The 142697-nt window shown below is 53.3% G+C and overlaps 7 protein-coding genes across 18 annotated transcripts; 5 read left to right on the forward strand and 2 right to left on the reverse strand.

Annotated features, from left to right (window-relative positions):
* Positions 1–522: 522 nt before the first annotated feature.
* Positions 523–8349, reverse strand: LOC144728168 (uncharacterized). 2 transcript variants are annotated; one of them, XM_078607515.1, is made up of 2 exons: positions 2991–8349; positions 523–1335 (listed from the first exon to the last, which is right to left on the reverse strand). In XM_078607515.1, the coding sequence occupies exon 1, from the start codon at positions 6224–6226 to the stop codon at positions 4784–4786; it is 1443 nt and encodes a 480-aa protein (XP_078463641.1). In that variant the 5' UTR covers positions 6227–8349; the 3' UTR covers positions 523–1335; positions 2991–4783. The 2 variants fall into 2 exon arrangements, with proteins under 2 accessions (XP_078463641.1, XP_078463640.1); XM_078607514.1 differs by having other exon boundaries at positions 523–1343.
* TAPT1 (transmembrane anterior posterior transformation 1) lies at positions 8347–25101 on the forward strand. 3 transcript variants are annotated; one of them, XM_078607511.1, is made up of 14 exons: positions 8347–8834; positions 11832–11956; positions 12520–12638; positions 13555–13717; positions 16342–16477; positions 16990–17087; positions 17342–17411; positions 17864–17944; positions 18507–18616; positions 19356–19415; positions 19772–19840; positions 21086–21162; positions 21806–21969; positions 22869–25101. In XM_078607511.1, the coding sequence occupies exons 1-14, from the start codon at positions 8606–8608 to the stop codon at positions 23168–23170; spliced, it is 1803 nt and encodes a 600-aa protein (XP_078463637.1). In that variant the 5' UTR covers positions 8347–8605; the 3' UTR covers positions 23171–25101. The 3 variants fall into 3 exon arrangements, with proteins under 3 accessions (XP_078463637.1, XP_078463638.1, XP_078463639.1); XM_078607512.1 differs by having other exon boundaries at positions 12520–12608; XM_078607513.1 differs by lacking the exon at positions 19356–19415.
* A 20559-nt stretch (positions 25102–45660) lies between these two features.
* On the forward strand, positions 45661–55773 carry BCAS2 (BCAS2 pre-mRNA processing factor). Its single transcript, XM_078607522.1, has 7 exons — positions 45661–45998; positions 46972–47064; positions 50629–50699; positions 51048–51209; positions 53979–54029; positions 54400–54480; positions 55221–55773. The coding sequence occupies exons 1-7, from the start codon at positions 45924–45926 to the stop codon at positions 55426–55428; spliced, it is 741 nt and encodes a 246-aa protein (XP_078463648.1). The 5' UTR covers positions 45661–45923; the 3' UTR covers positions 55429–55773.
* Positions 55774–55775: 2 nt separating this feature from the next.
* On the reverse strand, positions 55776–71238 carry ADO (2-aminoethanethiol dioxygenase). Its single transcript, XM_078607521.1, is given in 3 exon segments — positions 55776–58366; positions 68678–69255; positions 69258–71238. Coding segments are annotated over 3 exon segments (1062 nt in total). The 5' UTR covers positions 69316–71238; the 3' UTR covers positions 55776–57940.
* Positions 68820–110639, forward strand: LOC144728169 (charged multivesicular body protein 7-like). 5 transcript variants are annotated; one of them, XR_013587496.1, is made up of 13 exons: positions 68820–69464; positions 73158–73343; positions 90675–91320; positions 91960–92134; positions 92370–92549; positions 92838–92971; positions 97759–97807; positions 99024–99143; positions 100427–100528; positions 106812–106869; positions 107539–107661; positions 108613–108719; positions 109109–110639. XR_013587496.1 is itself a non-coding variant. In XM_078607520.1 (13 exons), the coding sequence occupies exons 3-13, from the start codon at positions 90821–90823 to the stop codon at positions 109153–109155; spliced, it is 1584 nt and encodes a 527-aa protein (XP_078463646.1). In that variant the 5' UTR covers positions 68823–69464; positions 73158–73343; positions 90675–90820; the 3' UTR covers positions 109156–110639. The 5 variants fall into 5 exon arrangements, 4 of the variants coding, with proteins under 4 accessions (XP_078463646.1, XP_078463642.1, XP_078463645.1 ...); XM_078607520.1 differs by having other exon boundaries at positions 68823–69464; positions 108624–108719; XM_078607516.1 differs by having other exon boundaries at positions 68832–69464; positions 108609–108719.
* LOC144727933 (uncharacterized) lies at positions 72817–77771 on the forward strand. Its single transcript, XM_078607062.1, has 4 exons — positions 72817–72839; positions 73158–73192; positions 74047–75099; positions 76683–77771. Exons 1-4 carry the CDS (start codon positions 72817–72819, stop codon positions 76859–76861), a joined length of 1290 nt encoding a protein of 429 aa, XP_078463188.1. The 3' UTR covers positions 76862–77771.
* A 3321-nt stretch (positions 110640–113960) lies between the features above and the next one.
* On the forward strand, positions 113961–130445 carry LOC144728172 (uncharacterized). 5 transcript variants are annotated; one of them, XR_013587497.1, is made up of 4 exons: positions 113961–115549; positions 116663–116785; positions 123236–123313; positions 127028–127114. XR_013587497.1 is itself a non-coding variant. In XM_078607524.1 (4 exons), the coding sequence occupies exons 1-4, from the start codon at positions 114304–114306 to the stop codon at positions 127228–127230; spliced, it is 390 nt and encodes a 129-aa protein (XP_078463650.1). In that variant the 5' UTR covers positions 113961–114303; the 3' UTR covers positions 127231–130445. The 5 variants fall into 5 exon arrangements, 2 of the variants coding, with proteins under 2 accessions (XP_078463650.1, XP_078463649.1); XM_078607524.1 differs by lacking the exon at positions 123236–123313 and having other exon boundaries at positions 113961–114323; positions 115506–115549; positions 127028–130445; XR_013587498.1 differs by lacking the exons at positions 123236–123313; positions 127028–127114 and adding an exon at positions 118893–120992.
* Positions 130446–142697: the final 12252 nt, after the last annotated feature.

Here is a 142697-nt window from a genome sequence, read left to right on the forward strand (position 1 = left end):
ACGAGTCTACACAGTTCATCCCAACAACCAGCAGTGCTAATTTCTCCCAATGATTCTCCATGTTGCCAAAGGCTACACATCTTTACAAGACCTCTAAGCAGTGCAAGGAGTTGTCTGTAAAACATACAGGGAAGCTTGCAATTTTCGTGCAATTTTTGCGCATGATCACCATCTTCATAAAGCGATGACAGAAGCTTCTGTTGGTCAGTCCCCTTTCCAACTGACATTGCTCTTCTGCATGAATCTTCAAGTTTTCAGCCCATCTAACCCCATGGGACTCTGCCAAAAATACAAAGAGGGCATGAGTGAGGACACGGAGCTCTATGACAAAATACAAACCTCGACGTCAACTTTTCTGATGTCATCTTCAAACAGGCCCTCATCCTTCTTCAGGACAAACTGCACTCCATTGGTGGAAAATACCTCACGTCTATAGAATTACCAACGCCCTACAGGGACAACCTGCATGCCCTTACTCAAGAGATCCTACGTTAAATATGTAATAACTGATCCAGACACGACTTGACTTTTGGTGAGTTTATTCGGTTACTCCTTCCAGCCTTCCTCTGCTCCACACTCCCCACTCCTCTCTCCGCTCCCGACCCGCTGCTGGCTGGCAGCGTGAAGGGGAGAGGCAGAGAGGCTGCTACAACCGCCACGTGGCTTATTTCGGACCACCCGTCTGCGTGGCCTCACCCGTTCAGACCCTGGCACGAAGACCACGTGTCCGCTCTCTCCACCCCTCTTATACCCTGGGTCACGTGATACCCCCAGCCAATCCACAGCCACCACGTTAGAACCTTCCAGGGCGCTGTTCAGCCCTCGGGGCTCCGCCCCTGGCTCGACTCCGCATTGGCTGTGGCTGAGCTGACAGCCCATCACCCACGCCCTGGTATATCGTCACATTACATCACCCCCCCCCACCCCGGTGTAAAAAGTCATCCGTCTCGGCTGAGAGATGAGTGACGTACCAATCCCCCGGAATAAACAAGTAAGGCGCCGATAATGCGCAGTTATGTAAAACAGTTTTAGGGCGCCCAACGAGTGCATGTAATTAAGAACATTAGGCCACGGTAATGTGCGAGGGGGATAACAACAACATTAGGGCGCCAGGTGAAGTGCTACACGACAAAAAGGGACAACAAGCGCAACGCGACAAATATTTAATGAAACGGGAGCGATTTAGAACGCATGCTCTCCTTCCATTGAGCGCGGTCTTCTCGCCGACCGCCCAGCAGGAGGGGGCAGAAGAGAGGGAGCAGGCGCAGTGTCCTCCACAGGCGGAAGAGGTCCTCTCGGAGGCAGCTCATCGGGGGACACGACGTCCTTCATGGCCTGTGTGTCTGCGGGGGGCAGAACAGGTCCCCGCCAGGGATCAATCGGCAAGGCAGATGGTACGTCAGGCACACCAGACCCTGGCAAGCCATCAAGTGGGGATGAAGGACACTTGCGTGGCGTGAAATAAGGTTTCAACCATGACCAGTGCACAAACCAACGACGCAGCCCGCACTGGATGCGGACACTCTGGGGATTGCGGATCTCAATCAGCCTAACGGGCCCTTGCCAGGGCCTGTGCAGTTTAGGGGATGTTCCCACAGGCACCTGAGGGCAATGGAGCCACGCCGCATCACCCACCCTCCACGGCATGTCACGTCGTGACCGACGCACGTATCCTTCGTTCCGGGCCTGTGTCCGAGCTGTCGCATGCCTGGCTGCTTCCCGCGCCTCCGTAACACGACGAAGCGATTCACGGACGTGCTCAGGCAAGGAAGGGGACGGCTCTTTCACGGCCGTACCCAGCTGCACCTCAATCGGAGGTGCATTTTCCCTACCATACATTAGAAAAAATGGCGAATATCCCGTGGACGCGTGCGGGACCATGCGGTAGGCAGACAGAACGCCAGTTATGTGCAAGTCCCAGTCGGTCTGCTTTTCATTGACCGTGTGGCAAAGCATGGCCGACAGGGTACAGTTAAACCGTTCCACCATGCCATCCGTCTGTGGGTGGTACGGGGAAGTGCGTATTCTTTTCGTTCCCAACGCAGTGCACACCTCCTGAAGCAATTTAGAAGAGAAATTTCGGCCTTGATCAGTTAGCAACTTCTCCGGAGCCCCCTTGTCCATAACATTCAAGAAAGCCTCGGTAATAGATGAAGCCGATTGGTCGGGTAGGGGCCAGGCCATAGGCCAACGAGAAAAATATTCGACCTCGACCAAGAGAAATTTGTTACCCCTAGCCGAAGTGCGAAACGGCCCGAGGATATCTAGAGCGACCAGCTCATTAATCCGAGATACCTCAATATACTTTAACGGCGGTATGTAATTTTGACGTGGCGGTTTCCGCCTTGCACATTCAGGGCACGCCCGGATAGCCTCGGTCACATCCACCGTCATACCGGGCCAAAAGAAGTCCCGCTGCATTGCAAGGGACGTCTTCTGCACGCCGAGATGCATCAATTTGTCAGCGTGCAGAGTGCGGATAAGATCGCCACGCAGGGATGTCGGCACGACAAGACGTGATCGGCCCAACAAGCTATCCATACACATGAGCAACCCAGCTTGATTGCAAAAAAAATTTCGACTCCCCACCAGGCGAGCAAGATCCTGGCTTACCGCTCTGCTTCCGCAGCGAAGCCAGCGAGGCATCAGCCGTTTGCTCACGCAGCCACACCGAGTGCGGCAAGTGAAGCGTGTCATCGGTCCCAACCGGCGTACGGTGGTCGTCACGTTTTGGCACTGCGCCAACACAGGACAGGGCGGGGGTGCCGGCACTGCGCAACGATGTGTACCCGTCAAACAAGCACAAGGAGGGTTCAGGGGCAATCTCGAAAGAGCATCTGCATTGCCATGACGGGCACCCTTACGGTACATTATGTCAAAAGAAAATTCCTGCAACGATTCCAACCATCGAGCCAATTGTCCCGACGGTTGTTCCAATTTCAATGAGTATTGCAGGGCCGCATGATCAGTGCGCACAAGAAATTTCCTACCGTATAAGTAGGGCCGGTACTGGCGAACAAAATGGACGATCGCCAGTAACTCTCGACGGGTGATGCCACAACCCGTTCGACACCGTCTTTTCGTTGAGACAGAACAGCACTGATGCCGGTATCGCTAGCATCTGTGTCAAGGATGAACGGTTGTGAAAAATCTGGATAGTCCAGTATCGGCGTGGTGGCCAATCGGTCCCGGAGAGATTGGAACGCTAGTTCCTCCTCCGGCCCCCATTTGCATCTCTGATTCTTCCCCGTCAAGACATGCAGAGGCCTCGCTATCTTTGCAAAATTCTTAACGAACCGGCGATAATAGGAAGCAAACCCTATGAATTGTCGCACGTCATCCACGGAAGTGGGCGTCGGCCACTCACGGACACACAAAGTCTTCTGGGGATCCGTGGAGATCCCGTCAGAGCTAACAATGTGACCGAGGTAACGGATGGAATGTTGTAGCAAATGGCACTTTTTAGGTTTAAATTTGAGATCGGCAGATTGCATCCTTTGAAAAACAGCCTCCAACTGTTGAAGGTTTTCTTCAAAAGTGCGGCTAAAAACGATAATGTCATCCAAATATATGAGGCACGCCTCCCACTGCAGGCCCGCCAATACCAACTCCATCAGGCGTTGGAATGTCGCTGGCGCGCATTCAACCCCATCAGAGGCGGTTAAATTCAAACAAGCCTTGGGGCGTGCGAAATGCCGTTTTCGGCCTTGATGCGTCATCGAGGGGAAGCTGCCAAAACTCCGACGAGAGGTCAAGAGTGGAGAAAAATTTAGCCCCAGACGAGGCGTCCAACGAATCGTCCATCCGTTGCAAGGGGTATGCATCCGCCACGGATATCTTATTCAACCGGCGGAAATCAACAAAATCTCAATCCGCCATCCTTTTTAACCAACACCACTGGCGCGCTCCAAGGACTGTTGGACGGCGAAATGATATCAGCGCCAGCATATCGTCCACTGCGTTACGCGGCCAGCACCCGCAGCTGGTCCATGTCGAGGCCAGTAAAGTTGGTAGTGGCATGGGCCAATACCGCACCCGCCGGAACGACTACCTGTTCTGGGCCCCCGTTCAACATTTGTAAGAATGGGGCTTGCCCAGCCCGAACGATAGTCTGAGCCGCGACAAGAGAAAACGCTTTAGCCATGGAGTTCGACAGGGACAGTAACACCCCCACCGATCTGTCTGCAACCTCAAATCTCTTACAGTAGTGCAATGGAACAAGCATCTGCGTACCAGGAGGAATCTCCACAGCGACATCGGCAAGAGCGTGAACGGCGTGCACCGGAGTCACGCGGCCCAATGGGCACGGCAAGAAAGGCATCCTACGGCCCACTGGCATTTCCAAACAGCCCTGATCAACCAGAATTTTAACAGGCATCCGATGAAGAAAGTCGGTGCCCACCAGACCGGGAACAGCCAACGATCGGGAGATAAGAACCGGGCCTGATGCGGCGACATTTCCCATAGCGATGTTGACATTAATGCGTCCTATAATACCCATGCTGCCCCCATTAGCAACAACGCATGCATCGACAACCTGAACTCGCGAGGCAGGGATGGATAGCAAATGGAAAATAACATCTGAAATGATGGTGGCCGATGCCCCGGTGTCAACCAACATACGCACATCCACTCCCTGAATGGTGCCCGGCACCGTGGAAGATCCCGACGCGGCCGCGACCACCCTCCGAGCCAACTTTTTCCACTGTGTAATAGTGTGTGGTAACGAGTCAGTATGTCGGCAAGCAACCTCAGGGGAATTCACGGGTGTGTGGGTGGATGCTTAAGGTAAATGAGTGGATGCCTGAGGTGGTGGGACATGCCGGGTGCCTGCTGTGCGCTGACTTGCCCGAGAAGGATGCCACTCCGTGTCCGGTGAAGAAGACAGGGGACGGGTCGATTGAAGTTGCGGAGGCTGGCACCGGCGTCGGCAATCGCGGGCGAAGTGGCCCACGTGGCCACACTTGAAACACGTCGCTGCTGCCCGCCGGTCGGTCGCCTCGGCACCAACTCGCGGCCTTCCAGCCCCGCCACGCGGCATTCCCTGGCGGCGCTGTGGGGTCCAACGAGGTGCGGCAGCCACGAGGTCGTCGCCGCTGGAGTCATCTGGCATTTGCACGGCCTGACGCGGGGTCCATCCGAACGGTTGACCATTCTTCTTTGGGTCCCCCGTCCATGCCGCCATCTGGTCCCACCGTCGTAAGTTAAATTTGGCATCAAAACATCGAGCTACCCAGCGAGACGTCATCGGCTCATGGCCGCACACAGGCAGCGAGATGGCCAACTCCTGCGACAGCTCGAGCATCCTTGTGAGACTAAGAGGGTCCAGAAGATCGGTGGAGGAATCGGGATAGGCGGCCATTGTTAGCGCCACCAGCACACCCCGATAAGCCAGCGGCGACTCCTCAGGTCCTCGACGACGTTGCAGAAACTTCCAATGGGCGGCCGATGGCGGGTCATAGAATTCTGCCATTTCAGCACAAGCGTCCTTAAGCGTCATTTTCTTACTCACCGGGATGGAGCGGAACACGGCCAAGGAAGCATCATCAAGCAGCGCTGGCAAGGTTTCCAATGCCTCCGATTCCGACCATCGCACAGATCGGAAGGCGGACTCGAACCGCCACGTGATAGCGTTCCAGTCACCACCGGCCACAAATTCTTTAATGGTCGGAAAGCGATGGCTCCGACCCCCGCTGTCGACCTTGGGCGGGCTTGCTCCCGCCACCCCCGCGGCGCGCGGCTTGTTTAAAATGGTGGCCGCAGGCGCAACACGAGGCTCGTTTAAAATGGTGGCCGCAGGCGCAACACGCGGTTTGTTTAAAATGGCGGCCGCAGGCGCAACACGCAGCTCGTTCAAAATGGCGGCTCCTTCCCGCGCAGCAGGCGTAGTGGCAGCTGTTCTGATGGCGACCCCCTGCTGGAGGCCAAGGTCGTCCGCGTACGGCCCCGTCTCTCGAGGTCGTCCCATAGTCACGGATGACGCGACCACCGTGAGGAGATTCAACATCACCGCCGGGAGAGATTCAATCTGGTCCGCAACATGTCGCCAACCCTCTTCGGCAGGCGGAGTGGCTTCCACGCCGGCACGTCCTGTCGGTGCGGCGCCGGGGAGAGCAGCAGGCGTGAGCAGCGGCACAGCTGCATCTTGTAGCTCGTCATCTCCGGTGTCAACGTCGGCGTCCATCAGCGGATCCGGTGAGTTCCTTTTCTTGAGGTGCTTGGACATCGTTGATGATGATCCAAGCGGTCTCAAAAATCACTTCTGACACCAGTGTAATAACTGATCCAGACACGACTTGACTTTTGGTGAGTTTATTCGGTTACTCCTTCCAGCCTTTCTCCGCTCCACACTCCCCACTCCTCTCTCCACTCCCAACCCGCTGCTGGCTGGCAGCATGAAGGGGAGAGGCAGAGAGGCTGCTACAACCGCCACGTGGCTTAGTTCGGACCACCCGTCTGCGTGGCCTCACCCGTTCAGACCCTGGCACGAAGACCACGTGTCCGCTCTCTCCACCCCTCTTATACCCTGGGTCACGTGATACCCCCAGCCAATCCACAGCCACCACGTTAGAACCTTCCAGGGCGCTGTTCAGCCCTCGGGGCTCTGCCCCTGGCTTGACTCCGCATTGGCTGTGGCTGAGCTGACAGCCCATCACCCACGCCCTGGTATATCGTCACATTACAAATATGCTATTATGCTTTACAGCTTCTTAAATTTATTTAGGAAAATTAACCAAAGCTTATGGATGCACAAATAGAAGCCTACACGAAAATCTTGGAAGACATTGAGACTACAAATCGAGTCTTTTTTTCCCTTGATGCACCTGCCAGTACTGGGAAGACCTTTTTTTCAAACTGCTCCTTGCTAAGGCTCGCCAGAGAGAGAGATAATTGCTCTAGCTGTGGTATCATCAGGGATTGCTGTGTAAGTCGATGTGTGTGTGTCAGTCGATGTGTCTGTTTCAGTCCATATGTGTGTGCGTTTAGGTCCATGTTTGTGTGTAAGTCGATATGTGTGTGTAAGTCCAAGTGTGCGTGTCAGTCCATGTGTGTGTGTCAGTCGCTGTGTGTGTGTTAGTCGATTTGTGTGCATGGCTCCATGTGAGTAAGTCACTGTGTGTGTGTCTATGTGTGTCAGTCAATGTGCGTGTGTACGTCAATGTGTGTGTGTAAGTCCATGTGTGTGCGTGGCTCCATGTGTGTGTCTTAGTCGATATGTGTGTGTGTGTGAAAGTCCATATGTGTGCTTTGGTCAATGTGTGTGTGAGTCGCTGTACGTGTGTACGTCGATTTGCGTGTGTAACTCGATGTGTGTGTAGTTAAAGTCGATGTCTTTGTGTGTGTGGCTCAATGTCTGTGTGTGTGTGTAGGTCGATGTGTGTGTCTGTCTTTTTCGCCCGGGCAACGCCGGGTCCTGACCGCTAGTAACATATAAAAATTAATGTTTAAAAATACTTTTTTTATTTTTTGGGATATAATATAGTATTGTCATCAGTATGACATAAGTATACCAAGTTTGCAGTCGATACCACATTGGGAAGTGGGTTAAAACTGAGTTACAAGATTTGAGGATACAACAACAGTGAGTTAAATAAAAGCGTGTAAAACATAATTATGACCGTCATTGTGGAGGATATAATCAAGCTAATCATGTCTCCTTCACTTATCCATCTCTCGACATAATACAGTTATTTTTTACACATCCCATCAGCCACCCTGCCTTCTTGATGTTCGTGTATCATTGGTTCAACACACGCACACCTCTGTACTGGTTTCAACATTCCGTGTCTCATTAGCAGGGTTGCACTCCCTTGAACCAATCCTGACCTGTTAGATAATTATAGGCAAGGCCTGATTTCCATATTCAGTGTCTCGTCAGCAATCAGGCTTGCTTGAACCAATCGTGGAAATGGACTGCCACATGTTTATAAGGGCCATCACTGGGGGTTCTCGTTTTACGCGGACCTCTATTGTGACGCACAACACAGGACACACTCGGGGCACACACGGGGAGCGCACACACACGGGGTACATACACACACGGGGTACACACACGGTACACACGGAGTACACACACACGGGGTACACACACACACGGTATACACACGGGGTACACACACACACGCGGGGTACACACAAGGTACACACGGGGTACACACACACGTGATACACACACACACGTGACACACACGCGGGGTACACACACGGTACACACGGAGTACACACACACGGGGTACACACACACACGGGGTACACACACACACACGGGGTACACACACACACGGAGTACACACACACACGGTACACACACGTGACACACACGCGGGATACACACACGGTACACACGGTACACACGGAGTACACACACACGGGGTACACGCACACACGGGACACACACACACGGGGTACACACACACACGCGGGGTACACACACGGTATACACGGAGTACACACACACACGGGACACACACGCCTGAGTCCACGAGAAAGAGGAGGCGGGCCCTGCGCGTGGTCATTCAGTCTCGTGACGTCACGTCCCTAAACACGTGACGTCACGTCCCTAAACACGTGACGTCACGTCCGCCCGCACGCCATCGCTGCCGTGATGATGGCCGCGCTTCTGCGGGGACGCGGCGCCCGGGAGGAGGCAGAGGAGGAGGATGCGGGGGACGCCAACGGCGGATTCAGAACCCCCACGGCGGCCGAGTCCGCCCCGAACCCTTCCGCGCCAACGGCGGCTTCATCCGCGGCGTGGCGCGCCGAGAGCGTCGGGTTCACGGAGCAGCAGGGCGCGGGGGCCGCGGGGGCCGCGGGGGGCAGGAGTCGAAGGGCGGGTGAGGGGAGGGCACGAGTGTGAGGTGGTGGTAGTGGTCTGGGGGGCTTGTGGTGTATGTGAGGTGTGTGTGGGGTGTACGTAGGGGGTAAGGAGTAGTGTGTGTAGTGGGTGTGTTGTGTGTAGGGGGTTAGGAAGAGTGTGTGCATGTGGCGTGTGTAGGGGTGAGGAGAAGTGTACGTGTGGTTTGTGTGTAGGGGGTGTGTGAGGGTGTGTTTGAGGTGTGGACCTGTGTGTGTAGGGTGTGTGTAGTGCCCGGGGGTCAGCAGGCGTGTGTGGTGTATGTGTGGAGAGTGCACTGGTGTGCCGGGCTGTGTGCACGCCGGGCTGTGTGCACGCCGGGCTGTGTGCACGCCGGGCTGTGTGCACGCCGGGCTGTGTGCACGCCGGGCTGTGCGCACGCCGGGCTGTGCGCACGCCGGGCTGTGCGCACGCCGGGCTGTGCGCACGCCGGGCTGTGCGCACGCCGGGCTGTGCGCACGCCGGGCTGTGCGCACGCCGGGCTGTGCGCACGCCGGGCTGTGCGCACGCCGGGCTGTGCGCACGCCGGGCTGTGCGCACGCCGGGCTGTGCGCACGCCGGGCTGTGCGCACGCCGGGCTGTGCGCACGCCGGGCTGTGCGCACGCCGGGCTGTGCGCACGCCGGGCTGTGCGCACGCCGGGCTGTGCGCACGCCGGGCTGTGCGCACGCCGGGCTGTGCGCACGCCGGGCTGTGCGCACGCCGGGCTGTGCGCACGCCGGGCTGTGCGCACGCCGGGCTGTGCGCACGCCGGGCTGTGCGCACGCCGGGCTGTGCGCACGCCGGGCTGTGCGCACGCCGGGCTGTGCGCACGCCGGGCTGTGCGCACGCCGGGCTGTGCGCACGCCGGGCTGTGCGCACGCCGGGCTGTGCGCACGCCGGGCTGTGCGCACGCCGGGCTGTGCGCACGCCGGGCTGTGCGCCGAGTGTGGAGTGCACAAGGGTAAGGCAGATTGTGTGTGTGGTGTGTAAGGTTAAGTGTGCGTGAGATGTATGTATGGTGTATGTGGTGTGCGGTTTGTTTGGGAGGCATGTTGTGTGTGGAGTGTATGATGTGTGTGGTGTGTTATGTTCGTGGTGTCTGTGTGGAGTGAGGGGCGGTATTGTAGCGCTTAGCGTGCTGCGCTACGAACCCAGTAATCCAGAGTTCGATTCTCACTCACGTCCAACACCGGTGACATTCATTTTAATTGGTCATGGGCCTCGCCTCGGTCGACTCGGCCTCTGAGTAATTGGTGCAATGTCTAAACATCGCCACTAAGGAGACAAAGGCGGCCGGGCGTTGTGCTGGTTACCCCAACCCCTTTGCTGTTCCGGCATGCATAGGCGCTCACGAATTGGGCCTGTCCCAAAAGGGATCTTTAGTGTGTAGACTGTGGTGTGTATGGAGTGAGTGTTATGTATATCAACCGTATGGCGGGACCCCAGGGTCCCATAAGCCCCCGGCTCTCGCATAAACATAATGTAAACAAAAACTTTGCTCTTTTTCACCAATGGGTTTGAAGGATGGTGGCAAGTGTTGTTAAACTTTGCCTTTAAAACTTAAAACTACTTACCTGCAGTACCTCTATTTAAAAACACTATCGAAAAAATTATTTACACCCCTCAGTCAATTATCGTGTTTCTCAGTGTGGATTTGTGACCACACTTTGTAAACAGTACATAACATAGTACGCGTTTTCAATGCGCTGTTCATATTGTAACACGCGTTTATACCAATGTTACTCTACAGAGTAGTGGGTCGTTGCTCCTCTTATCCGCATTGATACGAGCGGTATGTGGGGACTTTGGCTTAACATAAAAAACCTATCTGCACAGATGCATACGGACAAGAGAAGTATTATCAAGCAGGAGGAATTAACGGTACAATGCATCTCATCTGTTAAATATCTGCAGGTAATAGGATTGTCATAGATTGATCCTGGCAGCAGACATTGGTAGGTCACAAATTATAATGAAGATAAGAGAGCTGTTTCACTGTGTTATGCATACTGTTATGACAAATAAAGGACTTAAGTCATGTAGGCAGTTTGAGCAACTTTGGATAAGACTTATGATCCTGCCCATACCCGAGCATGGAGTGCAGCATTCGTCCTCGCTACGCTTGGACAACAAGACACAGAATGATCCGTGTCAGGCGGGTCGCGGCGTTTATGTGCGCGGTGGTGGGACGGAGTCGCCAAAAATAAATTAATTACGATTTTGACTTCCGTTTATTCCGGACCCCGACGTCCCGCCATAAGGTTCATATGATGTAGATGGTGTGTGTGTTGTGTATAATGTATGTGGCGTGTATGCATACAATGTGTGTATGTTGTGTGTGCGTGTTTATATTTGTGGATCGTAGAGTGTATGATGTATGTGATATGTATGCCATTTGTGGTGTGTATAGTTTATATATAGTGTGTGGTGTGTACGCTACGTGGAAGATGTACATGGTGTGTATCTGTATAGTGTATACAGTATGGGGTGTATGGTGGGTATGTCGTGCATGGTGTGTAATATATGATGTGTGTGAAGTGTCTTGTGTGGCTTGTGCATGCGGTGTGTATGTTAAATGTGGTGTGTGTGTGTATTTGGTTTGTGGTGCGTCTCATGTGTACATTGTATAGAGTGTGTGTGGTGTTTATTTTGTGTACAGTATTGTGTATGTTATGTGTAGTGTGTGGAGGATATTGTGTGTCTTATGTATGTTATGTGGTACATATGGAGTGTATCGTGTATGTGTTGTGTATGTTATATGTGGAGGGTATAGCATGTGTGTGTATTGTTTATGTGGTGTGTATGTTATATGTGGAGGGTATAATATGTGTATGTATTGTTTATGTGGTGTGTCTCGTGTATTTAGTGTCATGTATGTAGTGCATACACGTCGTGTGCCGCGTGTGTACAGTGTGGAGCGTACACGTGTGCCGCGTGTGTACAGTGTGGAGCGTACACGATGTGTGCCGCGTGCGCACGATGTGGCGTGTGCCCAGGTGTGCTGTGCTTCCTGGCGGAGGAGCTGGCACGTGGGTACCAGCTGGAGCGGAACGAGGCCTCGTACAGCGAGCGCAGGCAGCGCGTCTACACCTTCCTACGCATCCCGCGGGAGCTTGAGAAGGTGTGCGCCCTGTGTATGTGTGTGTAAGAGGGTGTGCGCACCGTGTGTGTGTAGATGTAAGAGGGTGCGCCCCACATATGTCGAGGTGTAAGACGGTGTGTTCGCCGTGTGGGTGTAGGTGAAAGAGGGTGTCCACCGTTTGTGTGTAGGTGAAAAAGGGTGTCCACCGTGTGTGTAGGTGTAAGAGAGGGTGCGCCCCGTGTGTTTGTAGGTTTAAGAGGGTGTGCGCCCCATGTGTGTAGGTGTAAGAGGGTGTATGCCCCCTTTTATTGTGTGTGGGAGAGGGTGTAAGAGGGTATGTGGTTGAAGACTGGTCCCAGCGTTGTCAAGGTCAGCCTCTTTTGAGGGGGCTCGTGAAATTGGAGGCAGCACAGAGCGCCAGGTAGAAAATATGCAGCTGGCCTGGAACAAGCCCCGTGGTGACATCATCGCTACTTAGCGGCAGCTCCTGTTGTTGTTGCTGCACCGTGTGTGAGAAGGTGTGCACACTCGCTGTGCATGTAGAGTGTGTATATGCATATAGGTGTATGTTCTTGTCCGTGCGTGTCTCTCCGCGCGTGCAGCTCATGGCGTTTGGCTCGTGTCTTTGTCTTGACGCGTTCCTCTTCGTCTTCACGCTGCTGCCGCTGAGAATCGGCCTGGCACTGCTGAGGTTGTGCACCGTCCCGTGCCGGCCACATGGGTACCACCGCACATCATGCCGGACCATACAAAACCACCACACACCATCATATGCCACCCCATACACCACCTACACATCATTATGTATGTATGTTCAACTTTTTTCACACCACACGTAGCCAACTGTGCTATATTTCATATTCACCACACGCCATATTAACCGTTATCTCGAAAGACAAAGATCCCCCGTATAGGCTTAACAGACTCGAGGCAAATGCTGTTAGCGAGCACCTAAGAAGGCCGGCACGGCACACTTGGGGGTGGGTGGCCAGCACCACACCCGGCCTCCTTTGTCGTCCAAGTGGCAATGTTTACACATTGCACCAGGTACACATCAGAAGTTGAGTGTACCTGTTATTGGTTGTGAGGGGGAATGCAACTCGGGTCACTGGGTTCTTAGTGCAGAGCACTAACCGCTACACTTCCTCTCTCTACACCACCGCATACACTGCACCAAACACTGTACCATACAGGCCATCATACATCACCCACACATCACTATACATCACATGCCATATTCACCATTTTCCAGAAAGACAAGATCAAGTGCTGTTAACGAGGACTTATGTATGCCGGCACGGCACACGAGGATGTAGGCGGCCAGCACTATGCACGGCCTTCTTTGTCTCCCCAGTACTGATGTTTACACACCGCACTAGATACCAATTTTAAGGCTCAGTTGACCTAGAGGAGGCTCAGGACCAGTTCAGATAATTATCAGTGAAGTTGGCTGTGAGTGGGAATCAAATTCAAGTCGCCGGATTTGTAGCACAGTGCGCTACCTGCTGTACCACCGGTCCCCACAATAATACACACAGTCATACCACCACAGCACACCATATACCATCACAAACCAGAATGCACCATACCCTACATCACACCACGGTGTGTGCGTGTGTGCATGTGTACGTGCGCAGGCGTAAGCGTTGGCTGGAGCCAGCACAGGTGTGCGATATACTCAAGGGAGTCATAATGGCCGGTTGCTACGTTTTGATGCAGCACATAGACTACTCGATGACATACCACCTCATCCGCGGGCAATCGGTCATCAAGCTCTACATCATCTACAACATGCTCGAGGTGCATGTGCACACCGCACACACTGTCACACACCACACCACCATACACACCCCATCATACACCGTCACACACTACACCACTATACACTGTCACACACCACACCATCATACACTGCACCACTATACGCCGTCACACACTAAACTACCATACATGCACCACACGTACCACAGCACCACCATACACTGTAACACACCACTAGAGGCCGACCGAAACTGAATTTCTGGCTTCGGCCGAAACAGAAACTATGCCGAAAGAGGCCATTTGTCAACTTTCGGCGCCGAAACCGAATTTCAGTCGGCCTCTAGCCGTGTCACAGACTCGCACACACACCAAAGCCTCCTCCTGCTGTGTGGAACCCATGTGGAGGAGGAGGTGGGGGTAGGATGGGGTGGTGGGAGGGTTGAATTGGATCATTGGAGGGGTGGGTGGGTTGATGTGTGTGTGGCTGGTGGGTGTATGAGCGAGTGAGTGTGCACGCGCGCGCGCGCGTATGCACACTGTTGGCATCAGCACGCTGCTATAATCTGCTCAGTCTGCTGTGCGTGCGCGCGTCTGTGCTGTGCGTGCGCCCGCGTGTGTGTGTGTGTGTTGTGTGTGCCTCGAGCTTGCCTGTGAGAGCCCAGCCTCTGAGCCGCTCAAACAAAAGTGCTCCTGGTGGACTGCTGCTGCTGATGCGAGTGCTGGCTACGCATGTGCTGCTGCTGCTCGTTAGTTTGGTGGTTTTGGGGGGGAAGTTATTTTTTTCTTATTCTTCTCCGTCGTCTGTCTTATCCCCCCTCACCCCCATCCTTGCTTGAGTGTGCACTGCTTGCGATCGCCGGAGAGAATGAGAAGCGTCTGCCATCAACCACCGCCGCTGCTGCCCGGAGTCGCATGCGCGTGCGCGCGTGTAGTTTAGAGGCCGACCGAAACAGAATTTCTGGTTTCGGACGAAACCGAAAGTAAACCGAAAGTTAAAAATGTACTTTCGGCCGAAACCGAAACTCTGCCGAAAAAGGCCATTTGCCAACTTTCGGCACCGAAACCGAAACCGAATTTTGGTCGGCTTCTACACACCACACTAGACCACAATACACTGCACCACCACACACCGTAACACACCACACATGCACCACACGTATCACCACACCACCTTACACTGTCCCGCACCATGCCACCATACACGCACCATACGTACCACCACACCACACGGATCACCACACCGCCATACACCACTCCGCTATACAGTCAGACACCGCACGACACTACCATACACGCACCACATGTATCACCACACGTATCACCACACCACCATAAACGCACCACACACCACCACACGTACCACCACACAACACGTACCACCACACCACCATACACTGTCACACACCACACCACCATACACGCACCACACGTACCTCTACACCATCATATACCACACCACCATACACTGTCACATACCATACTACCATACATGCACCACACCTACCACAACACCACCATACACCGCACTACCATACGCCGTCACACACCACACCACAATACGTGTAGTAGCATCGCGCTGGCTGCTGGCAGAAAAGGGGAACTGCGTCGTACGGCAGTCCTGACGTCAGCAGGCCAGGATATACACGATAGGGGGATCTAGGGGACACGTCACAGAAGGGGCCCACCAGGAACCCGCTAGTAGGTTCCAGAAAGGGGGCGTGGCCGGGGGCGTGGCCGGGGGCGGAGCGAGGCCACGCAGAGAGTGTAAGAGGGGCCCCTGTAGGGGACCTCGGGGCTGTTGTTGGAGTGGGATTCTTGTCGCGCTGCTGAAGTCCTTCGTCACCATTCTTCTCGTCGTCTTCACCATTCTTCTCGTCGTCGTCTCCGTCTCTACCATCTCGGGGTGCCACTAGTCATTCAGCCTACCAACTGTCCTGGCTGAGTGGCGTCGCCAATAATAGATGGACTAAATATTAAGTGTGTTAATCCGGATGGTAATCATTAATAAAGAAGTGCCTCCAAGTCTTATCATCTCCATGTTAGTCACTACAGGTGCACCACACGTACCACCATACCACATGTACCAACACTTGGTGGTGAACTGCAGTGGTGGTGCACACCGGGTACACACTGAGTGCTGTGTGTAGGGAGTGGTGGCGTTGTGGTTAGCACACTGCGCTATTAACTTGGCGACCTGAGTTCAATTCCTGCGCATGGTCAAAACTAGTGACGGTTATCTGAACCGATGCTGGACCTCGCCTGGTTTGACCCAGCCTCAAATGGATTCCTGGTGCAGTGTGTAGTAAATATCGCCATTGGGGAGACAAATGCTACCGGGTGTGGTGCTGGCCACCCACGCCCTCTTGCACCGTCCCGGCCTTCGTAGGTGCTTGCTGACAGAACTTGCCCCGACAGTCTTAAAGGCTGCACGGGGGGTTGGGGGGGGTGGTCTTTGTCTTTGGTGGTGGTGAGTGCGGTGGGTGGTTGTTAGCGTAGCTCAAGCGATGATCCCGTTAGAGAGGAGATTGTCTCCGCGTGGCCACGGATCTCCTCTCCCTATCACCACGCAACACAGGGCCAGCGCTGGTGGGGAGCGGTGGCGCCGCGGTTAGTGTTCAGAGTGTGGGCTACACGGGATCCGTCTCTGTTGTGTCCGTGTGTAGGTGGCAGACCGCCTCTTCTCGTCGTTCGGCCAGGACATCCTGGACGCGCTCTACTGGACAGCGACGGAGCCACGTGCACCAACCCGCCACCGCCTGGGCCTCGTGCCTCACCTCTTCATGGCCGTGCTCTACGTCTGTATCCTTGCCCACCTCTTCGCCCACCTCTTCGCCCACCTCTTCGCCCACCTCTTCGCCCACCTCTTCGCCCACCTCCTCAACCTCATGGTCAACAGCGTTTCAACACCATCAACCGTGTCATCAAACCTCATCAACATATCATCACTAACACCTTGGTAACACCTCCACATGGCTCTCGGTTATACCTCCTACACTTCTTTATCGACCTCGACCTCTCCACCACCACTACTGCCACCACTACCGTCATTAGCACCACCACTACCACCACCATCACCACTGCCATCACCGCCACCACTACTTCCATCACCACCACTACTGTCATGACTACCACCACTAGCATTGCCGACATCACCACCACCATTACCACCACTATCACCACTAGCACTACTACCATCACCGCTATCACCACCATCATCCTCGTCTTTGTTGCCACCATCTTTGTGACGGGGTAGGGGTGTTGGGGATGATCACGTCTCAATAACCCTTGACCCCTGACCTGCAACCTGGAAGTCCTGCACTCTATCCTGGTGCTGGTGCAGGCCACGACGCTGAACGTCGCCTTCAATTCCCACAACAAATCCCTACTCACCATCATGATGTCCAACAACGTACGGCAACACACGGGGGGACACACGGGTAGACACGGGTAGACACATGGGGGAACACACGGGGGGACACGCGGGGGTCACACGGGGGGACATGGGGAGACACACGGGGAGACACGGGGACACAAAGGAGGAGACCTAAAGAGGGTAACACAAAGGGGGAGACGCACAGGGAGAGACAGGATCACACAGTGTGCGTGCGTGTGTCTCTGTAGGAGTTGACACGTGCATATGTGTGTGTGTGAGTGCGTTTGCAGTTTGTGGAGCTCAAGGGAAGCGTGTTCAAGAAGTTTGAGAAGAACAACCTCTTCCAGATGTCTAACAGTGGTGAGTAGGTCCCAGCAGGGCCAGGCAGAGCCAAGCAAACGACACTGTCCCCGTGTAGGATGCAAAGGTTGGGCTTTGCATCCTACACGGGGACAGTGGGGTGAGGGGGGCGACAGCGATTAGTGCTCATCGCAAAGCCTGATAATCACGAGTAAGGAACCACATGAGATGCATGAGACTCACGTGGGATACGCAGTACAGACAAGTTACAGCGTACACACACAGTACACACGCAGCACGCACGCGGCACACATGCAATACACACACAGGACACACACCGCACACACATGGCAATGGAGAGACATGAACACTGAAATATAGGGATATAGGCACGTTGACACACAGCACACGCACATAGCTCGACATGGAGACACATGGACATGTGTGGTGACACACACAACACGTGGGACTCACGTGGGGGACTCTGACCCCATCCCTCTTTCGCCTCCCAGACATCCGTGAGCGGTTCCACAATGCCGTGCTACTTTTGGTTGTCTGTCTGCGCAACATGGAACAGTTCTCTTGGAACCCGGGTGAGGCCATCATCTCCTCCACCTCAACAACATCAACAACATCATCACCAGCAGCAGCAACAACATCGCCACATCACCGCAATCGAGTCGTTTGAGATGCTTCTCATTTTGTTCTCACGTCTCTGTGTTTCCGTGTCCCTCTCTCCCCACGTCCCCATGTCTCCCATGTCCCCATGTCTCCATGTCCCTCTCTCCCCACGGCCCCCTGTCTCCCATGTCCCCTTGTTTCCCGTGTCCCTCTCTCCCCACGTCCCCCTGTCTCCGTGTCCCCATGTCTCTGTGTCCCTCTCTCCCCACGTCCTCCTGTCTCCCATCTCTCCATGTCTCCGTGTCCCCTCTCTCCCCACGCCCCCCTGTCTCCCATCTCCCCATGTCTCCGTGTCCCTCTCTCCCCACGTCCCCCTGTCTCCGTGTCTCCCGTGTCCCTCTCTCCCCACGTCACTGTGTCTGCCGCGTCCTCTTCTCTCCCATGTTTCCTGCATCCTCGTGTCTCCCGCATCTCCGTGTCTCCATGTCCCTCTCTCATGTCCCCGCGTCTCCCGTGTCTACGTGTCCCCCGTAGATCACCTGTGGGTGTTGGTCCCGGACGTCGCGATGGTCGTCGTTTCTGAGGTGGTGGTGGACTTTGTGAAGCACGCGTTCATCACCAAGTTCAACGACATCACCGACGAGGTGGCATCACCACCATCACTACCATCACCACCGTCCTGTCGTCTACGCTTCCAGTCTCCACTGTCCTTGTCTGTGCCTCCCTCGCTTTGCTGTGCCCAGTCTCACTCTCTCGCTCTGTCTCTCTTCTCGCTCCCCTTCACTGGAACCAACTCCCACTGCAGCATACAGAGCAATCATCTCCACTCACCTGCTTCTCTTTCTCGTCTCTTCTCCCCTAGCCCATCCTACTACTACGACCAGGCCTACCTCTACCCCGATCACTACCCCTATCACTACCCCAACCCCTGTCACTACCCCTACTGCAACCACTCCTTAACCACTCCCACCTATCCTGTCACCATAACTACAACACCACTTTGAATACCCCACTTTTTTTACCGATATCATCTTATGTACAATTTCATTATTGTTGTGCCTTGGATTAAGGTGTAGTATAAATCTATATAAGATAAGACCACCATCACCATCAACACTATCACTGCCATCACCATCATCACTGCTATCAGTTAATTGAATGTTAAATTCTCAGAACTGGAACTCATCCAAGTTCAGTGCGGATTCACAGTCATTGTAATCAGGGGTTTTAGAGCAGTCACTGGTGCCTCGGCTGAGGCTATCAACCCTTCATGAAACTGAGAGTGAGAGAAGGCTGTAGTAATTCATTGTTGGTGGTGAATATAATTATGTGGTGGCAGTGATGGCGATGATGGTGGTGATGGTGATGCCTATGATTTTTCAGGTGTACAGTGAGTACAGGGCGAGTTTGGCCTTTGACTTGGTGAGCAGCCGTCAGCGATATGTGAGTAACATCATCATCGTCATCATCACAACCATCATCACCATCACTATCACGACTACCTTTACCACCATCATTACCATCACTGCCTTCACCTTCACCATTGCTACCACCATTATCTTCCCCATCATTACTATCATTATCACCATTGGCACATCATCATTTTCACCAACGCTATTTTCACCACTTTTACTATCACCACTATCAGATCATCACTACCATTACTTCCATCCTCACCATTACCATCATCACCATCGTCGTCGTTGCCGTCATGTGGTGTATGTGGTGGGTATTGTATGTAGTGTGTATTGTATATGGTGTGTGTGGTGTGTAATGTTTGTGGTTTGTGTGGTGTTTAGGCTCACACTGATCACAGTGACTCAGTGTCTCGGCGAATGGGATTCATCCCTCTTCCTCTGGCAGTGGTGGTAAGACTTTCACACAGACTCACTCACACACAACAACAACAGCCCTCATTCGCCACTAAGTGATGGTGACATCAAGACAGCGCCTGTGCACCTTCACGCCACGTGAAGCGTCGAAGGCTCGCTCACAGGAGGTCATGGAAAAGACCCAGGTGCCATGGGTTGACTGAGATGACTGGCAGAGGGCACCACCTGTGCCTCGTACGGAGCCAATTTGTGCTGTGTTTTAGCCGCCGGGCACTCCGCTCGTTATGTGAGCGTTGCTCCTCTGCCCTCCGCTGTTGTTGGAGGGTGACTGTCCCCAACTTCCCAGTAGCGTCTTTTATGAGCCTCCTGCATAGAGGCCAATCTTGACACCGCTGGTAACAATCATTGGCAAGTCTACTCGGTTCCACATCCTCCTGTACTACATCAGCCCATCTCTTTTCTAGCTTATGCTGTGCCCGTTTAGCCCCCTCGATCCGGTCAAACGAAAGTTGCTTGGGAATGTGGTGGATGGGCATGCGGGCTACATGACCCAGCCAACACAGCCTTGCCTGCCGGAGAACCTCACTGATGGGACATTCTGGTTAAAGCCAGGATAGATCATAGGGAGGCCAGCCTGAATGTTTCTAACTGGTGCAGATATTCAAAGGGATCCATGTTTCGCAAGCATAGAGAAGGGAGGGCATAACTTTGGCCGAGAAGACCCGCAGCTTCGTGTGGAGTAATAGACCAGGTAGCGTCCACACAGCGTTACACTGATCAAAATATAATGCTGCTCGACTGATTCGGAGTAAGACCTCTGCTGCCAAACCAGAACGAGTCATGAGTACACTGCCCAGGTACAGAAACTTCTCCATTCTCTCCGCAGCTGTCCCATCACTCATGGGAGAGTGGAGGCGGTGGAGGCAAGTGCTTTGTTTTTGTGGGGCTGATGGTGAGGCCTTTCCAGGTTGTGTGGGGGAACGGAGTGCAGTAGTTGGCTCATCTAGCTACGAACCGAGTAACCCGCTTACGCCCGATAACAGCATAGAAGATCTGAACCATCCCTGCACCTCCCCTGGGTCGACTCGGCCTTAATTGAGTACCTGGTGAAGTGTGTGGGTGACAAAGGCGAACGGGCGTGGTGTTGGCCACCCACCCCCTCGTGTGCCGTGCCGGACTTCATAGGGGCTACTCACTAACAGCGCTTGCCCCAACAGTCTGCGTGGGCTACACGGGAGTCTTTGTCAGTGTGTGTACTGTGTGTGTGCTGTGTGTGTGCAGCTCATCCGTGTGGTGAGTAACTCGGTGAGGATTCAGGGAGCCCTGGCGTACGCCACCGCGCTGCTCATCTTCCTCGGGTACGCATAACGCACATTGTGTGATATGCGTGCCTGTTGTGTTTTGGGTTTTGTATGTGTGTTTGTCTTTGTTGTGTGTATGTGAGTTGTGTCTGTATTGTATGTGTACGTGTGTGTTGTGTATGTGTGTGTGTTATGTGTGTGTTACGTGTGTGTTACGGTAGTGTAGTGGCTAGCGCGCTGCGCTACGAACCCGGCGACCTGCGTTTGATACCTGGTCATGACCAACAATAGTGACGATTATCTAAACCAGTCCAGGGCCTCTCCTAGGTCTACTCAGCCTCAAATGAGAACTTAGTGTCATGTGTAAACATCGCCACTGGGGAGACAAAGTCGGCCGGGCGTGGTGCTGCCCACCCACCCCCTCATGCACCGTACCGGCCTTCATAGGTGCTCGCTAACAGCACTTGCCCCTACAGTCTGTTAAGACTATATGGCGGATCTTTGTTGTGTGTGTGTGTTGTATGTTGTGTGTGTTTTGTATGTATGCGTGTTGTGTCTGTGTTGTGTTTGTGTGTTGTATGTATGTGTGTTCTGTGTGTTTGTGTGTTGTGTTTGTGTGTTGTTTGTGTGTTGTATGTGTGTGTTGTGTTTGTGTGTTGTATGTTGTGTGTTGTATGTTGTGTGTGTGTGCGGTGTGCAGGCTGCTGACCCTGAAGGTGCTCACGAGTGTGGTGCTGCTGGGGAAGTCGTGTCGCTATGTCCGCAGCGCCAAACTGGAGCACAAGCTCCGCACGCCATGCACCCCGCAGCGCACGCCACACCAGCAGCACCAGCAGCGGGGCACTCACCACGCCGACTCACCCGGTGAGACTCACCACATCACCTGATGAGACTCCTCATGCTGCCTTACCTGGTGATACTCACACCATCACCACCACCAGGGCCCTCACCACACCGCCTCACCTGGTGAGACTCCTCACACAATCCAGCCTGATTAAGACTCAGATGGATTGGAGGCAGGCCAGCCTAAATGTTTCTGACCAGCGAATTTATTCCATTAAGGGGTCCGCGTTTCGCAAGCATAGAGAAGGGAGAGCATGGCTATGGCCGAGGAGACCCGAGGCTTCGTGTGGAGTCACACCAGGTCGCTCTACTGAATCGGAGTGAGACCTCTGCTGTCAAACCAGAGCTGGTCATAAGCACGTTGCCCAGGTATGGAAAACTCTCCACTCTCTCCACAACTGCCCCACCTCTTAGAGGCACGCTCCAGATTCAGCAGCAATGCCTCCAACTCCTCCTCTGAGTGAGCAGCAATCACCAAATCATCATCATACGTAAGATGGTTGACCAATAGGGAGCCATCCCTTGACCGCACCCGGGCATCGATCAGCATCCCATTGTATCTGTTCCAGATGGAGATTCCTCCGGTACAGCCATAGAAGGCTTCACGAACTACGTGGTCAAAAAACATGTTAAATAATGTGGGAGCCAGAGGGACATCACTGTCGCATTCCCAAGGTGAACAGGGAATGGCTTCGACTCCCGGCCACGTCGTTTTACCCGGGCCTGCCCGACCTTCATGAAGGTCCTTAATGATTGTCAAGAACTTTGAAAGCACCAACAACAACCCAGACTCACACGATCAAGGCACTCACGACATCACCTCACCTGATGAGACTCATACCACCACCACCAGGGCTCTCACCACACCGCCTCTCCCCATGTCTCACACGCTCTGTGTCTCCCCCTATGCCCCCCCCCAGGCCCAACGTCTCCGCCCCCCACCTCCTCCTCCGTGAGCCCCCCCCTCCCGTTCATGCGGGAGCCATCTCGGTCGCCCTCGTCCCCAGGCGAGTCCCAGGCTTGGGCCCGCTCCCCACGCACGTGCTCACGGGGGGCCGACAAGAGGAGGGCCGCCGGGGTCCAGGAGGGGTCCCCCAGGGGGGAGGGGGAGTCCCCTCAGGGGGGGGGTACCATGGAGACCCCCCACCGCAGGGAGGAGGAACCTAAGACTGACCTGCTGGAGATAGACCGCTTCACCATCTGTGGCAACCGCATAGACTAGCGATGGATAAATACACACACTTATACACGCACACATACACGCACACATACACACTCAGAGAAATACATACATACACATGTACACATACACGTGTGCACATATGCACACACAATTTGTGGCAACTGCAGACTAGCAGCGGATAAACACACATCATGCCTACACATACTCATATACACACATAGATAACTCAATACATACAATCTAGATTTGAAGTTTTCGTGACTGCAGGGATCCATACTCTTTGGTTTTTTCGGTAAAGTCATGTAGGTATAAAATAAATTAAATCACGACGTTTCGGGCGCAACACAAGCATCCGTCATTAGGTGGGACAACCACAGCAAGAAACAATTGCTGAAGTGGGCAAAAGGGCTGCTGTAACAAGAGGCTATATAGGTAAGAGAGGGGGGGGGAGGAGCCAGGGAGGAGAGACAAGAGAGGGGGTAGGGGGAGTGAAGAGCAGCTAGAAGGGATTAAAGGGCGAGCAACGACAAAATGTGGGGGGGGGGGAAGTGGGCGGGGCTGGGAGTGGGAGGTTGAAGAGAAACTGGAGATGCGGATATGAAGGCAACACCATGAAGCATTTAAGGTTTTACCTGGTTAATAACATCCTTCCAATGATTGCTCAATTTGTATCCATCTTCTCGGTTGAAGTTATGTCTATGTTTATATATCTGGATGGCTTCATGAACAAACCTTTGATAGTAGCCCGAAGGTTTGCAGAGCACCTTGGTCTCGGAAAAAACTATATCATGAGAGCCCACAGCATTGTAGCAATGGTCAGCCACGTCGTGATTTAATTTATTTTATTTTATACCTACGTGACTTTACCAAAAGAACCAAAGAGTATCAATACATACACATACACAATACAAAAACGCCCACCATTCGCCACTAAGTGGCGGTGACGTCACCGCTGTACCTGTGCCAGGCCAGGTGCATGCAACACATTCACACGCACACTAATACACAACTTTAAAGCGCTTCAGTGTGAGATTTTCATTTATTTATATATTGCCAATGCGAATCATCGTCATCGGAATGATCCTGTACATTTCTCCTGCTTAGACCGCACGGAAGAGAAACGTGTGGTGCCTGGGTGCGTGTGGGAACGTGGCCGCTCAGTCAGTATATGAGGGGGTCCCCAGGGGGATCGGTGAAAATGGGGTCCCTATGAAGGGTTCAGTGTGAAGGGGATACCTACGGGAGGGGTAGTCGATGGAAATGGGGGTGCCTAATGGAGAGGTCTGTATCGGGTCGCGGGGATCTCATCATCTGGCAAGACCCCTGTGTATGGTGCTGTGGGGGGTTAATCATGGTGACTGGGCAGGAGCTGTAGGTAGCGCTCTTTGTGGGGCTACTGGTGGCGCTACTCGTGGCGCTATCGGTAGTGGTGGTTGTGATTGTGGTGCTGTCATTGGGCCCAACCTCACCAGCAATAACTTCACCAGCACCGGCCTTACCATCAGTGTGGCTGGCAAGGGAAGTGAGACAGAGGCAGCAAGCGAATGCTAGTGAGTGTGAGCGAGTGTGGGGAGTGGTAGTGTCGCTGTTAGCACTGCACTTTGAACCCGGTGAACCAAGTGTGATTTACGCTCACAGACAATACCAGTGACGATTATTTGAATTGGTCCTGGGCCTCCCCTAGGTCGACTTAGTCTCAAATGAGTACCTTGTGCGGTGTGAACATTTCCACTGGGGAGACAAAGGCGGTCAGGCGTAGTGCTGGCCTCCCACCCCTTTGTGTCGTGGCAGCCTTCATAGGTGTTCACTAACAGCACTTGCCCCAAAAACACTGTTGAGGCCACATGGGGGATCTTTATTGTGAGCATGAGTGAATGAGTGTGAGCGAGCGTGAGTGAGACCGCGAGTTTATTTAACCGAAGCCTCTGTGTGTTAACTGCGGCAGAAATAAAAACACGAGATGGCATCAACGGTGTCTTATATCTCTCCTGTCATACCAGCACAGCACCACTGATGATGCTGGTGTCTGGTGGAGTTGGAGGAGATGAATTCATGAGTACTGCACACACGGATTGATTTCTCACTGAATATGTAACTAGCTGCTACGCACGGGTTGGTTAGAGTCTGCCACCTTGACAACTGTAGACCAAACCCGGACACGGTTCTCAACCCAGGTCTATCAAAACTGCAGTATCCTGTATTCCAGTCCGACACAATGTAATGCTGTGCAACACAAAACAGGTACCAAATCCCATTACAAATCAATTACTGCCGCCCGAACAACAATTCCACTTTTCCGGACTGTGGGTCAAACCCGGGCAGGTGGCTACCCCAATGGTTACAGCCTATACCAATGTTGGCCCAACGTTGGAATGTCGTGGTTTTTTATGTTTATTTTATTTTTATTACTGAAAGAACCAAGATCAAGTCTACGTTATAGACTGCCAGTACGCTCACTCGGGTTAAAAACCAGGCTACAGTCTATATCATAGACTGCCAGTACACTCACCGATGTTAAGAACTAGGCTACAGTCTACATTATAGACTGCCAGTACGCTCACCGAGGTTAAGAACCAGGCTACATTCTACATTATAGACTGCCAGTACACTCACCCAGCTTAATAACCATTGCTACAGTCTATATTATAGCCTGATGGTACACTCACCAAACGTAATAACCAGGCTACAGTCTACATTATAGACTGCCAGTACACTCACTCCGACTAAGAACCAGCCGACAGTCTAAATTAGTGTTATTTTTTATTCACTTTATTATTTTTCTATCTACGTGACTTTACCAATAGAACCAAAGAATACGTTCAGGGACGTGCGGTCAGGGGAGGCAGGGGAGGCAGAGCCTCACCTGTCATACTCCTGTAATAATCCTTCCAGAGACGGCTTCGGAATCGGTCCTTTTATTTCCACTCCACAATACACTTTGCTCACTCACTCTCCGTTGCTGGCAGACAACGGAGAGAGGACAGACTACGCACTGAGTCCCCACCGCGCACGTGGCAACCCCAGCCCCCGTCCGCGCGTGACCCTGCTCTTGTCAGTTTCAGTCTGCTCCCGATCGTTCCCCTCCACTCGCTCTTAATACCTTCGTCACGTGGTTCCCCCAGCCAATCGTACATTGACAGCTTCGACCATTCTCGATGGTTCCCTGTCAATCCCGGGACCACGCCCCTCATCCGGCTCCCCATTGGCTGGGGCCCCGAATGGCTAGGCCAATCACTCCTGATGACCTGTCGTGATGACGCATGGGCCATGGTCCCTATCTCAACCCTTATTGGCTACAAGCAGGACCGGCAAGCCAATCCCCACGTGAACCCTCTATGGCTGTTATTACACTCTAATGAAAATTTCTGTACGATTCCAATCATTTTTATAGTCAAAATCGCCAAATTTACGGAGCTCCACTGTAAATACAGGAAGGGACGAGAGGTGAGGCAGCACCGAGCTCAGTCTCCCCTCTGATTGCGCAACCCCTCGGTAACCCCTCAGTAACTGGATGGAGTGTGGGCAATAAGCACGTGCCTGTTACTATCTCAGTATGTCACCAATGTAATGTTTGTAGACCGCTTCATTTCATGTCCTCGCCTTCCATACTCTAGGTAACTTATTTCACGTATGTGTATAAAGATATTTAGGCTCGTTAGTCTCGTCATGAAACTGCAATGAAAAAGCACCAGGGGAGGCAGCTATCACATCTGCCTCACTGAGGGGGATGTGTCTAACACGCCCCCTCAGTGAGGCCACGCCCCCCTTCTTGAGGTCACGCCCCCCTTTGTGTGAATCTGGCTCTGACACTAACCAGTGCCTCCCCAGCCATTGACCTCACCACACGTCACTGAATACGTTGGAATGTGGTTTCCTTGGACTCCCCAGACAGGTCCCAGATGTAACTGACGGTGAACTCTGTTTCCTGTTTCAGAATCAGAATCTTTATACCGTTTACCCCCCCCGCCTCCCATGTTGCCCAGACAACCAACGGCCCCTGCCGACACCCACATCAACAACAGCTGCCGTTCGCCACTAAGTGGCAGTCACCTCACCATGACGCTTGTGCCAGACCAGGTGCACTTTGAGGCCACGTGAAGTGTCGAAGGCCCATTGGTAGTAGGTCACGGGATAGACCCAACAGGTGCCATGGGTTGACTGACTGAGATGACTGGCAGCGCAACCCACAGCAACTCATGGCCCCTGGGCCTCAGCGGACATCGGTGGCACCTACACAAGCAGAATCTTGGCGGCCACGATTTATTTACACGGCCAATGTGAGTGCATTACTTTATAACCTCATGAACAAAGGTTACCAAGAAACTAGCAGTGTTTGCCACGTGAAGAAACTGGAACTGTTAAAGCAGTGGTGGTGGTCAACAGAGCACAAAGGCACTCCATAAATATAAAATAAGATATCACAACAAATGATAATAGACACCGACATCAGCAGACGGCAACAATCCCCGTTATGGCTGACAGAAAACTAATACAAATCCCCAACTGAGAAGAATTCAAATATTACAAACTCACCGACTTCCACAATATTTGGCGCTCGTGTAGTGACTGTCCTTGTCACTGTGTGGTGCTGGGACTTACGAAGTCACGGCCGGTAATGTCATTACGGGCAGCCCGGGTTGCGGGCTGCAGTACCAACACTAGCGGTGGTTGGGTGAGCGCTGGTTCGCGTGGAGGCACCGCGAGCAGCGTGCGGTGCCGGCTCCCAGTGAGGGAGCGAGAGCGAGCTTCAGCCAGCCAGGGTTACCCTGGGGCATGATACTCTGGATGACCTGTTGTCACGTGGCCGGACGATACTGGAGGGGGGCCACCGGTGGATGGGGGCCGAGGGGCGGTCACGTGGTCCCGAAGAGCTCTCGGGAACGTTCGAGAGGGAGCTCGAGAAGCCTGGAAGGTGGGCGGGGCTAAGGGCGGAGCCAGCCCCAGCCCGGGGGCACATAACGAGAGCCCCGTGAGGAGCTCGGGGTTCTTCAAGTGTTGGTGTTGGAAGATCCACGTGGGGGAGAAGAAGCCTCTAGCCACGCGGTCCGGGACCCAGCTCGTGGTCCGGACCGGGATAGCGAACCGTGTCTAGTTCTGCCGTAGCGTGGTTAGATGGGCATTTGAGATCCGAGCGTAGGTTGTGTAATGTTAAATACGTTTATGTGAATAAATAGTGTTGCTCCCAAGATGACGTCTGCGACTCAGTTGGACTCACTCCACTAGTAACTGGGTATGTCTGCAGAATATCACCGGGTTAAATCCATCACCAGGTGAGATCGCTGGTCGTGGCTTTCTCGTGGTGGATCGTGCAGTTGTGCCGGTGAAACCCCCAGAATGGCAGAAGATCCCAGTGCTTGGTGGACTGCCCACCACCGCACTAAAGCCAGCGCCACCTCAGGTGGTACCCACAAGGTTGCTCTTAAAAGGTCGCACTCATTACACACAAAGTGTTTGCCACAAATTAACAACAATACCTTGCTGATCTCGTCAAGGAGTATAAACAATCACGAGACCGGTGATCCTCGCAGCAGCTTTTGGCTAGCCCACAAACAAAGACGGTCACCGCACCACGCGTTTGCAGTTGCGCTTCTGTGGCCGTCTGGAACGCTCTTCCGAAGTTAGGAAGACAATAGAGCGATTCACTTTTCAATCCAAATTGAAAACTCATACGTTTAGAACTGATTTTTGGATTTAGTTTGTCGTCCTTTCCCCGCACCTCCGATTTGCGTGGTTGGCTACGCACTGTGCGAAATAAGTTCAACATACACACGTGAACTCACCATCATCATATACCCACCATCATCATATACCCACGATTATCATAACCACCAGCAGCACCATCATCATATACCCTGGAGCATCATCATCATATACCCACCATCAACATCATATATCCACCATCATCATAAACCCAGCAGCTGCCATTAGTCATTAAGTTGCCGTGTTAGGGGCGGGGCATTTAAACAAAACAGCTATCTCATGTGGAGCTCGAAGCAGGTCCGTAAGTCAAATGCCAAATATCATTGTGGCGGTCACGAAAATGATTTTCCAGCACATTCACCTTTACAAACTTTTTCTAGAATATTTGTCACGAGGACCTGAAGGGTTGATGAGCGACGGGGTTTTATCTTATCTTAATGTAATTTTTTGTCTGTCTGTCCGTCTGGCTGTCCGTGTATCCGTCTGTGGACGCAACTTTAGAAGGATTTGGCTCGCAAACCGTGGGGTTTACGGTTAAAAAAAGTAGCCAAGTACCACGCTATAAGCCCCGTGGTGAGCCAGCGCTATTCCGTTTCGCCATCCGTCAACTTTAAAGAAGCAATGTAGTGCAAATGTTTTTATTATGTAATTATTTCCTCACGCCGCTCCGCGAGCGCCAAAGCTGCCCGGGGTTGCCCCGAGCAACGCACACGCGTCATCGGTGGAGGGGGGGGGGATTTTTCATTCGCGTTAAAAATGCAAAAAAAACACAAAAAGCTGAGGTAAATTCTTCACAGTGTTATGTCCTCTTCTCCCCCCATCCCAATGCGTGCAGTTACTACTATAGAGTCGGTAGATACTAATGTTATAGCGCTTAGATAGTATTATTGTAGCGTGGGTGGGGGGATGGTGGGGGGGTAGCGGCCCAGCCCCCAGCCTGTCAAGGTGCCACCTCGGCCGGCTGGGCAATTAGGTGAGGCCGGGGGCTCTGCACGGGACTAGGCATCACCACGGCAATGTTAAGTCAGTACTATTTTTTTGCTTCTTTCGCTAAACTCACATAGATAGAAAACTAATATTTAAAAAAATCTGTTTGGTAAAATTTAAATAATAATGTTTGTCTGTAAACAACTAATATTTTCAAATTAAGTTGGTAAATATTCAAATAATAATGTCTGCGTCTAAGTCCTTGTGTGCGTGTGAGTCGACTTGTGTGATTGCGACGATGTGTGTGTGTGTACGTCCGTGTGTGTGTATAAGTCGATGTGTGTGTGTGCAAGTCCATATGTGTGTGCGTGAGTCGATATGTGTGTGTCAGTCGATGTGTGTGTGTAAGTCGATCTGTTTGTGTGTGCGTCCATGTGTGTGTGTACGTTCATGTGTGTATGTGTAAGTTGATGTGTGCAGGTCGATGTGTGTGTGCGTGAGTCGATATATGTATGTGTGTCAGTCGATGTGTGTGTGTGGTGTGTGTGTGTAAACAACTAACATTTAAAAATCAAGTTAGTCAATTTTTTAAAATATATTGTGTGCGTGTAAATAGATGTGTGTTTGTAAGTGGATGTGTGTGTGCGTCGGTCGATGTGTGTGTGTAAGTTCATGTGTGTGTGTGTGAGTCCATGTGTGTGTGCGATTCCATTAGTGTGTGTGTGCATTGATGTGGGTGTGTAAGTCGCTGTGTGTTTAAAGTCGATGTGTGTGCGTGGATCCATGTATGTATGTGTAAATCCATTTGTTTGTGTGTGTGTAAGTCGAGATCTGTGTGTGTGAGTCGATATGTGTGTGTGTGAGTCAATGTGTGCACGTAAGTCCATATGTGTGTGTGTAAGTCGATGTGTGTGCGTGTGTGAGTCACTGTGTGTGTAGTGATAGCAGGAACCACCACAGTGGCTATGCACTGCTACAGTTAAAGCAGGAATCCCCACAGTGGGTATGCACTGCTACAGTTAAAGCAGGTACCACTACAGTCAGTATGCACTGCTGTAGTGATAGCAGGTACCACCACAGTCAATATGCTCTGCTGTAGTGATAGCAGGTTCTACCACAGACAGTATGCACTTCTGCAGTGATAGCAGGTTCCTCCACAGTCGGTATGCAAAGCTGCAGTGATAGCAGGTACCACCACAATTGGTATGCACTGCTGTAGTGATAGTAGATACTGCTGTCGAGTTGGTAGATACTACTATAAAGTTAGTTGATACTAAAACAGTCAGTATATACCACTACGGTCAGTAAATACTGCTACAGTCAGTAGATACTACTGTAGTGACATTGGGGATGTCACTGTACGGTGCCGGCCCAGAAGGGTCGTGACGTTCGATGTTCCTACATCGTGGACAGCACCGTGTGGGTGGCTGTGTGTAATACCAGCCCTAGCGGGGCTTGGCGAGCACTGGGATAGTGGGGGCACCACGCACAACGTGTGGTGGGGGCTCCCACGAGGGGGAGGGGGTGAATGTCAGCCCAGGAGCAGGGTTGCCCCGGGCCATGGCACTCTGGTCGACCCCGTAGACTCGTGATCTGGAATGTCCATACAGGGGGCCCCAGGTGGGGGGACTCGGGGGTGATCACGTGTCCAGAGAGAGCTCTTGAAAAGGATCGAGAGGGAACGAGAATGTTCGGGAAGGCGGGGCCGAGGGTGGAGCGGCCCCGACCGGAGAGGGATATAAGGTGGATTCCTGAGAGGGACCGGGGTCTCTCTTCGTTCTACAAGCTGGAAGTTCCGCGTCTCAAGCTGGAAGCGCCTCGTCCTATGGGGGACCACGTGGCCAGAGACCCGAGCAAGGGACCGACCCTTCATAGCAGTAACTCCCCTGTATAGTGTAGTTAGCTGGGTGGTCACCACCCTAGGTTAAATCTGGTAAAGGGGCAGTTACCCCATTTGTGTTACAATAAAGGTGCTGCTATAAAGTTAGTAGTTACTACTATAGTCACTGGATACTACTATAAGGTCAGCAGATACTACTATACAGTTAGTAGTTACTACTATAGAGTCGGTAGATACTACTGTAGGGCCAGTAGATACTACTACAGTCAGTAGTTACTACTAGTCAGTAGATAGTACTGTAGGGCCAGTAGATACTACTACTATGGTCAGTCGTTACTACAGTCAGTGAATACTACTATACAGTCAGTAGCTACTACTGGCTCAGGAGATACTACTGTACAGTCAGCAGATACTACTGCAGAGTCAATAGATACTACTTACTCTGTTGTATGTAGGTGTGTCGGTATATATACCTACGCGGGGATTTCTGTTGGTGGAGAAATGGACAAACGGCCCACCGGGCTTTCACAATAGCTTAGTATATGTGTATGTATATGTAAGATTTTTAAGAGAAGTTTTGAAATTTATTTTTCGCCCGGTCAACGCCGGGTACTTCCCGTTAGTTTTATATATTAGGATGCAGAGTCGGTTGAATTCACCTGTGAAGGCCAGCGCGTACGTAGGTACCCCAAATAAACACAAAACATTCGGGTACCACAACATATTCGGAACCTTCAGTGGACGTATATTTTGTATGCATACATGTCCACATGATAAGCCACATCGTTGCGCTATCATTTGAGGCCAGGTTGCTACTGAAAAATAGGTTATTAGCTCAGTGGGCTTTACCTGTTAATATATAAAAATATAGTTTAGTTTGATTTGTATATATATTTTAAAGTGATTTGTTAACATACTCCTAGGTTTTTTCGGTAAAGTCACGTAGGTAAAATAAATAAAGAAATAATAGAAATTATAATAGAAGTAAAAAAATAAATCACGGCGTTTCGGAGGCAACACAAGTCTCCGTCATCAGGTGGGACCGTCACAGCTAAATTTACTATATCAAGTGAGGAAAAATCCAAGAGACAAGCCCTTAAATACAAGTTAAGGGGGGGGGGCTTATCTGAATGTGGTTGCCGGGGAGTGGCGGGGAGTGGCGGGGGGTGGCGGGAGGTGGCGGGGCTAAAAGGGGAACAAATGAGCACATCGGCTCAGGGTTGTGGCCGGTGTTAGCTGATAGTAAGCATAAAAGTACTGGTAAACGCTGGGGATGTCAACACTCGGTAAAGTAGAATATTACCTGTCAAATAAGATGGTACAAATATGTGTAGTTAAATCTATTTTTACATGGTTACTAACAGCCTAACGACAAAAACCAACAAGATCATCACGAGTGCGACTTCCCTAATCGACCCAACCTAACGTCCCTCTCTAAAACTCTCGGCTGCTAGACCTCCCAGACTCTATGGTCTTCCCAAGATCCATAAAGAAGGTGTGGGGGTCGCTAGCCCCCGAGATCCCTCCCTCGATAATGCTAACGGCCGGGCTAACATCATCAATCGCCCCCCCGCTGCTAAGCGAACCGCTGCTAGGTTCCTCACCCATGGTGTGGGAGCCGTCGCCCGAGGATTCCCCTCCACCGCGGGTCCGCGTAGCAGGCATGGTTAATTACGTACGCGCACACCCACACACAGCTCCACACGCGATACCCACTCTTGCGCCGCTCTGCGCCGCCCTGGCCGCTCACGTTACGATCGCGCACCTGGGGTACGCCGATTACGCACGCCGAGAGCTTACGCAAGTAACGAGCACACGTAAGCGGGGCACACGCCGACACAACGACTCAAGTTGCCGCCGCCGTGTGCGCGAGACAAACCGTACAACAATGCGCAGCCGATTACGCGCTCGAGCCGCGGGGTTGGGGGTCAGGGGCCCACCACCGCGCCGCACTTTACGCAAGTAACGAGCACACGCAAGCTCGCCCAAAGCTAACAGCTTCACTGCGCACCGCGGTTTCGCACACGCGAGCGGGGCGCACGCCGACACGACGACTCGTCCCCTCCCGCACTCGCGCGTGCACATCAACACAAGTATCGTACCAGGACGATTCTCCTCTCACACGGCTGCGTAGGCACGCCAACACACAAAAGTGCTCTCCCCGGGCGTTAACACACACACCTCCGTACCCGCACAATCGTACAGAGACCACGGCCTTTACGCATACAACGACCACACACCCGCGAATGCAGTGCACGCTAATACCACGTTCAAAAACACCCAACAACACGGTTTTGTTACTACGCTCGAGATTTTATTAGCCCTTGTTAACCCACCGAGCCACCCGTGTGTGTGTGCGGGCCAGCAAGGCGCTTCTAACCCACTCTCTGGTGGCGTGCAGCCCTATTCTATGCTGCGCTCTCTGTTAAACCGCTTTCCTACTCGTCCTTACCCCGAACTAACCCTCTCCTACGGATCCTACTCTCCGCTCTGAGGTGTTGTAAGGCGCGTAATACGATACCGTCTGTAGTTCTTGATGACCTTGCGGCGCTCAGATCGTCCTGCAGACAATCTAGCGGCTCGCCCGATGACTCCCTCGTCGCTGACTCCGTGTCAAAACTCCAGAAGAAGAGAGTTCCCTACTGCCCCTGCGTTTTCTTTTAAACTATTCACATCAAAGGCTAGGCGCCCCCGTCCCGACCGCCTTGGTCTCTCAACCAATCCTGAGCCTAGGATTTCCCGCTCTTTTGCGATCCCGCCGGCCTTTGACCTTTCGACCAATCAGTCGCCCCGGGTCCTGATCCCAGCTATCTGCCCTGCTGACCCGTGTTTGTGTTTGTATGCGTTTCTAACTGCGGGGCTCTCTGAGCTCGCCGTGGTCGTGCGATCTCAAATCCGCCCACGGCGCCGCAGTGTTACTTGGCCTGGGAAGGGTCCTGTCCAATTCCCTGGCCCTGAGAAACCGTGGGGTAACCCCCCGAGGGGGCCCTCGGGTGAAAACTCAGGGTAGGTGACCCGACCACGAGGCCCTACGTGGGTGCGGGTGCGTGCTTATGTGGGGGGGGTGATGGGGGGCAGTGCGGTGGTGGAAGCCGGGCGGCTCCCTGGCTCGGCAGAGCGGCCCCGTCGCTGTGGCACCACATAGCCCCCCGGGGTGTCAGTCCCCGTCCCGGGTTGACTGGAGCACCTCGCCTGGGTTGCCCCCACGAGGTATCGCCGCGGGGTCCGCGGGATTCGCCCGGCCCTTGTGGCTGGTCTCGGGGGTGGCGGCTCCGTCTCCTGGGGCTCCGGCGGTGGTCTCCTCCTCCATTCCAACGGCTCCCCTCGGCCTCTGGCACCTGCGGGCTGGGGAACAAACTCAGAGGCGGTGGGGTTTAAGGGTCGCCGTCCTCGTCGCCCCCGGCCCCGCCCGGGGCCCCTCGGAGCCCGGGGCTCCGTGGGGCCCATATACTGCGCGAGGCCCCCGGGCACGGGGGGTGGGGGGACCCCGGGGTTTCGGGGTACTTGTGTAGTGGCGATACGCGCTGGGGTAGCGATCAGGTGCCAGCGCGTCGGGATTGGATGTGTGTGTGGTGACGCGCGCTGACGGTGAGGGATCAGGGGTCAGCGCGGGATCGTGTGTTGTGTGGTGCTGATTGGCTGGGTGCCGGTGACGCGCTGGTGTGGGAGTGATCGGGTGGCAGCGCGGCGTGATTGGGTGATGAGTGGAAACACGCGCTGGGGGAAAGCGGATCGTAGAGATAGCGCGTCGTGATTGGTTCACTAAGGAGCGATGCTCACATCGAGGTCCGCATCCGCTCCGTCTCCCGGGAGGAGGGACTATATAAGGTGATGCGCACAGGCGCACGGGGAGAGTGTAACCAGCGAAGACTGAAGACGGAGAGGAAGAGACAGGGCCCTGCGGTACCCAGTCCCGCTGTCCTGTGAGGACCCGGACTCGGTGTAACCCAGAGGCGGAGTGTAGGGGGAGCATGCAGTGTCAGCATGCGGAGTGGGTAGCCAGAGAGCTAGAGTCTACACGAGACGAGTGATGTGTGTAGCCAGAGAGCTAGAGTCTACACGAGACGAGTGACGTGTGTAGCCAGAGAGCTAGAGTCTACACGAGATGAGTGGAGTGTGTAGCCAGAGGCATAGGGTCTACACGAGACGAGTGATGTGTGTAGCTAGAGGCCTAGAGTCTACACGAGTTAAGTAAAGAGTATAGCCAGAGGCAGAGAGTCTACACGAGTAAAGTGTGTCGTCGGAAGAATAGAGACCACACGTTGTATTGTGACAAGTCAAGATTTAATAAAAAGTGTGTTACCCGTCAAGAAGTTTCCTGCCGTCATTTCCGATACTTCACTTGGACGGCGGGGCTCCCCCCCTCGGGGGCTGCTCGCCACGGCTTCAGTCGGCGGATGTTGACCACCATCTCCCGGCCCCTCTCTCCTCCCTGAATCAGCACCGTCCATGGTGAGATCTGCCGTCTCACAATCCAGGGTCCTCGCCAGTAGGTGGTCAGCTTCCCCACCTGTCCGGCACCGACGCGGGGAGTGTACAGCCACACCTCGGAGCCCGCAGTGTAGAAGGGGGGCTCCATACGGGGTCGGGCGCCCTGCTCTTGCCGCTGGTGCGCGGCCTCTCCGTGCGGGTAGGCTCGGCCCCTGGCCCCTCGCAGGGTCTCCAGCAAGTGCTCCACGGGGTGGCTCCCTTCCTCCCGTTGCGGCGGAGGGACACCGAACAGCAGATCTGCGGGCAGGCGAGACTCGCGACCAAACATCATTAGGAACGGGGTCTGTCCTGTAGATGTGTGAACGGCGGTGGTGTAGGCGAACAGGGCATAGGGGAGGTGTTCGTCCCAGTCCTGTTGATTCACGGCTGCCATGCGTGTAAGCTTCCCGGCCAGAGTCTGGTTCATCCTCTCTACCATCCCGTTCGCCTGGGGGTGATACGCCGTGGTTCGGTCCTTCTGGATCCCGAACTCTTGGCACAGCGCCTGGAATAGTTCGGCCTCGAATTCACTACCCTGGTCGGTAATGACTCGTTCGGGGATCCCGCACTTAAGTACGTAGTTTTCCACGAAGGCCCGGGCCACTACGAGGGCTGTTTTATCCGGGATAGCCACCGCCACGAGGTAGCGGGTGAAGTACTCCACCGCTACGAGAATATATCGGTTGCCCCGGTGGGATTGTGGAAAGGGCCCCTGCAGGTCGATTCCGACCAACTGATTCGTCCGACTGACTCGGAACGGCCTCAGGGGTACCTGGTACCTCGCCGGCTTTTGCCCACACTGCTGACAGGCTCGGCAGCCCTGCACCCAGGCGGCCACATCTTGCGCCAATTTAGGCCAGAGATACTGGCGACGCAGAGTCTCACGGGTGCGCCGTTCCCCATCATGGCCCCCGAGCGGGTGGTCGTGTACCAGTCGTAGTAGTTGGGGTCGCACATGGGCGGGAACGCAGATGCACCCCGGCTGCCCAGCGTCGGCCAGTTCCCTCACCACCCCGTTTTCTACACACAACCGGGCATACAAACCGCTCCAGGGCCCTGGTAGTGCAGTGCATCCTTCTTCTCTCGCAGTGTCGCCTCCACCGCCGCCAGATCCGGATCCCGCTGGTGGGTTTGTCGCAGCTGCTCGTCGTCCAAGCCCGGGAAGGCGCAGCCGACATCCTCTTGGATCCGCCCGGTTGGGGTGGGATGATCCGTCTGTCCCCGGGCTCCTTCTGCAGGGGTTCCTGCGGCGCACACCGCACTCTCTCTTGGGGGGGGAAGTTTAGTTTCCGCGCGCTCCTTGGGTTCTGCTGCCTGGCGGCAGCGTCCCCCCGTGAAACACGGGCAGGCGTCTCCCTCCCTCGTCTCAGCGCGCACCGCGGGCCGTCTTGACAAGGCGTCCGCGTTCGCGTGTGTCCGCCCCGCTCGGTACTCGATCTGCAGGTTGTACTCCTGCAGCTGCGCCAGCCATCGAGCCATCTGCCCCTGCGGTTCCTTGAATGTAAGGAGGAACTGCAGTGCATAATGATCGGTGCGCACACGACATCTCCTGCCATACAAGTACGGTCGGAACTGTTTACACGCGAAAATCACGGCATACAGTTCCTGACGGGTTACGAATAGTTCAGCTCGGCCCCGCTCAGGGTCCGACTGGCGTACGCGATGACCCGCTCCGTCCCACCCTGCACTTGCGACAGCACCGCGCCCAGCCCACTGCTGCAGGCGTCAGTGTCCAGAATAAAATCGGTGGTGAAATCTGGGAAAGCCAAGGTGGGGGTGTGGGTGAGGTGGTCTTTGAGTGTGGTGAAAGCCGTCTGACAGGCCTCCGACCACTGATAGGGGTTCTTAGGGGAGGTGAGTTGGGTGAGGGGGCGTGCAATCTCACTGAATCCCTTTACAAATCGACGGTAATAAGTGGCGAGTCCCAAGAATGACCTGATCTCCGTCAGGTTCCTCGGCCGCGGCCAATCCACTACGGCACGCACCTTCTCGGGATCGGTGCTCACCCTTGCCTCGCTGACTCGGTGTCCGAGGTACCCCACCTCGCGCTGCGCAATGTAACACTTACGCGGCTTGAGCTTGAGATGGACTGCTCGCAGTCGCTGGAATACTTCCTGCAGCCTGGACCAGTGTTCGGACAGCGACCTACTGAACACTATTACGTCGTCCAGGTAAATCAGGCACTGTTCCCACTGTAAGCCCCACATCACCAACTCCATCAACCGCTGGAACGTCGCGGGCGCGTTAGTGAGTCCGAACGGCAACACTCGAAACTCAAACAGGCCCATCGGGGTGGTGAATGCTGTTTTTGGCCGATCCTCCTCCGTCATCTCCACCTGCCAGTAACCGGACGCCAGATCGAGGGTGGAAAAATACCGCGCTCCTGCGAGACTGTCGAAGGTGTCGTCGATGCGGGGTATGGGGAAGGCATCGCCGAGCGTGACTGCATTTAGTTTACGGTAATCGACGCAGAACCGGGTTGACCCATCCTTTTTCGTTACTAGTACCACTGGGGCTGACCAGGGGCTCGCCGAGGGCTGAATTATGTTATCGCGTAGCATATCCGTGACTGCCTCTTTGATATGGGTCCGTTCAGGCGCGCCCACTCGGTATGCGGGGAGTTTGATGGGTCGGGCTGCACCTGTGTCAATTTGGTGCTTGACCAGGTCGGTCCGGCCCACGTCCGAATCGTGCTCACTGAACACGTCGGCGTACTCCCGCAATAACCCGCGCAGCTGATCGGCCTCCCCCTTAGGTAAGGCTGCCCAAGGCACATGTAACGCATCCTGCAGTGGAACAATCTCGGCTCGGGGGGTCGGGCCGACCCGCCAGGCTAGATCCTGGCTGTCCTCGGGGCGGCCAGGGTCCTCCGCCCAGAGTGCGAACACCGAGTCGTTCGAGTGGCGAGCGTGCAGGGGGTGTACGGTGGCTACCGGGGTGCGTCGTCGTATCATTGCCGGGGTACTGTGTGGGTTAAACACACGTATAAACAGCCGGCCCCCATCTGCGTTTACCAGTGTGGCTGACCCTACCACCCCGTATCGCGATGCCAACTCCGGGTGAGGAGTCAGCATTACCTCGCCCGATGGTCGGTGGGTTGGGTCGGTGGAGAGGGTTGCCACTGGCACCAGCATCTCGGCGAGAGGTCCAATGGTGACGGCCGACACCAGCGTAGCGGCCACGGGTGTGAAGCGTGGGCGATTCGGCTCCTGTCCTAGGAACGGAATCCGCTCCCCGCTGCCCTCCTCCGTAGCGCATCGTTGCCGGGGCTGTACGTTAAGTCCCAACTTTTCCAGGAGGTCCGTTCTTGCAATGCACTCGTGGCACAACACACTCGACACGTAGAATTCCTGTGTGCACACCTGGTTTCCTAGACGGACCTCGAGGGAGACCTTCCCCAGCAACCCCATCCCGGCTCCGCTTGCCGTGTGCAGCGCGCGATCCGGGGCCTGCAGACAGCCCACGTCCACCCCGAGCATGCTGCAGTGCGCGGCGCTCATGAGAGAGGCCACGGCGCCCGTGTCCAGTAGGATCCGGGTGCGCTGCCCGTTCACCTGGCCTTCCACCAGCGACGTGGCTCCCGTTATCCCTGCCACCAGCTCCCGCAGCCAATCGCCCGAGGTCCCCGCGCCCTTGGGTGTTGTCGTTGTAACCTGTTTATGGATCACTCGCTCGCCATTATTCTCATTATCGTCTATTTGTATCGGGACCGCGTCGATTGCACCCCTAGTTGGTCCGCTCACTAGGAGGCGTTGGAGTTTAACCCCCCACGCCTGCCTAGCTCGGGTAATTTCAGGACAGTCTCTCACTAGATGCCCTCGGCGATCGCACATATAACATGCCCGGGGAGGGGGGGCGGCTCCGTAGTGGGCCCCCTGCCCACTCCCTCCCCCCCCATTACGCCGCTGTCCACCCTCCGCCTCTAGTCGGGCTACCCTCCCAGATAACCCTCCCACCGTGGCGCGTAGGTCCCCCATTTCGGATCGGATGGTCTCAACGGAGGATTGCAGTTGGGTCATATTTTTATTCGTTTCCTCGCGTACCTGGGTTACCCTCTCACCTACTTGGTTTACCTTGTTGTCTATCTGGGTTACCTGGCCGGAGACATCCTTTATACCCGTTTGTATACCGGCAACCCATCCCGGGATTGTTTCGTGGGACACTGGAGGCTCTCTTTCCCGGCCCCTTACCGTCCTCGCGAGCTCCTGTTCCTCCTCCTCGTCTTCCGAGAGCAGGCTCGCAATGGCGCGCTCTCGTCCCAGCCCCCGGAGCTGCGCGCGTTCGCTGTGAATTCTTTCACACTTACGTGCGCGCTCGACAAGGGCGTTAAAGGGAAGACGTGGGCAGCTCATGTCTGGCTGCCACCACGCCGTGCGAGACAGGTACCGCTGGATTTTCTCGGCGGCCAGTTCCTCAATAACATCAGTTGCGTACCCCGGGCGTGCGATCTTTGTTAACTCGCGCACATCCTCGGCGTAATCACGTAGATCCTCGCCAGGTTGACGATGGCGCGCCTCTAAGGCCGATTTTGCTTCCTCCTCGTCACGCGTGCCAAAACGCTGATCGAGTCGGCGCATCAGCTCCTCTAGCTGTTGTCTGTCCGCTCGCGGGTAACGCTTCTACAAAATCGGCTGCCCGCCCATCAAGATTCATATTAAGTTGACGTACTGCCTGCGCGTCCGTCCATCCATTAATTTCCTTGGCCCCTAAGAGATTGCGGGCGAATGCCTTCCACGAAGGGGCCCCCCGGCCGGTAAATATTAGTCTTATTTTAGCGTGAGGTAACGCGGGGGTCCGTACCGCTTCTGACACCAATCTGTGGGGGTCGCTAGCCCCCGAGATCCCTCCCTCGATAATGCTAACGGCCGGGCTAACATCATCAATCGCCCCCCCGCTGCTAAGCGAACCGCTGCTAGGTTCCTCACCCATGGTGTGGGAGCCGTCGCCCGAGGATTCCCCTCCACCGCGGGTCCGCGTAGCAGGCATGGTTAATTACGTACGCGCACACCCACACACAGCTCCACACGCGATACCCACTCTTGCGCCGCTCTGCGCCGCGCTGGCCGCTCACGTTACGATCGCGCACCTGGGGTACGCCGATTACGCACGCCGAGAGCTTACGCAAGTAACGAGCACACGTAAGCGGGGCACACGCCGACACAACGACTCAAGTTGCCGCCGCCGTGCGCGCGAGACAAACCGTACAACAATGCGCAGCCGATTACGCGCTCGAGCCGCGGGGTTGGGGGTCAGGGGCCCACCACCGCGCCGCACTTTACGCAAGTAACGAGCACACGCAAGCGGGGCACACGCCGACACAACGACTCAAGCCGCCGCCGCCGTGCGCGCGAGACAAACCGTACAACAATGCGCAGCCGATTACGCACTCGAGCCGCAGGGTTGGGGGTCAGGGGCCCACCACCGCGCCGCACTTTACGCAAGTAACGAGCACACGCAAGCGGGGCACACGCCGACACAACGACTCAAGCCGCCGCCGCCGTGCGCGCGAGACAAACCGTTCAACAATGCGCAGCCGATTACGCGCTCGAGCCGCGGGGTTGGGGGTCAGGGGCCCACCACCGCGCCGCACTTTACGCAAGTAACGTGCACACGCAAGCTCGCCCAAAGCTAACAGCTTCACTGCGCACCGCGGTTTCGCACACGCGAGCGGGGCGCACGCCGACACGACGACTCGTCCCCTCCCGCACTCGCGCGTGCACGTCAACACAAGTATCGTACCAGGACGATTCTCCTCTCACACGGCTGCGTAGGCACGCCAACACACAAAAGTGCTCTCCCCGGGCGTTAACACACACACCTCCGTACCCGCACAATCGTACAGAGACCACGGCCTTTACGCATACAACGACCACACACCCGCGAATGCAGTGCACGCTAATACCACGTTCAAAAACACCCAACAACACGGTTTTGTTACTACGCTCGAGATTTTATTAGCTCTTGTTAACCCACCGAGCCACCCGTGTGTGTGTGCGGGCCAGCAAGGCGCTTCTAACCCACTCTCTGGTGGCGTGCAGCCCTATTCTATGCTGCGCTCTCTGTTAAACCGCTTTCCTACTCGTCCTTACCCCGAACTAACCCTCTCCTACGGATCCTACTCTCCGCTCTGAGGTGTTGTAAGGCGCGTAATACGATACCGTCTGTAGTTCTTGGTGACCTTGCGGCGCTCAGATCGTCCTGCAGACAATCTAGCGGCTCGCCCGATGACTCCCTCGTCGCTGACTCCGTGTCAAAACTCCAGAAGAAGAGTGTTCCCTACTGCCCCTGCGTTTTCTTTTAAACTATTCACATCAAAGGCTAGGCGCCCCCGTCCCGACCGCCTTGGTCTCTCGACCAATCCTGAGCCTAGGATTTCCCGCTCTTTTGCGATCCCGCCGGCCTTTGACCTTTCGACCAATCAGTCGCCCCGGGTCCTGATCCCAGCTATCTGCCCTGCTGACCCGTGTTTGTGTTTGTATGCGTTTCTAACTGCGGGGCTCTCTGAGCTCGCCGTGGTCGTGCGATCTCAAATCCGCCCACGGCGCCGCAGTGTTACTTGGCCTGGGAAGGGTCCTGTCCAATTCCCTGGCCCTGAGAAACCGTGGGGTAACCCCCCGAGGGGGCCCTCGGGTGAAAACTCAAGGTAGGTGACCCGACCACGAGGCCCTACGTGGGTGCGGGTGCGTGCTTATGTGGGGGGGGTGATGGGGGGCAGTGCGGTGGTGGAAGCCGGGCGGCTCCCTGGCTCGGCAGAGCGGCCCCGTCGCTGTGGCACCACAAAGGCACCCCGCTACGACCCATCGTGTCGACGATTAACTCCCCTACCTACAAACTAGCCCGTTTTCTATCAGATACTCTACTTCCCTTCACAGGCAAGACCTCTTCGGCAGTACTCAACTCAACCCAATTGGTCTCTTTGGTCAAGGACATGGTACTATCTCCTGACAATATCTTCGTCAGTTTTGATATGGTATCTCTGTTTACCAAAGTTCCAGTGCCTGACACCCTAACAATAATTGAGTACTTGGTCCAACATGGATTGAATTCAGATGTACCTGCGCTGGTCAGGCATTGCCTGACCAACACTTATTTTACCTGGAATGGCACCTTCTACAAACAGAATGAGGGTACCCCTATGGGCTCCCCCTTGTCACAAGTGATAGCCAATGTGTTCATGGAAAAGTTTGAATAAGATGCCATCCAGACGTCCACCCTACGTCCTTCCCTGTGGAAGAGGTATGTAGATGACACTTTCGTCATTTTGCCACATGGCCTCTCAGCATTGAACCATTTTCTGGACCACATCAATTCCAAACACCCATCCATCAGATTCACCATGGAAGTGGAGAAAGATGGCAAACTACCATTATTAGATGTTCTGTTTGAGAGGAGACCTGATGGATCCTTGGGACATTCTGTCTACAGGAAAACCACCCACACATATTCCTACTTGAAACCTTATTCCCACCACTACCCAGCTCAAAATAATTATCTCATCAAAACACTATACCACAGAGCTCATGGCATATCTGACCAACACCACCTGGCCAGTGAATGAAAACATGTACATTGGGCCCTAAAGATGAACGGATACTCTGACCGCACTATTCGCCAAGCTGTTTCTCCCACCATACAGAAACAACCACTTGAAACTCCGATCAAAACTATCACGTTACCATACATATGTAGGGGTGTTAGAGAGAGAGCCGTTATGCATGGCAGCTTATGGGAAACAAACACAGTGGGCGGGGCTATGTGAGTGCACGGGGGGGGTGCTCTCAACGACGTCCGCACCAGGCAGCCCGGGGCCCCACCCCTCAGCGGGGGTTGAGTATAAAGGGGGATGTGTCAGAGGGCTCGGGGCAGAATGTTAAAGCTAAACCAGTGAAGACCGAAGATCGTCTAGCTAGAGCCCTGGACTCCCCTGGGTCGCCGCCCTTGTCAGGGCCGCGCAGGACCGAGCCAGCGGCGTGGTCCCGAGAACCAGAGCTAGTGCTCTGGGACTCCGGGTACCGTAGCCCGACTTACCAGTGTCGGGCCAGACAGCCTCCCCTAGCCCGTTAGTGGAGGACTAGGAGGTAGGTCAGAGATAGCTAGCAGTGTATTCCCAGCTAGCCGGGTGAGGGGGCCGATACCCCCTCCAGTGTTGTATGTCCGCGGTTGTGACAACTGTTGCGGAATAAATACGTGTGCCTCAACCCCGGCGTCCAAGAGTCCTCAACGGTATTACACATAGTAGGCGTGACCAAAAATATCTCCAAAATTATAAACAAATATAAGATCCAAGTCCGATTCAGTACAGTTCATAAAATCCGTGATCTAATCCCATCTGTTAAAGATGTCATTCCTGACTTGCAATACCCTGGAGTCTATAAATTGATTTGCATCTGTGGTGATGGTTACATTGGGGAAACGAAACTTCACGTCTCCGATCGTGTCCGCGAGCATAAGTTAGATCTGAAACATGGCAAAATTGAGTCTTCCGCCGTTGCCGATCATTGCTACAACACTGTGCGCTCTCATGGTATTGTCTTTGCCGAGACCAAGGTACTCTGCAAACCTTCTGGCTACCATCAAAGGTTTGTACACGAAGCCATCCAGATATAAAAACACAGACATAACTTCAACCGTGATGATGGGTACAAACTGAGTAATCATTGGAAAGATGTTATTAACCATGTAAAAATAGATTTAACTACACATATTTGTACCATCTTATTTGACAGGTAATATTCTACTTTACCGAGTGTTGAAATCCCTAGCGTTTACCAGTACTTTTATGCTTACTATCAGCTAACACCGGCCACAACCCTGAGCCGATGTGCTCATTTGTTCCCCTTTTAGCCCCGCCACCTCCCGCCACTCCCCGGCAACCACATTCAGATAAGCCCCTTCCCCCCCTCCCCCCTTAACTTGTATTTAAGGGCTTGTCTCTTGGATTTTTCCTCACTTGATACAGTAAATTTAGCTGTGACGGTCCCACCTGATGACGGAGACTTGTGTTGCCTCCGAAACGTCGTGATTTATTATTTTACTTCTATTATAAATTCTATTATTTCTTTATTTATTTTTACTTTTTTACCTACGTGACTTTACCGAAAAAACCTAAGAGTATGAATCTATGCAGTCACGAAAGTTTCAAATCCTGATTTGTTAACCTTTCAAAACTTGCACTCCTATCGTGTTTTATATTGTTTCTTGTTGTAACGTTCTGACCCCGTGCCGCCACTGGACATCTGTCAAAAAGGGCTTTATAGCTCATCGGATTCCTCCAGTGTAAATAAATGATTATGATACTGTATACACTAATCCATGGATTTGCCGTGCAGTATACATGCAACAGTAATGCAATAATAAAAACGTTCTGAAACAAGGCAAAGGAGCTGTCAGGGCCGACTGTTTCTGGCCTTTTTAAGATGTCGAGACGACGAACTCAGCCTTCATTTCGACTCCAAACTTCCCTTAGCAACCGTTGTTGGGGCCCCGTGGGGCTACCCCCTAGCAACCGTTGCTGGGGCCCCCGTGGGCCATCCCATAGCAACGGTTGATGTGGGTCCAGGGGGGTTCCGCCTTGGGAAACAGGAACCGGAAGCCGGAGCCGCCACCTTTAACCCGGAGCCGCTTCTCCGCGCGTGCGAACCGCTCCCGCGTGTTCAGGAATCTCCGTCTCCTCGTCTCCGCGTGTCCCCGCGTGTCTCCGCGTGTCCCCGCGTTATCTCCGCGTCTCTCCGCGTGTCCCCACCTCTCTCCGCGCCTCTCCGCGTGTCCCCGTCTCTCTCCGCGTGTCCCCGTCTCTCTCCGCGTGTCCCCGTCTCTCTCCGTGTTATCCCCGCGTGTCTCCCGGGTGTCTCCGTCATGGCGGGGGAGGTGGTGGTGGACGCGCTGCCCTACTTCGACCAGGGCTACGACGCGCCGGGTGTCCGCGAGGCGGTGAGGTTGGGGGGGGTGTGACGTGTCTGGTGTGAGGTGTGCAGTGAGTATTGACGCGGTGTGTAGTGTGGGTGGAGAGTTTTGACGCGGTGTGGTGTGTGTGGTAAGTATTGATGTCGTGTGTGTGTGTGCGGTGCGTGTGGCGAGTATTGACGTGGTGTGTGTGTGGTGAGTATTGATGTCGTGATTGTGCGGTGTGTGTGGTGAGTATTTATGTCGTGTGTGTGTGCGGTGTGTGTGCGGTGCGTGTGGCGAGTATTGACGTGGTGTGTGTGTGGTGAGTATTGATGTCGTGTGTGTGTGGTGTGTGTGGTGAGTATTGCCGTGGTGTGTGTGTGGTGTGTGCGGTGAGTATTGACGCGGGGAGTATGTGGTGTGTGTGGTGAGTATTGATGTCGTGTGTGGGTGGTGAGTATTGATGTCGTGTGTGTATGGTGAGTATTGATGTGGTGCGTGTGCGGTGCGTGTGGTGAGTATTGATGTGGGTGCGGTTCGTGTGGTGAGTATTGATGTGGTGCGTGTGCGGTGTGTATGGTGAGTATTGACGTGGTGTGTGTGGCGAGTATGGAGGTGGTGTGTGCGGTGAGTATTGACGTGGTGTGTGTGGTGAGTATTGACGTGGTGTGTGTGTGTGGTGAGTATTGACGTGGTGTGTGTGCGGTGTGTGTGGTGAGTATTGACGCGGTGTGTGTGGCGAGTATGGAGGTGGTGTGTGCGGTGAGTATTGACGTGGTGTGTGTGGTGTGCGGTGTGTGTGGTGAGTATTGACGTGGTGTGTGTGTGGTGAATATTGACGTGGAATGTGTGCGGCGTGTGCGGTGTGTGGTGAGTATTAACGTGGTGTGCGTGGTGTGTGTGGTTAGTATTGACGTGGTGTGTGTGGTATGGACGTGGTGTGTGTGCGGTGTTCGGTGAGTATTGACGTGCGTTGTGTGTGGCGAGTATTGATGCGGTGTGTGCGGTTCTGTCGCAGGCCGCTGCGCTCGTGGAGGAGGAGACGCGGCGATACCGCCCGACCAAGAACTACCTGAGCTGCCTCCCCCCTCCTGAGCTGAGCGCATTCGAGGTGATACCTCCAATGACCACACCTCACCACCAACCCCTCTCCACACCTCAGCACTCACCGCACACACCTCGCCTCGCCACACCTCAGCACTCACCGCTAGTCCTCACTGTGTGTCACCGTGCTCACCACACTCACAACACTACACTCAGGTCACCACACAACACAATGCCAAGCAGACTCAGAAGTCAGTTACCAGAGTAAATCACCGATTGAGCTCTACCGCTCTTTTTCAAGGGTGACTCGGCCAGCAGACAGACCCGACAGCAGCAAGTGTTGCAAATTAATAAATAAACATCTCAAATACTAAAAAGATACAAATAAAGTAATTATAACAAGATGTTACAAATCACTTCCAGTAGTCCCTCTGTTAACGTTTTTAATCCGTTCCATGAAAACTACTGTTAACTGAAATAACTGGTAATCGAATTAACATATAAGTTGAAAAATAAGTAAAAATCACTGAGTCTGCAAGAGAGCTGTTTCCACTGCCAAAAAATAAAACATAATTTAAGCAAAGCCAGTAAAAGTTTAAACGCTCATAAATAGGTGTCGCTTATTGGCTGAGAGCATGCCTCAGCCCCACTTACGAGTGCTCGGATTGGCCGAAATTGACGCCGGTGCATAACGTAAACATACCGTGAGTCAATATTTTAACGTCAGTTGAAACCATGGGAGGTCCTATGGGAGACGAAATGTTCACCGAAAAACCATTAACCGAAACCGTATTCATTTTAAATGTAATATCACCTCCGCTGAAGGGGGTATCAAACATTGTACACTAAAATAAAATGTAAGACAATAATGTTTAAGTAAAAGCCATGAGAAAATAGTGAGGCTTACACTCCCTTATAAACACCGCCAGTAAGGCATTCCAGATCCTTGGGGTAACCGATGCCACTGATCACCGAGGGACGACTGTGTTCATTCCAGTGACGTGCAGTGAGGTCAATGGCTGGGGAGGCACTGGCTCGTGTCAGAGCCAGATTCACACACTGAGGGGGGCGTGTCTTCACTGAGGGGGGCGTGGCCTCACTGAGGGGGGCGTGTTAGACACTTCCCCCTCAGTGAGGCAGATGTGAGAGCTGCCTCACCTGGTGCTTTTTCATTGCAGTTTCACGACGAGACCAGCGAGCCTAATTTTCTTTATACACATATACATGAAATAAGTTACCTGGAGTATGGAAGGCAAGGACATGAAATGAAGGGGTCTACAAACATTACATTGGTGACATACTGAGATAGTAACAGGCACGCGCTTATTGCGCGCGCTCCATCCAGTTACTGAGGGGTTGCGCAATCAGAGGGGAGGCTGAGCTCGTCGCTGCCTCACCTCTCATCTCTTCCTGTATTTGCAGTGGAGCTCCGTAAATTTGGCGATTTTGACTATAAAAATGATTGGAATCGTACAGAAATTTTAATTGGAGTATGACAGGTGAGGCTCTGCCTCCCCTGCCTCCCCTGACCGCACGTCCCTGAACGTATTCTTTGGTTCTATTGGTAAAGTCACGTAGATAGAAAAATAATAATAAAGTGAATAAAAAATAAAAATAACACTAATGTAGACTGTCGGCTGGTTCTTAATCGGAGTGAGTGTACTGGCAGTCTATAATGTAGACTGTAGCCTGGTTATTACGTTTGGTGAGTGTACCATCAGTCTATAATGTAGACTGTAGCAATGGTTATTAAGCTGGGTGAGTGTACTGGCAGTCTATAATGTAGACTGTAGCCTGGTTCTTAACCTCGGTGAGCGTACTGGCAGTCTATAATGTAGACTTAATCTTGGTTCTTTCAGTAATAAAAAATAAAATAAACATAAAAAAACCACGACATTCCAACGTTGGGCCAACATTGGTATAGGCTGTAACCATTGGGGTAGCCACCTGCCCGGGTTTGATCCACACAGTCCGGAAAAGTGGAATTGTTGTTCGTGCAGCAGTAATTGATTTGTAATGGGATTTGGTACCTGTTTTGTGTTGTACAGCATTACATTGTGTCGGACTGGATTACAGGATACTGCAGTTTTGATAGACCTGGGTTGAGAACCATGTCCGGGTTTGGTCTACAGTTGTCAAGGTGGTAGACTAACTAACCCGTGAGACCAGCGAGCCTAAATATCTTTATACACATATACGTGAAATAAGTTACCTGGAGTATGGAAGGCGAGGACATGAAATGAAGGGGTCTACAAACATTACATTGGTGACATACTGAGATAGTAACAGGCACGCGCTTATTGCGCGCGGTCCATCCAGTTACTGAGGGGTTGCGCAATCAGAGGGGAGGCTGAGCTCGTCGCTGCCTCACCTCTCGCCTCTTCCTGTATTTTCAGCGGAGCTCTGCAAATTTGGCGATTTTGACTATAAAAATGATTGGAATCGTACAGAAATGACATTTATGACACAGATCAGTGGAAAAATCTGCATATTTATTTTATTTATTCTTTTTTTTTAGTAACAACTATTTTCATTGAAGTATGACAGGTGAGGCTCTGCCTCCCCTGACCGCACGTCCCTGGTCCATTCACACTTGTTTGTATTGTGGTGATCCCGAGAGAAGACACCAGTTGTTTCCAACACTTTAGAGCAGCAGCTACATGAAACACTTTTGAGTGTCTTCTTCCTTGTACGCGCAGCGTGATGTCTGTCGTGGTTATGGCACCTGCTGTGCTTCTGTCAGCGAGCCTTCGATACTTCACATGACCTCAAAGTGCACCTAGCCTGGCCCGGGCACCGTGGTAACGTCACCGCCACTTAACGACGATTGTTGTATGGTATATGATGTGTTTGAACATTCCACGTAGCTACCCGCAGTTGTTCCCTGCTGTTTCTGGAGGAACCCCAAGGGAGGGGACAGGGGAGTTCAGTCTTCTGGCACCGCTAAACTAGGTTCAGCCAAGAGATGTGAAAGGTGCCGCCCCCCCTGAGGCCACATGCACAAGCTTGGTTTGATCCTTTGGTCGTTTAGTTGAAGGCGGAGGGGTTACCAGACCCTCACACACGTCCAGAGCCACTGTTGGCCTTACCATCAGCCCCACCGAAACAAAGCACCTGCTTGTCATGCCATACAAGGCTTTTGGGTCTTTGTCCCCGTTCTCTATGCGTTGAAGGAACATCTGTGCCATTTTGAAACATTCAGGCTGGCCTGTCTACGGTCCATCTTGGTTTCAATCGGACTGAATTGGGTAATGAGCTAACAGATTCTTGAAAGATCTGAACATCATCCATCAGTGAGTTCCTCCAGCAGGCGAGGTTGCGTTGGCTGGGTAATGTAGCCTACATGCCCAGCCACCACATGTCCAAGCGGATTCTGATTGGCCAGATAGAGGGGCACTAATCGAGCATGGCACGGGCTAGAAAAAGAGATGGGCTGATGCGGTACTGGAGGATGTAGAGCTGAGTAGAATTGCCGATGACTAGTACCAGCAGTGTCAAGATTGCCCTCTGTGGAGGAGGCTCGTGAAGGATGGTACTGGACATTTGAAGGCAGTCACCCTCCAGCAACAGCAGAGGGCAGAGGAGTGACGCTCACTAGCGGTGGTGTGTTGTGGTGTGTGATGGCGAGTAGACGGAGATCATGCGTAATGAGTTCGAGCGTCTGGCTGCCCGACAACCCATGGAGCTTCTGAGCATGAAGAGGTGACTTCATAAACGCCATCATCAACGCCATCATCAACGCTATCATCAACGCCATCATCAACACCACCATCGTCAACAACACCATCACAGTACCATTATCATCACCATAACCACCATCATCATCATGACCGTCATCATTATCATCATCATCATCGCCTTCATCACCACCACCATCAACACTGTAACCACCATCTCTTTGTGTCCCCATGTATCCGCGCTTCCCCCCACGTGTCCCTGTGTGTGTTCCCGCACGTGTATATCCTGCGTGTCCTTGCGCGTGTCCCCACTTATCCCAACGTGTCCCCACGTGTCTTCCCACACGTCCCCGTTTGCCCCCGCGTGTTCCAGGTACGAGCTGCCCCAGCCCCTGGCGGGCCAGCGGAACGACGTGTCGGCGTGGCAGGACAGCGTCGCCAACTCGTGCGCACAGCTGGAGCACCAGGCCGAGCGCATCCTCAACCTCACGCTGCTCGGCTCGCACGGCACAAACGCGTGGCGCGCGCACACGCAGTACGCTCACAGTGCATGTACACAGTATACGGGACACACGCAGTACGCTCACAGTGCATGTACACAGTATACGGGACACACGCAGTACGCTCACAGTGCATGTACACAGTATACGGGACACACGCAGTACGCTCACAGTGCATGTACACAGTATACGGGAAACACGCAGTACGCTCACAGTGCATGTACACAGTATACAGGACACACGCAGTACGCTCACAGTACACATACACAGTATACGGGACACACGCAGTACGCTCACAGTGCATGTACACAGTATACGGGACACACGCAGTACGCTCAGTGCACGTACACAGTATACGGGACACACGCAGTACGCTCACAGTGCACGTACACAGTATACGGGACACACGTAGTACGCTCACAGTGCACGTACACAGTATACGGGACACACGCAGTACGCTCACAGTGCACGTACACAGTATACGGGACACACGCAGTACGCTCACAGTGCACTTACACAGTATACGGGACACACGCAGTACGCTCACAGTGCACTTACACAGTATACGGGACACACGAAGTACACTCACAGTGCACGTACACAGTATACGGGACACACGCAGTACGCTCACAGTGCACGTACACAGTATACGGGACACACGCAGTACGCTCAGTGCACGTACACAGTATACGGGACACACGCAGTACGCTCACAGTGCACGTACACAGTATACGGGACAGACGCAGTACGCTCACAGTGCACGTACACAGTATACGGGACACACGCAGTACGCTCACAGTGCACGTACACAGTATACGGGACACACGCAGTACGCTCACAGTGCACGTACACAGTATACGGGACACACGAAGTACGCTCACAGTGCACGTACACAGTATACGGGACACACGCAGTACGCTCACAGTGCACGTACACAGTATACGGGACACACGCAGTACGCTCACAGTGCACGTACACAGTATACGGGACACACGCAGTACGCTCAGTGCACGTACACAGTATACGGGACACACGCAGTACGCTCACAGTGCATGTACACAGTATACGGGACACACGCAGTACGCTCACAGTGCATGTACACAGTATACGGGACACACGCAGTACGCTCACAGTGCATGTACACAGTATACGGGACACACGCAGTACGCTCACAGTGCACGTACACAGTATACGGGACACACGCAGTACGCTCAGTGCACGTACACAGTATACGGGACACACGCAGTACGCTCACAGTGCATGTACACAGTATACGGGACACACGCAGTACGCTCACAGTGCATGTGCACAGTATACGGGACACACGCAGTACGCTCACAGTGCATGTACACAGTATACGGGACACACGCAGTACGCTCACAATGCACGTACACAGTATACGGGACACACGCAGTACGCTCACAGTGCACGTACACAGTATAAGGGACACACGCAGTACGCTCAGTGCATGTACACAGTATACGGGACACACGCAGTACGCTCACAGTGCATGTACACAGTATACGGGACACACGCAGTACGCTCACAGTGCACGTACACAGTATACGGGATACACGCAGTACGCTCACAGTGCATGTACACAGTATACGGGACACGCAGTACGCTCACAGTGCATGTACACAGTATACGGGATACACGCAGTACGCTCACAGTGCATGTACACAGTATACGGGACACGCAGTACGCTCACAGTGCATGTACACAGTATACGGGACACACGCAGTACGCTCACAGTGCATGTACACAGTATACGGGACACGCAGTACGCTCACAGTGCACGTACACAGTATACGGGATACACGCAGTACGCTCACAGTGCATGTACACAGTATACGGGACACGCAGTACGCTCACAGTGCACGTACACAGTATACGGGATACACGCAGTACGCTCACAGTGCATGTACACAGTATACGGGACACACGCAGTACGTTCACAGTGCACGTACACAGTATACGGGACACACGCAGTACGCTCAGTGCATGTACACAGTATACGGGACACACGCAGTACGCTCACAGTGCACGTACACAGTATACGGGACACACGCAGTACGCTCACAGTGCATGTACACAGTATACGGGACACACGCAGTACGCTCACAGTGCACGTACACAGTATACGGGACACACGCAGTACGCTTACAGTGCATGTACACAGTATACGGGACACACGCAGTACGCTCACAGTGCACGTACACAGTATACGGGACACACGCAGTACGCTCACAGTGCATGTACACAGTATACGGGACACACGCAGTACGCTCACAGTGCACGTACACAGTATACGGGACACACGCAGTACGCTCAGTGCATGTACACAGTATACGGGACACGCAGTTCGTATTAATTACACAGTATGACTGCAGTACACATACACAGTAAGCATGGCACCAACACGTGGCGCGCACACGCAATATGTGTGCAGTACACATACACAGTATGCACGCAGTACGCACACGGCACCAACGCATAGTGCGCACACAGTACGCACACAGTACGCATGCAGTATATAAACTGGACATGCACGCAGTATACACACACGCATTACTAAGTACACACATAAGATACACAGTATATAAATGCAGTACGCAGTACACACGGCCCCAACGTGTAGCACACTCATGCAGTATACGCAGCACTCGCGTAGTACGCACGTGCAGTACAGAACGAGGTGTGTGGTGTGTGTACACGGTCTGGTATGTGTACAAAGGGTGTGACTGGGATGTGACTTGGGTGTGCAGTGTGTGGTACATGCTGGGGTGTCTGGTGTGTTTTAGGTTTCTGTCTCAAATGGCTGAGCAAGCACAGAAGGAGCTGCAGAAACTGAGGTCAGTAGTTAGGGTAACATATTTACATCGCGTGTGTTTACACCTGTGTGTGTAGGTAGCGGATAGTGCTGCAGCAGGTAGTGCGCTGCGCTATGAACCCGACGACCCGAGTTCGATTCTCACTCACTCTCGATTATCTGAATCGGTCCTGGGCCTTCCCTAAATTGACTTGGCCTCAGATGAGTACCTGGTGCGATGTGTAAACATTTCCACTGGGGAGACAAAGGTGGCCGAGCGTGGTGCTGGTCACCCATCCCTTTGTGTGCCGTGTCCTTGATAGGTACTCGTGAACAGCACTTGCCCCAACAGTCAGTGTAGGCTACACGGGGGATCTTTGACTGTGTGTTCATGAACCCATGTGTGTGAGCAGGAAGGACATCCAGGACATAAACTGGCAACGCAAGAGCGAGCAGCTGAGCACCGGGGTGGAGCTACGGAGGATGGAGACACAGTACAACTTGCCCATCACCACACCCTCACCACAACTCGCCATACCCTCACCACACCCACACCAAAAGCCATCCTTACCCACACCTCACACATCTGGTGGTTGTTCTTGAGGTGGTTGTGCCGTGGCTTCTAGTGGTTCGTGCTAAGTGGTTTATTGTTGTTGCCGACAGTTCATGTGGTCACTGGCGGAGCCAGTTGGGGGGAGGTGGGGTGGCACGTTGCCCCCCCAATGATCCGATCGAAATTATAGATTTCGATCGGATCATTGGGGTTTATTAGTAATAAATCGGCATTTTGCGACCCCCACTGTCACTGTGTAGCATATTACGTGCCAGGGACTCTATGAGATGATAGGACAGTAGTCGAGTCCATAATTGGCAATAAGTAACGGCAAAGCAGTTATAAGTGACTCAGAATTGTGCGCAGTTGCGTATACAGGGCACGACTTTACTGAAGGCATTCACCTTCAGCGAGCGCGATGCCGATCACACCCCGCGGTTCGAATTCGACCCTCGATCGATGGCTGCGCCATCGCCGCACACGCGTCGAATAAAAAGCAAGGGACAAGTCCTTACTAACAACTCCTCTATCATTTTTCATTGCTGGAGGGGTTGTCCCCCCTACCTGAAAATCCTGGCTCCGCTATTGGTTGTGGTGGTTGTTGCTGATGATGGTGGTTACTGATGGTGGTTGTAGTGGTTACTGATGGTGATTGCTGCTGATGGTGTTGTGGTGGTGCAGGTGGGCGACCCTGGTGAGCAAGAATTATGAGATTGAGCGAGCGGTGCTGCAGCTTGAGGCGGAGGTCGCCTCGCTCAAACAAAAACAACCACAACAAGCACCGCAACAAGCACCGCAACAAGCACCGCAACAAGCACCGCAACAAGCACCGCAGCCAGCACCGCAACCACAAGGCGAGGAGGAGGAAGAGGAGAAGATGGCACCCTGACCCCTTCATGACAACCACGCTCATACACCATGGCAACCAAGCAACACCCACACACGACCCACTGTGTCTGTGATAACCATGCAACACCCTGTCACCGTGGCACGTGCACAACACCGAGATGTCACTGTGACCAGACAAAGTGCACACACCCTGTTGTCACCATAATAATCGCACATCACCTCGATGTCTCCATGACAACCACACAACACCCACATACCGTTGTCACTGTGGCAACCACGCAACACCCCAAAATTACCGCACAGCCACACATCAACCATCATGGGGCGGTCCCCCCCCCCTTGCCATCACGCCGTCACCGCACCAGAATAAACACTGTGACACTCATCGAGTTCTCTCCAGATTTTATTGTGGTCGCGGTCGGCATCAAACGTGTCTCTGGTCACGGCCACCATGAACCTCCAACCAATGTCCGACGTTTCTTTGTGCGTGTTGGGAGCTCGACGAGACATGGGGGACGCGGCCGTCCGCTTGGCGCAAGTTTGGGCATCCAGTCGCCACGCACATCACCTTCCCCGGCAAGGTCACGCTGATGTGCGAGTGTTTGGCTAGCAGAGAACCGTAGCAGCAGTCGCCATTCCCCACCAAGTAGCAGTGACATCACCATAGCGGTTGTGCCAGGCTAGGTGTACCTTGAGGCTACCAAAGTATTGAGGGCTCGGTGGTAGGTCTCCAGACAGTCCTGGGTGCCATGGGTTGACAGATGACTGGCAGGTGTGCCCTACTGCGCCAACTTGCTGAGTTTTATCCGCCTGGCGTGTCACTCGTTGTGAGCGTTGCTTGTCTGTCCTCCACTGTTCTTGGAGGGCGACTGCTTCCAACTCCCCAGTAGCGTCATTCAGGAACCTGCTCCACAGAGGCTGATCTTGAGACTACTGGTACCAGTCATCGGCAAATCCATTCAACTGTATATCCTCCAGTACCGCATCAGCCCCCTCATCTGGCCAAACAAGCTATTTGGGCATGTGGTGGCTGGGCATGGAGGCTACGTGACCCAGCCAAGGCAGCCTTGCCTGCCGGAGGAGCTCACTGACGGGACTGTCCAGATCTTTCAAGGATCTGTGAACTCGCACAATCCAGTGTGCTTAAACCCAGGATAGATCATAAGCAGGTCAGCCTGAATGTTTATAACCGGCACAGATGTTCATTCAAAGGGATCCATGTTTTGCAACCATAGAGAGGGGAGGGCATAACTGTCTGAGAAGACCTACAGCTAAGTGTGGAGTGATAGACCAGGTTGATTCCACACAGTGTTACACAGCTGATGAAAAGAGAATGTCGCTCAACGGATGTGTAGCAAGATCTCTGCTGCAAAACCAGAATTAGTCATAAGCACACTGTGTATGAAAACGTTTCCACAACTGCCCCATCATGGGGAGTGGAGTAGGTGGAGTGTTTGACGAAACAAAATACCCAGGAAGGTGCTTTGTTGGGCTGATGGCAATGCCCCCCACCTTTTAGTAGCACGCTCCAGGTTCAGCAGCAGAGCGTCCAACTCCAACAAGTCAATCGCAATTACCAGTTCATCAGCATACATTACATTGTTGATTACACCTGGGCATCGATCAGCCTCCCATTGTATCTGTACCTGATGGAAATTCCTCTGGTACAGCCATGTAAAGCGTCTGGAACTATTTGGTCACAGATGTTAAATAGTGTACACAGCCATACTCACACTTATCAAAGACCCCCAAAGTATTTAACTCGCTGTTGGGGCAAGTGCTGTTAGGAGAGCACCCATTAAGGCCAGCATGGCACACGAGGAGGTGGGTGTCCCGGCTGCCTTTGTCTTCTCAGTGGTGTTGTTTATACACCGCACCAGGTACTCATTTAATGACGAGTTGACCTAGGGGAGGCCCAGGACTGGTTAAAATATTTGCCACTCATTCGTCATGAGCGGGAATTAAACTCTGGTCACCGGGTTCATAGTGCAGTGTGCAAACCAGTCCCACCACTCCCCACACCTCGCACACTAATTTATGTACATTTACAGAGATATAAATAAGTGCTAATTAATTACAAGGGCAATAATGATAAGGAAATGGTTTCGGGTTAATTCAAAATATATTTGTCACACTTGATTATTCTGATTCATGTGTGTTTAGTTATAGATCTGTAGATTCTATACGACATTCTGCAAGTGTATTACAATTTGGAAGCATTGATTCAGTTCAAGCAGACTGGACCGGTTTCGACATGCAGTGTCTCATCAGCAGAGCCAGGCTCGCTTGAACCAATGCTGGTGATCTGCCGGATGTTTATAGGCACGGACCCTCTTTGTTAGACGTGGGCCCTATTTCTACGCAGAACACTGTAGTACACACAGTGATAACTATTGATTCCTTTACCTTGCAGATTAACTTCACTGTCGATTCTTCACTCGGCCAATGGCAACTGAAAAATCACTACATCTAACCTTAACTCATTATCACCATCGTCGCCATCTCACAGAGTCCTCTCACTGCCGATCCTCGGCAAGTGATCCTCGGTGAGCCTAGATGACCGACGGGCCCGGATAATCCTGCGACCCGCACCAAAACTCAGCTGGCTGCGGAATCTCCAGCAACCAGCAGGACTCCCCTACATCATCCTCATCACCACCACCACCATGGTCGTCGTCGTTGCTGCCATCATCACGGTGGTGGAGCGGCGCGGTGGACTGCGGGGGGAGGAGGCCGCGCCCCGGCGTGGCAGTGGCCGGCACGAGCGGGCGGTAGTAGTGGCAGTCGCGGCCCGTGTCCGGGGAGTAGGGGGGCGCCAGGATGTCGAGGAAGGCGGCCGGGCCACCGACGGCGTCCACGCGGTGCAGGTTGCCACGGTGTGGCGTGAGCAGGCGGCAGGGCGCCAGCGCGGAGAGGCGCTGCTGCCCGCGGTAGCGCGACGCTCGCACGAGGGGCCGCTGCCATGCGCGCAGCGGCGGCTGTGGAGGGGGGGGGGCACAGCGCGAAATGTGAAGTCTCAACGAGTCACAGCACCGCACAGAGGATGTCACCCATTGCCATTAGCTTCAATGCTGCACTTTGTTTGTTTTCTGTTGTCATCGTGGTGGCCCGGGTCACCCTTGCGAATGCGACTCCTGTCCTGGTTTCTCGAATTCTCACCGGGTTACACAGCGCGGATTTGAATGAAAGTCACCGTTGACCAAGACACCGATCACGCGCTTATGGGTCTCTGTGCGAGTCTGCGTCTCAAAACTCTGGGGCTCCATCATTCTCAGGCAGCATGCCGGGTACCTACCACGAATCGTCCCGTGGCTCACTTACACACTCACCTCCCTCCCTCCCCAACTCACCCACTCACCTCCCTCACCCACTCACCTCCCACCAACTTCGCTCACCCATTCACCTCCCTCCCTCACCACTCACCTCCCTCACCACTCACCTCCCTCCCTCACCACTCACCTCCCTCACCACTCACCTCCCTCACCCACTCACTCACCTCCCTCCCTCCCTCACCCACTCACTCCCCTCCCTCACTCACTCACCACTCACCTCCCTCACCACTCACCTCCCCCACCACTCACCTCCCTCACCCCTCACCTCCCTCCCTCACCACTCACCTCCCTCGCTCACCACTCACCTCCCTCCCTCACCACTCACCTCCCTCACCACTCACCTCCCTCACCACTCTCCTCCCTCCCTCACCACTCACCTCCCTCCCTCACCCACTCACTCACCTCCCTCCCTCACCCACTCACTCACCTCCCTCCCTCACCACTCACCTCCCTCACCACTCACCTCCCTCCCTCACCCCTCACCACTCACCTCCCTCCCTACTCACCTCCCTCACCACTCACCTCCCTCCCTCACCACTCACCTCCCTCACCACTCACCTCCCTCCCTCACCACTCACCTCCCTCCCTCACCACTCACCTCCCTCACCACTCACCTCCCTCACCACTCACCACTCACCTCCCTCACCACTCACCTCCCTCCCTCACCACTCACCTCCCTCCCTCACCACTCACCTCCCTCACCACTCACCTCCCTCCCTCACCACTCACCTCCCTCACTCACCACTCACCTCCCTCACCACTCGCCTCCCTCACCACTCACCTCCCTCCCTCACCACTCACCTCCCTCCCTCACCACTCACCTCCCTCACCACTCACCTCCCTCACCACTCACCTCCCTCCCTCACCACTCACCTCCCTCACTCACCACTCACCTCCCTCACTCACCACTCACCTCCCTCACCACTCACCTCCCTCACCACTCACCTCCCTCCCTCACCACTCACCTCCCTCCCTCACCCACTCACTCACCTCCCTCCGTCCCTCCCTCACCACTCACCTCCCTCACTCACCACTCACCTCCCTCACCACTCACCTCCCTCACCACTCACCTCCCTCACCACTCACCTCCCTCCCTCACCACTCACCTCCCTCCCTCACCACTCACCTCCCTCACCACTCACCTCCCTCCCTCACCACTCACCTCCCTCACCACTCACCTCCCTCACCACTCAACTCCCTCCCTCACCACTCACCTCCCTCCCTCACCACTCACCTCCCTCACCACTCACCTCCCTCACCACTCACCTCCCTCACCACCCACCTCCCTCACCACTCACCTCCCTCCCTCACCACTCACCTCCCTCACCACTCACCTCCCTCACTCACCTCCCTCACTCACCTCCCTCACCACTCACCTCCCTCACCACTCACCTCCCTCCCTCACCACTCACCTCGCTCACCACTCACCTCCCTCACCACTCACCTCCCTCACCACTCACCTCCCTCACCACTCACCTCCCGCTCACCTCCCTCTCCCGCTCACCTCCCTCACCACTCACCTCCCTCCCTCACCACTCACCTCCCTCACCACTCACCTCCCTCCCTCACCACTCACCTCCCTCACCACTCACCTCCCTCACCACTCACCTCCCTCCCTCACCCACTCACTCACCTCCCTCCCTCACCACTCACCTCCCTCACTCACCACTCACCTCCCTCACCACTCACCTCCCTCACCACTCACCTCCCTCACCACTCACCTCCCTCCCTCACCACTCACCTCCCTCACCACTCACCTCCCTCACCACTCACCTCCCTCACCACTCACCTCCCTCACCACTCACCTCCCTCCCTCACCACTCACCTCCCTCCCTCACCACTCACCTCCCTCACCACTCACCTCCCTCCCTCACCACTCACCTCCCTCCCTCACCACTCACCTCCCTCCCTCACCACTCACCTCCCTCACCACTCACCTCTCTCCCTCACCACTCACCTCCCTCACCACTCACCTCCCTCACTCACCACTCACCTCCCTCACCACTCACCTCCCTCACCACTCACCTCCCTCCCTCACCACTCACCTCCCTCACCACTCACCTCCCTCACCACTCACCTCGCTCACCACTCACCTCCCTCACCACTCACCTCCCTCACCACTCACCTCCCTCACCACTCACCTCCCGCTCACCTCCCTCTCCCGCTCACCTCCCTCACCACTCACCTCCCTCCCTCACCACTCACCTCCCTCCCTCACCACTCACCTTCCTCACCACTCACCTCCCTCCCTCACCACTCACCTCCCTCCCTCACCACTCACCTCCCTCACCACTCACCTCCCTCACCACTCACCTCCCTCACCACTCACCTCCCTCACCACTCACCTCCCTCCCTCACCACTCACCTCCCTCCCTCACCACTCACCTCCCTCACCACTCACCTCCCTCCCTCACCACTCACCTCCCTCACCACTCACCTCCCTCCCTCACCACTCACCTCCCTCACCACTCACCTCCCTCCCTCACCACTCACCTCCCTCACCACTCACCTCCCTCCCCACTCACCTCCCTCACCACTCACCTCCCTCCCTCACCACTCACCTCCCTCACCACTCACCTCCCTCACCACTCACCTCGCTCACCACTCACCTCCCTCACCACTCACCTCCCTCACCACTCACCTCCCTCACCACTCACCTCCCGCTCACCTCCCTCTCCTGCTCACCTCCCTCACCACTCACCTCCCTCCCTCACCACTCACCTCCCTCCCTCACCACTCACCTCCCTCACCACTCACCTCCCTCCCTCACCACTCACCTCCCTCCCTCACCACTCACCTCCCTCCCTCACCACTCACCTCCCTCACCACTCACCTCCCTCACCACTCACCTCCCTCCCTCACCACTCACCTCCCTCCCTCACCCCTCACCTCCCTCCCTCACCCACTCACTCACCTCCCTCCCTCCCTCACCACTCACCTCCCTCACTCACCACTCACCTCCCTCACCACTCACCTCCCTCACCACTCACCTCCCTCACCACTCACCTCCCTCACCACTCACCTCCCTCCCTCACCACTCACCTCCCTCCCTCACCACTCACCTCCCTCCCTCACCACTCACCACTCACCTCCCTCCCCCACCACTCACCTCCCTCACCACTCACCTCCCTCACCACTCACCTCCCTCACCACTCACCTCCCTCACCACTCACCTCCCTCACCACTCACCTCCCTCACCACTCACCTCCCTCGCTCACCACTCACCTCCCTCACCACTCACCTCCCTCACCACTCACCTCCCTCCCTCACCACTCACCTCCCTCACCACTCACCTCCCTCACCACTCACCTCCCTCACCACTCACCTCCCTCACCACCCACCTCCCTCACCACTCACCTCCCTCCCTCACCACTCACCTCCCTCACCACTCACCTCCCTCACTCACCTCCCTCACCACTCACCTCCCTCCCTCACCACTCACCTCCCTCCCTCACCACTCACCTCGCTCACCACTCACCTCCCTCACCACTCACCTCCCGCTCACCTCCCTCTCCCGCTCACCTCCCTCACCACTCACCTCCCTCACCACTCAACTCCCTCCCTCACCACTCACCTCCCTCCCTCACCACTCACCTCCCTCACCACTCACCTCCCTCACCACTCACCTCCCTCACCACTCACCTCCCTCCCTCACCACTCACCTCCCTCCCTCACCCACTCACTCACCTCCCTCCCTCCCTCACCACTCACCTCCCTCACTCACCACTCACCTCCCTCACCACTCACCTCCCTCACCACTCACCTCCCTCACCACTCACCTCCCTCCCTCACCACTCACCTCCCTCACCACTCACCTCCCTCACCACTCACCTCCCTCCCTCACCACTCACCTCCCTCACCACTCACCTCCCTCCCTCACCACTCACCTCCCTCCCTCACCACTCACCTCCCTCACCACTCACCTCCCTCACCACTCACCTCCCTCCCTCACCACTCACCTCCCTCACCACTCACCTCCCTCCCTCACCACTCACCTCCCTCACCACTCACCTCCCTCCCTCACCACTCACCTCCCTCACCACTCACCTCCCTCACTCACCACTCACCTCCCTCACCACTCACCTCCCTCACCACTCACCTCCCTCACCACTCACCTCCCTCACCACTCACCTCCCTCCCTCACCACTCACCTCCCTCCCTCACCACTCACCTCCCTCACCACTCACCTCCCTCACCACTCACCTCCCTCACCACCCACCTCCCTCACCACTCACCCTCCCTCCCTCACCACTCACCTCCCTCACCACTCACCTCCCTCACTCACCTCCCTCACTCACCTCCCTCACTCACCTCCCTCACCACTCACCTCCCTCACCACTCACCTCCCTCCCTCACCACTCACCTCGCTCACCACTCACCTCCCTCACCACTCACCTCCCTCACCACTCACCTCCCTCACCACTCACCTCCCGCTCACCTCCCTCTCCCGCTCACCTCCCTCACCACTCACCTCCCTCCCTCACCACTCACCTCCCTCACCACTCACCTCCCTCCCTCACCACTCACCTCCCTCACCACTCACCTCCCTCACCACTCACCTCCCTCCCTCACCCACTCACTCACCTCCCTCCCTCACCACTCACCTCCCTCACTCACCACTCACCTCCCTCACCACTCACCTCCCTCACCACTCACCTCCCTCACCACTCACCTCCCTCCCTCACCACTCACCTCCCTCACCACTCACCTCCCTCACCACTCACCTCCCTCACCACTCACCTCCCTCCCTCACCACTCACCTCCCTCACCACTCACCTCCCTCCCTCACCACTCACCTCCCTCCCTCACCACTCACCTCCCTCACCACTCACCTCCCTCCCTCACCACTCACCTCCCCCCTCACCACTCACCTCCCTCACCACTCACCTCCCTCCCTCACCACTCACCTCCCTCACCACTCACCTCTCTCCCTCACCACTCACCTCCCTCACCACTCACCTCCCTCACTCACCACTCACCTCCCTCACCACTCACCTCCCTCACCACTCACCTCCCTCCCTCACCACTCACCTCCCTCACCACTCACCTCCCTCACCACTCACCTCGCTCACCACTCACCTCCCTCACCACTCACCTCCCTCACCACTCACCTCCCCTCACCACTCACCTCCCGCTCACCTCCCTCTCCCGCTCACCTCCCTCACCACTCACCTCCCTCCCTCACCACTCACCTCCCTCCCTCACCACTCACCTTCCTCACCACTCACCTCCCTCCCTCACCACTCACCTCCCTCCCTCACCACTCACCTCCCTCACCACTCACCTCCCTCACCACTCACCTCCCTCACCACTCACCTCCCTCACCACTCACCTCCCTCACCACTCACCTCCCTCCCTCACCACTCACCTCCTCCCTCACCACTCACCTCCCTCACCACTCACCTCCCTCCCTCACCACTCACCTCCCTCACCACTCACCTCCCTCCCTCACCACTCACCTCCCTCACCACTCACCTCCCTCCCTCACCACTCACCTCCCTCACCACTCACCTCCCTCCCCACTCACCTCCCTCACCACTCACCTCCCTCCCTCACCACTCACCTCCCTCACCACTCACCTCCCTCACCACTCACCTCGCTCACCACTCACCTCCCTCACCACTCACCTCCCTCACCACTCACCTCCCTCACCACTCACCTCCCGCTCACCTCCCTCTCCTGCTCACCTCCCTCACCACTCACCTCCCTCCCTCACCACTCACCTCCCTCCCTCACCACTCACCTCCCTCACCACTCACCTCCCTCCCTCACCACTCACCTCCCTCCCTCACCACTCACCTCCCTCCCTCACCACTCACCTCCCTCACCACTCACCTCCCTCACCACTCACCTCCCTCCCTCACCACTCACCTCCCTCCCTCACCCCTCACCTCCCTCCCTCACCCACTCACTCACCTCCCTCCCTCCCTCACCACTCACCTCCCTCACTCACCACTCACCTCCCTCACCACTCACCTCCCTCACCACTCACCTCCCTCACCACTCACCTCCCTCACCACTCACCTCCCTCCCTCACCACTCACCTCCCTCCCTCACCACTCACCTCCCTCCCTCACCACTCACCTCCCTCCCCCACCACTCACCTCCCTCACCACTCACCTCCCTCACCACTCACCTCCCTCACCACTCACCTCCCTCACCACTCACCTCCCTCACCACTCACCTCCCTCACCACTCACCTCCCTCGCTCACCACTCACCTCCCTCGCTCACCACTCACCTCCCTCACCACTCACCTCCCTCACCACTCACCTCCCTCCCTCACCACTCACCTCCCTCACCACTCACCTCCCTCACCACTCACCTCCCTCACCACTCACCTCCCTCACCACCCACCTCCCTCACCACTCACCTCCCTCCCTCACCACTCACCTCCCTCACCACTCACCTCCCTCACTCACCTCCCTCACCACTCACCTCCCTCCCTCACCACTCACCTCCCTCCCTCACCACTCACCTCGCTCACCACTCACCTCCCTCACCACTCACCTCCCGCTCACCTCCCTCTCCCGCTCACCTCCCTCACCACTCACCTCCCTCCCTCACCACTCACCTCCCTCACCACTCACCTCCCTCCCTCACCACTCACCTCCCTCCCTCACCACTCACCTCCCTCACCACTCACCTCCCTCACCACTCACCTCCCTCCCTCACCACTCACCTCCCTCCCTCACCCACTCACTCACCTCCCTCCCTCCCTCACCACTCACCTCCCTCACTCACCACTCACCTCCCTCACCACTCACCTCCCTCACCACTCACCTCCCTCACCACTCACCTCCCTCCCTCACCACTCACCTCCCTCACCACTCACCTCCCTCACCACTCACCTCCCTCCCTCACCACTCACCTCCCTCACCACTCACCTCCCTCCCTCACCACTCACCTCCCTCCCTCACCACTCACCTCCCTCACCACTCACCTCCCTCACCACTCACCTCCCTCCCTCCCTCACCACTCACCTCCCTCACCACTCACCTCCCTCCCTCACCACTCACCTCCCTCACCACTCACCTCCCTCCCTCACCACTCACCTCCCTCACCACTCACCTCCCTCACTCACCACTCACCTCCCTCACCACTCACCTCCCTCACCACTCACCTCCCTCACCACTCACCTCCCTCACCACTCACCTCGCTCACCACTCACCTCAATCACCACTCACCTCCCTCACCACTCATCTCCCTCACCACTCACCTCCCGCTCACCTCCCTCTCCCGCTCACCTCCCTCACCACTCACCTCCCTCCCTCACCACTCACCTCCCTCCCTCACCACTCACCTTCCTCACCACTCACCTCCCTCCCTCACCACTCACCTCCCTCCCTCACCACTCACCTCCCTCACCACTCACCTCCCTCCCTCACCACTCACCTCCCTCCCTCACCACTCACCTCCCTCACCACTCACCTCCCTCCCTCACCACTCACCTCCCTCACCACTCACCTCCCTCCCTCCACCACTCCCTCCCCACCCTCACCTCCCTCCCTCACCACTCACCTCCCTCCTCACCACTCACCCTCCCTCACCACTCACCTCCTCCCCACTCACCTCCCTCACCACTCACCTCCTCCCTCACCACTCACCTCCCTCACCACTCACCTCCTCACCTCACTCACCTCACCACTCACACTCTCACCACCTCCACCTCACTCACCACTCACCTCCCTCACCACTCACCTCCCTCCTCACCCCCACTCCACTCCACCTCTCCCTCACCACTCACCTCCTCCCTCACCACTCACCTCCCTCCCTCACCACTCACCTCCCTCACACTCACCTCCCCTCACCACTCACCTCCCTCCCTCACCACTCACCTCCCTCCCTCACACTCACCTCCCTCCCTCACCACTCACCTCCCTCACCACTCACCTCCTCACCACTCACCTCCCTCACCATCACCACTCACCTCCCACACTCACCACTCACCCTCCCTCACCACTCCCTCCCTCACTCACCACTCACCTCCCTCACCATCACCTCCTCCCACTCCCTCACCACTCCCTCCCTCACCACTCACCTCCCTCCCTCACCACTCACCTCCCTCCCTCACCTCCCTCTCACCACTCACCTCCCTCACCACTCACCTCCCTCCCTCACCACTCACCTCCCTCCCTCACCCACTCACTCACCTCCCTCACCACTCACCTCCCTCACTCACCACTCACCTCCCTCACCACTCACCTCCCTCACCACTCACCTCCCTCCCTCACCACTCACCTCCCTCCCTCACCACTCACCTCCCTCCCTCACCACTCACCTCCCTCCCTCACCACTCACCTCCCTCCCTCACCACTCACCTCCCTCACCACTCACCTCCTTCACCACTCACCACTCACCTCCCTCCCCCACCACTCACCTCCCTCACCACTCACCTCCCTCCCTCACCACTCACCTCCCTCACCACTCACCTCCCTCACCACTCACCACTCACCTCCCTCCCCCACCACTCACCTCCCTCTCCCGCTCACCTCCCTCACCACTCACCTCCCTCACCACTCACCTCCCTCCCTCACCACTCACCTTCCTCACCACTCACCTCCCTCCCTCACCACTCACCTCCCTCCCTCACCACTCACCTCCCTCACCACTCACCTCCCTCCCTCACCACTCACCTCCCTCACCACTCACCTCCCTCCCTCACCACTCACCTCCCTCACCACTCACCTCCCTCCCTCACCACTCACCTCCCTCCCTCACCACTCACCTCCCTCACCACTCACCTCCCTCCCCACTCACCTCCCTCACCACTCACCTCCCTCCCTCACCACTCACCTCCCTCACCACTCACCTCCCTCACCACTCACCTCGCTCACCACTCACCTCCCTCACCACTCACCTCCCTCACCACTCACCTCCCTCACCACTCACCTCCCGCTCACCTCCCTCTCCCGCTCACCTCCCTCACCACTCACCTCCCTCCCTCACCACTCACCTCCCTCCCTCACCACTCACCTCCCTCAACACTCACCTCCCTCACCACTCACCTCCCTCCCTCACCACTCACCTCCCTCCCTCACCACTCACCTCCCTCCCTCACCACTCACCTCCCTCACCACTCACCTCCCTCACCACTCACCTCCCTCACCACTCACCTCCCTCCCTCACCACTCACCTCCCTCCCTCACCCACTCACTCACCTCCCTCCCTCCCTCACCACTCACCTCCCTCACTCACCACTCACCTCCCTCACCACTCACCTCCCTCACCACTCACCTCCCTCACCACTCACCTCCCTCACCACTCACCTCCCTCCCTCACCACTCACCTCCCTCCCTCACCACTCACCTCCCTCCCTCACCACTCACCTCCCTCACCACTCACCTCCCTCACCACTCACCTCCCTCCCTCACCACTCACCTCCCTCCCTCACCCACTCACTCACCTCCCTCACCACTCACCTCCCTCACTCACCACTCACCTCCCTCACCACTCACCTCCCTCACCACTCACCTCCCTCACCACTCACCTCCCTCCCTCACCACTCACCTCCCTCCCTCACCACTCACCTCCCTCCCTCACCACTCACCTCCCTCCCTCACCACTCACCTCCCTCACCACTCACCTCCCTCACCACTCACCACTCACCTCCCTCCCCCACCACTCACCTCCCTCACCACTCACCTCCCTCCCTCACCACTCACCTCCCTCACCACTCACCTCCCTCACCACTCACCTCCCTCCCCCACCACTCACCTCCCTCCCTACTCACCTCCCTCACCACTCACCTCCCTCACCACTCACCTCCCTCCCTCACCCCGCCCTGTGATCCCCTCCCCACTGCCGCTCAACCCCTCAACTCGAGGACCCCGGGAGGACCCCGGGAGGACCCCATCCACAGCCTCCAGCACTGCCCGCGGGCCCCCTCTGCGAGCCGCCCCGCGGGGGGCCGGCGGGGCCCCCTTTGTCTTCCCCCCGCGCCCCGCGCGGTCGTCACCTTGAACTCGGGTGGCGCGGGGTCCGCGGCGGCGCGGCTCCCCGCGGGCTCCCGACGGGGCCCCCGGTCCCACTCGCTGAGCCGCAGCTCCCCGTAGAGGACCTTGAGCAGGCCGTGCATGCCCGGGTGGTCGTGCAGCGGGATCGAGGCCCCCGCCCGCAGCACGAAGATCCCCATGGAGAAGTGGACCCCCTCGGCGATCTCCATGTAGCTCACGGGGGGTGGCCCGAACCCCCCGGACATCGAGTACCCGCCGCCGTCGTCCTCATCCTCATCGACTCCGTCTCCTCCCTTCCCGGGCGCCACGTTCACGTCCTCGGGCCGCACCGCGTCCAGGAGGGCGCGCAGGGCCGCGAGGTTCTCGGCGAAGGCCGCGGGGTCCGAGCCCCGGGCCGCCGCCGCCCCCCCCGAGGGTTTGCTGAAGGTTCTCAGCGCCTGCCGGAAGATCCCCTTCACCGCGCTGCCCGCCATGGCCGCCACGACTCCCAACTCCTCCTCCTCCTCGCCGCCGCCTCCTCCTCCTCGCCGCCTGCTGCTGCTGCCCGCCATGCGAGCTGCAGGACGGGGTCGGCTGGGGGGGGGGGCGTGTGACCCCCGTGTCGCCATGTTGGGTAGGGAGACAACAGCGCTCGTGCCATGCCGGCGGGTGCACAGAGCACCCGGCGTGGCACAGAGCACCCGGCGTGGCGGTTGTTGTTGAAGTGGCGTCTCCCTCGCCCAGTGTTCCGGTGGATTTACGTGACCAGTGGGACAACTGGCGAGGTCGCAAGAGTGAGTGGATGGATGGGTGAGTGAGTGAGTGAGTTCGTGAGTGAGTTGAGTTGGTGAGTGATTGGGTGGGTTGATGAGTAGGTAGGTGAGTTGAGTTGGTGAGTGATTGGGTGGGTTGATGAGTGGGTAGGTGAGTGGTGTAAATGCTCGAGTGGGTGAGTTTGAGTGGTCGAGTATAGCGAGACGAGAACCCGAGAGAGACAGTGACCCTGCTGCCAGTCGAGGCGTGGTGTTCCCCCTCAAGCCCACTCAACTACAGCACTCAACCGAGTGAGGTTAAAATAAGAATAGGCTTTATATTCTTGGGTTTTTTCGGTAAAGTCACGTAGGTAAAAAATTTTAATTAATAAAAGTAAAAAAAATCACGACGTTTCGGAGGCAACACAAGCTTCCGTCTTCAGGTGGAACCGTCACAGCCCGACAGCTGTATCAAGTAAATGAGAGATTACAAGAGATACCACTCCGTATATATAATGGTTGAGGGGGGTGGCCAGGATCGGCTCACTTTTCATTATTATGGTAAGGTGCGGCTTGAGACTATGAATAGACTACATAACAAATGACTGAGCCTTTATTATGGAGAGGTGCGGTTTGTGACTACGCCTAGCCTACATAACAAAATGCTGCAAATGAGACCGAGCCTCTGCCATGTAGATGGTAAAAGCACAAAAGCAGGTCAGGAAAAAAACAGCCTCCTGCTATGTTGTTTGGTGGGTAAAACTTATTGCAGGAAACCAGTGTGTGAAAAAAGAAGCTAAACCTGGTAAAACAAAACTGGCTGTCTATCAGTAACCTGTAATAGTTGTCTGTCAAATAAGATGGTCCAAATAAGTGTAGTTAAATCTTTTTTTCATGGTTAATCACATCTTTCCAATGATTACTCAGTTTGTAACCATCATCACGGTTGAAATTATGTCTGTGTTTGTATATATTTGTATGGTTTCGTGACAAACCTTTGATGGAAAAAACCTAAGAATATGAATCATTGCAGTCACCAAAGCTTCAAATCTAGAAAGAATAGACTGTATCCTTTCTGACAATAAAACAGGTGTTAAGATGTTCGAACACCAAATAGATCCCTTTTGCAAGGCATCAAGTCTGCATTAACCACACTAACTTGTGGCAAAACATGAAAACATGCTCTAATAAAAATATAATAGATCACGACTGTTTGATCGCAACACAAGCAATCGTCTTCAGGTGAGAGAGAGAGAAATCTGATGAGACACGGTCTTATATAGGCCTGAGATGGGTGCATCAAGGTCGGTGGGTGGAGCTAGAGATGGTCCAACCACAGATGCTGGGGCAGTGGACACCCAGCCTGTCAATACAAAGACATCCAACCTAGTAATGCAACTCAGAGTCAGTTAACATCGGTAGAAAGGATGGAAACATAGCAAGTTAATACTTTACCTGGTTAATCACGTCCTTCCAATGGTTGCTCAATTTGTACCTATCTTCTCGGTTGAAGTTGTGTCTGTGTTTATATATCTGGATGGCTTCATGAACAAATCTGTGATGATAGCCAGTGGGTTTGCAGAGTACCTTCGTCTTGGATAAATCAATATCGCGTGAGCCCACAGCGTGTACTTAATTCAGCTCATTTGGTTTCTCTAATTAAAGACATCTCACTATCTCCAGGCGATTTGCTTGTTAGTTTCGATGTGGTCTCTCTTTTCACCAAAGTTCTTGTGCCTGACACCATTGCAATCATTCAAGATTTGGTCCAACAAGGACTGAATGCTGATGAACCAACCCTGGTAAACCTATCTACGTGGCTTTACCGACAGACCCAAGAATATGCAGTCCTTACCTATTAACAAATGATAGCTCAACAAAGTGGCGTATCATCATGTGGACACTTATACTGGAAGGAACGAAGTGGACCAGACCACCAATAGATTAATGTGTCCGTCCGTCCATCCGTCTGTCCGATAATGTGTCCGTCTGTCCGACAAGATGGCCGCCCGCTCCCCCTGCGATCTGTGAACTAAACAAGATGGCCGTCGCTTCCAGCGCCTCACGGCGAAACTTTAAACTTCGCTTCAAATTTACTTTACTGAAACGCAGCACGTTTTTTAACACAGAGACAAGATACATTTATTAACACAGAGACGAGATACATTTAATCGCCTTATTTGTGCACGAAAAGCACGGCGCGAGGCCTAGTGCGGCAGGCTTCGCGAGGCCTAGTGCGGCAGGCTTTGCGAGGCCTACTGCAGAAAAGGCATCGCGAGGCCTACTGCAGAGAAGGCTTCGCGAGGCCTACTGCAGGGAAGGCTTCGCGAGGCCTACTGCAGAGAAGGCTTCGCGAGGCCTAGTGCAGAAGGCTTCGCTAGGTCTACTGCAGAGAAGGCTTCGCGAGGCCTACTGCAGAGAAGGCTTTGCGAGGCCTAATGCAGAAGGCTTCGCGAGGCTTACTGCAGGAGGCTTCGCGAGGCCTAGTGCAGGAGGCTTCGCGAGGCCTACTGCGACAGGCTTCGCGAGGCCTACTGCGACAGGCTTCGCGAGGCCGTCCGTCTGTCCGACAAGATGGCCGCCCGCTCCCCCTGCGATCCGTGAACTAAATGAACTAAACAAGATGGCCGTCGCATCCGGCGCAGCCAATGACATCGCCTGTTGCAATCCTTGCTCTGTGGGCGTGCGAGTCAGTGGGGAGGGGGGTGTGGACGTCATCGCTCACCCCCCATGCACAAATCATTTTCTTTTTAACTCCTCTATACCCGGTCGATATCCCTGTACCGGTATTAGTATTATTCCTACCAGCCCACCCCGCAGGGTCCTGTTAGCAGCCAAATACCGGCAGAACATCTGGGCAGTTCACCGGTTCAAGATAGGCTGGCTCTGCTGGTGAGAAGTTGAATGTCGAACCCGGTGCAGTTGTGCCGCTGATGAGAGGCACTCCCAGCAGGAAGGCTGTGGAGCGGGTGATGGGATGGGTAAAGCATCGCCTGTGTGTGTGAAAACGCGTGCGTGTGATGCAGGTGTTGTCTGCTATTGTCAAATAATAATCTATCCAGGGGAGCCACTCCGTGTGACCCTGTTTCAGGAGGGTCCTGCCGCCGCTACAATAGGGTTTTTATTTGTAAGATGTGCTCAGCTAATTCACGTGGGGTGGATACCCACGCCAAGCGCAGCAGCGATCCATCTCCATACAGATGGAAACAGATGGCAATGAGACCACGGTCTGTACTGCCGTCTCTTGGCGAGCCACGGCAAGGCAGGTTGCGCAACATCTGCGTGTGGTCCACCGACTCCTCGCTTGCATTACACAGGCGTGCATAGCCACCACCCCGCTCGGGATTCATCTCCATGACTCACGAAGAAGGCCCCCAGCCCGAAACGTCACAGTTCCCTCCCTCGCCAAGATGGCGGCGGAGGAGTCGCACTGGTGACGTCACGGGGTGGGCGACCCGCGAGGGGCGGGACAGAGTCACCTCCCGACCCCCCGGGTCGATTAATGGCATCGATCAAGACCCGTGAGCTCGGTTCAGGATTCGCGCCGCTATCGCAATGCGACTGGAACGTCCCCCCCCCGCCCAGCGGTGATTAATCGATTCGTGCATCGCTGCGAGATTGACTCCGCTAGGATCGATTCCCGCGGAGTCGGTGCGTGGCGGCTTCCGATCCAATCCCGTCCACACTTTTACCACGATTACGATTCCATCCGGGGTTTGGAGTCTACCCCCCCCCCTCTGTGTTGCCGCAGGCGCTGTGGGCGCTGTGGGCGGGAAGGCGCCGCGGGTAGCGGCGTTCCCACACTGACGATTACACGACAAACTGAATCGGATCGCATAAAGCGGATCCGGATCCCTGCGAGAAGGAACCGCGGACCGTGGACTCTGGATCGTGGAGAAAAAGAAGTGATGGTGGTCAAGTCGGTGGTGGTGATGATGTAAGTGGTGGTGTAGGTGGTGATGTAGGCGGTGGTGGTGATGGTGATGATGTAAGTGGCGGTGTAGGTGGTGGTGATGATGTAGGTGGTGATGGTTATGTAGGTGGTGGTGATGTAGGTGGTGGTGGTGGTGATGTAGGTGGTGGTGATGTAGGTGATGGTGATGTAAGTGGTGGTGTAGGTGGTGGTGATGTAGGTGGTGGTAATGTAGGTGGTGATGTAGGTGGTGGTGATGTAGGTGGTAATGTAGGTGGTGGTAGTGATGTAGGTGGTGGTGGTAGTGATGTATGTGGTGGTGGTGATGTAGGTGGTGGTGATGTAGGTGGTGGTGATGTAGGTGGTGGTGATGTCGGTGGTGATGTAGGTGGTGGTGGTGATGTAGGTGGTGGTGATGTAGGTGGTGGTGATGTAAGTGGTGGTGATGCAGGTGGTGGTGATGTAAGTGGTGGTGATGCAGGTGGTGGTGATGCAGGTGGTGGTGATGCAGGTGGTGGTGATGCAGGTGGTGGTGATGCAGGTGGTGGTGATGCAGGTGGTGGTGATGCAGGTGGTGGTGATGTAGGTGGTGATGTAGGTGGTGATGTAGGTGGGGATGTAGGTGGTGATGTAGGTGGTGGTAGTGATGTATGTGGTGGTGGTGATGTATGTGGTGGTGGTGGTGGTGGTGATGTATGTGGTGGTGGTGATGTAGGTGGTGATGTAGGTGGTGGTGGTGATGTAGGTGGTGGTGGTGATGTAGGTGGTGGTGATGTAGGTGGTGGTGATGTAGGTGGTGGTGATGTAAGTGGTGGTGATGTAAGTGGTGGTGATGTAAGTGGTGGTGATGTAAGTGGTGGTGATGTATGTGGTGGTGATGTAGGTGGTGGTGGTGATGTAGGTGGTGATGGTGATGTAGGTGGTGGTGATGTAGGTGGTGGTGATGTAAGTGGTGGTGATGTAAGTGGTGGTGATGTAAGTGGTGGTGATGTAAGTGGTGGTGATGTATGTGGTGGTGGTGATGTAGGTGATGGTGATGTAAGTGGTGGTGATGTAAGTGGTGGTGATGTAGGTGGTGGTGGTGATGTAGGTGGTGGTGGTGATGTAGGTGGTGGTGGTGATGTAGGTGGTGGTGGTGATGTAGGTGGTCGTGGTGATGTAGGTGGTCGTGGTGATGTAGGTGGTCGTGGTGATGTAGGTGGTGATGTAGGTGGTGGTGGTAGTGATGTATGTGGTGGTGGTGATGTAGGTGGTGGTGATGTAGGTGGTGGTGGTGTTGTAGGTGGTGGTGATGTAGGTGGTGGTGGTGATGTAGGTGGTGGTGGTGATGTAGGTGGTGGTGGTGATGTAGGTGGTGGTGGTGATGTAGGTGGTGGTGGTGATGTAGGTGGTGGTGATGTAAGTGGTGGTGATGTAGGTGGTGGTGATGTAGGTGGTGGTGATGTAGGTGGTGGTGATGTAGGTGGTGGTGATGTAAGTGGTGGTGGTGATGTAGGTGGTGGTGGTGATTTAGGTGGTGGTGATGATGTAGGTGATGGTGATGTAAGTGGTGGTGATGTAGATGGTGGTGATGTAAGTGGTGGTGATGTAGGTGGTGGTGATATAAGTGGTGGTGGTGGTGGTGATGTAGGTGGTGGCGGTGATGTAAGTGGTGGTGATGTAGGTGGTGGTGATGTAGGTGGTGGTGATGTAGGTGGTGGTGATGATGTAGGTGGTGGTGATGTAAGTGGTGGTGATGTAGGTGGTGGTGATGTAATTGGTGGTGGTGATGTAGGTGGTGGTGATGTAGGTGGTGGTGGTGGTGATGTAAGTGGTGGTGGTGATGTAGGTGGTGGTGATGTAGGTGGTGGTGGTGGTGGTGGTGATGGTGGTGGTGATGTAAGTGATGGTTATGTAAGTGATGGTGATGTAGGTGGCGGTGATGTAGGTGGTGGTGAGATTGAGGTAGGTGATGGTGATGTAGGTGGTGGTGATGCTGTAGGTGGTGATGGTGGTAATGGAGTGATGTGGTACAAGAGGATGTGAAGCCGAGTGGACTTGCCAAAGACTGGTACCAGCGGTGTCAAGATCGGCCTCTGTGGAGGAGGCTCGTGAAGGACGCTACTGGGCAGTTGGAGGCAGTCGCCCTCCAACAACAACGGAGGGCGGAGGAGCGACGCTCACAACGAGCGGAGCGCCAGGTGGCTCGAATTCGGTTGGCACAGTAGTGGGTACAGCTGGTGCATCGGCCACTCATCTGTCAGTCAACCCATGGCACCTGCTGAATCTGTCCCGTGACCTCCTGTCGGCAACCTTCGACACTTCACCTGGCCTCAAAGTGCATGTAGCCTGGCACGGGCGCCGTAGTGACGTCACCGTCACTTCGTGGAAAATGGCGGTTTTTGGTATTGGTGATGAGGCGATGAATCACGTCATAGTGACGATGGTGGTGATGTAAATGAGGGTGATGTAAGTGATTGTGGTGATGATGTAGATGATGGTGGTGATAAGGTGATGATGATGATAAGATGATGGTGGTGATATAGTTGGTGATGGTGTTGATTTTGCTGTTAATGTAAGTGATGTGGTTGGTGATGTCGGATTTTTCTGTTAATATAAGTGATGTGGTTGGTGATGTAGGTGGTGGTGATTTAGGTGGTGATGTAGGTGGTGGTAGTGATGTAGGTGGTGGTGGTGGTGATGTATGTGGTGGTGATGTAGGTGGTGGTGGTGATGTAGGTGGTGATGTAGGTGGTGGTGGTGATGTAGGTGGTGGTGGTGATGTAGGTGGTGGTGGTGATGTAGGTGGTGGTGATGTAGGTGGTGGTGGTGGTGATGTAGGTGGTGATGTAGGTGTTGGTGGTGATGCAGGTGGTGGTGATGTAGGTGGTGATGTAGGTGGTGATGTAGGTGGTGATGTAGGTGGTGGTGGTGATGTAGGTGGTGATGTAGGTGGTGGTGGTGATGTAAGTGGTGGTGATGTAGGTGGTGGTGATGTAAGTGGTGGTGATGTAAGTGGTGGTGATGTAGGTGGTGGTGATGTAGGTGGTGGTGATGTAGGTGGTGGTGATGTAGGTGGTGGTGATGTAAGTGGTGGTGATGTAAGTGGTGGTGATGTAAGTGGTGGTGATGTAGGTGGTGGTGATGTAGGTGGTGGTGATGTAGGTGGTGGTGATGTAAGTGGTGGTGATGTAGGTGGTGGTGATGTAGGTGGTGGTGATGTAGGTGGTGGTGATGTAGGTGGTGGTGATGTAGGTGGTGGTGGTGATGTAAGTGGTGGTGATGTAGGTGGTGGTGATGTAAGTGGTGGTGGTGATGTAGGTGATGGTGGTGATGTAGGTGGTGGTGATGTAAGTGGTGGTGATGTAGGTGGTGGTGATGTAGGTGGTGATGTAGGTGATGTAGGTGGTGGTGATGTAAGTGATGGTTATGTAAGTGATGGTGATGTAGGTGGCGGTGATGTAGGTGGTGGTGAGATTGAGGTAGGTGATGGTGATGTAGGTGGTGGTGATGCTGTAGGTGGTGATGGTGGTAATGGAGTGATGTGGTACAAGAGGATGTGAAGCCGAGTGGACTTGCCAAAGACTGGTACCAGCGGTGTCAAGATCGGCCTCTGTGGAGGAGGCTCGTGAAGGACGCTACTGGGCAGTTGGAGGCAGTCGCCCTCCAACAACAACGGAGGGCGGAGGAGCGACGCTCACAACGAGCGGAGCGCCAGGTGGCTCGAATTCGGTTGGCACAGTAGTGGGTACAGCTGGTGCATCGGCCACTCATCTGTCAGTCAACCCATGGCACCTGCTGAATCTGTCCCGTGACCTCCTGTCGGCAACCTTCGACACTTCACCTGGCCTCAAAGTGCATGTAGCCTGGCACGGGCGCCGTAGTGACGTCACCGTCACTTCGTGGAAAATGGCGGTTTTTGGTATTGGTGATGAGGCGATGAATCACGTCATAGTGACGATGGTGGTGATGTAAATGAGGGTGATGTAAGTGATTGTGGTGATGATGTAGATGATGGTGGTGATAAGGTGATGATGATGATAAGATGATGGTGGTGATATAGTTGGTGATGGTGTTGATTTTGCTGTTAATGTAAGTGATGTGGTTGGTGATGTCGGATTTTGCTGTTAATATAAGTGATGTGGTTGGTGATGTAGGTGGTGGTGATTTAGGTGGTGATGTAGGTGGTGGTAGTGATGTAGGTGGTGGTGGTGGTGGTGATGTATGTGGTGGTGATGTAGGTGGTGGTGGTGATGTAGGTGGTGATGTAGGTGGTGGTGGTGATGTAGGTGGTGGTGGTGATGTAGGTGGTGGTGGTGATGTAGGTGGTGGTGATGTAGGTGGTGGTGGTGGTGATGTAGGTGGTGATGTAGGTGTTGGTGGTGATGCAGGTGGTGGTGATGTAGGTGGTGATGTAGGTGGTGATGTAGGTGGTGATGTAGGTGGTGATGTAGGTGGTGGTGGTGATGTAAGTGGTGGTGATGTAAGTGGTGGTGATGTAGGTGGTGGTGATGTAAGTGGTGGTGATGTAAGTGGTGGTGATGTAGGTGGTGGTGATGTAAGTGGTGGTGATGTAGGTGGTGGTGATGTAGGTGGTGGTGATGTAAGTGGTGGTGATGTAAGTGGTGGTGATGTAAGTGGTGGTGATGTAGGTGGTGGTGATGTAGGTGGTGGTGATGTAGGTGGTGGTGATGTAAGTGGTGGTGATGTAGGTGGTGGTGATGTAGGTGGTGGTGATGTAAGTGGTGGTGATGTAGGTGGTGGTGATGTAGGTGGTGGTGATGTAGGTGGTGGTGATGTAAGTGGTGTTGGTGATGTAAGTGGTGGTGATGTAGGTGGTGGTGATGTAAGTGGTGGTGGTGATGTAGGTGATGGTGGTGATGTAGGTGGTGGTGATGTAAGTGGTGGTGATGTAGGTGGTGGTGATGTAGGTGGTGATGTAGGTGGTGGTGGTGATGGTGATGTAGGTGGTGGTGATGTAAGTGATGGTGATGTAAGTGATGGTGATGTAGGTGGTGGTGATGTAGGTGGTGGTGAGATTGAGGTAGGTGATGGTGATGTAGGTGGTGGTGATGCTGTAGGTGGTAATGGAGTGATGTGGTACAAGAGGATGTGAAGCCGAGTGGACTTGCCGAAGACTGGTACCAGCGGTGTCAAGATCGGCCTCTGTGGAGGAGGCTCGTGAAGGACGCTACTGGGCAGTTGGAGGCAGTCGCCCTCCAACAACAACGGAGGGCGGAGGAGCGACGCTCACAACGAGCGGAGCGCCGGGTGGCTCGAATTCGGTTGGCACAGTAGTGGGTACAGCTGGTGCATCGGCCACTCATCTGTCAGTCAATCCATGGCACCTGCTGAATCTGTCCCGTGACCTCCTGTCGGCAACCTTCGACACTTCACCTGGCCTCAAAGTGCATGTAGCCTGGCACGGGCGCCGTAGTGACGTCACCGTCACTTTGTGGAAAATGGCGGTTTTTGGTATTGGTGATGAGGCGATGATTCACGTCATGGTGACGATGGTGGTGATGTAAATGAGGGTGATGTAAGTGATTGTGGTGATGATGTAGATGATGGTGTTGATAAGGTGATGATGATGATGATAAGATGATGGTGGTGATATAGTTGGTGATGGTGTTGATTTTGCTGTTAATGTAAGTGATGTGGTTGGTGATGTCGGATTTTGCTGTTAATGTAAGTGATGTGGTTGGTGATGTAGGTGGTGGTGATTTAGGTGGTGATGTAGGTGGTGGTGGTAGTGATGTAGGTGGTGGTGGTAGTGATGTATGTGGTGGTGGTGATGTAGGTGGTGGTGGTGATGTAGGTGGTGATGTAGGTGGTGGTGGTGATGTAAGTGGTGGTGATGTAGGTGGTGGTGATGTAAGTGGTGGTGATGTAGGTGGTGGTGATGTAGGTGGTGGTGATGTAGGTGGTGGTGATGTAGGTGGTGGTGATGTAGGTGGTGGTGATGTAAGTGGTGGTGATGTAGGTGGTGGTGATGTAGGTGGTGGTGATGTAAGTGGTGGTGATGTAATTGGTGGTTATGTAAGTGGTGGTGATGTAAGTGGTGGTGATGTAGGTGGTGGTGGTGATGTAGGTGGTGGTGATGATGTAGGTGGTGGTGATGATGTAGGTGATGGTGATGTAGGTGGTGGTGATGTAGGTGGTGTTGATGATGTAGGTGATGGTGATGTAAGTGGTGGTGATGTAAGTGGTGGTGATGTAAGTGGTGGTGATGTAAGTGGTGGTGGTGATGTAGGTGGTGGTGGTGATGTAGGTGGTGGTGGTGATGTAGGTGGTGGTGGTGATGTAGGTGGTGGTGGTGATGTAGGTGGTGGTGGTGATGTAGGTGGTGGTGGTGATGTAGGTGGTGGTGGTGATGTAGGTGGTGGTGATGTAGGTGGTGGTGGTTATGTAGGTGGTGGTGGTGATGTAGATGGTGGTGATGTAGGTGGTGGTGGTGATGTAGGTGGTGATGTAGGTGGTGGTGGTGATGTAGGTGGTGGTGATGTAGGTGGTGGTGATGTAGGTGGTGGTGGTAGTGATGTATGTGGTGGTGGTGATGTAGGTGGTGGTGATGTAAGCGGTGGTGGTGATGTAGGTGGTGGTGGTGATGTAGGTGGTGGTGATCTAAGTGGTGGTGATGTAGGTGGTGGTGATGTAGGTGGTGGTGATATAAGTGGTGGTGGTGATGTAGGTGGTGGTGGTGATGTAGGTGGTGGTGGTGATGTAGGTGGTGGTGGTGATGTAGGTGGTGGTGATGTAGGTGGTGGTGATGTAGGTGGTGGTGATATAAGTGGTGGTGGTGATGTAGGTGGTGATGTAGGTGGTGATGGTGATGTAAGTGGTGGTGATGTAGGTGGTGGTGATGTAGGTGGTGGTGGTGATGTAGGTGGTGGTGATGTAAGTGGTGGTGATGTAGGTGGTGGTGATATAAGTGGTGGTGGTGATGTAGGTGGTGATGTAGGTGGTGATGGTGATGTAGATGTAAGTGGTGGTGATGTAGGTGGTGGTGATGTAAGTGGTGGTGATATAGGTGGTGGTGATATAAGTGGTGGTGGTGATATAGGTGGTGGTGATATAGGTGGTGGTGATGATGTAGGTGGTGGTGATGTAAGTGGTGGTGATGTAGGTGGTGGTGATGTAATTGGTGGTGGTGATGTAATTGGTGGTGGTGATGTAGGTGGTGGTGGTGATGGTGATGTAGGTGGTGGTGATGTAAGTGATGGTGATGTAGGTGATGGTGATGTAGGTGGTGGTGATGCTGTAGGTGGTTATGGTGGTAATGGAGTGATGTGGTACAAGAGGATGTGAAGCCGAGTGGACTTGCCGAAGACTGGTACCAGCGGTATCAAGATCGGCCTCTGTGGAGGAGGCTCGTGAAGGACGCTACTGGGCAGTTGGAGGCAGTCGCCCTCCAACAACAACGGAGGGCGGAGGAGCGACAATCACAACGAGCGGAGCGCCGGGTGGCTCGAATTCGGTTGGCACAGTAGTGGGTACAGCTGGTGCATCGGCCACTCATCTGTCAGTCAATCCATGGCACCTGCTGAATCTGTCCCGTGACCTCCTGTCGGCAACCTTCGACACTTCACCTGGCCTCAAAGTGCATGTAGCCTGGCACGGGCGCCGTAGTGACGTCACCGTCACTTTGTGGAAAATGGCGGTTTTTGGTATTGGTGATGAGGCGATGATTCACGTCATGGTGACGATGGTGGTGATGTAAATGAGGGTGATGTAAGTGATTGTGGTGATGATGTAGATGATGGTGGTGATAAGGTGATGATGATGATAAGATGATGGTGGTGATATAGTTGGTGATGGTGTTGATTTTGCTGTTAATGTAAGTGATGTGGTTGGTGATGTCGGATTTTGCTGTTAATGTAAGTGATGTGGTTGGTGATGTAGGTGGTGGTAATTTAGGTGGTGATGTAGGTGGTGGTGGTGATGTAGGTGGTGGTGGTGGTGGTGATGTATGTGGTGGTGATGTAGGTGGTGGTGGTGATGTAGGTGGTGATGTAGGTGGTGGTGGTGATGTAGGTGGTGGTGGTGATGTAGGTGGTGGTGGTGATGTAGGTGGTGGTGATGTAGGTGGTGGTGGTGGTGATGTAGGTGGTGATGTAGGTGTTGGTGGTGATGTAGGTGGTGATGTAGGTGGTGATGTAGGTGGTGATGTAGGTGGTGATGTAGGTGGTGATGTAGGTGGTGGTGGTGATGTAAGTGGTGGTGATGTAAGTGGTGGTGATGTAGGTGGTGGTGATGTAAGTGGTGGTGATGTAAGTGGTGGTGATGTAGGTGGTGGTGATGTAGGTGGTGGTGATGTAGGTGGTGGTGATGTAGGTGGTGGTGATGTAGGTGGTGGTGATGTAAGTGGTGGTGATGTAGGTGGTGGTGATGTAGGTGGTGGTGATGTAGGTGGTGGTGATGTAGGTGGTGGTGATGTAAGTGGTGTTGGTGATGTAAGTGGTGGTGATGTAGGTGGTGGTGATGTAAGTGGTGGTGGTGATGTAGGTGATGGTGGTGATGTAGGTGGTGGTGATGTAAGTGGTGGTGATGTAGGTGGTGGTGATGTAGGTGGTGATGTAGGTGGTGGTGGTGATGGTGATGTAGGTGGTGGTGATGTAAGTGATGGTGATGTAAGTGATGGTGATGTAGGTGGTGGTGATGTAGGTGGTGGTGAGATTGAGGTAGGTGATGGTGATGTAGGTGGTGGTGATGCTGTAGGTGGTAATGGAGTGATGTGGTACAAGAGGATGTGAAGCCGAGTGGACTTGCCGAAGACTGGTACCAGCGGTGTCAAGATCGGCCTCTGTGGAGGAGGCTCGTGAAGGACGCTACTGGGCAGTTGGAGGCAGTCGCCCTCCAACAACAACGGAGGGCGGAGGAGCGACGCTCACAACGAGCGGAGCGCCGGGTGGCTCGAATTCGGTTGGCACAGTAGTGGGTACAGCTGGTGCATCGGCCACTCATCTGTCAGTCAATCCATGGCACCTGCTGAATCTGTCCCGTGACCTCCTGTCGGCAACCTTCGACACTTCACCTGGCCTCAAAGTGCATGTAGCCTGGCACGGGCGCCGTAGTGACGTCACCGTCACTTTGTGGAAAATGGCGGTTTTTGGTATTGGTGATGAGGCGATGATTCACGTCATGGTGACGATGGTGGTGATGTAAATGAGGGTGATGTAAGTGATTGTGGTGATGATGTAGATGATGGTGTTGATAAGGTGATGATGATGATGATAAGATGATGGTGGTGATATAGTTGGTGATGGTGTTGATTTTGCTGTTAATGTAAGTGATGTGGTTGGTGATGTCGGATTTTGCTGTTAATGTAAGTGATGTGGTTGGTGATGTAGGTGGTGGTGATTTAGGTGGTAATGTAGGTGGTGGTGGTAGTGATGTAGGTGGTGGTGGTAGTGATGTAGGTGGTGGTGGTAGTGATGTATGTGGTGGTGGTGATGTAGGTGGTGGTGGTGATGTAGGTGGTGATGTAGGTGGTGGTGGTGATGTAAGTGGTGGTGATGTAGGTGGTGGTGATGTAAGTGGTGGTGATGTAGGTGGTGGTGATGTAGGTGGTGGTGATGTAGGTGGTGGTGATGTAGGTGGTGGTGATGTAGGTGGTGGTGATGTAAGTGGTGGTGATGTAGGTGGTGGTGATGTAGGTGGTGGTGATGTAAGTGGTGGTGATGTAATTGGTGGTTATGTAAGTGGTGGTGATGTAAGTGGTGGTGATGTAGGTGGTGGTGGTGATGTAGGTGGTGGTGATGATGTAGGTGGTGGTGATGATGTAGGTGGTGGTGATGTAGGTGGTGTTGATGATGTAGGTGATGGTGATGTAAGTGGTGGTGATGTAAGTGGTGGTGATGTAAGTGGTGGTGATGTAAGTGGTGGTGGTGATGTAGGTGGTGGTGGTGATGTAGGTGGTGATGTAGGTGGTGGTGGTGATGTAGGTGGTGGTGGTGATGTAGGTGGTGGTGGTGATGTAGGTGGTGGTGGTGATGTAGGTGGTGGTGGTGATGTAGGTGGTGGTGGTGATGTAGGTGGTGGTGGTGATGTAGGTGGTGGTGGTGATGTAGGTGGTGGTGGTGATGTAGGTGGTGGTGGTGATGTAGGTGGTGGTGATGTAGGTGGTGGTGGTGATGTAGGTGGTGGTGGTTATGTAGGTGGTGGTGGTGATGTAGATGGTGGTGATGTAGGTGGTGGTGGTGATGTAGGTGGTGATGTAGGTGGTGGTGGTGATGTAGGTGGTGGTGATGTAGGTGGTGGTGATGTAGGTGGTGGTGGTAGTGATGTATGTGGTGGTGGTGATGTAGGTGGTGGTGATGTAAGCGGTGGTGGTGATGTAGGTGGTGGTGATCTAAGTGGTGGTGATGTAGGTGGTGGTGATGTAGGTGGTGGTGATATAAGTGGTGGTGGTGATGTAGGTGGTGGTGGTGATGTAGGTGGTGGTGGTGATGTAGGTGGTGGTGGTGATGTAGGTGGTGGTGGTGATGTAGGTGGTGGTGATGTAGGTGGTGGTGATGTAGGTGGTGGTGATATAAGTGGTGGTGGTGATGTAGGTGGTGATGTAGGTGGTGATGGTGATGTAAGTGGTGGTGATGTAGGTGGTGGTGATGTAGGTGGTGGTGGTGATGTAGGTGGTGGTGATGTAAGTGGTGGTGATGTAGGTGGTGGTGATATAAGTGGTGGTGGTGATGTAGGTGGTGATGTAGGTGGTGATGGTGATGTAAGTGGTGGTGATGTAGGTGGTGGTGATGTAAGTGGTGGTGATATAGGTGGTGGTGATATAAGTGGTGGTGGTGATATAGGTGGTGGTGATATAAGTGGTGGTGGTGATGTAGGTGGTGGTGATGATGTAGGTGGTGGTGATGTAAGTGGTGGTGATGTAGGTGGTGGTGATGTAATTGGTGGTGGTGATGTAATTGGTGGTGGTGATGTAGGTGGTGGTGGTGATGGTGATGTAGGTGGTGGTGATGTAAGTGATGGTGATGTAGGTGATGGTGATGTAGGTGGTGGTGATGCTGTAGGTGGTTATGGTGGTAATGGAGTGATGTGGTACAAGAGGATGTGAAGCCGAGTGGACTTGCCGAAGACTGGTACCAGCGGTATCAAGATCGGCCTCTGTGGAGGAGGCTCGTGAAGGACGCTACTGGGCAGTTGGAGGCAGTCGCCCTCCAACAACAACGGAGGGCGGAGGAGCGACAATCACAACGAGCGGAGCGCCGGGTGGCTCGAATTCGGTTGGCACAGTAGTGGGTACAGCTGGTGCATCGGCCACTCATCTGTCAGTCAATCCATGGCACCTGCTGAATCTGTCCCGTGACCTCCTGTCGGCAACCTTCGACACTTCACCTGGCCTCAAAGTGCATGTAGCCTGGCACGGGCGCCGTAGTGACGTCACCGTCACTTTGTGGAAAATGGCGGTTTTTGGTATTGGTGATGAGGCGATGATTCACGTCATGGTGACGATGGTGGTGATGTAAATGAGGGTGATGTAAGTGATTGTGGTGATGATGTAGATGATGGTGGTGATAAGGTGATGATGATGATAAGATGATGGTGGTGATATAGTTGGTGATGGTGTTGATTTTGCTGTTAATGTAAGTGATGTGGTTGGTGATGTCGGATTTTGCTGTTAATGTAAGTGATGTGGTTGGTGATGTAGGTGGTGGTAATTTAGGTGGTGATGTAGGTGGTGGTGGTGATGTAGGTGGTGGTGGTGATGTAGGTGGTGGTGGTGATGTAGGTGGTGGTGGTGATGTAGGTGGTGGTGGTGATGTAGGTGGTGGTGATGTAGGTGGTGATGTAGGTGTTGGTGGTGATGTAGGTGGTGGTGGTGATGCAGGTGGTGGTGATGCAGGTGGTGATGTAGGTGGTGATGTAGGTGGAGATGTAGGTGGTGATGTAGGTGGTGGTGGTGATGTATGTGGTGGTGGTGATGTAGGTGGTGGTGGTGATGTAGGTGGTGATGTAGGTGGTGGTGGTGATGTAGGTGGTGGTGATGTAAGTGGTGGTGATGTAGGTGGTGGTGATGTAGGTGGTGGTGATGTAGGTGGTGCTGATGTAGGTGGTGGTGATGTAAGTGGTGGTGATGTAAGTGGTGGTGATGTAGGTGGTAGTGATGTAGGTGGTGATGGTGATGTAGGTGGTGGTGATGTAGGTGGTGGTGATGTAGGTGGTGTTGGTGATGTAGGTGATGGTGATGTAAGTGGTGGTGATGTAAGTGGTGGTGATGTAAGTGGTGGTGATGTAAGTGGTGGTGGTGATGTAGGTGGTGATGTAGGTGGTGGTGGTGATGTAGGTGGTGGTGATGTAAGTGGTGGTGGTGATGTAGGTGGTGATGTAGGTGGTGGTGGTGATGTAAGTGGTGGTGATGTAGGTGGTGGTGATGTAAGTGGTGGTGATGTAGGTGGTGGTGGTGATGTAGGTGGTGGTGGTGATGTAGGTGGTGGTGGTGATGTAAGTGGTGGTGATGTAGGTGGTGGTGATGTAGGTGGTGATGTAGGTGGTGGTGGTGATGTAGGTGGTGATGTAGGTGGTGGTGGTGATGTAGGTGTTGGTGATGTAGGTGGTGGTGGTAGTGATGTATGTGGTGGTGGTGATGTAGGTGGTGGTGATGTAAGCGGTGGTGGTGATGTAGGTGGTGATGTAGGTGGTGGTGGTGATGTAGGTGGTGGTGGTGATGTAGGTGGTGGTGGTGATGTAGGTGGTGGTGATCTAAGTGGTGGTGATGTAGGTGGTGGTGATATAAGTGGTGGTGGTGATGTAGGTGGTGATGGTGATGTAAGTGGTGGTGATGTAGGTGGTGGTGATATAAGTGGTGGTGGTGATGTAGGTGGTGATGGTGATGTAAGTGGTGGTGATGTAGGTGGTGGTGATGTAAGTGGTGATATAAGTGGTGGTGGTGATGTAGGTGGTGGTGATGTAGGTGGTGGTGAGATTGAGGTAGGTGGTGATCCTGTAGGTGGTGGTGATGCTGTAGGTGGTAATGGAGTGATGTGGTACAAGAGGATGTGAAGCCGAGTGGACTTGCCGAAGACTGGTACCAGCGGTGTCAAGATCGGCCTCTGTGGAGGAGGCTCGTGAAGGACGCTACTGGGCAGTTGGAGGCAGTCGCCCTCCAACAACAACGGAGGGCGGAGGAGCGACGCTCACAACGAGCGGAGCGCCGGGTGGCTCGAATTCGGTTGGCACAGTAGTGGGTACAGCTGGTGCATCGGCCACTCATCTGTCAGTCAATCCATGGCACCTGCTGAATCTGTCCCGTGACCTCCTGTCGGCAACCTTCGACACTTCACCTGGCCTCAGAGTGCATGTAGCCTGGCACGGGCGCCGTAGTGACGTCACCGTCACTTTGTGGAAAATGGCGGTTTTGGTATTGGTGATGAGGCGATGATTCACGTCTTGGTGACGATGGTGGTGATGTAAATGAGGGTGATGTAAGTGATTGTGGTGATGATGTAGATGATGGTGGTGATAAGGTGATGATGATGATAAGATGATGGTGGTGATATAGTTGGTGATGGTGTTGATTTTGCTGTTAATGTAAGTGATGTGGTTGGTGATGTCGGATTTTGCTGTTAATGTAAGTGATGTGGTTGGTGATGTAGGTGGTGGTAATTTAGGTGGTGATGTAGGTGGTGGTGGTGATGTAGGTGGTGGTGGTGATGTAAGTGGTGGTGATGTAGGTGGTGGTGGTGATGTAGGTGGTGGTGGTGATGTAGGTGGTGGTGGTGATGTAGGTGGTGGTGGTGATGTAGGTGGTGATGTAGGTGGTGGTGGTGATGTAGGTGGTGATGTAGGTGTTGGTGGTGATGTAGGTGGTGGTGGTGATGCAGGTGGTGGTGATGCAGGTGGTGATGTAGGTGGTGATGTAGGTGGTGATGTAGGTGGTGATGTAGGTGGTGATGTAGGTGGTGATGTAGGTGGTGGTGGTGATGTATGTGGTGGTGGTGATGTAGGTGGTGGTGGTGATGTAGGTGGTGATGTAGGTGGTGGTGGTGATGTAGGTGGTGGTGATTGTTAGTGGTGGTGATGTAAGTGGTGGTGATGTAGGTGGTGGTGATGTAAGTGGTGGTGATGTAGGTGGTGGTGATGTAAGTGGTGGTGATGTAGGTGGTGGTGATGTAGGTGGTGGTGATGTAGGTGGTGGTGATGTAAGTGGTGGTGATGTAAGTGGTGGTGATGTAGGTGGTGGTGATGTAGGTGATGGTGATGTAGGTGGTGGTGATGTAGGTGGTGTTGATGATGTAGGTGATGGTGATGTAAGTGGTGGTGATGTAAGTGGTGGTGATGTAGGTGGTGGTGATGTTGGTGGTGGTGATGTAGGTGGTGATGTAGGTGGTGGTGGTGATGTAGGTGGTGGTGATGTAAGTGGTGGTGGTGATGTAAGTGGTGGTGATGTAAGAGGTGGTGGTGATGATGTAGGTGGTGGTGGTGATGTAGGTGGTGGTGATGTAGGTGGTGATGTAGGTGGTGGTGGTGATGGTGATGTAGGTGGTGGTGATGTAAGTGATGGTGATGTAAGTGATGGTGATGTAGGTGGTGGTGATGTAGGTGGTGGTGAGATTGAGGTAGGTGATGGTGATGTAGGTGGTGGTGATGCTGTAGGTGGTAATGGAGTGATGTGGTACAAGAGGATGTGAAGCCGAGTGGACTTGCCGAAGACTGGTACCAGCGGTGTCAAGATCGGCCTCTGTGGAGGAGGCTCGTGAAGGACGCTACTGGGCAGTTGGAGGCAGTCGCCCTCCAACAACAACGGAGGGCGGAGGAGCGACGCTCACAACGAGCGGAGCGCCGGGTGGCTCGAATTCGGTTGGCACAGTAGTGGGTACAGCTGGTGCATCGGCCACTCATCTGTCAGTCAATCTATGGCACCTGCTGAATCTGTCCCGTCACCTCCTGTCGGCAACCTTCGACACTTCACCTGGCCTCAAAGTGCATGTAGCCTGGCACGGGCGCCGTAGTGACGTCACCGTCACTTTGTGGAAAATGGCGGTTTTTGGTATTGGTGATGAGGCGATGATTCACGTCATGGTGACGATGGTGGTGATGTAAATGAGGGTGATGTAAGTGATTGTGGTGATGATGTAGATGATGGTGGTGATAAGGTGATGATGATGATAAGATGATGGTGGTGATATGGTTGGTGATGGTGTTGATTTTGCTGTTAATGTAAGTGATGTGGTTGGTGATGTCGGATTTTGCTGTTAATGTAAGTGATGTGGTTGGTGATGTAGGTGGTGGTAATTTAGGTGGTAATTTAGGTGGTGATGTAGGTGGTGGTGATTTAGGTGGTGATGTAGGTGGTGGTGGTAGTGATGTAGGTGGTGGTGGTGATGTAGGTGGTGGTGGTGATGTAGGTGGTGATGTAGGTGGTGGTGGTGATGTAGGTGGTGGTGATGTAAGTGGTGGTGATGTAGGTGGTGGTGATGTAGGTGGTGGTGATGTAGGTGGTGGTGATGTAGGTGGTGGTGATGTAGGTGGTGGTGATGTAGGTGGTGGTGGTGATGTAGGTGGTGGTGATGATGTAGGTGATGGTGATGTAGGTGGTGGTGATGTAGGTGGTGTTGATGATGTAAGTGGTGGTGATGTAGGTGGTGGTGATGTAAGTGGTGGTGATGTAAGTGGTGGTGGTGATGTAGGTGGTGGTGGTGATGTAGGTGGTGATGTAGGTGGTGGTGGTGATGTAGGTGGTGGTGATGTAAGTGGTGGTGGTGATGTAGGTGGTGGTGATGTAAGTGGTGGTGATGTAGGTGGTGGTGGTGATGTAGGTGGTGGTGGTGATGTAGGTGGTGGTGATGTAGGTGGTGGTGATGTAAGTGGTGGTGATGTAGGTGGTGGTGATGTAGGTGGTGGTGGTGATGTAGGTGGTGATGTAGGTGGTGGTGGTGATGTAGGTGGTGGTGGTGATGTAGGTGGTGGTGGTGATGTAGGTGGTGGTGATGTAAGCGGTGGTGGTGATGTAGGTGGTGATGTAGGTGGTGGTGGTGATGTAGGTGGTGGTGATGTAGGTGGTGGTGGTGATGTAGGTGGTGGTGGTGATGTAGGTGGTGGTGGTGATGTAGGTGGTGGTGGTGATGTAGGTGGTGGTGGTGATGTAGGTGGTGGTGATGTAGGTGGTGGTGATATAAGTGGTGGTGGTGATGTAGGTGGTGATGTAGGTGGTGATGGTGATGTAAGTGGTGGTGATGTAAGTGGTGGTGATATAAGTGGTGGTGATGTAGGTGGTGGTGATATAAGTGGTGGTGGTGATGTTGGTGGTGATGTAGGTGGTGGTGGTGATGTAGGTGGTGGTGATGTAAGTGGTGGTGATGTAGGTGGTGGTGATATAAGTGGTGGTGGTGATGTAGGTGGTGATGTAGGTGGTGATGGTGATGTAAGTGGTGGTGATGTAGGTGGTGGTGATGTAGGTGGTGGTGATGTAGGTGGTGGTGATATAAGTGGTGGTGGTGGTGATGTAGGTGGTGATGTAGGTGGTGGTGATGTAGGTGGTGGTGGTGATGTAAGTGGTGGTGATGTAGGTGGTGGTGGTGATAGTGATGTAGGTGGTGGTGATGTAGGTGGTGGTGATGTAAGTGATGGTGATGTAGGTGATGGTGATGTAGGTGGTGGTGATGCTGTAGGTGGTTATGGTGGTAATGGAGTGATGTGGTACAAGAGGATGTGAAGCCGAGTGGACTTGCCGAAGACTGGTACCAGCGGTATCAAGATCGGCCTCTGTGGAGGAGGCTCGTGAAGGACGCTACTGGGCAGTTGGAGGCAGTCGCCCTCCAACAACAACGGAGGGCGGAGGAGCGACGCTCACAACGAGCGGAGCGCCGGGTGGCTCGAATTCGGTTGGCACAGTAGTGGGTACAGCTGGTGCATCGGCCACTCATCTGTCAGTCAATCCATGGCACCTGCTGAATCTGTCCCGTGACCTCCTGTCGGCAACCTTCGACACTTCACCTGGCCTCAAAGTGCATGTAGCCTGGCACGGGCGCCGTAGTGACGTCACCGTCACTTCGTGGAAAATGGCGGTTTTTGGTATTGGTGATGAGGCGATGATTCACGTCATGGTGACGATGGTGGTGATGTAAATGAGGGTGATGTAAGTGATTGTGGTGATGATGTAGATGATGGTGGTGATAAGGTGATGATGATGATGATGATAAGATGATGGTGGTGATATAGTTGGTGATGGTGTTGATTTTGCTGTTAATGTAAGTGATGTGGTTGGTGATGTCGGATTTTGCTGTTAAATGTAAGTGATGTGGTTGGTGATGTCGGTGGAGGTGATGTATGTGCTGATGATGTTGGTATCATTGCTGATGTTGCAGGTATCTTAGTGTTGTGATGTTGCTAGTGATGTTAATTTCTGTGATGTGCGTGGTGATGTAGGTGATACCGGAGGTGATGACATCAGCGCACAACTGCAGACTCCAGATCCCACATAGCGTCTTCTGCGGATAGAGTGTCTGGTTCAGAACAATTCACCCGATCTACACAGATCATCTGTTCTGGACAGAACATCCCTTCTGGACCGAATGATCGGTCCGGATAAAATGTACGATCCAGCTGGCTCACCGGTCCGCTCACCGGTCCGCTCACCACCAAACTCACCGATCAGCTCACCAGCCTGCCACACGGCTGGCTCACCCGTCCACTCGGCTGGCTCACCCGTCCACTCGGCTGGCTCACCTGTCCACTCGGCTCGCATCGTAGTAAGCTCCCCGGCCAAACCACCAGCAGTCCACTCGCCAGTCGGCCTGCCGGTGAGCTCGCCGGCTCGCGAAAGTGATGAGGAGGCAGCGGTGGCGCCGTGGCCGGACGAGGAGCGGCGCCGAGTGCTGTTTGCGGCGTTCAAGGCGGCGCGCGCCGTGAACCCGGCCGACTGGGACGGGCGGCTGAGATTCTGGCGCGAGCGCGTGGTGGGCGAGGCGCGGGCGAGCGGCGACGCGGCGCTGTCGCTGGCACGGCTGCACCACCGCTACGCCGACCCGCGGCCGCCCCTCGGCCTCACCACCGTGCTGCGCGAGATGATGCGGTGAGCGGCCGGAAAGCGGCGGCGACGGCGGCGAGATGTGGTGGTGGTGGGGATGGTGATGTTGGTGATAGGTGGTGGTGGGGATAGTGATGATGGTGGAGGTTTTGAAGGTGGTGGTGTAGGTATACACCCTATGTGTGTTGTTTGTGAGCTGTACACACTATACGTGTTGTGTGTGTGTGTGTGTGCGCTGTACACACTCTGCGTGTTGTGTGTAGTGTATATGTGGTGTAATCATGCAGTCTGTTCTCAAGGACAATGACCTCTCTTGCATTTGGAGCCGGTAATCATTCGGCACCTCACACGTTCCTTATCATTGGTTCCTGTGAGTTCGCGTGTAATCACACGGTCGTTAGGTTTGGTTCCTGTGAGTTTGCGTGTGGCTTAGCAGGACTGGCATTTGAACAACACAGAGATCACATCACGGCCAGTGGGCTGCTATACATTTCCACGTGATATTCCATTTATTTTGGGCAATCATTTGCAGGCAGGTCGCTTCTGAAAAAGAGCTACGTAGCTCAGTGGGCCTTACCTGGTAAAATAAAAGTTTAGTTTAGTTCACTCTGCGTTATGTGGGCTGTATAAATACTATTTGTGGTGTGTGTGGTGTACACACTATGTGGCGTGTGCGGTGTGCAGGGAGGGGGCACTGGTACGCGAGTCGGAGATGGGGGGGGGCGCGGGGCATGGCTGGTTGTGGGGGGCTGGGCGCCTGGCCCTCACTCCGCTGAGGTGGGCGCGCGACTCGTTGCTCGGCGGCCGCGGTGACGTGATCGCTCCCGACGAGTGCCTCATTCTGCCCAGCGTCGTCGAGGTAGCTGTCGTAATAACATCGGTGCATTTGCAGTGTGATGTCATGCATCACGATGTGTGTTACCAGGTGTGGTGTTGAGTCTGGTTGTTCTGGTTGTGAGTGTGGTGGTATTATGACGAGTGTGTTTGAGCGCAGTTGAGTGGTTGTGAGTGGTTGTGTTATGACGAGCGTGGTTGTGAGTTTGGTTGCGAGGGTGGTTGTGTTATCACGAGGGTGGCTGTGTGCATGGTTGCAGGAGGCGGTGAGTGCGGTGCTGGCTTGGCGTGCTGGCCGGCCCCACGCTGCTGCGGTCGCTGTGAGGTTGAGCGCCGTGATTGAGGCGGCCGTCTGGCCAAATGAGGCGACGCTGTGCATGGCTCTCCGAGTCCTGCAGCAACGGCAGCAGCTCACCACACTCACCATTGACGGCGTGGAGGTCAGGAACTCCTCACCACACAGCTCCCCACGCAGCTCCCCACACAGCTCCCCACACAGCTCACAGACAGCTCACCATAGTAACCACGCACTTTGTACATTCACTACTTATTACACTCGCCACTCAATCAGCACGGTCACCATCTACCATATAGAGGCGAGCAAAGCCTCATCACTTCACCTGGCTGTTGTGGCGGTCATGATTGATGTGGTTGTGATTGTTGTGCTCGTGTAAGCGTGTGCGTTCGTGATGGTTGCAGTTGTTGTGGTTGTTGTGGCTGTGGTGTAGGTAGTGAAGTTTGCGGCGCCAGGCGCGGTGCACGCACCACCGCTGTCTCCTGTGGACGTCGGCGTCATGAAGCTGGAGATGGCGCAGGGGCTGCTGGGAGCGCGGGCTCACGCTCAGAGACAGAGAGCGCACACGTGAGTACAACAACAACAACAACCGCCATTCGCCACTAAGTGGCGGTGACGTCACCATGACGCTTGTGCCAGGCTATGTGCACGTTGAGGTAGGAGGTCACAGGGCAGACCCAGGTGCCACGGGTCGACTGACTGAAATGACTGGCTGATGCACCACCTGTGCCCCCTACTGTTCAACTTGCTGTGCTTTAGCCACCCGGTGCTCTGCTCGTTGGTGTCAGCATCGCTCCTCCCCCCTCCGTTGTTGTTGGAGGACGACTGCCTCAAACTACCCAGCAGTGTCCTTCACGAGCCTCCTCCACAGAGGCCGATCTTGACACCGCAGATACCAGCTCCAAATCCTCCTGTACCACATCACTCTCTCGCCCGTGCCGCACCCGTTTAGCCCCCTCTATCCGGCCGAACAAAAGCTGTTTAGGCATGCTACATGACCCAGCCAATGCAGCCTTGCCTGCCGGAGTAGCTCACCGATGGGACTTTGTCCAGATCTTTCACGGATTTGTGAGGTCCTCACACAATCCAGCTTGGTTAAACCCAGGATGGATCGTAGGCAGGCCAGCCTAAATGTTTCTAACCGGTGAAGATGTTCCATTAGGGGGGGTCCATGTTTCGCAAGCGTAGAGAAGGGTGGGAATGAACTCCTCCTCTGAGTGAGCGGCAATTACCAGATCATGGGCATACATAATGTGGTTGACCAATAGGGAGCCATCCCTTGACCGCACCCAGGCATCGAGCAGCCTCCCATTGTAATTACTTTGGTACAGCCATCAAAGGCTTCACGAACTACGTGGTCGAAAAATATTTTAAATTATTTGTGAGCCAGAGGACATCCCTGTCGCACTCCAAGGTGAACAGGGAATGGCTCCGACTCCCAGCCACGTAGTTTTATCCGGGCCCGCTCACCATCATGAAGGTCCTTAATGATCGTGAGCAGAGGGTCAGGGACTCCGAAAGCACGAAGAATAACCCAGAGCCCAGGCTTACTGATGGTATCATAGGCCTTGACCAGGTCAATAAAGCAAAGATGTAGGTCTTGTTGGAATTACTTACACCTCTTCTGTAGCAGACGGACAGAAAATATGGCATCTGTGCAGGACCGCCCTTTCCTGAAACCGCGTTGGGGCTCCGCAAGCCTCTCCTCAGCGTGCCTGGCAAGGCGATGTTGAATAATCCTTGCCAGGATCTTTCCCGGCACACTGAGGAGTGAGATGCCCCTATTAGTTGTAAGTCTGTGCGGTCCTCCTTCTTAAAGAGGGGACCACCAGGGCATCCTTCCAATCCTGCGGAACCCGTCCAGTGGTCCAGACTGTTGTTATGATGTCTTGTAGGGCAGTCTGTGCACAAACGCCACCCTCTCTCAGTATTTCGCTTCGGAGATCATCTCTGCCCAGTGCCTTTCCTCGTCTCAGACTCTGGATCGCCTTTAGTATTTCCTCAACAGATGGCACCTCAGCCAGCCACTCACAGGGGTTGACTCCTTCCAATATTTGAGACACCGCAGCCTCAGCAGGGTTAGCCCCACTTTGTCCCATGATGTTTTCCATGCCGAGGGATTTCCCCTCCCCCAGGACTTCACAGAAATGCTCAGCAAATCTGGGGGTCGGAGATTGGATCATCGTTTTTTCCCCTAATGATGGTAATAGGTGTGGTGCTGCAGGTTACTTTTTTGCTGGAGTTAAATAGTGATTTGTGATCACGGGCCATTGAGGCAGACTCCATCTCTTCTGCAACACGTGACCACCACCCATCCTTGCAGCACCTCAAAGCTCTTCGAACCTCCGAGCGAAGGTTGCGGTAAGCCTCCTCATTCTGACGTGGGATGCTGTAGACGATGAGAGTGGGCCTGTCGCTTTTTCTCAGCCAGCCTGAACACCTCCTCTGTCAGCCAGGGTCTCTGGGGAGGTCTGGACCGTGTACCCAAAGCAGCCATTGCAGCTGCATGAGCCACAGTCCTAAACCTTGCCCATTTCCCCGATGATTAAATTCTCGCTTGCAACTTTCATCAGCTAGCTGAGACCAGGCGACCTTGGGTTTGAATGGGGTCCTGGGTTTACACCCACCACCGGAGTGGAAGAATGGCAGGCGCATCTTACAGATGACAAGTCGATGGTCAGTGAGCAGATCAGCTCCACGGTAGGTCCTGGTGTCAAGGACATGGGCCCGTATCCGCTGTTCCGTCACTGCGTAGTCCAGCAGATGTTCTTGTTTGGACCCGGCATGCATCCATGATGTTGTGTGGATGCGCCGATGCCGGAACAGCGTGTTGGTAATTACAAGCCCATAGGCTGCACAAAAATCTAGCAGCCTCCTACTGTTGTTATTGAGGTGATCTGGCCCATGCCTTCCAATCACTCCAGACCAGATGCCAGCATCATGACCAACTCGGGCATTGAAGTCGCCCAACAGGATGACTCTATCCCGAGGGGCTACTTTAGCTAGCACCTGTGACAGGAGGTCATAGAAGCCATCTGACTCATCGGCCTTGCCTGCATCTCTCCACGGATGTTCGTCTTCAGTGGGGGCATGAGTAACCACAACCTCCACTCCTCGCCTCCGGTTGATGGGAAGGCGAGCCCAAAGTAGTTTGGGGCTTACCGCTTCCGACACCTCACCGCCACGCTCCCACACCGCCACGCCCCCTTCGTTCTTTTGTTCAGAAGCAGAGCCACTCCCTGTTTTTTTTGTAGTCTCCTGCCCCGAGTAGAGGACTGTCCACCCCTCATGGTGACAGGAGCCAGAGCTGGTCCACCGGACCTCCTGAATACCACAGAGATCCAGGCGGTACCGGTCCAGCTCCCGACAGAGGAGTTGCAGCCTCTCGTTCGAACATTCCACGTGGCCACCCTCAGTGGTTTTTAGTTGTTTCTGGAGGAGCCCCGAGGGTAAATATTCAATCTCGTGGCTCCGCCATGTGGGGTTTGGCCAGGAGACGTCATAGACGCCTGTGGAGGGGTTACCAGCCCCCCGCACCTGTCCAGAGCTCCCATTTGGCCGCTGTGGTGGTTACAAACGCCATGAAGGGAATGGTCAATCGAAATTGGCCCTCTCCCTACTGCACTGTCCACCACAGCGTTTCCGTCTGGCACCACGAGGAGGTAGGGGGTTGTTTTTGCCGAGTACACACACGTGTACAAGTACAAAGACAAAGATCACAGCACATGTCGGGGTGGGCAGCCAACATCACGCCTGACCTCCTTTGTCTCCCTAGTGGCAATGTTTACACATCGCACCAGGTACTCATTTGAGGCTGAGTCGACCTAGGGCAGGGGTCGGCAACCAAAATAACAAGAAGAGCCATTTCTTTCCAATTCGGTACAAAATTCAGTATTTCAAGAGCCGCAATGCATCTGAGTACATACTGTACATACGTACATATTGTCAAGAAGCAGCCCGTAAAGAGCCGCATGCGGCTCCGGAGCCGTAGGTTGCCGACCCCTGACCTAGGGGAAGCCCAGGACTGGTTCAGATAATCATCACTGTTGTTAGCCATGAGGATGAATCGAACCTAGGTCGGCAGGTTCGTAGCGAAGCACGCAAACCGCTACACTATCGCTGCCCACACACACGTGTGTACATACACAAATGTGCTTGCACACGTGTGTGTGCTCGTACACACGTGCGTACACACGTGCATACATGCACACACACGTACACACACGTACACACAACAAAAACAACCGCCATTCATCACTAAGTGGCGGTGAAGTCGCTACGATGCTTGTTCGAGGCTATGTGCACTTTAAGGCCCCATGAAGTGTCGAACGCCCGCTGGCAGAAGGTCACGGGACAGACCCAGGTGCCATGGGTTGATTGACTGAGATGACTAGCCAATGCACCACCTGTGCTCCCTACTATTCCAACTTGCTGTGTTTTATCTGCCCAGCATTCTGCTCATTGTCATGAGCGATGCTCCTCTGCCCTCCGTTGTTGCTGAAAGGCGACTGCCTCCAACTGCCTTGTAGCGTCCTTCACCTCGCCTGACTTGTGCAGCTCACTGACGGGACTGTCGAAATCTTTCAAGGATTTGTAGATCTTTAGACAATTTAGTCTGGTTAAACCCAGGATGGATTGTACACAAGCCAGCCTGAATGTTTCAAACCAGTGTAGATGTCCCTTTTAAAGGGGTACATTTTTTGCAAGCATAGTGAAGGGAGGGTATAGCTGTGGCCGAAAATACTCGGAGCTTCATATGGTGTGACAGTATTACACAGCTGATGAAAAGATAAGGCTGATCGTCTGATTTGGAGACCTGCAGCCAAACCAGAACTAGGTAAGAAAACTTCACTCTTTCCACAACTGCCCATCACGCATGGGGAGTTGAGAAGATGGAGAATATGATGACATAAAATACCCAGGCTGGTGCTTAGTTTTGTTTAGCACGCTTCAAGTTCAGCAGTAGTCTACAACTCCTCTGATTGAGCAGCAATTACCAGATCATTGGCATACATAACATGGTTGCCCAATAGTGAGCTATCTCCTGACCACACCTGGGCATCGATCATTGCATCTGCTGTACCAGATAGAAATGCCTGTGGTACATCCATGGAAGGCTTCATGAACTACGTGGTCGAAAAATATGTTAATAGTGTAGAGGCCATAGGACATCCTTGTCGCACCCCAAGGTGAACAGGGAATGGCTCGACTCCCAGGCACGCGCACACACACACACCACACACACGGTATGTGCACACATACACACGGAGCAAAGGTTATCGTGGTTTAGTAATTGTTTTGGTGGTTGTTGTGGTTGTTGTGGTGGCTGTGGTTGAGTCGCTGTTTCTCCACAGGCTGAAGGAGGATGCTAGGGCCCACGTGCGGGAGGGAAGCAAGCGCCAGGTACATTCACTCACTGTCATTCGCTCCGTCATTTATTCACTTTCATTCATTCAGCATCCTTTAAAAAAATACAAAGAAAAATCCTATGTAACCTTGTGCCGGAGGCTCCAGGAAGAACGACACCTCAGACATCTAGCTGAACCCCATTTGACGGAGCCAGAAATGATAGGAAATGATTGGCCGTGTGGAATGTTGGAAGGCTAACTTTGAAGGAGAGGAGAGGCTGCAATTCGTCTGTACCTGAGCAGTGTGCTGGTGACATACTCCGGTTTGGCAGTGGAGGTCTCATTCCAAATAATTTGAGCGGCATAAATTTTCAACAGCTGTATGACAGTGTGTGGAAGCTACTTGGTCTATCACACCATACGAAGCTCCAGGAGTTTTTCAGCCACAGTTATGACCTCCCTTCTCTATACTTGGAGCCCTTTAAAGGAACATTTGCACTGGTTTGAAAATTGCTAGCCTGACTACGATCTATCCTGGGTTTAACCAAGCTGGATTGTGTGAAGAGCTCACAAATCCTTGAAAGATCTGGACAAAGTCCCATCGGTGATCTCCTCTGGCAGGCAAGGCTACGTTGGCTGGGTCATGTAGCCCACATGCCCAGCCACCACATGCCTAAACAGCTTTTGTTTGGCCGGATAAAGGGGGTTAAACGGGCGCAGGACGGGCTTGATAAGAGATGGAATGATGTGGTATAGGAGGACGTGGAGCTGTGTAGACATGCCAATGACTGGTACCATTGGTGTCAAGATTGGCCTCTGTGGAGGAGGCTCGTGAAGAACGCTACTGGGCAGTTGGAGGCAGTCGCCCTCTAGCAACAACGGAGGGCAGAGGAGCGACGCTCACAACAACGAGCGGAGCGCGGGGTGGCTAAAGCACAGCAAGTTGGCACGGTAGCGGGCACAGGTGGTTCATCGACCAGTCACCTCAGTCAGTCGAACCGCGGCACCTGGGTTTGCCCCGTGACCTCTTGCCAGCGGGCGTTCCACACTTCATGTGGCCTCAACGTGCACATAGCCTGGCACAATCGCCTTAGGTGACGTCACCGCCACTTAGTGGTGAATGGTGGTTGTTGTTGTTGTTGTTGTCGTGTAGTACCTGGTGCGGTGTGTAAACATCGCCACTCGCGTGACTAAGGCGGCCGAGCGTGGTGCTGGCTACCCAGCCCCTTGCGTGCTGTGCCGACCTTCATAGGATCTTTGTCTGTGTGTAGGCACTGCGTTGCCTCCGTGCGTGTAAGCGCGTGCAGCAGCAGCTCGAGCGCGTTGAGCAGCAGCAGGAGTCGCTGGAGCATCTCCTGGAGAGCGTGCACGCGGCACACACCGACGCCATGGTACATGGTACACTATACATGCACCTAGCCTGGCACAAGCACTTGGGCAAATACGGCTGATGTTAAATGTACAACGACAACAACCGCCATCTGCCACTAAGTGGCGGTGACATCACCACGGCGCTTGTGCAAGGCTATGTGCACGTTAAGGCCGCGTGAAGTGTCAAACACCTGCTGACAGGAGGTCACGGGACAGACCCAGGTGCCATGAGTCAACTGACTGAGATGTTGAATGTACACCACACATACACCACACACGCACTTGCAACACACACACACAACACAAAGATCCCCCTTATAGCCTTAACAAACTGTTGGGGCAAGTGCTGTTAGTAAGCACTTATGAAGGCCGGGACAGCACATGAGGGGGTGGGTGGCCAGCACCACGCCCGCCCGCCTTTGTCTCTTTAACAGAAAGGAGGTCCAGGACCGGTTCAGATAATCGTCACTGGCTATGGCCATGAGCGGGAATCGAACTCGGGTCACCGGGTTCATAGTGCAGCGTGCTAACTGCTATACTACTGTTCTCCACACACACCACACACACGTGTAATGACCGAGGCAACAGACCACTTTCCAGACCCAAGCGTATGCGCGAACAGAGAGTCAGGAAATAAACCAAGGCCTCCGATTGGTGCAGGGCGGTCTCAAAAATGATTGGTCAGGAGACGAGATTCAAAGAGATTAGAGGGGAGATTCAAATGTAAAAGGCGGGAAGCGAAGGGTGACTGTAGAGGCGACAGTTGACAACCGTTGGAGGAAGATGAGGGGCATAGGGTGAGCAAAGTTTCCAGAGAGGGGGTTGGGGAATTGTAAAAGCGGGGGACGGCGTAAGGGGAGGAGACGTTCGGAGAGAGGACGAAATTTAAGTATCACAAACAAGCCCGGGCCTAGAGATAGGGTTGTGTCCAAATAAAGGCTCCTAGTAAGGCACAATGTGTGTCGGGGTCTTTACACATGCAACAAAACACACACATGCAACACTAACACATGCCATACACCGTATACACACCACCACAACAACTTGTATATTCATGCAAGTCCGTGTCTCCATTTTCCTCCATGTGTCCCCGTGTCTCACCGTATGGACCCGTATCTTTGTACGTCCCCTTGTATCTCCGTGCCTCCCCATGTCCGCGTGTCTCCCTGCGTCTCCCTGTGTGTCGTGCATTCCTGTGTATCTCAATATCTCCCCGTTTCCGTGCATATCTCCATGTCTCCCCCTGCATCCTCGTGCGTCCGCGTGTCTGCCTCTGTTTCTCCGTGTGTCCCCGTGTCTCCAGGTGATTCAGGCTTTTCAGGCCGGCAAGGCTGCTCTGCACAAAGTGTTACAGTCGGGCCCTGACACAGATGCGGTGGACGCCCTAATGGACGAGATCCAGCAGGCAAGGACCTTCCCTCGTTCACTCACCCACTCACCCACTTTGCCCACTCACTCACCCGGTTGCTCAATCACTGGCACACTCACCCACTCACCAAATCACCTGCTCACTCACTCACTTACTCACCCACAGATATAATCAGAATATTTTTTTACTAGCGGGAAGTACCCGGCGTTGCCCAGGCAAAAAAGACACACACACACATTGACTTACACACAGACATCGACCCACACACATACAAACACATCGACTTACACACACATGGACTCACACAAGGACTTAGACACAATAATAATTAGATTAATATTCACCAAGTAAATTTAGAAATATTAGTTGTGTGCACACAAACATGATTAGCGTAATATTTGAAAGGTGATTATTTAAATAAAATGTTTCTATCAACGTGAGTTTAGCAAAAGAAGCAGGAAAAAAGTACTTAACATAGCCGTTGTGAGGCCTAGTCCCGTGCAGAGCTCCCGGCCTCGCCTAGATTGCCCAGCCGGCCGAGGTGGTACCTTGGCAGGCTGGGGCTGGGCTGCTACCCCTCACCCCCCCCCAGCCATGATCCCCCCGCCCACTGTGCAGTAATATGTACGGCCTAAAGTGCTAACATCTACCGACCGTATAGTAATAACTGCACGCATCAGGGTGGGGGAGGGGAGAAGAGGACATCACACTGTGGAAGAATTTACCGGAGCGTTTTGTGTATTTTTAGCATTTTTTATGCGAAAGAAAATGTCCCCCTCACCCCCACTGAACGTGTGTCACTTGGTAGGGGCCGTCCCCCCCACCGAAGGCGTGTGAGTTGGTATGGTCTAGTGCGCAGAATACATGAATAAATAACAATAAATCGCACAAAATCACTCATTCAACTAATTCAAAGTTGAGGGCTGGGAAAAAGGAATAGCGCTTGCTCACCGCGGGGCTTACGACATGGTACCTGGCTATTTTTTTAAATGTAAACCCCACCGTTTGAAAGCCAAATCCTTCGCAAGCGTGCGAACACACAGACAGACAGACAAAAAATGACATTTATATATAAGACTAGCGGGAAGTACCCGGAGTTGCCCTAGCGAAAGAGACACACACATCGACTTGCACACACAGACATTGATCCACACACACATCGACTCACACACACACACACATCGACTTACGCAGCAATCCCCGATGATGCCACAGCTAGAGCAATTTTCTCCCTCTGGCGAACCTTAGCGAGGAGCAGGTTGAGAACAAAGGTCTTCCCAGTACCGCCAGGTGCATCAAGGAAAAAAATTACTAATTTTTTTGTCTCAATGTTTTCCAAGATTTTCGTGTAGGCTTCTCTTTGTGCATCCATCAGCTTTGGTTCATTTTTCTCAATACATTTAAGAAGCTCTAAACAATCATAGGATATTTCACGTAGGATCTCTTGAGCAAGGGGATGCATATTGTCCCTGTAGGGTGTTGGTAGTCCCATAGATGTGCGAGGTCTTTTCCACCAATGGAGTGCAGTTTCTCCTCAAGGAGGGTGAGAGGGCCTGTTTGAAGATGACATCAGAAAAGTTGACGTGGAGGTTTGCATTTTCTCGTTAAGCTCTGTGGAGGATGTTCTCACTCATGCCCTCTTTGTATATTTGCCAGAGTCCCATGGGGTTAGATGGGCTGCAAACTTGAAGATTTATGCAGAAGAGCAATCTCAGTTGGGAAGGGGACTGACTAACAGAAGCTTCTGTCATAGCTTTATCAAGATGCTGATCATCCTCAAGAATTCCACGAAGATTGCAAGCTTCCCTGTATGTTTGATAGACAACTCCTTCCACTGTTTTGAGGTCTTGGAAAGACTTGGGCCATTTGACAACATGGAGAAGCATTCGGAGAAAGTAGCACTCCTGATTGTTGGGATGAACTGTGTAGACTCTTCGTAAGGCATCAGATTCACCGTGAGCAGCATGTTGCTTCCATTTTTTTTAGCACTCGATGTATAGTAGGAGGGAACTTCATGGTTGAGCAGGTTGGCAGCAAATGGGTCACTTTGGCACAAAACAAAGAACGCCATCAGGGTGGTATCTTGTGGAGCCAGCGCCTGTTGGTGGGCATTTCCTTCAGTGAAGTAGATGCGTTGACCATTTTCAAGGTGAACTGCCAAAAGGATGAGTGTGGGGGAACGCTCATGGATGGGGAAGCGAAGAATTCTCCAAATGGCCTCATTGCTGCTGATGTATCTTCTTTGGGCAACATGTTGAACCTCATCCACACTTTGCCGCATTGTTTTGTAAGGCAAAGACAGCCATGTCAGAACCTTTGTTGATGTATTGGCAAACATATTTGATGGCTTTCACGGAATTGCAGAATTGCACATTAAAGTGGGCCTCGAAGATCTTGCACAGAAGAGGGCAGTAGGGAACGATCCACCGGTTGTCAACCTTAATTTGAGAGTTAGCGGCAGTTCTGAGCGCTGTTTCAAATCCACCATGCTCAGTATTTCTGTGACGATATAGTGGATAGCCATCATGGGCCGACTGAGTGTCTTTCAAGAAGTTTTGTGGATACTTCTTGGTACACCTGCGGTCTTGCATACATGGCGAATTTGTATTGAACTGCCCATATGGGCCATGGACCATTTGGTTGCAGACCACATAAAAAAGGGCAGTGTCTTGATGGGGGTCAGGTAGCTCAGCACTGATAAATGTGTCAATGTGACTTGCATGAATTTTTTTGTACATTATAGAGCAGCAGTACGCACACTTAAGTTAATAAGCAGGCTACAGTCTAGATTATAGACTGGCAGTGCACTGACTCAATGACATAAGCATTGCTACAGTCGACATAATAAGCTGGCAATACGATCAGCAGCTTAAAAAGCAGAATACAGTCTACATGAAAGACTGCCAGTACACTGAGCGAGGTAAAGAGATTAGCAAAGTTAGCTATGTACAGTGGGAACGAAGTTCAACATACATACTACCACTCCCCACACACACACACGCATATACTCACTCTCTCACACACTCACAAACACGCAAAACATACTCTTTGTTTTTTTTGGTAAAGTCACGTATAAAGATAAAATAATAAATTAAATAATAGCATACGACGTTTCGATTGCAACACAAGCAATCATCAGGTATAAATGAAATAGCAACAAAAATCTAACCAGAAAACTATAGACAGACATATAAGCAGACAGATATCACCAAGATACATAGAGAGAGAGTAACACATAGGCACAGAGAGGGAGATCGTCTCTGTGGCGAGGCCTTAAATAGACAGAGGGGGGGGCGGGGGCGGAGAGAGGCAGGGGTTAGAGAAAAAATGTAACACAAAACATACCCGTACACTTTAGTGCTCTCACTCAGACCACCCTGATTAACACACTGGTGGGTGTATTAACTGTATAAATACCATGCGCCGCCTGCTTCACAGTGAACGTTAAAGATCCCCTGACGTCATTCACAAGAGTATGCTGTTGTGTGCTGGAGTCACGGTCAAAATGTTCTAAATTCGAAAAGTTACTGCACAAATCGCGCAATTGGGATCACATGCGGTCGCGAGCATCGCGCCTTCCTAGCAGCATAATGCCAGGTGCTGAGTCACCTTGTGCCACACAGGGCCAGATGACACTTGGGGTACAAGTGTGTTGATGGGATGCAAGTCGCTCATTGCATGTGAAGGAGGGCGGTTCCATAACAAACAACTCACGAGCGTGATTATCTTGTGTGTGTGCGTACGTGTGTGTGCGTACGTATGTGTGTGAACATGTGTGTGTACGTGTGTGTGTACGTGGACGTGTCCGGCAAAAACAGCCCCCTACCTCCTCGTGGTGCCGGACGGCAACGCTGTGGTGGGCAGTGCCGTGGGGGGAGGGCCAATTTAGATTGGCCCTTTCCTTCATGGCGTTTGTAACCACCACAGCGACCAAATGGGGGCTCTGGACGGGTGCGAGGGGCTGGTAACCCCTCCACCTTCAATTAACTATCACTAAACAACGAGTTAAAAAATGTATTAAGCTTGTGCTGGAGGCTCCGGGGGGACAGGTGTCTATGACTTCTCCTGGCCAAACCTCATTTGGCAGAGCCAGGAGACTGAATGCTCACCATCGGGGCCCCTCCAGAAACAACAAAAAGCCACTACGGATGGCCACGTGGAATGTTCGAATGCTCACTGAGGGGTGGACAGTCCTGTCCTCGGGGGAAGGAGACTGCCAAACAACAGGGAGTGGCTCTTCTTCTGAACAAAAGAATGAAGGGGGCATGGGAGCGTGGCGGTGAGGTGTGGGAAGCTGTAAGCCCCAGGCTACTTTGGGCTCGCCTTCCCATCAACCAGAGATGAGGAGTTGTGGTCGTGGTTACTTATGCCTCCACCGAAGACGAACATCCGTGGAGAGATGCAGGCAAGGCCAATGAGTCAGATGCCTTCTATGACCTCCTGTCACAGGTGCTGGCTAAAGTGGCCCCTCGGGATAGAGCCATCTTGTTGGGTGACTTTATGCCCAAGTTGGTCATGATGCTAACACCTGGTCTGGAGTGATTGGAAGACATGGGCCAGATCAGCCCATGGGCTTGTAATTGCCAACACGCTGTTCCGGCATCGGCGCATCCACACAACATCATGGATGCATGCCGAGTCCAAGCAAGAACATCTGCTGGACTACGTAGTGACGGAACAGCGGATGTGGGCCCATGTCCTTGGCACCAGCACCTACCGTGGAGTTGATCTGCTCACTGACCATTGACTTGTCATCTATAAGATGCGCCTGACATTCTTCCACTCCGGTGGTGGGTGTACACCCAGGACCCCATTCAAACCCATAGTGGCATGGTCTCGGCTAGCTGATGAAAATTGGAAGTGAGAATTTAATCATCACTTGTGGCTGGGGTTGGTATCGTCCCCCACTCCTGATGTCGAGGGGACATGGGCAAGGTTTAGGACTGTGGCTCATGCAGCTGCAATGGCTGCTTTGGGTACATCGTCCAGACCTCCCCAGAGACCCTGGCTGACAGAGGAGGTGTTCAGGCTGGCTGAGAAAAAGCAACAGGCCCACTCTCATTGTCTACAGCATCCCACGTCAGAGAATGAGGAGGCTTACCGCAGTCTTCACTCGGAGGTTCGAAGAGCCGTGAGGCGATGCAAGTACGGTTGGTGGTCGCGGGTTGCTGAGGAGATGGAGTTTGCCTCAACGGCCCGCGATCACAAATCGCTCTTTAACTTCATTAAAAAAGTAACCTGCAGCGCCACACCTATTACCATCATTAGGGGAAAGAATGGTGATCCAATCTCCGACCGCCAGGAACAGGTTTGCAGATTTCCTGAGAATTTCTGTGAGGTCCTGGGGGAGGGGAAATGCCTTGTCATGGAAAACATCGTGGGACAAAGTGGGGATGACCCTGCTGAGACTGTGGTGCCTCAAATATTGGAAGAAGTCACCCCCTGTGAGTGGCTGGCTGAGGTGCCATCTGTTGAGGAAGTACTAAAGGTGATCCAGAGTCTGAGACCAGGAAAGGCTTCGGGCAGAGATGATCTCCCAAGCGAAATGCTGAGGGACGGTGGTGTTTGTGCACAGAAGCTTGGCGAGGGCGGAGCTCGGCTAGGACCCGGAAATCCGCTTGTAAGTGTAAATGTAAGCTCGGCGAGGGCCCGATGACTGGTACCAGCGGTGTCAAGATCGGTCTTTGTGGAGGAGGCTCGTGAAGGACGCTGCTGGGCTGTTGGAGGCAGTCGCCCTCCAACAACAACAGAGGGCGGAGGAGTGATGCTGACACCAACGAGCGGAGCGCCGGGTGGCTAAAGCACAGCAAGTTGAACAGTAGGGGGCACAGGTGGTGCATCAGCCAGTCATCTCAGTCAGTCGACCCGTGGCACCTGGGTCTGCCTCGTGACCTCCTGCCTCAACGCGTACATAGCCTGGCACAAGCGTCGTGGTGACGTCACCGCCACTTAGTGGCGAATGGCGGTTGTTGTTGTACGTGTACGTCTGTATGAGTGGGGAGCGGTCATGTAGTGGTTAGCGCGCTGCGCTACGAACCTGGCATACCGAATTTGATTCCCGCTCGCAGCCAACACCAGTGACTATTATCTGAACCGGTCCTGGGCTCTCGTAGGTCGACTCAGCCTCAAATGAGTACCTGGTGAGATGTGTAAACATCGCCACTGAGGACACAAAGGCGACCGGGCGTGGTGCTGGCAACCCACCCCCTCGTGTGCTGTTTCGGTCTTCATAGGTGCTCGCCAACAACACTTGCCCCAACAGTCTCATCAGCCTATATGGGGGATCTTTGTCATTGTACGTGCACGTCTGTGTGTGCAGCTCAAAGAGGAGCAGGAAGATGTGAGTCATGCGATTTCTCAAGACATATCTGGAACAGGTAACACGCACACACACAGACATGTTTGCACACAGCAAAGACAAAGACACCCCCGTATAGCCTTAACTAACTGTTGGGGCGAGTGTTGTTAGCGAGCACCTATGAAGGCTGGTACCGCACACACACCTACACGATTACACACCTAGAATCCTAGATGTACACAAAGACACCCACACAGAAATGCACAACAACAACAGCCGCCATTTGCCACTAAGTGACGGTGACGTCACCATGGCGCCTTTGCCAGGCCAGATGCACTTTGAGGCCACGTGAGGTGTCGAAGGCTCACTAACAGGAGGTCACGGGACAGACCCAGGTCCAATGGTTTGACTGACTGAGATGACTGGCTGATGCACCAGCTGGGCCCCCTCTGTTTTTGCTGGAGTGTCGCTCCTCTGCTCTCTGATGTTGTTGGAGGGCGACTGCCTCCAACTGCCCAGTAGCCTCCTTCACGAGCCACTTCCTCCATAGAAGTGCACCCGCACATATACACACATACACGCACACCTATACTTTTACACACACAAACACCTACTCTTCCTGTTTGTCTCCTTGTATTCCCACATCTCCCTGTCTCCCCGTGTCCCTCTGTGGCCCTGTGCTGTCCCCCACACCCATGCCCCCCCCATGCACCACCCTGTGCCCATCCCCCCGTGCCCCTCCCTGTAGACGACTTGGAGCTGGAGGAGGAGCTGTCAGCACTATTGCTGCTGGATGAGGCACCCCCCACCGCCTCCTCGACGCTCCTGCCGGAGTTACCGAGAGTTCCCCAGGCCAGCCCCGATTGCCACGGTGAGCTGCGGTGACACGTCACATGACAGGAAAAGTAACATCTTAGGTCAGGAAGCGGTAGGGTGGCGGCACAGGGGTAACACTTGTGCTTCAGCAAACGGTGCCTCGGTTGAATTCCTGACTAGGGTGCTTCCTCTCTGCGTGGAGTTTGTTCTCCCCCCTGTTGTACAGAGTGAGTCTGTGCATGTGATTGTGTGTCTATCCATGTGCGTTTACCTGTGCGGGGAACAGTTGCGCATTGGTTAGCGTGCAGCGCTACCAACCCGGTGACACGAGTTCTATTCCCTCTCACGGCCAATAAGATTATCTGATCTGGTCCTGGGCCTCCCTTGGGTTGACTGAGCCTCAAATGAGTACCTCGTGTGGTGTGCCACTGGGGAGACAAAGGCAGTCAGGCGTGGTGCTGGCCACATACTTCCTGGTGTGCTATGCCAGCCTTCATAAGTGCTTGCTAACAGCACTTGTCCCAAAAGTTTTAATTGTTGTATGGAGGACCTGTGTATATGCGTGTGTATGTGAGAGTGCGTGTCGAGTTTGTATGTTCTCTCCTCGTTCTGCGCCGCAGTGGCGAGATTTTAACTACCTCGCCTGATGTACAAGAGGTCGCGGGTTCGATCCCGACCCTGACGCCTGTATATTTGGAATTTGCATGTTTTCTCCCCATGTAGGTTTTTCTTTGTGTCCTCTGGTTTTTCCCTCCACATTTAGAAAGATGCGTTTAGAGTATTTGGCTGCCTTACCGAGTAAAATAAAAAATAGTTTAGTTAGTGAGTGCAATTATATTGCTAAATCACATCCCCAATGATGAACCAAAAATAATGCACAACATTGCCACCTACTTCGAAAACTTGGCAGGATCCTCCTGAAATATTTCCTAATAATAGCGTCATAGCAGTAATAATGAGAATAAGTGGCGTCGCATGACAGAAAGTGGTGCTGTGTGACAGGAAGTGATGTCGCAGGTCGCATGTCGGAGTGGCTCCTGAGCGACGTGGAGCTGGACCTGTCGCGGCTCCAGATCCACGGCGACGTGGCCCGTAGCCACGGCAACATCACAGGTAGATGGCGACACAACATTGTCAGCACCGTTTCCAGTGACACTGGTACGGTGTGTGTGGGAGCAGTGATGCAGTGGTTAGCGCGCTGCATTATAAACCCGGCGGCCCGAGTCGAATCACGTTCGCAGCCGACACCAGTGACGATTATCTGAACCGGTCCTGGGCCTTCCCTAGGTCGTCTCAGCCTCAAATGAGTACCTGGTGCGGTGTGTAAACATCGCCACTGAGGAGACAAAGGCGGCCGGGCATGGTGCTGGCCACCCACCCCTGCGTGTGCCGTGCCAGCCTTCATAGGTGCTCTCTAACAGCACTTGCTCCAAAAATCTGTTCAGACTAAACGGGGGATATTTGTCTTTGTGTGTGTGTGCGCGTGTCTCTGTACATGTCAGGATTGCAGGCGAGCGACCGTCAGACTTCCGTCATGGATGCCCTGTGACCTCCGCCCTTGCTTCATTTTGTTTCTGCGTCTCCCCGTCACGGAGCGGTGCACCACGGGGGGTGCCTGCACCCTCTGGCCCTCCCAAGGCCCCGCGTCTCACGGCCCCCAGATGACGGGGGGCTCGATCACTCTGTGCCTCTCCTCGTGCTGAGCACGGCCGCAAAGGCCCACTGCGGCAAGCCACCAGCGGCAAGCGGCACTGCCAGAAGGCACGATAGATCATCGTACCTGCCTCTTTATTGAAGTGCCACTCCACAGGAGAATGCAGTCCCGGCAGCTGCGAGAGTTTGAGTACGAGACTCGCACACACCCCGTTGTAATCCGGATTGTGCTACTTTTGGCCTCGCATCATCGCTAAAACAAAGGATTCTCTTTGGAAATCTCGCAGAGCTGCAGGGGAGTAGACCCCCCTCACAAATAGAGAGTGGCCCTGTGGAAGCAGATACAACGGAGCTACATCCGAGAGCCTTTTCTTCATGTGGCACTCTGGTCCACACACAGTAGAGGGCAACACCGTTTTGGTGACCCAGGTGGCTCTTGCAAGAGAGAACTCTATCTAACCCCCCTGTCTCGCCCGGGTCAAACAAAATCAACCTGACTTGACCTTGCTGCCCACTCTGCCACAGAGAGGCAGTGTCCGTTGTGTGGCAGTCAAACCGTAAAGGTTTATATTTACGGGATCTAACCCAGATAACCTATATTATAGATGATATTAGTCGCGAAACCCTACGTGGGAAACAGAGCTGGAATTCAGCTAAATTGAGTGCAGAGCCGCACTTGTTTTCTGTGTGTGCAGTGATTGGTAATCGGGCCAAGGTCGAGGGTTGCCACCTGTCCTGGTTCTTCCAGAGATGTCCTGTGTTTGAGGCAGCTGCTGAACAGTGAGCTACGAGAGAAGAAAGCTGTGAGTGATCATCCTGCGTCTCCCTCCGTCACTCAAGCCGGATTCGACTCAACTGGAGCTCGCCAGTGACATGAGTACTCGGCACTTGGGTTTTCCCTTGATGTCCTCCAGGTCACTTCTAGACTCGAGCAGGCCGCGCATGTGACCAGTAGTATCCACAACCATGACAAGAGGGTGTAAGACTGTTGAATTTAGACTGGGTTTAAGACCACGTTTGTTGAATTTAGACCAGGTTTAAGACTGTTCAATTGAAATCGGATGAAAGGGCTTGTTTGTTCATGTTAGAGCAGGTTTAAAACTATGTTGATGTTAGACCGGGGTTAAGACTGCGTTTAAATCGTATTTATTGGACGAGGCTGGGTTTCAAGATGAAGCTGACGAATGTTTGAGGCCAGATGAACTGAAAACCAGGTTTAAGACTGTTCAATGAGATCCTGATTGAGGTGAGGGCTTGCTGTGGGCAGGGTTTAATACCAGGTGTAAACCTGTGGTTCGGACGGGTTTCACGGGATCCTGGGTTAGACTGGGATTATGTTGCGGTGTTGCACTTTAAATAAAAGCCAATAGTTTGATCACAGCATCGGTTATTGTGATCATACGGTGGCCACTGATACACTCCAATTAGCAACCATTGACCTACATCCTGCGCCGGGTTCTCCAGAAACTTTTAAAATCACTGAACATGTTTAATATTAATCCCTCTGTGCTTTGTGGGAACCCTGCTACCCCCACATGGCCACGCTGCCACTATTTCATCACTATCAGGAGCACCAATATCTGTGGGGGAGGCTAGAAGCACGATCCTGAAGATGGTGTGGAAGGCAGGCTCATTCTGAGATTAGTTTTAGCAGCTGGGGTTCGAGCTGTGTTCTTGCGACACGGCAGCCATGAGAGGGCTAACTGTATCTGCAGATATGCTTTCCGTGCCTCACAGCAATAACTTGGCTACGAGTGCTTAAAGGGCAGTGACCAGCACCTCTCCACGCTTGTGCCTCGAGCACTTGCGCCTCGAGCACTTGCGCACAATGGATGAGGAGTGCACACTCTGGCGCCTTTCCTCCTCGTGAGAGGGAGGAGAGAGCGTGGAGATTTCGGAATTTTGGCGCCAAGTGAAAGCCGTGAGCGATAATGGCTACAGCAACGCAAGGCAGGTCCCCGGCGTTCCGAAGGATGCGGTGGTGATGCAAGCCCCTAACGGCGGGGCTGCTCAAAAGGAGCAGCCCAGGGACCGGCACAGCACCCTTGCACAAAACACAGCACCCCGGGAAGCGGAAAGACCCGGGTGAATCGAGGCCAAAGGCCCGTAAACTTCCCGGTGGGGCCGTGGGGTAGCCGATCGCTAAAACCGGCAGCGTCCAGACACCACTTTGCGTCAGCGCCATGAGGAATCGCCTCCCCAAGTGAACTGGGGGAAACAAAAATGGTCGGAACCATCGTGCCATCAATGCCTGCCTCACCCAGTGATGGCCCCGGAGGCAGTGGGCACAGCGAGAAGTGCCCTTGGGCCCAGAACCATTAGAAGGGCAACGGTTAAAAGGGAAGCTTTGCCGTGCAGGAGGGCATGCAAGCCAGTGCCGAGTAGCTCGGACGAGGAAGCAGTGGGAGAGTCGTGTGTCTTCAAAGAAGACCTTGAGGACAGTGAGGAGGTCTCTGAGCTACAGAGCCTGGGCTGAATCTGACCACGGGGTGGCCCAGGGAAGCTGCACATAGACGGTCCGGTTTTGACATGGCCAGAAGCCTGTTGTGTCTCACGTTGGAGGGGGCCTCCTCGGGAGGTCCCCGAGAAGGCACTGCCTGCGTCTGACCCCTCGGGATGGGGCAGGAGAAAATACCGGGAAGGGAAAGAGCCCCAGGGTGGAGGAGGATTACTCGGGGGATTAGCCTTTGCCACTGAAGGAGGATGGAGAATGTTCCTCCTCGGGCAAATCAAGCTTTGAGAGATATGTAACTTTCGCGAGGCATTCAGTTTTGCACAGGGACACCGTCAAAACATGGATGAAAAAGCTGATAACTAGTATGGAGGTGATGGCGCCCAACCGCTGAGGAGAAAAGTCACCTGTGTCGGTGGTCAGAGGTTGTGACCGACACGCTCTGCATCCCCCCGCGCTCCTTCCCCTCAGTCACCCGTAGGGAGGGGACACGATGAACCCGCTGCCAAGAATGCTCCAGCCCGCTGTGGGTAACTTTGCGTGTCCTTGGCTGGCATTGGCTACCTTATAGTAATGCTTTGCGTTGGATGTATTTGTCCCATTAATCTCGTTTGTAGATGTAGGAGTCATGTACGTGACCTGCCCGACAGCTGGCCTGGTTATGTCGTCACGAGTTACGTCACTGATGAAAATGGCGGTGTGGTAGTCACGCCCTGCTTAATATAGTAGTTCCTAGGTTAACGGTGACATCGGTTAACAGATTTCCAGTTAACGTTTCGCCTCACATCGGAACTCCCATGGTTTCAACTAACGTTACATTTTTGATTAATGGTATGTTTACGTTATGCACGCGGGCGCCAATTTCGGCCAATCCGAGCGCTCGTAAGTGGACTGAACCATGCCCTCAGCCAATCAGCGACGCCCATTTATGAGAGTTTAGACCTCGATTGGCTTTCTTTACATTATGTTTTCTGTTTTAGTCGTGGCAACAGCTCTCTTGCAGACTCATGTAATTCCTATATTCGATTAACAGTTATATCGGTTAGCAGCAGTTTTCATGGAAGGGATTAAACGTGTTAACCGAGGGACTACTGTATTCACAATTGTCATCGATGTAAAGTTCCTGGAGTGCCCAGCACAGGAGGAAGTTCAATGGCTGCGAGTCATATCGTGTCGATGACTATTTATGACAACCAGATTCAACGCAATTCCGAAAACCTCGTTTTACTCGGAACGCTAAACGCGGCGCCACTGCTCCCCACCAGCGCTGGTCCCATGCCGCGCGGTGACACCGAGAGAAGATCTGTAGTCACGCGGAGACAATCTCCTCTCTAACGGAATCATTGCTCGAGCCACGCTAACAGCCACACACCGCACCCACCATCTCCAAAGACAAGGATCCCCCCGTGTAGCCTTGAACAAACTATTGGGATAATTGCTGTTGGCAAGCATATTCTTAGGTATTTTTTCGGTAAAGTCACGTAGGTAAAACATCAAAATTAATGAAAATAAAATAAAAACAAAAATCACGACGTTTCGGAGGCAACACAAGTCTCCGTCATCAGGTGGGACCGTCACAGCCGAATTAGCTGCATCAAGTGAGGCAATGATTCAAGATGTAATCCCTTATAAGCAAGTTGAAGAGGGGAGGAGAGGGGGGGGGGCTCATCAAAATGTGGTAGCCAATGAATGGAACGTATCGGGAGGGAGGGGGGCGGGGCTCAAAGACAGCACGGAGTGCTAAGTACAACGCATCGGGAGGGGGAGGGGGGGCCAAAAAAAGAAGAACGACGGCTTGGACGCGGTTGCTGCTGCACACGCCAACACAATGGACAGAGAGGGGGAGGGGAGGCCTGATACACATGATAGACAAAAGAACGAAAATGCCCATGTTTATACCAATGCTGGCTGAACAATGAAGAGAGTACTGTTAAACAACTGGGGATGTTAACACTCGGTAAAGTAAAGTAAAATAGTGCCTGTCAGATAAGATGGTCCAAAAAAGTGTAATTAAGTCTTTTTTGCGTGGTTGATAACATATTTCCAATGATTACTAAGTTTGTACCCATCATCACGGTTGAAATTATGTCTGTGTTTGTATATTTGTATGGCTTCGTGTACAAACCTTTGATGGTAGCCGGGAGGTTTGCAGAGAACCTTGGTCTCGGAAAAGACAATTTCATGAGAGCCCACCGAGTTGTAGCAATGATCGGCAACGGCAGAAGTATCAGTTCTGCCGTGTTTTGTGCTTGCGGACACGATCAGAAACATGACGTTTCGTTTCTCCAATGTAGCAATCATCACAAATGCAACTCAATTTGTAGACTCCAGGATACTGTAAGTCAGGAACGACATCCTTCACAGATGGAATCAGATCACGGATTTTATGCACTGTACTGAATCGGACTTGGATCTTATGTTTGTTTAGAATTTTGGAGATCTTTTTGGTCACGCCTGCTATGTATGGTAACGTGATGGTTTTGGTCGGAGTTTCATGTGGCTGTTTCTGTGTGGTGGGAGAGACAGCTTGGCGAGCACCTATGGCGAGCACCTATGAAGACCACACGGTGATTGGTGGCCAACACCACGCCCATGTTTACACCCCACACCAGGTACACATTTGAAGCTGAGGAGGCCCAAGACCAGTTGAGATAACCCCCACCACAATCACAACACACATACCCTCCAACACTAACACGACTACCACAGTCTAATCTCTACAGCCATGCTAGCAACCGCAACCAACCTGCCGTGGCCTGATGGCTCACAAGGCATCCCAAACACAACTACAACCACCACCACAATTGCAACCACCCTCCCAGCCTGGGTGCTAGAGGTCATGGGTGGTAGTGGTGTTGATAATGGTGGTGATATGGGCAGTGGTGGTGATGAGGGTGCTGGTGTTAATAGTGGTGGTTTGATGGTGGTGGTTGTGGTTTGATAGTGGTGATGATGGGTGGTTGTGGTGATGGTTAGTTGTGGTGGTTATGGGTTGTGGTGGTTGTGGTAGTGATTGGTGGTTCCGGAAGCCCTGTCCCCTATCCCTGACCCTGCCCCGGATGTAGGGGTCAGAACCTGGGTTGTCACCTGGACCCTGGCCTCTGCTCACGGAAGGAGGGCAGGAGAGTGAGCCGGCTTTTATGTTCCTGCGGGACCGGTTTGAGTAGTAATCGGATGAGCGCGTTCCACTCGGGGATCACTCCTGATCCCCCCACTCCCCGCAATCCCCTCAATCCCCCCACAGGGCGGCGGAAGGTGAGTGTGTACGTGACTGTGTGCCTACGAGGTTATGCGTGTGACGATGTCATTATGTATGTGTACGTGGGTATGTGTGTGTACGTGACTGTGTGTCACTGTGTGTCCGTGGCTGTGGGGAGCGGTGGTAAAGCGGTTAGCGCGCTGTGCTACGAACCCGACGACTCGAGTTCGATTCCCGCTCACGGCCAACACCGGCGACGATTATTTGAACCGGTCCTGGGCCTCCTCGAGGTCGACTCTGCCTCAAATTAGTACCTGGTGCGGTGTGTAAACATCGCCACTAGGGAGACAAAGGCGGTCGGGTCTGGTGCTGGCCCTCGCCCCCTCGTGTACTGTTCCGGTCTTAATAGGTGCTACTCGTTCACAGCACTTGCCCCATCAGTCTATTAAAGGCTATACTGGAGATATTTGTCTTTGTGTGCACCTGTGTGTGTGCGTGAGCTTGCCCGTGTGAGCTGAGCTCTCCCCGTCTCACTCCCCGCGCTGCTCCTCACCGGAGCCATGCTCTCCTTCCCTTCTCCCGCTCTCCTCCTCAGCCTCATCCTCCTCATCCTCATCTCCAGCTCCAGCATCATCACAGGTAAGAGAACTTTGGAGCAGGGGACCAGGAGATCTGGGATCTCTAACCAGGGAGAATCTGGGACATCGAAACCTGGGGCCAGGGGAGCTGAGATCATGAGATATGGAACAAAGATCCGTTCAGTACTATTCTTCACAAATAAATGCAGTTGTGCTTTACCCATCCCATCAGCTACACGTCCTTCTGGGAGTGCATCATTTCAACAGCAGCGGTGCAGTACCAGCAACACTGGACCGGTTCCGACATTCAGTGTCTCATGAGCAGAGTTAGGAGCCAGGAGATGTGGAGATAAATGAGATGTGAAGTTTGAACCTTGGAACAGGGACAGGAGGAGGCATGGGTGATGGTCGTGTGGTCATTGTGATGGTCACGATGTGTTGCTACTAATGTGATGGTGACCTGTGAAGTTGATGGTGTGATGGGGATATTGACGATTGTAATCACGATGATGTGATGATGGTAATGGTGTGATGACGGTTATGATGTGATGCTGATTTTGGTATTGATGTAATGCTGGTGTTGTGATGCTGATGATGTGATGCTGATATGATGTGGCTGCTATGATACTGGAGTAGTGATGTTGATGTGATGCTGATTATGTGATGATATTGATGATGTGATGTTGCTGATGATAATTATTTTGATGTTGAAATTGCTCATTTTAGTGATGAAGATGTTGCTGATATTGTTCATGTCGTGTACTGATGATGCAGTGATGATTATGTGAATTCTGATTATGTAAATGATGATGATGTGATGTTGAAATTATGTTATGAAACTGATGTGATGTTGATGAGATGCTGCTGATATTGCTGATGCTGTTGTGATGATGATGCTGTGATGTTAATGATGTATTCCTGATGTTGTGATGGATGATGCAGATGTTGTGATGATGTTGTGATGCGAATGTTGTGATAGTGGTGATGTGATGATGATGTAATGATTATGCTGTGATGTGATACCGATGTTGTGATGTTGATGACCACTTTGTGATGCCAATGTTATGATGCGCATAAGGTGATGCCGATGTTGTAATGCTGCTGTTGTAATGCTGATGTGATGCAGATGTTGTGATGCGGATGTTGTAATGCTGAAGATGCTGTGATGTCGCAGTGGCTGGGATCCAGTGCTACGCATGTGTGGGCCTCTCGGAGCGGCAGTGCAACGCGCAGGGGGTCACGGCGTGCCCCCCACACTCCGACACGTGTGCCACCTTCATCGGGGGGCCCTCCACACGTGAGTAACATCACCACCACCACGAACATCACCATCATCACCACCATTATCATTACCACCATCAACATCACCTCTCTATCACCAACATCATCATCATCAGGATCATCACCGCCACTATCACTACCATCACCATCACGACCATTAACATCACTACCATCACTACCACCGAAAACATTACTTCCGTGTTTGGGAGCCGGGTATACTGGATGTGGTGTGCCACTTGCAGTGTAATTTTGCACTCATCCCCGTGCCAGTCACTCGCCGCTGTCACCTCCACCTATCAACGACATGTGGCGATACTGAGACACGGATGTCCCATACACGGTGTTAGGGGAAGTGCTGTCAGTGAGCCCCAATGAAGGCCGCCACGGCGCACCTATGAGTGGATGGTGTGGCCAGCACCATGCCAGGCCACCTTTAGCTCGCCAGTTTTGATGCTCCCTCCACATCGCGCCGGCTTCTCTCGCAGTTTGTGCCACGTGCGGACGCATAACGCGGGCCGTCGCCTGGCTGCAGGGCATCTTTTATTTTATTTATGTAGATAATGCCCACTGAGCTACTCTATAGCTATCACAAATTATAGCTCAACGAAGTGGCTGATCACGTGGAAATATATAGCGGCCAAATACTCTAAACGAATTTTTCTACAGACTCATAGAGACCCACATATACCCAGAGACCCATCCAGCCCCACAGAGACCCATACACATGGAGACCTATAGAGATTCAGAGACTCATGTTGGCTATGTACGGTGCAAAATAAGTTCAGCATACATATAAAACCACAGATGTTAACTACCTCGCCCGGTATGCAAGAGGTCGTAGGTTTGATCCCAACCCTGATGTCTGTATATTTGGAGTTTCCGTGTCTCTCTCTCTTTTCCCGTGGTCGCGTGGATTTTTCTCTGGGTCATTCGGCTTTCCCTCCACATTTAGAATCAAGATCACGCATTTAGAATATTTGGTTACTGCTATACATTTCCACACAATAAGCCACTTCATTGAGCTATCATTTGTCACTTCTGAAAAATAACTATATAGCACAGTGGGCCTTACCTGGTAAAATAAAATAAAGTAGTTATAGTGAGAGTAAAAAAGGGAGAGGCTTTTAAAGCCCGGACACTCCTCCTCACACATGGCCAGACCCCCCCAGAGACCCTGGCTGAAGGAAGAGGTGTTCCGGCCGAGAGCGGTGCGGCGATGCAAGGATGAGTGGTGGGTGCGGGTTGCTGAGGAAATGGAATCTGCCTCAGTAGCCCCCAATCATAAATCACTCTTTTTTTACATCAAAAAAATTACTTCCAGCGCCTGACCAATCACCTTCCTTAAGGGAAAAAATGGTCATCTGATCCCCCAGGAATTGGTCTGCAGGTTTGCAGAGTATTTCTATGTAGTCTTGGGGAAGGGGACGACCCTACTGTTAGGCTTCGGCAAGGTAAGGTAAAAGTTAAAAGGTAAAAACAACGAGCCTACCTTTACCCTACCTTTTACCTTACCACAATACAATCACTCTACCCTTACATTTTACCCTTTAGCAGGTAAGGTACAAGATAAAAGGGTAAAAAGCAACGAGTCTACCTTTACCCTACCTTTTACCCTTACCCCATACAAATTACCCGATTACAGGGTAATTACTAGGGATCTACTACACATGAACAAGGTTGATAACGGTAAATGCTAGGTAGAGCGCTTTAATCATATAGAATACTCTCGATGATTCCAATTTTACACGCTTTCTTTTAACTCACTCTGTCGTTGTTGTCGTTATTGTTGTTGTTGTATCCTCAAATCTTGAAACTCAATTTTTACCCACTTCCTAATGTGGTATCGACTGCAAACTTGGTATACTTAGGTCATGCAGATGATAATACTATATTCTATCATAAAAAAAATCTATATTTATAAACAATATTTTTTACATGTTATGTTTCGGCTTGGGTCTAATTGTCCACGCTCAACCGACGTTGGCTGTAAATCACCACGGTCCCTTACGTTGTGGCAAGCTTCGGGGCCACTTCCTGGAGTCGTGGAGTTCTGTCATTACTCGCACATTTCATAAAAGCGTGATTTTAATCAAGTTTGTTTTAATATTACTTATTAAATGTAGGCCACGGACTGCGCCACGGACTGCGCCAAGGAGCTTTTAGCTGTAAACAAGGTACCGTATTTACCGGGTAATACTTTGCGCTATCTTTACCCTACCGGGTAATTCTTCCGAGCTACTTTTACCTTACCCCTTGGCATGTCGACATCTTTACCCTTTACCTACTGTGGCTGGAGTGCCTCAAATATTGGCAGGCGTAGCCAGCCTTGTGAATGGCTGGATGAGGAAGTGCAAGAGCCGATCCAGAGTCTGAGACCAGGAAAAGCGCTGGGCAGAGATAATCTCCATTGCGAAATGCTGAGGGAGATTGGTGTCTGTGTACAAGCTGCCCTACATGACATCATCACAACTGTCTAGACCATAGGACAGGTTCTGCAGGATTATAAGGATGCCCTGGTGGTCCCCCTCTTTAAGGAGGACCGCACAGACTTTAACAACTACAGGGACATCTCACTCCTCAGTGTGCCGGGAAAGGTCCTGGCAAGGATTATTCAACATCGCCTTTCCAGGCACGCTGAGGAGAGGCTTGCGGAGCTCCAATGTGGTTTCAGACCAAGGCGGTCCTGCACGGATGTCATATTGTCTGTCCGTCTGCTACAGTAGAGGCGTAGGGAATTCCAACAAGACCTACATCTATACTTTATTGAACTCGTCAAAGCCTATTATACCATCAACAGGCCAGGGCTCTGGGCACTTCTTCGTTCTTTCGGAGTCCCTGATTCTCTAATTACAATTTTTAAGGGCCTCTATAATGGTGGGCAGGCCCGGGTAAAACTACGTGGCCAGCAGTCAGATCCATTCCCTTTTACTCACCTTGGGGTAGGACAGATATGTTCTTTGGCTCCCAGATTATTTAACATAATATTTGACCACGTAGTCTTAGAAGTTTTCATGGTTATACCGGAGGAATTTCCATCTGGTACAGGCACAATGAGAGGCTGATCGATGCCCGGGTGCGGTCAATGGATGGCTCCCTATTGGCCAATCATATTGCTGATAATCTGGTGTTTGCTGCTCACTCAAAGGAGAAGTTGGAGGCGTTGCTGCTGAACCTGAATAGATGGGGTCTTTCCATGAGCCCCATCAAAACTAAGCACCTCCCTACCCCTCAACTCTCCATTGGCAATGGAGCAGTTGTGGAGAGAGTGGATAGTTTCCCATTCCTGGGTATTGTGCTTATAACCAGCTCCGGTTTAACAGCAGGAGATCTCACTCTGAATCAGTCGGGTGGCATTGTCTTTTTATCGGCTCCGTCATGCTGTGTGAAAGCTACCTTGTTTGTCGCTCAACACTAAGCTTCGGGTCTTCTCGGCCACAGTGATGCTTTCCCTTCTCTATGCTTGTGAAATGTGGACCCCTCTAATGGAACATCTGCGCCGGTTAGAAACAGTCAGACTGACCTGCCTACGATCCATCCTGGGTTCAATCAAGCTGGATTGTGTGAGGAGCTCACAAAACCTTGACATATTTGTAGTGGTGTACATAGTGTGTATATAGCGTTGTACCGGTGGAAAAGAGGTACTGCAGATGCGGGACCTCTCCCGAGCACCGGTGTGCATCCGTGAGGGGTTGGGCCCCCAGGGGGCATGGTCCGTGCGCCAGTGGGGAGAGGCCGTGTGAGGACATGGTACTCCCGGTGAACACGGGCAGGGCACGTGACCGGACGAGGGGATAACGGGGGCCAGGGGGCATGTGACGGGCCATGTGACCAGATCCCCGACTCTACCAGAAAGATCTGGAAAGGGGGCATGGCCAAGGGCGGAGCCTGGCCATGCCAGGGTCGATAAAAAGGCGAGTCACGCGGATGCTCAGGGCTCGTCTCTGGGAATGGATTCAGCGGGCGACGTCCACGATCCCCTGCTGCAGCGTGGACCTGACAGCACGTGGCTCTCTGGATCCGAGCGGGTAGACGAATGGTTGTGAATAGCCGTGGTGGTCACCGAATATAGTTATCCCGTCAGTGGTTACGAAGTTACCCGGGGTGGTTACCGCCGTATATAGTCTCGCTATTGAGTGGTTATGTGTTAGCCCGTGGTGGTCAACACCCTAAGTAGTTATGCAGTGGAAGTTGTGTTGTTCAAGGAATAAACCTGTTGCCTCCAAGTCTCGGCATGTGTCTTAATAGAACCCACTACATATTTGTGCACATTCCCATCAGTGAGCTCCTCCGGCAGGCAAGGCTGCATTGGTTTGAGGCATGTAGCCCAAATGCCCAGCTACCGCATGCCCTAGCAGCTTCTGTTTGGCCAGATAGAAGGGGCTAAACGGACACGACACGGGCTGGAGAAGAGATGTACTGATGCAGTATAGGAGGATGTGGAGCTGGGTGGACTTGCCGAAGACTGGTACCAGTGGTGTCATGCTCTATGGAGGAGGCTCGTGAAGGGCACTACTTGTCAGTTGGAGGCGGTTGCCTTCCAACAATGGAGGGCAGAGAAGCAACGAGCGGAGCGCCAGGTGGATAAAATTCAGCAGGTTGGCACAGTAGGGGGCACAGCTGGTGCATCTGCCAGTCATCTCAGTCAGTCAAACCATGGCACCTGGGTCTGTACCGTGACCTGTCAACGTGCCTTCGACACTTCACGTGGCCTAAACGTGCACCTGGCCTGGCACAGGAGCCGTGGTGACGTCACCGCCACTTAATGGCGAATGGCGGGTGTTGTTGTGTACATGTGATGGTGTATTAGTGGAGCGGTAGTGTAGCTGTTAGTACACTGCGCTACGAACCCAGCGACGCGGGTTCGATTTCCGCTCATGGCACCACCAGTGACAATCTGAACTGGTCCTGGGCCTCCCCTATGTCAACTGAGCCTCAAATGAGAACCTGGTGCGATGTGTAAAAAAATTAACCCGTAAAAACAAAGTTTTTCACTATAAATCCTTTATATGCGTGGCGGCTAGAGTCCTCTCGTCCTCTGGCTTGAGATGGCTGCCACCTATGGGTCAGATGATTGCCTGCCACCATTAAGCAATTGGTAATTAAATAGAATTTTTTTTTTCCAAAAAAGTGTAAAATTTTGGATTTATTTCCCCACGAAAATACATTGTCACGCACAACGAGTCTGTGTGCAAAATGTCAGCTCGATTGGATCACGGGAAGTGGGTTTAAACACGACCGAAAGATTTGCACGGTCGTAAGCGCGCAAGCAAGCAAGTTAACTTAATATAAAGGATTTAAAAACATTCCCACTAGGGAGACAATGGGCACCACCAGTGACGATGATTTGAACCGGTCCTGGGCCTCCCCTATGTCAACTGAGCCTCAAATGAGAAACTGGTGCGATGTGTAAAAAACATTCCCACTAGGGAGACAAAGGTGGCCGGGCGTGGTGCTGGCCACCCACCCCCTTGTGTGTGGTGCCGGCCTTCATAGGTGCTCGCTAACAGCACTTGCCCCAACAGTCTGTTCAGGATATACGGGGGATCTTTGTCTTTGAGAGTAAAAATGTCAAAATAACATCAGCTCGGTGGCATATACATTTAAAGAATGCAAAACATTCGCTCGATTTCCTTTATAAAACACACGCACCCCACACAAAGATCTCCCCATACAGCCTTTGACAGACTTTTAACGGCCAGAACGACACACAAGGGGGGTGGCCAACATCACGCCCGGCCGCCTTTGTATCCCCAATGGGGATGTTTACAGACCGCACCAGGTACTCATTTGAGGATGAGTCGATTTAGGGGAGGCCCAGGACCGGTTCAGATAATCGTCACTGGTGTTGTTCGTGAGCAGGAATCGAACTCGGGTGACTGGATTCGTAGCACAGCGCGCTCACCGCTCCACTACCCCTCCCTACCGCTCTCGCACAAAGGCATACACACACAGGCGCGCACATACAGGCACACACACAGGCACACACAGACGGGCATACATGCACACACAGGCACACACATGCACACGTACACAGGAAAACACACAGGCACATACACACACGCGTTTTCTCCTTGCACAGGTTCCATCTGAAACTCGCGCCAGCCCCAAACACAAACAAACAGAGAGCACAGAGCTCCCGTGTTCCCACGTGCTCATTCTCCTCAACATCTCCCACCTCCCCCTCCAACTCTCCCCTCTACCTCCTCCTAATTCACCTCCTCCCCCCCCTCCCCCTCAATCTCTCCCTCCTCCCCCTCTCTCTCCCCTCCACCTCCTAATTCACCTCCTCCCCTCCTCCACCTCCCATTCCACATCCAACTCGTCATCCTCCACCACGTCTCCCTCATCTTCCTCCTGCTGCTGCTCCAACCCATCCTCTTCCTCCACCTCCTCCTCCACTACCTTCTCCACCTTCTTCTCCAGCCCCTCCTCCTCCCCCTCCCTCTCTCCTCCTCTTTCATCACAGCGTCAACATGAGACCATTCACCTGCATGGACCATACTGCCCTTACGTCTCAGCGAGCAAATACACGCGCCTCCTCTGGGTGTGTGGTGCTTGTAGAAGGGCAGATGATGGGATATGTGGTGGGTATATGGTATGATGTTATGTATATGGTATGATACGTATTCTACTGTGTGCATGGCGTATATGGTTTTATGCTGTGTGGTGTGATGCTGTTCGCCTGATCGCGTGTGTATGCTGATACGTGTATGTTGTATACGTGTATGGTGTGGCGTGCTGCCGTGGCGTGCTGCCGTGTGGCGTACTGCCACGTGGTGTGCTGTTGTAACACCATGTGGTGTAATAACGTTGTGGTGTGATGCGGTGTGGTGTGCTGGTGTGTGCGTGTTGACAATTATCTGAACGGGTCCTGGGCCTCCCCTAGGTCAACTCAGCCTCAAATGAGTACCTGGTGCAGTGTGTAAACATCGCCACTGGGGTGACAAAAGGCGTGTGATGTGACACCGTGTGGTGTGACACTGTATGGCATCGGCGCATCCACACAACATCATGGATGCATGCCGGGTCCAAGCAAGAACATCTGCTAGACTACATAGTGGCAGAACAGCAGATGCGGGCCCATGTCCTTGACACCAGGACCTACCGTGGAGCTGATCTGCCCACTGACCATCGACTTGTCATCTGTAAGATGCGCCTGCCATTCTTCCATTCCGGTGGTGGGTGTACACCCAGGACCCCATTCAAGCCCATAGTGGCCTGGTCTCAGCTAGCTAATGGCATTGTCCCCCACTCCTGATGTCGAGGGGAAATGGGCGAGGTTTAGGACTGTGGCTCATGCAGCTGCATTGGCTGCATTGGGTACACAGTCCAGACCTCCCCAGAGACCCTGGCTGACAAGCCCACTCTCATCGTCTACAGCATCCCAAATCAGAGAATGAGGAAACTTACCGCAGCCTTCGCTCGGAGGTTCAGAGAGCCGTGAGGTGTTGCAAGGATGGGTGATGGTCGCGGGTTGCTGCGGAGATGGAATCTGCCTCAGTGGCCCGCGATCACAAATCGCTCTTTAATTCCATCAAAAAAGTAACTTGCAGCGCCACACTTACTACCATCATTAGGGGAAAGAACGGTGATCCAATCTCCAACCCCCAGGAACAGGTTTGCAGATTTGCTGAGCACTTCTGTGAGGTTCTGGGGGAGGGGAAATCCCTCAGCCTGGAAAACATCATGGGGCAAAGTGGGGATGACCCTGCTGAGCCTGCGTTGCCTCTGATTGTAGAAATAAGTCACCCCCTGTGAGTGGCTGGCTGAGGTGCCATCTGTTGAGTAAGTACTGAAGGCGATCCAGAGTCTGAGACCAGGAAAGGCACCGGGCAGAGATGATCTCCCAAGCAAAATGCTGAATGAAGGTGGCGTTTGTGCACAGACTGTCCTACATGACATCATAACAGTCTGGACCACTGGACGGGTTCCGAAGGATTGGAAGGATGCCCTGGTGGTTCCCCTCTTTAAGAAGGGGGACTGCACCGACTGTAACAACTACAGGGGCATCTCACTCCTCAGTGTGCCGGGAATGGTCCTGGCAAGGATTATTCAACATCGCCTTGCCAGGCACCCTGAGGAGAGGCTTGCAGAGCCCCAATGTGGTTTCAGGAAAGGGCGGTCCTGCACAGATGCCATATTTTTTGTCTGTCTGTTACAGCAAAGGTGTAGGGAATTCCAACAAGAGCTGCATTTCTGCTTTATTGACCTGGTCAAGGCCTATGATACTATCAGTTGGCCTGGGCTCTGGGTTGTTCTTCGTGCTGTTGGAGTCTCCGACTCCCGCCTCACGATCATTAAGGACCTTCATGATGGTAAAACTATGTGGCCGGGAGTGGGAGCCATTCCCTGTTAACCTTGGGGTGCGACAGGGATGTCGTCTGGCTCCCACATTACTTAACATCTATTTTGACCACGTAGTTCGTGAAGCCTTTAATTGCTGTACCGGAGGAATTTCCATCTGGTACAGGTGTAGTGGCATAGCACTGGCTGCTGACAGAAAAAGAGATCTGCGGCATACAGCAGTTCTGACGTCACCAGGCCAGGATATACACGAGAGGATCTAGGGGAAAGTCACAGAAGGGGCCCACCAGGAACCCGCTAGTAGGTTCCAGAAAGGGGGCGTGGCCGGGGGTGAAGTTAGGCCACGCAGAGAGTGTAAGAGGGGCCCCTGTAGGAGACCTCGGGGCTGTTGTTGGAGTGGGATCCTTGTCGCGCTGCTGAAGTCCTTCGTCACCATTCTTCTCGTCGTCTTCACCATTCTTCTCGTCATCGTCTCCGTCTCTACCATCTTGGGGTGCTACTAGTCATTCAGCCTACCAACTGTCCTGGCTGAGTAGTGTCGCCAATAATAGATGGACTAAATATTAAGTGTGTTAACCCTGATGGTACTTGTTAATAAAAAAGTGCCTCCAAATCTTATTGTCTACAAGTTAGCCACTACACAGATACAATGGGAGGCTGATCGATGCCCTGGTGCGGTCAAGGGATGGCTCCCTATTGGTCAACCATGTTATGTATGCCGATGATCTGGTAATTGCTGCTCACTCAGAGGAGGAGTTGGAGGCGCTGCTGCTGAACCAGGAGCGTGCCACTAAGAGGTGGGGCCTTACCATCAGCCCCACCAAAACTAAGCACCTGCCTGGGTATTTTATACCATAGGACACTCCACACCCACAACTCCCAATTGGTGATGGGGCAGTTGTGGAGAGAGTGGAGAGTTTCCCATACCTGGGCAGTGTGCTCATGACTGGTTCCGGTTTGACAGCAGAGGTCACACTCCGAATCAGTCGAGCGGCATTATCTTTTCATCGGTTGCATAACGCTGTGTGGAAGCTACCTGGTCTGTCACTCCACACTAAGCTTCGGGTCTTCTCAGCCACAGTCATGCCCTCCCTTCTCTACGCTTGTGAAACGTGGACCCCCCTAATGGAACATCTTCGCCAGTTGTAAACATTTAGGCTGGCCTACCTATGATCCATTCTGGGTTTAACCAGGCTGGCTTGTGTGAGGAACTCGCAAATCATTTAAAGATTTGGGCAAAGTCCCATCGGTGTGCTCCTCCGGTAGGCAAGGCTGCGTTGGCTGGGCCATGTAGCCCGCATGCCTAGCCACCGCATGCCTAAACAGCTTCTGTTCGGCCGGATAGAGGGTGCTAAACAGGCACTGAACGTGCTGGAGAAGAGATGGAGTGATGTGATACAGGAGGATGTGGAGCTGAGTGGACTTGCCAATGACTGGAACCAGCGGTGCCAAGATCGACCTCTGGAGGAGGCTCGTGAAGACGCTACTGGTCAGTTGGAGACAGTTGCCCTCTAACAACAACGGAGGGCAGAGGAGCGATGCTCACAACAACGAGCAGAGTGCCGGGTGGCTAAAGCACGGCAAGTTGGCACAGTAGGGGGCACAGGTGGCGCATCGGCCACTCATCTCAGTCAGTTGACCCGTGGCACCGGGGTCTGCCCCATGACCTCCTGCCAGCGGGCGTTCGACACTTCACGTGGTAGCCTCAAGGTGCACATGGCCTGGCACAAGCGCCGTGGTGACGTCACCGCCACTTAGTGGCGAATGGCGGTTGTTGTTGTGACACTGTTTGGTGTGACACTTCCGTTTGGTGTGACCCCGCGTGATGTGTAGTGTGACACTGCGTAACATGTGGTGTGACAGTGCCGTGGGGTGTGACACCACGTGATGTGTAGTGTGACACTGCCGTGGGGTGTGACTGCCGTGTGGTGTGACACTGCTGTGCGGAGTGCAGGAGGTGTAATGAAGATGTGCTCCATGCGCGTGCTCTGCCGTGCTGCCGAGTCAGCCCCCCCCGCGGGGGTGCGCGTCCACTGCTGCCACGGCGACCGCTGCAATGAGAAATCTGGGGGGCACGGCCTTCCCCGCGCGGGACCGGTCACGTGGCTACCCCCCCTCCTCTTCCTCCTCGTTCTCCTGTTGGGGGTCGCTACCTAGGTCATGGGATGACAGGGAAACCAACTCACACCAATGCACTCAATAACACTCACAAACACACATTAATACACTCACTCACGAATACACACTCACGAACACTCAGTAATACACATACTTACTCATACATGCACTCACTAAGACGCGCACTAATCCACACACTCAATAACACTCACTCACACTAATGCATTCACACACTAACACTCACTAATACACACACCTCACACTGATAGCAATACCAATACCCGCCATTCCCCACTAAGTGATATTGACGTCAACACGGTGCCTGTGCCAGGCCAGGTGCAATTTGAGGACACGTGAAGTGTCGAAGGCTTGCTGACAGGAGGTCTCGGGAGAGACCCAGGTGCCATGGGTTGGCTGTACCCCCTACTGTGCTAACTGCCTCCAACTGTCCAGTAGCGTCCTTCACGAGCCTCCACAGAGGCCGATCTTGACACCCCTGGTACTCGTCGTCAGCAAGTCCAATTAGCTCCACATCTTCTTGTACCACATCACTCCATCTCTTCTCTACCCGGTGCCGCAACTGTTTAGCCCCCTCTATCCAGCCGAACAAAAGCCGTTTAGGCATGCGGTGGCTGGGCATGCAGGCTACATGACTCAGCCAACGCAGCCTTGCCTGCCAAAGGAGCTCACTGATAGGACTTTGTCCAGAACTTTCAAGGATTTGTGAGCTCTTCACACAATCTAGCCTGGGCAAACCAAATGATGAATCGTAGGCAGGCCAGCCTAAATATTCCTGACCGGTGATAATGTTTGTAAGCAGAGAGAAGAGGTGGCATGACCGTGGCCAAGAAGACCCGAAGCTTCGTGAGGAGCGACAGACCAGGTAGCTTCCACACAGCGTTATGCAGCCCAAGAAAAGATAATGCTACTCGATTGATCCACTCTCTACACAACTGTCCCATCACAAATGGGGAGTTGAGGGGGTGGGGTGTTTGATGGCACAAAATACCCAGGGAGGTGTTTAGTTTTGGTGGGGCTGATGGTAAGGCCCCACCTTTTAGTGGCATGCTTCAGGTTCAGCAGCAGCACCTCCAACTCCTCTTCTGAGTGAGCAGTAATCACCAGATTATCAGAAAACATAACATGGCATTGATCAGCCTCCCATTGTATCTGTACCTGATGGAGATTCCTCCGGTACAGCCATAGAAGGTTTCATGAACTATGTGATCGAAAAATATGTTAAATCATGTGGGAGCCAGAGGACATCCTTGTGGAACCCCAAGGCAAACAGGGAATGGCTCCGACTCCCAGCCACGTAGTTTTACCAGAGCCTGCCCACCATCATGAAGGTCCTTAATGATTGTGAGTCAGGGACTCGGAAAGCACGAAAGACAACCCAGAGCTCAGGCCTACTGATGGTGTCATAGGCCTTGACCAGGTCAATAAAGCAGAGATGTAGGTCTTCTTGGAATTCCCTACACCTCTGCTGTACCATATAGCATCTGTGCAGGACTGCCCTGGCCTGAACCACATTGGGGCTCCGCAAGCCTCTCCTCAGAGTGCCTGGCAAGGCGATGTTGTATAATCCTTACTCTTTGGTTCTTTCGGTAAAGTCACGTAGGTATAAAATATAATCCTTGCTAGGACCTTTCCCGGCACACTGAGGAGGTAGATGCCCCTGTAGTTGTTACAGTCTGTGCGGTCCACCTTATTAAAGAGGAGGACTATTAGGGTATCCTTCAAATCCAGCGGAACCCGTCCAGTGGTCCAGGATGTTATTATGATGTCATATAGGGCAGTCTGCGGACAAACGCCACCCTCCCTCAGCATTTAACTTGGGAGATCATCTCTGCCCGGCGCTTTCCTGGTCTTAGACTCTGAAACGACTTCTGTACTTCCTCAACAGATGGCACTTCAGCCAGCCAGTCACAGGAGGTGACTACTTACAATATTTGAGGCACAACAGCCGCAGCAGGGTGATCCACACTTTGTACCATGATGTTTTCTAGGCTGAGGAATTTCCCCTCCCCCAAGACCTCACATAAATGTTTAGAACATCTGCAAACCTGTTCTTGGGGGTCGGAGATTGGATAAGCTTTCTTCCCCCTAATGATGGTGATAGGTGTGGTGCTACAAGTTACTTTTCTGTTGGAGTTAAAGAGTATGCTTTTGGTCTTTCGGTAAAGTCACGTAGATAGGTTCAAATAAAATATAAAATAAAAAATAAAAACTACGCCGTTTAAATCACAACACAAGCGATCGCTTGTTTTGTGATTGAAACGTAGTATTTGTAATTTTTTTTGTTATTTTCTTTGAACCAATCTACGTAACTTTACTGAAAGACCAAAAGAATATGAATCCATCTCCTCAGCAACCCGTGAACACCACCCACCCTTACAGCACCGCACGGCTCTCCGAACCTCTGAGCGACGGCTGCAGTAAGCCTCCTCATTCTCCGACGTGGGATGCTGTCGATGGTGGGAGTGGGCCTGTCACTTTTTCTTAGCCATCCAGAACACCTCTATCAGCCAGGGCTTCTGGGGAGGTTTTCACTGTGTACCCAAAGCAGCCATTGCAGCTGCATGAGCCACAGTCCTAAACCTCGCCCATTTCCCCTTGGCATCAGGAGGAGGGTTTGACGATGCCAACCCCAGCTGCAAGTGATGATGAAATTCTGGCTTGCTACTTTCATCAGCTAACTGAGACCAGGCCACTGCAGGTTTGTATGGGGTTCTAGATATACACCCATTACTGGAGTGAAAGAATGGTAGGCGCATCTTCAGTGGCCAGATCAGCTCCAAAGTAGGTCCTAGTGTCAAGGACATGGGCCCGTATCCATTGTTTCATCACTATAAAGTCCAGTTCTTACTTGTGTAGAGGAGTAAAATGGGAACGTGACGTCATGTGTGCCGTTCAGTGCGATGACGTCACGTCTCCTAGAGTACTTAAGGGAGACCCCGTGAGGAAAGCGGGGTCACTGTGGGAACGGGTAGAGTACAAAGGGTGAAGAGGGAACCAGGGGTAGAGAGGGATCGAGTAGTGAGTCTGGGGAGAAGCCGGTGGTAGCCGATAGAGGTCCTCTCTCTCCGGTCGGTGGAGTCGGCAGAGTCCCCGATCCGACACGAGAGAGAGAGACCGGAGCTAGCCGGGCAGGGACCAGGACTCAGTGCAGGAACCCTAGCCCCTGGGAGTTGTGTACCCTTGTGTGTATTTGTGAAGTCTTTAATAAACCCTTGGCGAAAGCCCATAACTTACCTCCGAGTGCGTCCGTGGGAACCCCTCAACACTTGGACCCGGCATGCATCCGTGAAGTTGTGTAGATGCGCCGATGCTGGAACAGCGTGTTGGTAACTACAAGCTCATGGGCTGTACAGAAGTCTAACAGCCTCCTACTGTTATTGAGCTCATCTGGCCCATGCCTTCCAATCACTCCAGCCCAGGTGCCAGCATCATGACCGACTCGGACATTAAAGTCACCCAACAGAATGACGCTATCCTGAGGGGCCACTGTAGCTAGCACCTGTGACAGGTCATAGAAAGCACGTGACTCATCGGCCTTCCCTGCATCCCTTCACTGATGTTCATCTTCGGTGGGGGCATAAGTAGCCACCACCATTACTCCTCGCCTCGGATTGATGGGAAGGCCAGCCCACAGCTTCCCACACACCTTACTGCCACGCTCCCACGCCCCGTTCGTTCTTTTGTACAAAAGAAGAGCTATCCCCTGTAGTTTGGCAGCCACCTGCCTCGAGTAGAGGACGTTCCATCCCTCATGGTGACTGGAGCCATAACCAGTCCACTGGGCCTCTTGAATACCGCAGAGATCCAAGCGGTACCGGTCCAGCTCCTGACAAAGGAGTGGCAGCCTCTCCTCCGCAGTGAGCGTTCAAACATTACACGTGGCCAATTGCCACGAGGGGAATGGCCAATTTAGTATTGGTCCACCCCCCATGGCGCTGCTCACCACAGCGTTACTGTCACTCACCCCAATACAATCACGAAGACTCACACTAATACAAACATTCACTAACACTCACACTCTCAAGAATACTTACATTAACACTCACGGTAATACACACACTCACTAACACTCTCACTCACCCACCCACTAACAGTGGCTAACAGTCACACTAATACACGCACTCCCTAACACTCACCCACTAACTTATACTGCAGATCAGTCAATCACACAGTCACTCACTCAGAAGCTTAGTCACTCACTCAGTCACTCACTCATCAGCTTAGTCACTCACCCAGTCACTCACTCAGCAGCTTAGTCACTCACCCAGTCACTCAGCAGCTTATTCACTCACCAAGTCACTCAGCAGCTTAGTCACCCAGTCACTCACTCAGTAGCTTAATCACTCACCAAGTCACTCAACAGCTTAGTCACTCACCCAGTCACTCACCCAGTCACTCAGTCACTCACTCAGCAGTTTAGTCACTCACCCAGTCACTCACCCAGTCACTCACTCAGCAGCTTAGTCACTCACTCAGTCACTCACCCTGTCACTCACTCAGCAGCTTAGTCACTCACCCAGTCACTCACTCAGCAGCTTAGTCACTCACCCAGTCACTCACTCAGCAGCTTAGTCACTCACTCAGTCACTCACCCAGTCACTCACCCAGCAGCTTAGTCACTCACTCAGTCACTCACTCAGCAGCTTAGTCACTCACTCAGTCACTCACTCAGTAGCTTAGTCACTCACTCAGTCACTCACTCAGCAGCTTAGTCACTCACTCAGTCACTCACCCAGTCACTCACTCAGCAACTTAGTCACTCACTCAGTCACTCACTCAGCAGCTTACTCACTCACCCAGTCACTCACTCAGCAGCTTAGTCACTCACCCAGTCACTCACTCAGTAGCTTAGTCACTCACTCATTCACTCACTCAGCAGCTTAGTCACTCACTCAGTCACTCACTCAGTAGCTTAGTCACTCACTCAGTCACTCACTCAGTAGCTTAGTCACTCACTCAGTCACTCACCCAGTCACTCACTCAGCAGCTTAGTCACTCACTCAGTCACTCACTCAGCAGCTTACTCACTCACCCAGTCACTCACTCAGCAGCTTAGTCACTCACTCAGTCACTCACTCAGTAGCTTAGTCACTCACTCATTCACTCACTCAGCAGCTTAGTCACTCACCCAGTCACTCACTGAGCAGCTTAGTCACTCACTCAGTCACTCACTCAGTAGCTTAGTCACTCACTCAGTCACTCACTCAGCAGCTTAGTCACTCACCCAGTCACTCACCCAGTCACTCAGCAGCTTAGTCACTCACCCAGTCACTCACTCAGCAGCTTAGTCACTCACTCAGTCACTCACTCAGCAGCTTAGTCACTCACTCAGTCACTCACTCAGTAGCTTAGTCACTCACCCAGTCACTCACTCAGCAGCTTAGTCACTCAATCAGTCACTCACCCAGTCACTCACTCAGCAGCTTAGTCACTCACCGAGTCACTCACTCAGCAGCTTAGTCACTCACCCAGTCACTCACTCAGCAGCTTAGTCACTCACCCAGTCACTCACTCAGCAGCTTAGTCACTCAATCAGTCACTCACCCAGTCACTCAGCAGCTTAGTCACTCACCCAGTCACTCACTCAGCAGCTTAGTCACTCACTCAGTCACTCACCCAGTCACTCACTCAGCAGCTTAGTCACTCACTCAGTCACTCACTCAGCAGCTTAGTCACTCACTCAGTCACTCACACAGTCACTCACTCAGTAGCTTAGTCACTCACTTAGTCACTCACTCAGCAGCTTAGTCACTCACCCAGTCACTCACTCAGCAGCTTAGTCACTCACTCAGTAACTCACTCAGTCACTCACCCAGTCACTCACTCAGTCATTCACTCAGCAGCTTAGTCACTCACCCAGTCACTCACTCAGCAGCTTAGTCACTCACTCAGTCACTCACTCAGCAGCTTAGTCACTCACCCAGTCACTCACTCAGCAGCTTAGTCACTCACTCATTCACTCACTCAGCAGCTTAGTCACTCACCCAGTCACTCACTCAGCAGCTCAGTCACTCACTCAGTCACTCACTCAGTAGCTTATTCACTCACTCAGTCACTCACCCAGTCACTCACTCAGCAGCTTAGTCACTCACCCAGTCACTCACCCAGTCACTCACTCAGCAGCTTAGTCACTCACCCAGTCACTCACTCAGCAGCTTAGTCACTCACTCAGTCACTCACTCAGCAGCTTAGTCACTCACTCAGTCACTCACTCAGTAGCTTAGTCACTCACCCAGTCACTCACTCAGCAGCTTAGTCACTCAATCAGTCACTCACCCAGTCACTCACTCAGCAGCTTAGTCACTCACCCAGTCACTCACTCAGCAGCTTAGTCACTCACCCAGTCACTCACTCAGCAGCTTAGTCACTCACTCAGTCACTCACCCAGTCACTCACTCAGCAGCTTAGTCACTCACTCAGTCACTCACTCAGCAGCTTAGTCACTCACCCAGTCACTCACACAGTCACTCACTCAGTAGCTTAGTCACTCACTCAGTCACTCACTCAGCAGCTTAGTCACTCACCCAGTCACTCACTCAGCAGCTTAGTCACTCACTCAGTCACTCACTCAGTCACTCACCCAGTCACTCACTCAGTCATTCACTCAGCAGCTTAGTCACTCACCCAGTCACTCACTCAGCAGCTTAGTCACTCACTCAGTCACTCACTCAGTAGCTTAGTCACTCACTCAGTCACTCACTCAGCAGCTTAGTCACTCACCCAGTCACTCACCCAGTCACTCAGCAGCTTAGTCACTCACCCAGTCACTCACTCAGCAGCTTAGTCACTCACTCAGTCACTCACTCAGCAGCTTAGTCACTCACTCAGTCACTCACTCAGTAGCTTAGTCACTCACCCAGTCACTCACTCAGCAGCTTAGTCACTCAATCAGTCACTCACCCAGTCACTCACTCAGCAGCTTAGTCACTCACCGAGTCACTCACTCAGCAGCTTAGTCACTCACCCAGTCACTCACTCAGCAGCTTAGTCACTCACTCAGTCACTCACTCAGCAGCTTAGTCACTCACTCAGTCACTCACTCAGTAGCTTAGTCACTCACCCAGTCACTCACTCAGCAGCTTAGTCACTCAATCAGTCACTCACCCAGTCACTCACTCAGCAGCTTAGTCACTCACCGAGTCACTCACTCAGCAGCTTAGTCACTCACCCAGTCACTCACTCAGCAGCTTAGTCACTCACCCAGTCACTCACTCAGCAGCTTAGTCACTCAATCAGTCACTCACCCAGTCACTCAGCAGCTTAGTCACTCACCCAGTCACTCACTCAGCAGCTTAGTCACTCACTCAGTCACTCACCCAGTCACTCACTCAGCAGCTTAGTCACTCACTCAGTCACTCACTCAGCAGCTTAGTCACTCACTCAGTCACTCACACAGTCACTCACTCAGTAGCTTAGTCACTCACTTAGTCACTCACTCAGCAGCTTAGTCACTCACCCAGTCACTCACTCAGCAGCTTAGTCACTCACTCAGTAACTCACTCAGTCACTCACCCAGTCACTCACTCAGTCATTCACTCAGCAGCTTAGTCACTCACCCAGTCACTCACTCAGCAGCTTAGTCACTCACTCAGTCACTCACTCAGCAGCTTAGTCACTCACCCAGTCACTCACTCAGCAGCTTAGTCACTCACTCATTCACTCACTCAGCAGCTTAGTCACTCACCCAGTCACTCACTCAGCAGCTCAGTCACTCACTCAGTCACTCACTCAGTAGCTTATTCACTCACTCAGTCACTCACCCAGTCACTCACTCAGCAGCTTAGTCACTCACCCAGTCACTCACCCAGTCACTCACTCAGCAGCTTAGTCACTCACCCAGTCACTCACTCAGCAGCTTAGTCACTCACTCAGTCACTCACTCAGCAGCTTAGTCACTCACTCAGTCACTCACTCAGTAGCTTAGTCACTCACCCAGTCACTCACTCAGCAGCTTAGTCACTCAATCAGTCACTCACCCAGTCACTCACTCAGCAGCTTAGTCACTCACCCAGTCACTCACTCAGCAGCTTAGTCACTCACCCAGTCACTCACTCAGCAGCTTAGTCACTCACTCAGTCACTCACCCAGTCACTCACTCAGCAGCTTAGTCACTCACTCAGTCACTCACTCAGCAGCTTAGTCACTCACCCAGTCACTCACACAGTCACTCACTCAGTAGCTTAGTCACTCACTCAGTCACTCACTCAGCAGCTTAGTCACTCACCCAGTCACTCACTCAGCAGCTTAGTCACTCACTCAGTCACTCACTCAGTCACTCACCCAGTCACTCACTCAGTCATTCACTCAGCAGCTTAGTCACTCACCCAGTCACTCACTCAGCAGCTTAGTCACTCACTCAGTCACTCACTCAGTCACTCACTCAGTCACCCACCCAGTCACCCACCCAGTCACTCACTCAGTCACCCACCCAGTCACCCACTCAGTCACTCACCCAGTCACTCACTCAGTAGCTTCATAGTCACCAACTTACAATAATTGTAATGAACGAGGGCATCGCTGTCAGAGTCGTTATCCCCACGTGACTATAACTGCAGATTGTGCTCAATCTCGGGATGTGTGGTCTGTCGCTGATGCTCATCTGTCGGGTGATGGAATGCACCGCTCCACTGCTGGATGAAGAAAGCCTCCCCACGCCTCTCACTGTGTTGCTTGGCCATACTACACCACGCCGGTCAACATGGATTGGGAAAGGACCGGAGATAATTGCAGTTAATATGAAGCTCCGTTTCTAATTCATTGTTGGTGATTGGTGAAAGAGGACATGGATATTAATGGCAATTGGTGGTAATTTAATAACGGCGGATTTTATTGGGCGGTGATGGTGACGAGTGACAATGGGCCATGGTGACGAGTGACAACGGGCCATGGTGAGTGGGCGGCGCTGAGATCGGAGGCGCAGTGCGCCGCTTGGGCCTGGACAGGGTCCACCGCGGTGCATGCCAGGTGCTACAGGCTGCTGCTGCTGTGGGGGGGGGGGGCTAAGGCAGTGCAGCTACTCCCATTGTTGTCATGCAGTCTGTTCTACAATCACGCGGTAGTTGCGTTCTTGAAGAACGCCGCGTTGTGGAAAAATCGCGTTATAATTTTATCTCTTTTTCGTCTATGTATAAAAGGTAAATGTGTGAATGTGTGTGTCTGTTCGAAATGTTTAGTATACTTCCCGACATGCAACAAACGTGAAATTTCGCACGTGGGTAGCTTCCAGACTGTTCACAATGCAATAATGGATATATTTTGTACGGCAAGTGAGCGATGACGTCACATCTGTGATGTCACAGCGTCACGCAGTGTGCCTGCTGACGTCACGCACCCCCCACCCTCCGCGTTGGCCGTGTGTCCCGCACAAATGCGCGGCTTTTGGGGGGGGGGGGAGGGAAATAATGGATATAATAGACTAGGACTAAGCTTTTAATTTCCGTGCGAAGAACGGGTCCACCTGCTAGTTTTATAAAGAGAGGAGGTAGAGCACATCGAGGCGCGTCCGCAGGGCCGCACAAGCATCCAGCAGCATCCCACCCTGTGGGAGGCAGCCGTACCACCGCTGATTCCCACTCGCTTGACGTCGTTCTGTTCACCCCGATCGCGTTATAGCCAATTCGCATCCGCGTTATATAAAAAGAGGTGTTTCCTACAATATTCATCGCGTTATATCCATTTAGCGTTATGAAAACACGCGTTGTAGGAGAATGGGCTGCACTCTGTCCTGGTGAAGTATGGTCAACGAACTCTGCACAAACCCGCGCTGACCAGTCTGGTGAAGTATGGTCAACAAACTCTGCACAAACCCGCGCTGACCAGTCTGGTGAAGTATGGTCAACGAACCCTGCACAAACCCGCGCTGACCAGTCTGGTGAAGAATGGTCAACGAACCCTGCACAAACCCGCGCGACGTCTGGAGTCGTTTCCCATTGACAGTGGTGGTGGTGGTGGTAGTTGCTCACTAAATCGGTGTTCGTGTTAATTGTGTGGTAATGGTCATCGTCTGTTGTTTCGATGTGGCTGTGGTCATCGTGAAAGAGTTGATGGCGGCGCTTCGCATCGCGTTCCTGGAGGTGGGGGAGGGGCTCCGGGGGGAGGGGGTGAGCTGATCACGTGACACGCGCCCACAACAACACGCGCCGTGAGCCCAACACGTGGTGAGCACCTGGACCACAGCCCCCAGCCCCACAGCACCACCACACCACCCCCCATCAGCTCCCACCTCACCACAGTCCCAACCCCACTACCTCACTTCAGCCCCCACCACACCACCCCCATCAGCTCCCACCTCACCACAGCCCCCACCCCCCATCAGCCTCCTCCCCCGCCCTGTGTGGATTGCACCAGGGGGAGGCCACGTGGAGGTGGAGGGGACGGGGTTGGGGTTCGGGCAACTCGGGGAGATCTCCAAGACCCCCTCCTCACACTCGATTTGAAGCTTTCGTGACTGCAGGAATGACCACAACACGAGGACACGGAGAGTTGCTCTCTCCTTGATCTCCTATTGCAGCTCCATCTCTTCAGCTACTCTCTTTCTCTCTTGCTCTCTCTCTCCATCGCTCTCGCAACCTCCCTTCCTCAACCTCCTGCACCTCTCCTCCCGTGACCCCCTTCCTCCTCCCTCTCTTCTCCATCCACCTCCTCCTCTCCACCCTCTTCTCTACCTCTCTCGTCCCGCCGCCTCCTCTCCTGCATCTCTCCTCCCATATCGATCATTCCATCCTCCCTCTCGTCCAAACCACCCCTCCTCTCCTCCCTCCTCCCCGGTCGCTCTCTCCCTCACGCCTCCTCCAAGGAGATCCCTTGGCTCACCGCGCGTCTCCCCACTCTGCCGATCCCCACCTCACCCGCGTTCCGCTCTCACTTCTTCACCTCGTGGGCTGCGGTGAAGTCAGCGTGCACACTGGAAGTGTAGGTGAGTGTGTAGGTGAGTGTGTGTGTGGGGAGTAGTGGTTAGCGTGGTGCGATGTGCAAACATCTCTACGAGGGAGACAAATGCGACCAGGCGTGGTGCTGAACATCCACCCTGTGTGCTATGCCGGCCTTCATAGGTGCTCACTAACAGCACTTGCCCCAACAGTCTGTTAAAGGCTATACGGGGGATCTTTGTATTGTCTAGTGTGGCTTAGTGAGAGTGTGACTGTGGGTGAGCTAGTTGTAGATACAATGGGAGGCTGATCGATTCCTCGAGGGATGGCTCCCAATTAGTCAACCATGTTACGTATGCCGATGATCTGGTGATTGCTGCTTACTCAGAGGTGGAGTTGGAGGCGCTACTGCTGAACCTGGAGCATCCCACTAAGAGGTGGGGCCTTCTCATTAGCCCCGCATAAACCTGCTTGGGTATGTGTCATCAAACAATCCAACCCCTCTACTCCCCATGAGTGATGGGGCAGTTGTGGAGAGAGTGAAGAAGTTGCCTTACCAAGGCGGTGTGCTTATGACCATCTCCGGTTTGGCAGCAGAGTTCTCACTCTGAATCAGTCAAGCGGCATGATCTTTTCCTCAGCTGCGTAACGCTGTGTGGACGTTTCTTGACTTGTCGCTCCACACGTGGCAATGTCCCAGTGGGCACGTGAAGTGATTCATAAATTTGTGAAATTATATCATATATGAATAATCACGTATGAAGCTGTCAATATATAATAAGTACAATACAATTTTAATCCATATGGTAACCTCCAAAGATATAAAATACCTTTCTAAACTCATTGAACGTAAGCAATGTGGTTTCCAAGAGTAACCAGCGAACGCGAACAAATTACATCATTCGTGCAGAGCGTCCGTTGAATTTTTTTTATTTGCTTGCGGGTACTAGCTAGTTAGGATACCTCACAAAATGGACAGTGGGTTACAATATTAATGTTCATTTTTCATACATTTATTTCTCAGAACCATTTTGAGTCCTTCAAAGGGGGTACATTCGGTTGAAACTAAATTTCAACAAGGGGAGTACAGAGTAGCCAATACAAGGTTGAGCACCACTGCTTCAAAGGAACATCTGTGTCGGTTTGAAAATTTCAGGCTGGCCTGCCCATGATTAATTTTTGGTTTAATCAGACTGGATTGTGTGAGGAGCACATAGATCCTTAGAATACCTGGATACAGTCCCATCGGAGAGCTCTTCCTGCAGGCGAGGCTGTGTTGGCTGGGTCATGTAGCCCACATGCCCAACCACTGCATGTTCTGTTTGGCTGGATAGACAGGGGTAAACGGACATGGCACCGGCTGGAAAAGAGATGGACTGATACGGTAAATGAGGATGTGGAGCTGAGTGGACTTTTCGATGACTGGTACCAGCGGTGCCAAGAAAGACCTCTGGAGTAGGCTTGTGATGGAAACCACTGGGCAGGTGGAGGCAGTCGCCCTCCAACAATAGCGGAGGGCAGAGGAGCAATGCTCACAACAACGAGCAGAACGCCAGACGGCTGATACATAGCAAGTAGGCACAGTAGTGGCACAGGTGGTGCGCCTGTTCGGTGACCTAACAATGAGCCGTTGACAATTCACATGGCTTCATAGTGCGCCGAAATTGGCACAAGCGCTGTGGTGACGTCACCGCTGCTTAGTGTTGTTGTTGGTGAGAGTGAAGGCCATGTGGGCGCCTGGGTTTGGACTCCCACCAGGATCACCGTGTCCCTGTGGTCAGCTCGTGCGTGACTGTTCACTGTGCCTTCATGTTTTCTGTACCATGCCCACCCACTACCAGCCCCCACTCTGCCCGTCACCCCTTAATATGACCCTCACTGGGGGTCGCCCTGACTCCACCAATAACCTCAGCTGTGAACCACTGACTTCATAAGTGACCAGTTCAACATCAATCACATCAGCACCTCCACACACACACAGAAAAATACATTGGCACCACCATCACTGCCAACATCACCATCACTGTCCAAGCCAAAAACATCACCGCCATCACAATATCGTCACAATATCGCCATTTTTTTCTAGATTTGAAGCTTTCGTGACTGCAAGGAGTCATATTCTTATGTTTTTTTCGGTAAAGTCACGTAGGTAAAAAATTAAAATTAATAAAAGTAAAACACACGATAGCTGTATCAAGAGAAATTCCAAGAAAACAGTCCTTGTATATATACTGGTTGAGGGTGGGAGGAGCCAAGGTAGGCCCTGAATATTATTTTTTTGAGGTTCTGTGCGGCTGAAGCACGCTGTTAGGAATGAGTCTTTGTTGTGTAGAATGGTTGAACTGGGAGGTTCTAATAGTTGTTCAGGTGCGGCTGATGTAAAGGTGCGGCTGCTGTGAATGGGACTGAGCCTTTGTTATGTAGATGAAACAGCACTTTGTTACTTTGCTGGGATTAATTCTAGATTTGCCAAATATGTGTGGTAAAACTTAAAGTAGGAAAACCAGTGTGTGAAAAAAGAAGAAGAAACTATACGGTAACTGAAGAATAGTGCCTGTCAAATAAGATGGTCCAAATATGTGTAGTTAAATCTTTTTTTCCAAGCTGGGAGAGCTGTAGCAGGACATCGTGACCCGTGGGTGAAGGATACAAACAGGACTTGACTGAGGAGGCCTTGTCTGTAATAGAGGAGTGGGACGTGGGGGTGAAATGGATGTTTATGCCGTGAATGAAGTCTCAGAGCCGACCTCGACCCTTAACACGGGTTTAGGCCTCGCATTTTAACTGCACACTAGAAATATCTAACTCGAACCCTAAACTAGGCCTAACTCTACCTCTAACCCAATCCTACCTCGAACCCTAAATGAAACATAACTCCTAACCCAGTCCTAACCATAACGCAGTATCAACTCTCACCCTAACCCCTATCCCTGATCCTTGATTCATTGCTCAGTTCCCAGCCACAACCCTACCCCTACTCTACCCCTAACCCATGCCTGTCTCTCACACGCTCCCTAACAATACCGCTAACCCAGCCACAACCCTACCCCTAACCCAGGCCTGCCTTTCACCGTCTCCCGACTAATAACGCTAACGCAGTCACAACCCTACCCCTAACCCACGCCTACCTCTCACCCTCTCCCAACCAATACCTCAAATGCAGCCACAACCCTCCCCCATTGTACCTCGACCCATCACCCTCCCCAGGTGTCTAACTATTCTTTGTCTTTCCTCTAGGCTTACGATTCCTTTGTGCTGCAGCTAAACTCACCGGAACTCACCTGCGCACGGCCCTGCTCTCCCTGACCCTCCTTGCTCTTCTCCTGGCCAGAACCCCATATACTTTGGATCTCAGTCCACTTGGGCACCAACTCCCTTTACTAGTGGTGTGGGGGCCCAAGGCAGGGACATGGGGATTCCTCAGTGGCTGGTGCTAGTGTTGTTGGGGTGCGTGGGGGTCACAATGAAGTCAGACCGCGCTGGGGACCCCGCAGGGTCCCAGGTCCCTTTGCCCTGGTCTGAAGGACCCAAGGGGTCCTGGAGTGGCAAAATAGCGGCCGTGGTGGAACACAACAACAACAAGACCGTGTCCATTGAACTCTTAAACAACAACAACCAGACTGTTTCTAGAAGGCTGTTAATGAACAACACAACTACGACCAGCAAGCCTATGAGCCATAAACGCTCAGCCCGCAAGAAGAACCAAAGTAATTTATCTAGCAGACTCACGAACAACAACAAGCAGGTCGACATGCACAGGCTCGGGAGGACAGCCATGGGCAGTGACAAAAAAAGAAGAGCCAGAAACAACGGCACAACCAGCGCAACACGCACCACGACTACACACAGCCAAGGGCCACCTGGCACCCATAACCAGAACTCTAAAACAACCACCACCACCAACCACAACTCTAAAACCCCCACCACCACCAACCACAACTCTAAAACACCCACAACTACCACCACCAACCACAACGCTAAAACACCCACAACTACCACCACCAACCACAACTCTAAAAGACCCAGCACCACCAACCACAACTCTAAAACACCCACAACTACCACTACCAACCACAACTCTAAAAGACCCACCAAACACAACTCTAAAACCCCCACCACTACCAACCACAACACTAAAACCCCCACCACCACCAACCTTAAAACACCCACGACTACCAACCACAACTCTAACCCACCCCCCACCACCTCCCACAACTCTAAAACACCCACAACCACCACCAACAGCCACAACTCTAAAACACCCACAACCACCACCAACAGCCACAACTCTAAAATCCCCACCACCGCCAACCACAACTCAAAAACACCCACAACCACCACCAACCACAACTCTAAAACACCCACAACCACCACCAACAGCCACAACTCTAAAACACCCACAACCACCACCAACAGCCACAACTCTAAAACACCCACCACTACAACAGTCAAGCACAAGGCACGCATAAACAAACCAGCTGCAAACCCCAACAAGAAACACAACACTACCACACGCAGCAACAATAAAACTCGCATTAGCCACAACAACAACAAACAAAGCACCACTCAAACAACCATTAATAATGGCCGAACCACCACCAACAACCACAAAAACGC

This window comes from Lampetra planeri, chromosome 27 (genome assembly GCF_965212315.1).
Source record: "Lampetra planeri chromosome 27, kcLamPlan1.2.h2, whole genome shotgun sequence".
Classification (NCBI taxonomy): domain Eukaryota; kingdom Metazoa; phylum Chordata; class Hyperoartia; order Petromyzontiformes; family Petromyzontidae; genus Lampetra; species Lampetra planeri.

Excerpts from the sequence above, each read along its gene's own strand:
- LOC144728168 (XM_078607515.1), bottom strand. The coding sequence starts at position 6,226 with ATGTCCAAGCACCTCAAGAAAAGGAACTCACCGGATCCGCTGATGGAC.
- TAPT1 (XM_078607511.1), top strand. The coding sequence starts at position 8,606 with ATGATGGCCGCGCTTCTGCGGGGACGCGGCGCCCGGGAGGAGGCAGAG. Across the intron at positions 11,957-12,519 it reads TCCCGCGGGAGCTTGAGAAG|CTCATGGCGTTTGGCTCGTG; the intron begins GTGTGCGCCCTG and ends CCGCGCGTGCAG. Across the intron at positions 19,416-19,771 it reads TGAGCAGCCGTCAGCGATAT|GCTCACACTGATCACAGTGA; the intron begins GTGAGTAACATC and ends TGTGGTGTTTAG.
- BCAS2 (XM_078607522.1), top strand. The coding sequence starts at position 45,924 with ATGGCGGGGGAGGTGGTGGTGGACGCGCTGCCCTACTTCGACCAGGGC. Across the intron at positions 50,700-51,047 it reads GAGCTTCTGAGCATGAAGAG|GTACGAGCTGCCCCAGCCCC; the intron begins GTGACTTCATAA and ends CGCGTGTTCCAG. Across the intron at positions 51,210-53,978 it reads GCGTGGCGCGCGCACACGCA|GTTTCTGTCTCAAATGGCTG; the intron begins GTACGCTCACAG and ends GGTGTGTTTTAG.
- LOC144727933 (XM_078607062.1), top strand. The coding sequence starts at position 72,817 with ATGGCGGCGGAGGAGTCGCACTG. Across the intron at positions 72,840-73,157 it reads GCGGCGGAGGAGTCGCACTG|GCGCTGTGGGCGCTGTGGGC; the intron begins GTGACGTCACGG and ends GTGTTGCCGCAG. Across the intron at positions 73,193-74,046 it reads TGGGCGGGAAGGCGCCGCGG|GTGGTGGTGGTGATGTAGGT; the intron begins GTAGCGGCGTTC and ends GTGGTGATGTAG.
- LOC144728169 (XM_078607516.1), top strand. The coding sequence starts at position 90,821 with ATGATCGGTCCGGATAAAATGTACGATCCAGCTGGCTCACCGGTCCGC. Across the intron at positions 92,550-92,837 it reads TCACCATTGACGGCGTGGAG|GTAGTGAAGTTTGCGGCGCC; the intron begins GTCAGGAACTCC and ends GCTGTGGTGTAG. Across the intron at positions 108,720-109,108 it reads TAGCCACGGCAACATCACAG|GATTGCAGGCGAGCGACCGT; the intron begins GTAGATGGCGAC and ends TGTACATGTCAG.
- LOC144728172 (XM_078607523.1), top strand. The coding sequence starts at position 115,471 with ATGCTCTCCTTCCCTTCTCCCGCTCTCCTCCTCAGCCTCATCCTCCTC. Across the intron at positions 115,550-116,662 it reads CAGCTCCAGCATCATCACAG|TGGCTGGGATCCAGTGCTAC; the intron begins GTAAGAGAACTT and ends GTGATGTCGCAG. Across the intron at positions 116,786-127,027 it reads CATCGGGGGGCCCTCCACAC|GAGGTGTAATGAAGATGTGC; the intron begins GTGAGTAACATC and ends TGCGGAGTGCAG.